At 33.4% G+C, this 123,362-nt stretch overlaps 7 protein-coding genes across 15 annotated transcripts; 3 read left to right on the top strand and 4 right to left on the bottom strand.

The window, feature by feature from the left end:
- Positions 1 to 2,769: 2,769 nt before the first annotated feature.
- LOC148598780 (uncharacterized) lies at positions 2,770 to 23,000 on the bottom strand. Of its 4 annotated transcripts, none has more exons than XR_015918632.1 (4): positions 22,581 to 23,000; positions 17,410 to 17,503; positions 4,536 to 4,775; positions 2,770 to 3,153 (listed from the first exon to the last, which is right to left on the bottom strand). XR_015918632.1 is itself a non-coding variant. In XM_088561722.1 (3 exons), the coding sequence occupies exons 1-2, from the start codon at positions 22,914 to 22,916 to the stop codon at positions 17,429 to 17,431; spliced, it is 411 nt and encodes a 136-aa protein (XP_088417848.1). In that variant the 5' UTR covers positions 22,917 to 23,000; the 3' UTR covers positions 13,806 to 16,912; positions 17,410 to 17,428. The 4 variants fall into 4 exon arrangements, 1 of the variants encoding a protein (XP_088417848.1); XR_015918634.1 differs by lacking the exon at positions 22,581 to 23,000 and adding an exon at positions 17,640 to 17,699; XR_015918633.1 differs by lacking the exon at positions 22,581 to 23,000 and adding an exon at positions 17,656 to 17,699.
- A 13,869-nt stretch (positions 23,001 to 36,869) lies between these two features.
- On the bottom strand, positions 36,870 to 47,231 carry LOC148598779 (uncharacterized). The gene is made up of 12 exons (XM_088561805.1): positions 47,075 to 47,231; positions 44,280 to 44,333; positions 42,660 to 42,689; positions 42,199 to 42,231; positions 41,520 to 41,567; positions 41,209 to 41,265; positions 40,547 to 40,615; positions 39,905 to 39,979; positions 38,967 to 39,134; positions 38,282 to 38,448; positions 37,588 to 37,713; positions 36,870 to 36,994 (listed from the first exon to the last, which is right to left on the bottom strand). The coding sequence occupies exons 1-12, from the start codon at positions 47,106 to 47,108 to the stop codon at positions 36,890 to 36,892; spliced, it is 966 nt and encodes a 321-aa protein (XP_088417931.1). The 5' UTR covers positions 47,109 to 47,231; the 3' UTR covers positions 36,870 to 36,889.
- A 25,058-nt stretch (positions 47,232 to 72,289) lies between these two features.
- LOC148598778 (uncharacterized) lies at positions 72,290 to 73,794 on the bottom strand. Its single transcript, XM_088561895.1, has 2 exons — positions 73,647 to 73,794; positions 72,290 to 73,394 (listed from the first exon to the last, which is right to left on the bottom strand). Exon 2 carries the CDS (start codon positions 73,384 to 73,386, stop codon positions 72,808 to 72,810), a length of 579 nt encoding a protein of 192 aa, XP_088418021.1. The 5' UTR covers positions 73,387 to 73,394; positions 73,647 to 73,794; the 3' UTR covers positions 72,290 to 72,807.
- Positions 73,795 to 88,689: 14,895 nt separating this feature from the next.
- On the top strand, positions 88,690 to 97,364 carry LOC148598777 (cytochrome b-c1 complex subunit 7-like). The gene is made up of 4 exons (XM_088560776.1): positions 88,690 to 88,763; positions 93,704 to 93,766; positions 96,086 to 96,252; positions 97,203 to 97,364. Exons 1-4 carry the CDS (start codon positions 88,739 to 88,741, stop codon positions 97,278 to 97,280), a joined length of 333 nt encoding a protein of 110 aa, XP_088416902.1. The 5' UTR covers positions 88,690 to 88,738; the 3' UTR covers positions 97,281 to 97,364.
- A 413-nt stretch (positions 97,365 to 97,777) lies between these two features.
- On the bottom strand, positions 97,778 to 101,969 carry LOC148598776 (cartilage acidic protein 1-like). The gene has a single exon (XM_088560774.1). It carries the CDS (start codon positions 99,891 to 99,893, stop codon positions 98,283 to 98,285), a length of 1,611 nt encoding a protein of 536 aa, XP_088416900.1. The 5' UTR covers positions 99,894 to 101,969; the 3' UTR covers positions 97,778 to 98,282.
- On the top strand, positions 101,119 to 105,225 carry LOC148598775 (sperm microtubule associated protein 2-like). The gene is made up of 5 exons (XM_088560775.1): positions 101,119 to 101,220; positions 102,217 to 102,280; positions 103,160 to 103,224; positions 103,907 to 103,973; positions 104,507 to 105,225. Exons 1-5 carry the CDS (start codon positions 101,202 to 101,204, stop codon positions 105,051 to 105,053), a joined length of 762 nt encoding a protein of 253 aa, XP_088416901.1. The 5' UTR covers positions 101,119 to 101,201; the 3' UTR covers positions 105,054 to 105,225.
- A 4,497-nt stretch (positions 105,226 to 109,722) lies between these two features.
- On the top strand, positions 109,723 to 122,981 carry LOC148598774 (uncharacterized). 6 transcript variants are annotated; one of them, XM_088560847.1, is made up of 11 exons: positions 109,723 to 109,809; positions 111,127 to 111,289; positions 112,020 to 112,227; positions 112,662 to 112,779; positions 113,043 to 113,158; positions 113,449 to 113,599; positions 114,062 to 118,587; positions 120,042 to 120,111; positions 120,400 to 120,589; positions 121,242 to 121,317; positions 122,072 to 122,981. In XM_088560847.1, exons 1-7 carry the CDS (start codon positions 109,784 to 109,786, stop codon positions 114,483 to 114,485), a joined length of 1,206 nt encoding a protein of 401 aa, XP_088416973.1. In that variant the 5' UTR covers positions 109,723 to 109,783; the 3' UTR covers positions 114,486 to 118,587; positions 120,042 to 120,111; positions 120,400 to 120,589; positions 121,242 to 121,317; positions 122,072 to 122,981. The 6 variants fall into 6 exon arrangements, with proteins under 6 accessions (XP_088416973.1, XP_088416971.1, XP_088416972.1 ...); XM_088560845.1 differs by having other exon boundaries at positions 119,997 to 120,111; XM_088560846.1 differs by lacking the exon at positions 120,042 to 120,111.
- Positions 122,982 to 123,362: the final 381 nt, after the last annotated feature.

Genomic DNA, 123,362 nt, shown 5'->3' with positions numbered 1-123,362 from the left:
CCATAATGTCCAGTTCAATTGTTTTACCCCTGTACGTCCATAATTCTATCTGTCCGTCCTTCGCTTCAGGCTATATAGTTATTCCACTTAACTCCTCCTACAGTATTCATGGTACGAAGTTGATACTTTGCAGAATGATTATATATGGGTTGAAGATGTGATTATGATCAGGGTTTTCATTTCTATCAATATTTGACATTTTTATGGATAGTTGGACTTTGTAATTTTGTCACCATTTTGAGCACATAGGGTACATGTCTATTTCAGTTAACTCCTCCTACAGTATTTAGGTTAGGAGGTGATACTTTTCAGAGTGATTATGTATGGGTTGAAGACATGCATATTATCAGGGTTTTGATTTCTTTTAATACTTGACATTTTCATGGAATTCGCCATTCTAAAGAAAGTACATGTGGGAGCATCAAATGTGTCTCTCAGACACAATAATCTTCTCATCAATGAATTTTGACGACCAAACATTATGTGGTAGATGTGTTGAAATGTAGTGCGGGGCATTACTTTGTCTAGTTTTTTAGTATTTTTAATGTCTAAATACTTGAGTTGTAGCTTTTTTTCTGTTTGGCATTTTGTCTAAAATTGGAAACAGAACCAATGTTAAACATTTCAATGTTGAAAACATTGTTTCTTCTGCCTTACAAATGAAAAAAAATGTCGTTATTTAATTCAATTAATTCAGTCATTATTCTGTGATGATTATAACCAGTTCTCCACTTACAGTCAGCTATAAAGTCAGCCTCATAAGAGTGAAGGAATAGGTCAGCAAGTAAAGGAGCACAATTTGTTCCCATTGGAATGCCGACCGTTTGTTGAAAACACGTCCACCACACTGGACAAATATGTTGTCGATTAAAAATTACAGCGGAAGATGTTTACAAAATGCTGGAATTTTTAATCGACAACATATTTGTCCAGTGTGGTGGACGTGTTTTCAACAAACGGTCGGCATTCCAATGGGAACAAATTGTGCTCCTTTACTTGCTGACCTATTCCTTCACTCTTATGAGGCTGACTTTATAGCTGATCTGATCAGATGGAAAGAATATCGTTTGGCTAGATCCTTCAATATATTGGAAGATGACTTGGAATTATTTGTTACAAAGTATGAGGAATCTCTACCAAGAACTATATATTTGTATCTAGGTGTACCATCATTTTTGGAAAAACAACGATGTATAATGTTTGTAAGTCGGGATTTTAACTGAGTATGGGGAATAGAAGTATACAGTGTTGAAAAATCATAGGTTTTAATGCTATTATATTCAGATAATAATCTTGAACTGATTGTCTCCAAAAGATTCTTCGAATTTTTAAAGATCCACATTGAATTAATACCACTATGGGAGTAACGAGTGTTGTGGTAGGACTGCAGACCCTCTTTGACTGTTGTGAGTATAGACGTTAAAAGTTTTGAAAGAGGTTTGGTGGTACATTTTGCAGATCCAGCTATGAAACATTGTTTGTATGGATTCTTGTGAACTTTAGGAATCCAGTACATAGACGGTAAATCACAATCATCGTCCTTGGTAGAAAGATATATTATAATATGTACAAAAAGTTGTTTGCACAACCTTAAATAAATGGTTTTTTTTTATATGAATTATACGATATAGACCTGGATAAATGATATGGTCATTACGAACAACAAACACGTATATTTGTTTTGTTTCTATCAAAATAGGAGGAATAATCATAAATCTGTTGCTACAGAAACCAAGAAAATATTCACACCTTCAACCCATTTAAGTGATACAAAGCCAAAGACGGTAGATACCACATTGATAGTGTAATCAGATCTTGAAGGTTTTCATCTTTAAATATATATTTTCAATCCAACGATATATGGAGAATTGTCCTTTACTGCAACATGTGATCAATTTGTTTGTTCGCCGTAATATAACGACGTAATTTACTTTTACTCATATACTAAGTTTTTTCCCTCAATTTTTCTAATGATAAATAATGTAAAATGTTTGCACAACAAAACAAGACACACTTCGACAAACGAGTGCATTTTTAATCGATATTCTGTATACAGCGAACGTTTTCATTACATTTTAACCTGTTGTGTAGATTGATTCACGGACAACAGATGAGTAGCCACCTCAGGGGATAGTACAGAAGATATTTTCGTATTTTAGACCAAAACAAGAAAATCAGATCAAAATTTGAAACAGAAGGCCCATAAATTCAAGGATAAATGAACATTCTGCAACAGTATAATGAAATTCCATTGAATTAAAAGGTGCAGGAGAATTATGGATAAGAAATGGGTGGCTCTAGGTCCACATACTCATAAATGACTAAGTTCTTGTTTGGTATGTGGACCCCAAAGTTCATGTGGACAATCTCTTATGTTGGAAGTGCACAAGAGCAATACACAAAAAAGATTTTGTGAAAGTTTCACTAAATTCCATTGTACTGCAATGTTTTTCTTCTATAAATACAAGTTTGGTAAGAGTTGTCCAAAATTATAGTTATCAAGCTTCTAATTAGTTCCAATATCGAAATTGTTAATTCATTTTTTTGGAAAATAAGCAAATATCTTATGTATGTTTTATATCGTTTTGCTAATGTGTTTCTCGTTTCAACCAGTACATACATATTTTGGCTATTTTATACACGTGTCTGACAAAGCAGTCGTTCAGCAGGAATATTATTCAATAACCGATATCTGTGAAATTCTACGAATTTTACAAACTTGCAAAGTTGTTAAAACTTATGAAGGAATTTCATTTATTGACTGATTAATTAAGATCGATGGTTTATAATCCCATAGGTTGAATATCGTTATATATATTATGCATTCCAGATCCAGAAAGATTGATCAACCAAACATACCGTGCTTTGAACTATTCATATTAGCTGTGACGGATTTTATCGTTCTTGCTCATAGAAGCTATAAAAAAATAGAAAATCGAAAATACCGAATGTGAAATTTAGTGCGCACATACGCAAGCAGCACTAATCCCTCAAATACCTGAAGTGAACTCATGTTCTTTAAATGGATTTTAATGTAGAAAGGAATACAAAAGCTCCAGTGTTACACTGTAGTAATGCTGGTCTTTCACTTTAGGAAGTTGTCTGCTTGCACAGAGTCTGTGTAAGATGGCGGAGGGCACCGAGGATGTTAAACTGTAAATAATGATGATACATTAAATGTGTATTAAATCATTCTCAACCAGAGAAAAAAAGAATATGTTTGGCTATACAAATTAAAAATATTTTTTTACTGATTGTTTAAGGTAAAGCTGGGATTTTACTATTAACGTATTATTGTATTTACTGATTTTTTTTAGATCATTGATGGCAGTTAAACACATCCCTTTCAAATACCAATCGGTTACCTTATCACATTTCTGTGTATTTGAAATTGGATGGAACTGGACAAATTTTGTTTAAACAAAGTTCATCCATTTCATCACCAATGCATCCTTTCTCAAAGTTAAATCTTGTTTTTTGCCTTGAAATTCATTAAAAAAGGAGATAACTTAATCAATATCATACGATTTGACAGATTTGTGAATTAAATGTTTTTTTTAATTGTAAAACATAATATAGCCACACACACACACACACACACACACCTTTATTCATAACTATTAAGAAAGTTTTTTATAGTAAAAGATTCGATGATGTTGCATTAGGTATCAAGGTGATTACTAATTTTAACTTAAACAGAGTTCGACTGTGGGGAAATAATATACTAGAGGTTCATGTAGCAACATACCAAATCTTACCCGAGATTATGGTGTGCTGATTAACAACACCATCCTTTCCGTCTGTTCCACTTGTTTCGTATGGTATTTGTGTGCTGCTTAGGTGCTGAAGTTCTACACATTTATTGTGATCTGATTGAATTTTACGCATTTGTCCAGTGTTATTACATGAGGAACAGCGATAACACAGGTATAAAATACATAAGAGTACAAATAATACTAGCCCAACTACCGCATATATAGCACGCACTGTCAATGTATGAAAAACAGAAGAGAAATCTGGTAAAAGAACGCCCAAAGTAATTTATTGCAAACGTTATTCGAAAATCGAAAAAAATAAAATAAAATAAAAAATCCGACAATGACTCTACAAACAATATATTCAGGTGTCTCTGAATATATTGTTAGTAGAGTCATTGTCGGATTGTTTACCATGCATATATCATGCATGCAATATTTACAATTTTTGTTTTCGATTTTCGAATAACGTTTGCAATAAATTATTTTGAGCGTTCTTTTACAAGATTTCTCTTCTGTTTTTCATACATTGACAGTGCGTGCTATATATGCGGTAGTTGGACTAGTATATGTACAGTATTTTTACCTAAACAATCATTTTGGCTTGTCATTTGTTATAGAAGAATTGGGGAGGGGAATAACTCATATGAGTATATGAGTAAAAGTAAATAGAGGTCGTATACTCATGCGATAACACACATTGATACCTTGGTGCAGTTAGTAAATATCATATACTGTTGGATTAAAATATATATATTTAAATATGAAAAATGTATCTACCGTTCTGCCATTCTTGTTCCTTTTGTCGTTGTTGAAAATGTACGTGGAGATGGGGTCGTTCGTTTGTGTTCTGGCTTTCTTGTTGCTTTTGTCGTCATTGAAAATGTACGTGGAGATGGGGTCGTTCGTTTGCGTTCTGGCTTTCTTGTTGCTTTTGTCGTTGTTGAAAATGTACATGGAGATGGGGTCGTTCGTTTGCGTTCTGGCGTTCTTGTTGCTTTTGTCGTTGTTCTCGTCCTTCTACAATTGTTGTATTTCAAAACAAATAATTATGAACGTAAATAAAAATAATTTATTGAAATGGAAAAATTCCTTATTTTGTATGTCACATAATAAATTTATGCATTTATGGTAATAAAACAAACCAATCATAAAGTGATCTATGAATATTTAGTCATAATTAAAACACAATTGTTTTATTTTCGTTACCAATAATAAATAAAGATCACTAGATAATTTATTGAATTGGTGAAATTCAGTTTATTGTATGTCGTAAAATAATCTTATGCATCTATGGTTAAAAAACAAACAAATCCTTAAATGACCCATGACCTTTCAGTCATAATTAAAACACTGGTGTTTTTTTTTTTTTCACATTGACACCTAGCACTCACATAGTTCAATGAAAAAAAAGTAATTTAATTTAAACTTCATATCAAATACTTTTTCATACTGTGATCACTCTCTTAGATAGAAAAGTAACAAAAAAACATTATATCAACTTCGAGGTGATAACGCAAAATAAAAATGTAAATTTCAGATAAACATTGAAAATCTCAATCTGCTGTACATGTGTTTCAAGTAATAACCTGTCATCAACAGCATTAGAACAAAATACGTAGGAAGTTAAAGATTGGGTGTAGCTTATACTGGATTATACCCCAACTCTTTGCTCCGACATTTCGTTGAAACAAAGCATTATTAAAATATGAATCTTGAGGATGAATATTAGGGCATTGTGGGATTGAATGGCGTTTTCGTGAGGACATGCTCTTGGTATCGGGTAAGACAAATAGAGAGTCTTCAACAGTATACAAATACAGTCACATCAAGTAATATACATATAAAATGTCTAATGGGACGTGAAAACTAAACAATCTTACTGCTACAGCATTACTATATAGATATATATTATGCGCGGCGAAGATTAACATAAAATATCGATACAAGGATGCAAATACATGTATAATCAAGTTTAAGTTTACACCCAAACCCTGGAATCAGTGAATAATACTAGATATTTAATTCTGTTTGTTAAAAGTACAGAAAAGCTTCAAAAGCAGAAATGCTTAAAATGATGAGTTCCAAACCAGTTTAACCTAAAAAGGGCAAAATGTAAATCTAATCAATTAAAGGAAATAGCAACATTACCAAACTGATATAATCAAGGAAGTAGTAAATAGGGACGGTCTAACAGGAAAGTCCTTATAATACATTGCGATATCAGAGAAAACCAGCATAGTTGGAAAACACCGCAATGGTCCTGATTTGGTACAGACATTTCAAAATAAATGATGGGTTAAACCAGGTTGCATAGCACGCTTAACCTTCCGCTTCCATTATGGTTTATTACTTTCAGCACGAAATTGCCACCAGTCAAAATCGGTAAAACAGGACAGAAGATATGAAAAATTAAGTGAACATAAAAAGAAATAAATACGATAAAAATTATGTAAGTCCTAGCCAAGAGTTTCAAAAGGTCTCAAACTGTGTTGTGGAAGATTTATCAAGGGAAACAAGGTTCTAGCGGATATCAAAAGAATGTAATCTTTGGACAAATACCAAACATGGAAAACAGACAATCACGCCAAATAACATAAAACAACCAAAATAATACATACAAAGTAACAAAAGTCCTCTGCTTTTCTAGAAACACCCACCGAGTTGCTCATAAAAGTCAAGGTAGACGAGAGATGAGTGAAAAAATATGACACGTTGAATAAACGTTTTCATATACCATAACAATCCACGAGTTCATGAGGGCGACCATAAAATTGGAGGGTGCGTCAAGTTCAAGACGATAAAAACAATAATTTTACAAGTAAAAACTACACAAATTTATTTGTAGACTTTATGAAAATCCATCATCTATAATCTGTTAGTAAAACACATAAAGATATGGATATCGGAAATACACCTTTTTGGCAGCATATTTTTTAAACCCTGTCTCAAAAGTCTATATCGAAGGCAATAATGGTGTCTTTAGAATACAGAATAGTCGTTACTAGCTCTAAAATAACTTAATAACGAGAAATATTGACACCATATGCAGGGCAAACTGGTATATTACTGCACAAGAAATGATTTTTTTTAAATCAAAATTGTCTCTTTTGTTATATATGTTTTGTACTGAGATGACTACTGTCGTCTAATTCGAAGTCTATGTCTAAAAATGATGCGGAGAAAGCTGTGTCGGTAAAACATTTACTTTTTTATTGATATCTAGTCGTCAAAACACACTTTTTGTATTCAGATGAACTTCTAAGATGGACAATTAAAACAAATCCATGAATATGTAGGTTATAATATGGACAGATCAGCGATTTTAATCATTTCCAATACGTTATCAAGTGAAAGGATAATAGAAGAACTATATTTTAATCCTAGAAGTGGTTATTACCAACTAATGGTTATGTGTATATCACTAAACCGTTTACGAAAAAATAATGTTCCTATTCTTTAGGGTGCCTCTTACTTGCAAGTACTTAGTATTGATATACAATACCACGTTGCATCCATCATACAACACTCACAGCCAAACCGCAAGCGTTTACAGTAGAATGAATGGCAATGGTAATATATTCCATTTATGTGATCATTTTTCACATATTCCACTTCAGAAAAAAAAACCTTTCGCTTCAGAAACAATTAAGTTATTGAGATTTGTAAATCATTCAATTTCGTTGTTGCCAAACTCATAATTATGTTAAATTAACTTTAAATATACAACACAGAAATAATATGAAAAAGTAGTACTTGTGACAAAGAAAAAAATGAAGGATTTTTTGTAAAAAGTTTAGAACATCAAAATAGACAACACAAAAGAACAAAAAAGAAAAAGAAACAACCGAAGGAAAAACGAAAAAAAGAAAAAGAAAAAGGAATAAACAAAGTTGGTTTTTTCATTTATATTTTTTTATGACAAATTGCCGTTCATATCACTTTGTAGATTACAACTGCTTGATGTGCTCTGTTTACTTGTTGCTTTGAAAAGAAATACCGAAGATACCAGTTTGTGCAAGTTGCTTATATTTCAAAACAAAGCCTTAGTGTACGTGACCGAATAATTTTGATTTGGCAAAAAACTGAAAGATTTAAAAGTCAAAAAACTTATCTGATTGGTTGGACAATCATATATAAAATTAATGCATAGAATTGTCAGTTTTTTCTCGATGACATTTAGAGTTAACCTAATTAAAAGGAGTTATTTAAATGTATCAAGTACCCGACGAAAAAGAAATATTTATCCAAAAAAAGCTCCATTTGTAAGACAAAAGGTTGAGAGGTCGTGTTTCGTGTGACTTATCTTGACATGCAATGCATATTTTGTCAATGCAAGTAATATGTTGAAAATAAACAAAAAATATTTAAAGAGTAATCAAGGGAACCAAGGTTGTAGCGGTAATCAAAAGAATGCAATCCAGGGACAAAGACCAGACATGGAAAACGTACATTCACAACAAAGTAACTAAAATCAAACATTCAAAGTAACAAAAGTAAATGAGCAACTCGGACTCCACTAAAAACTGGGAGCATGGACCAGGTGCACCGGTAGGGTAAGCGTCCTCTGCTTTTATAGAAACAGCCGCCGAGTTGCTCATAAAAAGTCAAGTCCGAGGTAGACAAACGAGAAAAGGAAAACTATGACCCGTTGAATACATCAGTTTTCATGGTGCAGATGGATACACCATAACGATCCACGAGTTCATTATGACGACCATAAAACTTCTGTAGTGATGACTTCAATCTTGTAGCAACATAACCCTGTTCCAGAAGCATATGGAAAATGTAAACTTACAAGAAAACTCAAGCTGCAGTAGGAATGTTACTACACAGTAATAAGCGACTTTCATCTGCTCGAACAGATAATAAAATATCATATATTCATGACACCTTTGACTCCACAAAATGAACCAAACACTCAACAATTACAAATAATCGTATAAACTAAATAAGTACTATCATGATCAAAGACAACTTCCACACTCGACCGAATTGACGATATTTGTGGTTTCGGAAATTATTTATTTCCAATACTTTTCCTGTTTTGAGAATTGAGTCATCTGTACAAGGAATAGCATTACTGTAGTAAAGAGGTTCAGGGATCGGCTACGGATTGCTGCAACATATCAAATGGTAGGTTTCTGTAAACCCGTATAGTTACCAGATATTGGAGTCTTGAGAAAATGTGTAGAGATTAAGGAAATCATCACTTTATTTCTATTTATCAAAATTTACAGTATCACAAAATTTCAAAATACTTAAAACATCGATGCTTCATTCAATGTCGTGCAAAACAAGTACTTGTCAATCCCTCCGCTTGCTTGGGTATCGAACGGGAAACGTCACGACAACGATGATATTTTCTTCCATGAATACAAACAATGTAAGAAACTCTTCAAATCGTCACTGAACAAAGCTTATGAGGTTTAACATCGAATCTTTATCCCAGACTCTTGAAGAATCCGCTGAAACCGATCACAAACTCAATGGGGTCGTTCTTACGACTCGCAAAGGAAACGCAAATCAACGTAAGAAACATATAGTGTCTGGAAAAAAACCTATGAAATCCCTGTAGAGATATGCGAAGGCATTGTGTTGCAGTATGAACATATATTTAAAGCCGAAAACGAAAATGTATTTAATAGTTTTGACAACAAAAAAAGTTGCCGAATCTGCGGAGAAACAACTACAAAAGCTAAAATTACAAACATCATTGTCCCGAATTTCCCCTTTCCTGAAATTTTGCGCATTTCTGAATCACTATACAACAACAAAGCAACTGGTATAGACAGCGTATCATGTGAGGGCGAATTCTGTTTGTCGTGATAATAAGTGTCTTAATGTGCGTCAATCGGATAGATGACGTTCCATAAAATTGAACATTGTGTCAAGAGTGATACCGACATGTTTATCTGATGTAACAATCGGAAGTGGGGAATCGTATGATAACAATGTCGATTCTGTCGGACATACTGATCCAAACACGAGGATCTCAGTTTTTTTTGTGCTGAAAATTTGTACTTCCATTTGATGATATGCATTTCATACATTTTAATCATCGACTGCATTCCAGAATGTAGGGACGATAGAAGAGCTATACTATTGGCCTGCACTTCACAACATATTTTGAGGTCAATCACTACAGTTCCTAGATTGCTATTATCTAGTTTGTCGAACAGGTCATTGATGTGTCCTACATATAAAAGAGCGGATAGCACACTGCCTTGTCGCACTCAACGCGACTTTCAATTGTCATAGCTGATACAGCTTTTTCATGCCGTTGTACATATCAGCTTAAATTATTCAACAGGAGCCATCTATCCCTCCCCTGGGAAGTTTAAATATCATCTGTGTCGTTACGTTTCCCGTTGATACCCAAGTGGAGGGACTGAAAATCATTATTTTGCAAGACATTGAATGACGCAACACTGTTTTAGGTATTTCAAAATTTTGTCATACTGTAAATGTTGATGTTGATGTTGATGAAATAAAACAATGATTCCCTTAATCTCTACAAATTTTCTCACAACTTCAATATTTGGTTACCTACATGGGTTTACAGAAACCTTCCATTTCATATTTTGTAGGAATTCGTAGCCGGTCACTGACCCTCTTTACTTCAGTAATGTTATTCGTTATACATTCCCAAAGTATAGGGTAAAAAATACTTTCCCCAAAATCAGCAATTTTGTCAAGTGCGGAAGTCGTTTGCTTTTTTTCATAATAGTACTTATTAGGTTTATTTGTAATTGTTCAGTGTTACGTTCATTCTGTGGAATCAAAAGTGTTAAGAATATATTGGTATTGTATTTTATGTTAGAGCGTTGAGATGAAAGTTGCTTATTACTTTATAGTAGCAATCCTTCTGTATCTGGAGTACTCTTGTAAGTTTACATTTTCTATATACTTTACATTAGTTGTATTTTACTTTTCAACATATATCTTATGTCAAGATGAAAAATGACCTCTTAACTTCTTGTATTTTTTACAAATGGAGCTTGTTTGAATAATTGTCGCGACACAATTTTTCTGTTTTTCTGTGGGTACTTGACACATCTAAATAACTCCTATACATAGGACGCCTTTAATAAGATAAACCTTTAATGCCACTGAGAGATGCATTGATGTATTTTTTTTTCAAACCAATACATCAAGAAAACGTTTATATGAAAATAATGATTGTCTTGGATTTGTTTAGTTTTTTTTTATATTTTTTTATTATTATTATTTTATTTTATTTCATTTTATCTTTTTTTTTATTTTGTGTTCAACCATCCATTTAATTTTTTGGACTATTAAATCATTCAGTTTCTTTGTTTTCAAAACTCAAATTTTCCCGGCCACACACATTAACACTTTATTCTGAATTGTAAGCAAGTTGAATAAACTTGCTTATTCTGTATTTTGTTTTAATCCAACACGACTGAAAATCAAACAGTCGTAATCTACAACGTTAAATAAACGGCGGCAATTCGTCCTTACAAAATATGAAAAAAATCTTTCTGCAGTTTCTTTTTCTTTTGTTTTGTCCATTTTGGTGTTCCAGACTTTTTACAAAAATCCTTTTGTCACCACTACTACTTCTTCAACTTACATCTCTGTTGTAGACTTTCAAGTTTACCTACTTAACATAAATGCAGATATCGGCGATCTATTTCGAAAACTTATCTTTCTTTTAAGGTGATGGAAGTGAAATATGTGAATATAATCCCGTAAATAGGACATATTTCTATTGTAATACAAGCATCTGTAAACACTTTTTTGTTTGGTTGTCAGTGTTTTAAGATGGATTCAACGTGGTATTGTATATTAACGCTAAGAACTTACTAGTAAGAGGCACAAAAAAGAAAAGTAACATTATTTTATTGTATAAAGTTTGAGAGATATACACTTAACCATAACTTGGAAATAATCAATTCTTAGATCCAAATACATTTTTTTTTGTATTTTCACTTGATAATGTATTAGAAATGATACACTATCGCTGAACTGTTCATATCATAACCCGCATATTGATGATTTTGTTTTACTTGTTCACCTGAGGGGTTAACCTGAATACAAATATTGTGCTTTTGACTGCTAGATGCTTTCTCGCCATACTATAGGTACATAAAATTAACCAAAAAGTAATGCACTGCTCTCTACGAGTTATTTTAATATACAATATTTAAATTACTAATCTTCAATTTTGATGAACGTGGATAACAATTCAAATACTTTTGTTTAGATGTTCTTATGTTTGATAGCTCATCACTACGTCGATGAAAGCCTTGTTAACTTGTTAGCGTTATTGTAGTTTCATTAGCATTTACGATTTTCTTTTGTATTTTGGATCGCGAGCAAACTAATAGAGTAAATTTTAACAACAGCGATTCAAAGACTAATTTGAAATGATTTTGTGTACGTTTTGCGTCTTCAGATATATTTTCCGTAGAACTGTGTTAGCATAACACTTATATATGTGTGTGTATATGTGTTTGTGTGTGATCTTACACATTGTGAATTACTATGATCATTCAATACATCAAACTGATAGCCTAACATTTTTCTATCGCAATAGGGGCAAAAGTGATAAACCTGTTGACACAGTAACCAAGACGACTTTCACATCAACCCAAAATATTTGAAATTCAAGAGATAGACAGCCAAAAACGGTAGATACCACATATATAAGGTAATGGAATCTTAAAGATTTTCATTTTCAGATATATATTTTCACTACAGTCGTTCAAAGACTGCTTTGAAATCATCGTGTATACGTATTACTTTGTAAGTTTGGTTTTAGTTACTTTATGTTCTTTGTTGTGTATGTTTGTTTTCCATGTCTGGTCTTTGTCCTTGGATTACATTCTTTAAATTACCATTATAACCTTGGTTTTCTGGATTACCCTTTCAATCCAACAAAATATAGCGAAAAGTCTTTCACTGCACAAAGTCATCAATTTGGTTACTTGCCTAGATATAATGACGTCCATTCCCTTTTACTCATATAATAAGTGTCTTTTCCAATTTTTCCATATTAAATATCAAGACAATGTTATTGTTTAGGTAAAAACACTGCTTGCATATCTCTAGAGACACCTGAATATATTTTGTTTTTACCTTGCATATACAATACATGCAATATTTACCTTTTTTTTCTATTTTCGAATAACTTTTGCAATAACAAATTTTGAATAGTATTGTTCGTACTATTTGTTCTATGTCTGTATTGTTTCTCTTCTAAAGTTACTCATACTAGACAATGGCGTTATTTTCAAATTCTGAGCGAAGAAAGTGGGTCAGTTGGACCAGAGCATAATGATAACCGGTACATCAATTCTCCAGTTAACCTCTGGTAAGATTGTTTAAGTTTCTACATGAACCTCGGGTATATAACTTCCCCAAAGTCGGACTCTCTTTAAGCTCAAGTTATTAGTCACGTGGTGTCTTTCAAGTCAAACATAATTCAGTTAATACTTTTTTCTTATAATTAAGTATAAAATAGGTTTGTTTTATTATTGCTTCACAAATTACAAATTGATTCATCATTTAAATATGTTACGGTCGACATTAACTTGTCTATTGTAATAATGTAGATATCTGTATCATGAGATCAGATTTGTTCACAATGTTGTATACCTTTTTTTTTGTTTTACTCGAATTTGATATTATATTAGCACCTATATGGATGTAATCAGTATCTATACCTACCATTGTCTATATTACCATAGTAAAGTTGCTCATTTAATTTTGTTACTTTGTATGTATGATTTTAGTTACTTTATGTTATTTGTTGTGTATGTCTGTTTTCCATGTCTGGTCTTTGTCTCTGGATTACATTCTTTTGATTACCGCTATAAACTTGGTTCCCTTGATTACTCTTTTTAATTAACCGTACTTTAAAATGAAATTATATTTCTTTCACATCATCGTCATTAAATTGTACTGTGTGTGTGTGTGTGTGACAGACTTCTTTTCCTATTCATAACAATGTTAAACACTTTAAAGATATGTTTTAACCGGCAATTGTTGGTCAATATATAATTTTTAGCTTCCCTAAACAAATATTGCATCAAATAAAGAGTAATCTCCCTTTTTAAATGAATTTCAGGGCTTTTTTATGTAATTTCGTTTTCTTTTTGACCGTTGCAGTTAATCAAAAACAAACTTACAACTTCGAGATAAGATGCATTTGTGATATGAAATATATATTTTTAACAAGTATCAACTTTTGACAAACAACAATAAATAACTTGAATAAAGAAATATTATTGTGCTGAATATGTTTAAATGTATCATAATTAATAGATCAATGGGCATTGTTAAATACTGTGTAATTTTGAAAGCCTAATTGGAACAAAATATCGATATAAAAAGGCTTTGCTACGCGATAAACAGTTATAATGAAGACGATAGACAACTTTGATATAAATTAATGTCAGATTTTCAAATGTAAGTTGACAAAACATTATAGAATACGTAAGGTAAATGTTTAGTGCAGAAGTCTATCCATATAGATTTTTAGTGATTTTTTTTGTCGTTTTCTGATCCTCGTATATATATCGAAACGCTTTGCTTATAATTAATTACAAAGAGCCGGTACAAATATTTCCAAACGTTAGGCCTTAAATCTGAAGAATATTTGGCATGATTCATATTAATCCAAGATTTACGAGTTTTCTTAAATAAGGACATGGCAGATTTCTAGTGTACTTGCTTTGTATTCAGTCTAAATTTGAAAATATTTAAAGAGTTTTCTTCTTTTTAAAAATCCGTACTTTATTTGCTTTCTCAAATGGACAGTGGTGAGTCATTGAATTAATGTAAATACTAGTGTGAAAATTTTAATAATAAACATATTTATCGCATGAACAGTTTTAGTAACAGTGAAATATAATTATGTTCTCCGGGTAAAAGTTCGGTACAAAATAAATTTGAACATCGCACGGGGAAACCCAATGAACATGCATGTTAGTCCACCAATACTTTGGTAAAAGTCTTAAACGGCCATTCATTTCGGTCTAAACAATTTTGATCTGTCTGAACAAAAAATGTTCAGGCTAATTCAGTTGTTCAGTAGCTGTTAAGACTGATATCGGCCGTAACCATTTTTGTCTTGTTCAGTCTAATTAGATCGGTTCAGTCTTTCGTATCTCTTTGTATACTGGTTCAGTCACGTTCATACTATTCTAGACTTGTGCCGAAAATGTTGTTAGAAAACGGTGTGATAAGATAGTTTAAGTATCTATTCCGATCAAATCACTATGTTATTTAAAAAAAAATAAGTCTTCTCAAACAAGAGTTATCTCTCTTAAGTTAGCAGGTCAATGTACACTATTTAAACATTTCCTTCTTGAAATAAATAAAACAATAATACTTAAATACATTAAATAATGTTTGGATGTGAATATTACGTAAATAAACAGCAGAAATCGGAATGTTTCGTAAATCTGCATAACTTGCTGAGTAAACACATTTCTGGGGATTTTGATAAATACTTTCATAACGCACTTCAAGTCGGTCTGCATTCGAGACGTCCAATAGATTAATATGTCAAATCAAATCGTTAAATAAGAAAAAAAACATTTCACAGTATCAATATATATTTATATATATCAATATCATAAAGAGATATAGGTCTTGGAGTAGAATAAATCTATTCTTTTCTATTTTATTTATTCATACTGATGAAGTCGCATCAAATTTGAGAAATTTTCACCAAAAGATATGGCGCTGATGGATTGAAAATATTCGAAGAAGTTTAACAAACATGTTCAACATATTTCCCCTTGACATGTACATGTATCTCGTTTCGAAAGGGAGAACAAGTATCGATTTAAGTGTGCATATAATAATTACACCGTAAAATCAACATAAATTCATATATTGACTGAATCGCAAAGGTAAAACTAAACTTTAGCGAAAAAAAGAAAGAAGGGTAGAAAGATCAGTGAATGCATCTGGACTATTCGACGATGTGCGCGTATATCCCGGGACGTGCTGCTTGAAAAAAGTGTAGTGGCTTACTAGTAGTACACAGGGAGTAAATAATCTGACACCTATGTGTGATTGATTACATAACATTTAACACACATTTGTAGTATTGAGCACTTAGAATTTCATATAGTTGATTCATACAATGGGTCCCCATTCTTTAGACTGTAAATACAGGTCTATAATATTACTACTGTGACATATTGTATATCCCTAGAGCAGTGTTTGGTAAATACAGATCTATAATATTATTACTATGACATATTGTATATCCCTAGAATAGTGTATGGTAAATGGCTTTTATTTAAGAAACCTTATTTGACATGTGTGACTTTGTCTTCAACGTTGAGCACAAAAAAATTTACGGATGCTGATTCAGGATTTCAGGTCAGGGCGTTAGTATAATCAATGTCGAACGAAGAGATGCAACCCAATTGGGGGAGAGATTGATGAAAGATTTCTTGCAACAAAAATCCTTAATACTTACGGGGCGGAAGCCCGGTACGCCAATTCTTAGATTGGCACAATGAAATATGAAATAGCAGATATAGGGCAGCTACGATATCAAGGATATTTATTTCGGTGATCTATGAAAATATTTAGTTACTATTCAGTAATTTGGTAATAAGCTGGCGCGTTTCTTGCGTTATACCGTATCCATTCTTTTTTTTGCTAGTATATAGTGTGGAGTTCGAAGCATTTTGCCTATTGTCCTATATTATATACACCAGATGAGGATCCAAGGGAAGATGTGACGAGCGTATGCCCCACTCAAATTGGGAGGGAATAATTGCATGGAATAACAACTTTCGAAGTATTTGATCACGGATTGACCGTATATGGACCCGTCCGCTTATAATTACGCATGCATTGTGTACGTGAAAAGGTCGTCAACGACGGCCGGACCCAGAGATTCTAAAATGAGAGGTGATTTTTCTAAGGGGTTCAAACGTTACAAGATTGACTCTTTTAAAAAGCCGAGGCCATTCACTTGGACAATTTTCAAAAAAGCAACAATTTATTATTTACTTATACAAGATGGCAAAATTATATGACCCTGATACATTCTATAGATTTGTGCATGCACATGTTATGGCTGTATTCTGCCGCAGTGCAATATAGCACAACCAACATAGTCTCATAGAACATCTTTATTCAACAATGATAGCGGTAAAAAGCTACAAAAGAAAAAGGAACACATTCTAACTAAAATGAAAAGACAAATATAATAAACACAAAAACAAGAAAAACATATGATTAAACATCAGATCTATCGAGTAGATATCCCTCAAATATAGCACAGAGAGACGTGTTTCGACAAATATTCGACAATAAATAACGTAGAAAAAATTACCAAGTTGACACTTTTGGCTTTCCGTACATTTTTTAAACGAAAAAAAAGCGAGGAGAGGTGTAAAACCAAAAATTTCAAAATAAATCTCGGTTAAGGGGTTGCAAAAATCATATAATTAGGTTTGGGTAAGTGAAATATGGAATAATAACGCAAAAAAATAATTCATAATCAAAAACCATAAATAGTACCACAAGGCGCTCCAAACATTTTGCATAAACACATCCCTTAAATTGACCTTCTGGGGCGTATCCTATATAAAAAATAGGCTTATAACAATGCTTAATACATAAATATTGTAACTAATAATAAATTTTAACTTACATCGTGAGCTATCACAGATTTAAACGAATTGTTGATTGTTTACGTCCACGTGGTTTGTTAACATGAGGAAACTTATTATCGGGGAATGAAACATCTACAATAGAAATCGAAACAGACCTCAAATAATTATTGCTAAAATATAAAATGTTTAGAATTGAAAAATAAATTGTTACCCGGTAACAGAACAGGCTGCAAGTCTTTTCTAATGATATTATTAATTCGGCATTTACCTACTGCATTACATACCACTGTAGTATCCTAAACCTATAGTTACAGGTCTATGGTTGTGCTTTACAAAAGAAAACTGTAATATTAAACTAAACGGCAAAACTGAGCTACGGAAAGTTCCGGAAATCTGGATGACCTTATAATAACATTTAACTTCTGACATTAACTTTACAAACTATATTCTCAAACAAATTTTACTTAAAAATCATTTTGTATACATGTACTATCAGATACCGCAATAACTTTCCATCTTTTAGGACTGTATCAGGGACTGCATATAATATAGCTTTACATGGTCAAGTCAATACATACATTGTACATGCATATATTCTCAAGCAAATACTATCTAATAACTTTTAAATCTTTTTCTCAGTGACAAATTCCATTTTTAGAATATCCTGGCGATGAACATGAAATCGATGATACAATGAACATGAAAGAGTAATCAAGGGAACCAAGGTTATAGCGGTAATCAAAAGAATGTAATCCAGGGACAAAGACCAGACATGGAAAACAGACATACACAACAAAGAACATAAAGTAACTAAAATCATACATACAAAGTAACAAAAGCAAATGAGCAACTCGGACTCCACTGAAAACTGGGAGCATGGACCAGGTACACCGGTAGGATAAGCGTCCTCTGCTTTTCTAGAAACACCCGTCGAGTTGCTCATAAAAAGTAAAGTCCGGGGAAGACAAACGTGGAAAGGAAAACTATGACCCGTTGAATAAATCAGTTTTCATGGTGCAGATGCATACACCATAAAGTATGACGAAATTAAAAATGAGATGGGATACAAGGAAAATAGGGTCAACAAATTTCGATTGCCACTGGGAGAGGCGGGTAGGGTCGGACAATGCAGCATCCTGTGGCGGAGCGCACTGGTTTCTACTCATTTATAACTACACAGGGTTGTTTAACGTGCGAGGAACGTGGCATCTTTCCCAACACGTTGCATACATCACTAGGATTCTGAGCACTTTTAAGTCACCTTTTACGACAAGCTTAAGGCTGCTGCTGGCCTATTCTTTTGACACCCGGACTTTACTTACCTGCTTTACTGTAAAACGAAAGAGGAGTGCATCATTATATTTACCATCCCGCCGAGGCGGATGGTAACTACTACAATTTTGAGTATTGAAATTGAAGATAAATCTCAGTTATATTAGTTGTTAAGGACATAATTCGAGTGAATCTTTGTTTAAATAATAAAACTATTTCTCTAGATGTTTGTATATAACAATAACAATGAAAATGATATGTCAATTCAAATACATCAAAATCCAAGTGCATGATATGAACATAGAAACGGGAAAGAAAGGTAAAAACATAAAAAGGACATTTCAAGAGGTGTTATTTTATCCTTGTTTATGCTTCTTCCGTCATATGTTACTCTCACAAATAATCTACTTCATATTTCATGATTTTTGATGATTTGTAATTTGCATTCACAAAATACGCATACAAACTATAAAGCGAACACAATTTAAATTTGTACACAATATATGTATATGTTATTTTTATTTTGATTTATTTTTTTTCCTTAATCTTATGTTAAATTTTATAGTAGAATTATTTAAACTTAACTGTAAAAGAATTTGGCATTCCAATTAACGTTCTATTTTTATGCACAATACCCGCAGGGAACATTTATAACAATTTTGGTTCTTCTGGTTCCAGTAGTTTCAGCGGACAAGAGTTTTGAAACAATATTAACGACGACGGACGCCAAGTGATGGCAATAGGTGACATTGCTTATGGCCAGTTGAGCTAAAGATTTATATTCATTTGTTTTGAGAACATATTGCGTAACTCGTTTGTTTTAAATGTTTGTGTTTTCGCTTCAATTGCAAGTGTATGTAACAATCGTAATTTGATGTAATATTGATTGGTTAAGGTTACAAAAAGAATCTTCGGATTGTTTCTGTTTCAGATAAACCAATGTGGCAATAATTCACACATTGGGCTATTATTTCTTTAGTCCATTTTGAATACATTTATGAGATATATCGCAGTATTTTCGTAATTTATATTTGAATTGCCAAATTAAGTATGTTTTTTACTGTTGGAAAATTTCTATTTCATTTTAAGTTTTACTATTCCTAGAGTTCATTTATGACGTATATTCTGTTTTGACGCGTAATCCTGTGTTTTTTTTCTTTTTGTCTGTATATCTTTTTATATCCAACGTGCATAGTAACCGCCAAAAACATCTCCTTTTATGATATCGGCGAAGCGAATACTCAAAAACTTAACTTAAAAAGTAGAGGCATTCCAATATTATATTAAATGTAAGCAATATCGCGGTACATCCCTGCCTCTGTGATAGTCAAAAACTGTGTTAAAAATCCTATAATATCATATGCACAGATATTTTTTTTAATCACAGCTTTTCCTCTGGTTTATTTACTTTTTTTAACAAACACACATGTAGGCAGCGGCGAAAAGTATGTGTTGCTATGTGGCTATGGTTTCAAATTATAGTCGAATTCATACATAAAAAGAATCTTGAAATGCTATTTATATTCACCATCACTTATTACAAACACAATGATTGTTTCAGCATGTTATTTTATCAATATATTATTTTACCTGATTTATTTTTCCCTATGACGTCACAGACTTATTTTATGTTCAAATTAACTATTCCTATTCTACTTATTTTTTTAAGAACATTTATCGGTTACACTCTTCAACATTGAAAGTGATGGGTATTAACAAGTGATACAAAAGATGTTCTAAAATATTTACTAATGGTTGGTTTTCAAATGTTAGCTGGAGAATAAGTATGAAACAGGTAAGTTTAAGGAGGTAGGCCTAGGGTATGGGATATAACCCTTACAAATAATTGGAACGTTTGTACTCAGGATTTTACATCTATATCATGTAAGCATCAAAGCAATTTGGACTGGTTTAATTTTGTTTCAAATAAAAGCTTGATGGGCTTTGGTGAAATTGAATATTATATAAACATATTATTGATTTCAAGAGTTATGTCCATTACCCTTAATCTATCTCCGTAAGGAAGGCTGTTATGTCTAGAAAACAAGAGGTAAACGGTGATTATAAAGTATGTTGTAGATATGGTACAACAACCTTTAATGTTTATGATGTTTATGATGAATGATAATTGTAATAATCATTGTGTTTGATAATTGACACTTCGGTTTTAAGTGGTGTGAAATAATAGACAGACGTAACACTTATACCTTTTAAGCTTTAAAATATTAGTGTGCTTATCCGTCTAATCAAACATAAATAAAAGGTAAAATAGTACCGTGACTGGTGTCAGTTGTATCAGGTTTAAGACATTTCAAATAAGTTGTAAACTGGAGTCCGTACTCCAGTAAAATTATTGAATTTTACTTTCACTTAACAGAGATTGTAGCAGAAATCAAAATAATATAATCAAGGAACGTTATGCGTTTAATTCTTTGTTCATGTAAAAAGAACCCCTTTCTGTCTTTGTCCATCAGAAGCATTTTTATAGAAATGATTTAGATCGTTCATAATAAAGTTTTTTTTTATAGACAAACTACTTTTCTATATCTTAACTGAGAAAGTCCAAGGAAAAATCGGACAGGCATTGCATGTAACAATTTTCTTCAACAATTGTTCATTCAATTCATGGTAAAATACATCTTTTCTTTGATAAACTGCAACGATTTAAGAGAAATACATTACTTAGGGAAAAAATAATTTCATCGAGAAAGGTAGATAACTCTTAATATTTTTCTAAACTTTGTTTCTTTGTGAGGGAATTTTAAAAATCATTTCCTGAGCCATCAATTGTCAAGTTAAAAAACTTTTTTTCATTTTGACATAAGTGTACATACATTTTGTATGATATACTGAAACAATTCAGTGGGGGAAAAACTGTGTTGTGACATCCATATAAGAGGTTGAGCCTGATTTGTATTTGGTGAGCCTAATAATTTTTTATATAGTCTTAGAATATAGGTTCCAAGCCAGAGGTCTCAAGTTCACCATCAGGAAATATTTTGCAATGGTTATCTTGCATAGATGTCAGTTTGTGCTTAAACCGTTTGGAAACTGGTCTGAAGTTTGACAGATCTTCCTGGCGTCCAACATTAACTTTGGAGGCATTCATTATTTTCAGTTCAGAAAGCAACTGTTTAAGCTGAGGAGACATGACCAGCTTTCGATTTTCCTTTACTTTGCCTCTTACCGAATTTTTGTTCATTTTTAAAATCCATGGAAAACTGTAGGTGTCGTTGTATTTACACATCTCATGTAAAACTTCTAAAATACATCTACTCAACACGCTATCACCAGTTTCTAAATGTTTGCATTTAAAATGATGATTAATCACACAAATCTTTATAATATACGAAGAATATTCTTGAGCTCGTAGAATTGTCTCGTTATGGCCATTGATCAAATACTTGAGTAGGTGGTACATTTTACGATGATGAACAGGCAATTCTTCTGTCATAAAATATACCTCGGTCACAGTAAATGCCATTCGACCTTCGACAAATAACAAGTTTCCTGTAGACAGTATTGATGAACAAAAAGGTTCAAGTTGGCACAGTTCATTAACAATGCGCTCAAATCTGCTTTTAGATTCTTTAATTATAGCGGCGGGTACAAGGTCTACAAGTATTTCACTCTGTTGTCCAGAAATGTTTATGTAAATGCACTTTAGCTTCCATGCTGGACCTTTCTTAGAAACAATGCTATCATAACATATGTTTTTTGCGCTTGAATTATATACTAAGAAATCCTTTTCCTGTAACGTTAAATTTGGTTCTGAAATCTGGTTGTATATTATGGAATATGTTTTATCTAAAATAGACGAGATGATATTGGCAGACAGGTTTGACGTGCAATCTGTCTTTTCAAAACAATAAACTGGAAAAATAAAATCAAATTCATCAGGAAATCGATTTCGTGTACCTTCGTAAAAACTACCAACCTTAATAATATCATCTGTAGTGCATGTAGAAATTCTTGCTAATTTTCCTCCTGCTGAATGGAAAATCTGAATGTCGTCGTTTAAAGTTTCTACTACTCTCTGTAGATCATCATGGTGGCCAACAAATGGGTCGTATTCAAGTATTTTGTTTACAATTTTACGCACGATTGTTTCGATACCGGATCTTTTGAAATCAACTTCATCCTTGCCAATATAGAATTCACACTCCTGGTTGTAAATCCCATCCAAGAAAAGGTCAAGATTATTACACAAATACATAATAGATGTTTTTCCAGGAACACTATTGTCTGAATCGGAAATTACCCATTTTGGCATTTCTCTGGTATGGACAAGTTTCTATATGATACGGGTAACACCATATGTGTAAAACATATGCAATATCAAACTTGATAAACTTCTTATCCACGTCAATATAGAAAGTACACATGATATTATCAACGCATAAAACTTCTTTAAAGAACAGATAAAAAGCTGAATCTAGACAGAAATTTAATCGTTGATAAGTCATTTTATTGTTTTATTAGGTACTTTTGTCGTTCATAAATCAGTTTTTTAAAGAACATAATCAGTTACTGAAAAATTTTGTACTTAAATTTTACTGCGTGATCAGTCCGAAAAATAAAATTTGGAACATAAAGAAAATTAGACTAATTATGGTCGAAACTACCAATACAAAAAATCTAATACGGGATTTAGCCGTCCGATGCGGCTTTTACCCGTTCATACGTCATATTGGTCTGGTTATAATCAATTTTGGCCTTGGCTAAAATGACGTTTTGGACTAGTTAGTCAATGAAGATATACTTGCATGAGGTTTTATTTGTATTGGCTGAGTAATTGGTCCTCGTCTAGCAATATTTGACTTGGACTACGCCTCGGACCAATAACTAAGCATATATATATATATATATATATATATATATATAATATACACGAAATCTCAGTATAAGTCATCTGAACCCGCCTAGGCCTGTTTATATGTTTTTAACAATAATATCAGATTTATTTCAAAATTGTGTACACATCAATGTGTATTTCAGAATCGCCTCAAGGCACTCAAATTTTTATCATCTGAATTCTCTAATTCGTTGATTATGTTTTTTCAACAACATAATTGAAATGTGTCAGATGTATTTTTCCATGCTCTGATACTTGATATGATTTGGATAAAAAACAAAGTCAAAAAGATCACACCAGATGTGCGCTTTATCTAAATATTTGTATCAAAATATTAAATGATTTAGCATAATTCTTATAATATTTATTTTACAATCTCTTGCATAACTCAGCTGGTAATGGACATAACATAAAGCAGTGTTCATAGTCTTCTATTTTTTTTTGCAGTTGCTACATGAATTAGTATTAAATTATTTTAATTTTTCTAACAAATTGCCGCTGCATTATCCCTATAAAAAATGGATTACTGTCCCGTAGAGAAAAACAAATTCTTATAAATTTTTGTAATATCAATTTGTTTCTGCACTTAAAACTTCTAACAAATTATTTGCACCCAGAGATCTTTCTGATTTTCTTCGATACCATTGAATCGTTCGGCATATTGACTTTTTTAAGTGTCAGTGTCTGTAAGAATCAGGCAGTGGATGAAACGTGGTATCATTTTGATAGTGTAAGTTAACTATTTGTACCCTCAAAATCAAAGAAACAATTTCCGTATCATGTTGGTGCATTGAGTTATAATTGCATTAAAATGCACTGTAAATAATCATTTCCATGGCAGATAACTCTATCAAAAATCTAATTTTTTCTAACATTCTTTTGAAAATTTTCTGAGCAAAGCCAGTGATGCAAACAAAAAAATAATGGTCTTTTCGACTAGAGAACGTATCCTTGGGTGATATAACGATGTCAGATCTGTGTGGTTTTGATATTCATATTTCTGATTTTTTGCCATTTTCCTGATTCTTACAAACACTTATATTTATTTTGTTTACATCTTACAACAGTTCATCAGAAAACTGTTTTACTTAGTAGTTCATATGCTCAATCATTGATTTGGTATTGCTATTTTTAAAGCATGCATTTCTTATATCAAATTACTTTGATTGATAAATTGATAAATTAATGAATTTGCTTGTGAGAAAGTTGCTTGGTCAAAAGCTAAACCCTCAGACGCTCTAATTGATTACTTGTTTGTATTGTCTCAATATGTATGCTGTGTTAAAGGTCCAACCGCTGCTTCCCCGGATGATATAGCAGTGTATTATAAAACTATATATGACACAATCAAGTCCGCCGATAACGACACTCTGCCTCGCAAAAGCATAAAGCATCTTAAACCATATTGGTCTAAAAGTGTTGATATTTACCACTAAACGATGTGAGAAAAATGAACTCCACAGATTTTTAATGGCAAAGTTCACAGTCGTGATGATGGACATTTTGTAATCTATAAGAACGCTGTCCGACACCAACTGGAAAAAAAGCTTATAATTAACATTTGCAAAAGTGCTGCAAAATGATTGAAGATTCTGTTGAAATTGACTAAAAGTACGTTGGTTCGTTTTAAAAAGTAAAAGACAACATAAAACTATTTGTCGTGAACTAAACGTGAATGGTGTATCTTACACTAACGATAATGACATATGTAACGCGTGCGCTGAACATTTTAAATCACAATGCAAATTCGACGACACATTAACAAATCGAAAAAAAAAACATCAATTCCATTGATGAACTGGTTCGTGAAATTCGCCATGATATAATGATATAAAAATTGAGCAATTTACCTTCAATGAGATATCTGACATTTGTAACAATCTGCCAAGCAAAGAATCGCTTTGGATAATATATCCTACGAACACATCAGATATGGCGGCAAGAGTCTTGTAAAACACATGTGTAACTTATTCAACATTATACTTGAATCATGCTATTTTCCCTTGTGCTGGAAGACTAGTGCAGTTATTCCACTTTTTAAAGGCGGTAATAAAAAGAAAAACGATCCTTATTTGTATCGTGGAATTTCATTAATATGCTTTCTCTCAAAACGTTTTGAAAAAGCCTTAGTGACACGTCTTTATTCTCTGAAAAGAAACTTTCCTAACCCTTCACAAATGGCTTACCAGAAACAACTTTGAAGTATGTTTGCTTGCTTCTTTCAACTTGCAAGAGGTTGTTTATCACTACATCGAACGCCATAGTATACTTTTTGTACACAGTGTGGCACTCTGCCTTGTTACTGAAACTTCATGGTAACACGTGGACCTCGATCGATAACATGTACAGTGGCATGAACAGTTATGTGCTTTTTCAAAACAACATGTCTCGTTGTTTTCTTCTTGGACGTAGTGTACGACAAGGTGGTATTTTGTCAGATTAATTTTACCTTGTTTACATTAATGATCTATTTCATGATTTGACCGGTCAAAAAGCGGTGCTATGTTTCTTGACATTTGTGTCAGCTCTTCTGTGCAAGCAGACGATATAGATCTGATATCACAAATGCAAATCTCATAGATTTATGTGAACATTATAACACTTCATGAACGTTTAAATTTTCTCCCTCGAAAAGTCAAGTTTTACATTATAGCGTTAATCCCCTTAATGCTTCAAACAAACTGAAATTGTATGGTGACAATATCATTAGTTACTTCTTCTAAACATGTTGGGATACTTTTTGAAGAGTTCTTTAAAATCCACAAACAAAACTTCCAATGCTTGTCGGTGTATAAGCTCATGCGCCTTGTCTGGTTTCAACTTTGGAATTCACCCGTCAATTGAAAACCCACTGACTTGTTCAAAGATAGTAAAACAGTTGTGTTACGCAAAAGCCTTGTATGGTTGTGAACTTTGGAGTAGCTTAACTCATTCTGAACTTAAGATGCTTGAACAGTCACATACATTCGCATGTAAAACGTTACAAGGACTCCCGAAACGAACACGTATATTTAAACGTATATTTAGACAGTCTTGCACCAAATAACTTGACTGTTACTATCTTATCCTGCAATACCGATTTCAAACTAGAAAGTATACCTTCAGAATGTGCAAAACATTGTTGACCACCTGCTGTGTAACTTTCAACGATTAACTCTCATTACTTTTTTATGATAATAAGAACATTTTTATGTAATTCATATAATGATAATCGCTTTTCCCTTTCTTTATTCATGTGATAAAATCTCTGCATAGGAGGAAATAAATCTTCTATAAAAATATTTATCAAATTACTGTGATTGATAAATTGAACTAAAATAATTCTTTAATTTATTAAACTGTTCTCTCAAATGATATCATTTGTATATTATACCCTTTTATATTCAGTGTTTATAAACAAGAGTTCTTTTGATAAACTAAATGTTTCTATCATTCCAAATTATTAATTTTCTGACTCCAGCAAAAAGGACTAGGTATGTTGGGTCATCCCCATTTGCTAAACACTAGAATCTGAAGACATGCTTATAAACTTCTGAGAACTTTTTCAAACTTTTGTAAAGTTCGATGTCTGAATTTCTTGTTTTAAATATCAATCAATTTTATTTAAAAAGGTCTTACATACTCCTAGTCAAATAATGCCGTTGGAACAATCGTTTTATCTATGATATAAATTTTACTTTCCCAGTTTAATTTTTCGCATTCACTTCTGTAGTGAACAAAATATATTCCTATGTTGTTTCAATTTTTCAGCTTAATATCAATATCAAATTCAACCCAGAAAATGTTCCATATATTTCTATTTCATTTATGCTAATCAATATTTGTTTTCGAATTACAATTTAAAATAGCTAACTGGGAAATGTTCATACGATGTGTACTAAAACCGTCAATACATTTCTTTCTTCTTTGTTGGTGTGTCATTATAGCCCTCGGTAAATTACTACGCTTGCTTTGAGCTTAAGTTTCAACAATCTGATAAATTTTTGAATAATCAATGAAATAATTAATTTTTCTATGACTAATCCAATAAATCAATGTTCATCTGTTCGATCTTCATTAATGATATTTGGTAAACATTATACCAGAACACGTGCAACAATTATAAATCAACATTTAACGAAAACTTTACGCTATAATTGTTCAAGGATAACCCTCTCCTTTAAATAGTAAAGAAAAACCACTTATTGTTGCTAATAAGGAAGTATTTGTATGCCATGTAACCCTTAATCTAAATTTGTTATATTATGTAGTTCAGTTTGTCCAAACAATTTCTATATGATTCTAGCGACATTCAATCTAACCCTGAATGTCTATTTAGCGCCATAACTAGAACACGGAATATTCCTCGACTGATATAAGATCGTCACAAATCGTTGTATCTACATTTATTGACCTTATGTTCCACTGATGTCTCCTTCATATACCTATCACTGAGTATTTTGCCGTTTTTTTAAGTGGCATACAAATTTTGCCAGTATTACTTATTTTTAGTAAGAATCCTTTTTGGTCCGTAACAACATTGTCATCTTCTATTTTCAATTTACTTATACATTTTTTACCAATGTTTCTTTTTCTTATCCCAGAAAAAAAAAATTATTTCTCTCAATTCAATTCATGTTCCCTCGATCTAATATTTACCCCTTTTGTTTTGTTTTTTTTAGGAAAATATTCCCCATCCAGTTCTAGTATTTTCCTATCTAAGTTACTATCGGCATGTTCTTTTAGATTGACCCACTTTTTCAAATTCGTTTTTATAGCTCTGTAAATATTTCTCTTGATATTTTGATATTTTAAGTTTTCTCTTACAGTAGCATAAAGTTCACTTCAAGTTTGAACATTTCTCATCTTCAAAAAATTATTTCTTGTTAATAATATGTCTATTCTGCTTATCTGTTTTATCTTTATTTGTTCTATGTAAATTGTTGCCTTTTTTATTAAAATGCCGCCACATATCTACAAAACATTTTTTATTACTTTTTTACACTGTTTACTGGTTGTGTATTTTGAGAATTCACACTAAAACGTTTCCTTGCTATTGTTTTCAAAAAATTATTAAAGTCTCCCCCTGTTACCGGGATATCTACATGTACTCCGTGTTCCATTATCATACAGTCAAGTTTTAAATAGTAATCAAGGGAACCACGGTTATAGCGGTAATCAAAAGAATGTAATCCGGGGACAACGACCAGACATGGAAAACAGACATACACAACAAAGAACATAAAGTAACTAAAATCATACATACAAAGTAACAAAAGCAAATGAGCAACTCGGACTCCACTAAAATCTGGGAGCGTGGACCAGGTGCACCGGTAGGGTAAGCGTCCTCTGCTTTTCTAGAAACACCCGCCGAGTTGCTCATAAAAAGTCAAGTCCAGGGTAGACAAACGAGGAAAGGAAAACTATGACCCGTTGAATAAATCAGTTTTCATGGTGCAGATTGATACACCATAACATTCCACGAGTTCATGATGACGACCATAAAACTTCTGTAGTGATGACTTAATCTTGTAGCAACATAGCCCTGTTCGAGAAGCCTATTTATTAGAGATCTATAGCGATATTAAAGGTTAAAGAAACTATTTCAGGCAAATCTACAAATCGGCACATAAGGCAATTTCATGATATTATAACATCGTCTATCTTAATATTGTCTAATACTATTCCCTTTTCGTCATCCTCAAATTTCTCAACAAGCTTATAGCTTAAGATTTATGTATAGGAATTGCCACACCTTGCTATTAAAGAATGTACTCCCATAAAAATAATTTAAAAAACATGTAATACGAATTCACATGCCATATCTTATTCAGTATACAAGTTAATCGCTACTGTACACACATATTCATTCAAAAGTCTTCAGTCACAATTTACATAATGTTTGAGCGTACACATGGCACACAGCAACAATCAAATGAAAAATCAAGACTTGTTATGTGATCTGTAACTAATTTTGAATAAGAAATTAAAGTGGATTTGGTGTTTTTTTTACATGTATGAATAATTTCCTGACTGTTTTTATGACGACGGCTACTTGAATATAATGTGAAAGGAAAGATACAACCTGGGGCACAGATCCCAGTTGCTCTGTGGGCAGAGCGCCCTAGCCCCCGGCTAGGGTTCTGAGTACTATTTAGTCGCCTTTTACGACAAGCTTAGCGCTGCTCCAGGCCTATTCTTTTAACACCCGGGCCTGCACGGGAATGTCAAAAGTTTGGCACCAAATAATATAGCAGTTACTACTGTACAGCATGGAACAAATAGTCAAATCAGTGAAGATGAATTATATTGACAAATATTTAACGCCGTGTGTGTTGTTCACAACAGATTACTCCATAACTTGTTATTTTTGTCTTCCATTTCACAAAATCCATCATTATTATGATTTGCATTTTAGGTCCACAAATTAATTAGAATAAATACTGAATATTGTAGATATTGTAGCGGTTTAGGCGCCTTTCAGTCCGAGTGGTTTATTCGTTCTAATTAAAAGGCCAGACCAAAACATCCATTTGCATGGATCCCTTTGATTTGGTACTTGGTTGATGCAACGTAAAGTCAAAATAGGTTCATAACCTTGATATAAATAAATAATCTTCTTTTCAACACAACAATGACATGACAATATCAGTATCCTATTTCTCTAAAACCCAATTTGGTCCTAGTATCCTACCAGTACCTGATGTTAGTTTTTAAAATAATTAAGCCTAAAGAAGGTTTTATACAACTCATAGAATATTATCTGGTGAGCAATCATCCACTAGAAGTTTATTTGGAACTTTGAATCAAATTCTCCCTACGGTATATAATTTCAACCAAGTTAACGGCTAACAGGGGAAACCCCAAAGGAGGATGACTCATCCAAGCATATGGCTAATTTGCATATGTGAATAGGTATCATACCATGCCTAACTCAGCTTTTCTCTGATGGTTATCACCCATTGTAATACTAAACCAAGGTTGGTATGGTTCTGTTTTTGGCTTCGGAAGTGACTGCTCAATCAGCAATTGAGATTCAGAATCTGCTTAAAGCCGATAGTAGGCCTCTCTTTATATGCTGATGACATCATAACTGACAAACACGCGCAATGTCCCGGTAAAATGTAAACAGGAATGGCAATCGCAAATTATTGTGTTTTCTCAAGTAAGGGAAACGCAATATTTGCTAATAAAAATAATACAAATCATACATTTAATAATCTCAACATCTGGTAAGGATACTTTCCCAAGTCCTCATTGATTGATAATTGGGGTTTAACGACCGAGCAGCAATATTTCAGCTATAGGAATCATAAATAGCGTCAACCAACCGCATCATTTCAACAAGACGTAAAATTAAGCGTTACGGCTTGCAAATCTCAATGCAGACAAACTGAAATAGATCGATAAATATTACTAATCAAGTCAATATTAAGGTAATTTCACTTTCCATGACTAATATGAAGATCGTAATCGAAATAAATGCATGAGAGGGTTACAAATTGGTAAAAATATTACATATCAAAATCTGTATTACATGCTGTATCAACCCGAGACTCCGGGATCCTTTATAACCCAAGGGCCATAGGCCCACGTGGTGATAAAGGTCGAGGGCTGATACAGAATTTAACCTGTCATTTTTATCATATCATATATCTATATCATACAATCAGTTCAAGACTATTATCTGAATATAATATCATTAAAACCTATGATTTGTCAACACTGTATACTTTTATTCCCCATACTTAGCTAAAATCCCGACTTAAAAACATTGTACATCGTTGTTTTTCCAAAAAAAGATGGTACACCTAGATACAAATATATAATTCTTGGTAGAGATTCCTCATACTTTGTAAGAAATAATTCCAAATCATCTTCCAAATATACAGAAGAAGATGTTTTAATCGACAACATATTTGTCCAGTGTGGTGGAACGGTCGGCATTCCAATGGGAACAAATTGTGCTCCTTTACTTGCTGACTTATTCCTTCACTTTTATGAGGCTGACTCTATAGCTGATCTGATTAGAAAGAACGAATATCGTTTGGCTAGATCTTCAATCTCAGTTACCGCTATATAGATGACGTATTATCTTTAAACAATCCTAATTTCGGGATTTGATACATCGCATCTACCCAAAAGAACTTGAGATAAAGGATAATACAGACACTGTGAAGTCAGCCTCATATCTTGTCCTACACTTAGAAATCGATGGTGAAGGAAAACTATTGACCAAACTTTACGACAAATGTCATGACTTTTCATTCAGAATTGTCAACATTCCTTTCATCTGTGGCAGCATCCCTTCAGCACCTGCGTATGGAGTGTTCATATCACAACTCATACGTTATGCCAAAGCTTGACGAAACTACGCAGACTTTGTGTATCGCGCTAGAACTCTAACAAATAGGCTTCTAGAACAGGGTTATGTTGCTACAAGATTGAAGTCATCACTACAGAAGTTTTATGGTCGTCATCATGAACTCGTGGATCGTTATGGTGTATCCATCTGCACCATGAAAACTGATTTATTCAACGGGTCATAGTTTTCCTTTCCTCGTTTGTCTACCCCGGACTTGACTTTTTATGAGCAACTCGGCGGATGTTTATAGAAAAGCAGAGGACGCTTACCCTACCGGTGCACCTGGTCCATGCTCCCAGTTTTTAGTGGAGTCCGAAATGTTTTTGTTACTTTGTTACTTAGTATGTTTAATTTTAGTTACTTTATGTTCTTTGTTGTGTATGTCTGTTTTCCATGTCTGGTATTTGTCCCTGAATTACATTCTTTTGATTACCGCTAAAACCTTGGTTCCCTTGATTACACTTTAACCATACTTCAAGTATGAACTGTAAAGGGGTGTGATATAAGGTATGCGTTATAGGTCTAGGGTGTGATATAGGGTATGGATATAGGTCTAGGGGTGTGATATAGGGAATGGATATAGGTCTAGAGGTGTGATATAGGGAATGCAAAATAGGGTAATAATTAAAGGGTGTAAACAAATACTTATAATGCATATAAAAAAGTTATATTTTAATCTAAAGATATGATATAAAACAACATCAAATTGATACATTTGAGTGCAATTCAATGCGTATATTGTATTTAGATATATATGAATATAAATAGTAAGTCAGACCTCATAAAATAAACAAATCACAAAACTAGGAGACTAAATACATGAAACCGCACTTCGACTTTAAGCAACGTGAACAGAATAACAGTTTATTGCTTCAAGTTTTGGAAGGATAAAAGTAGAGCTATTTCATGTACAATGTGTGTAAGGAAGAACAGGTAATTTAAAATGTACTGTAAGTTGTACTGCTCTATATTATAAATCTTCAAATAAAGGAAGACAGTCCAAAGGCTCGTTCTCATCCAAAGAGCTGCCATTTGCTTCATGGTGTGAAAGGTCGTAGCTGAACTGTTCAGCTACTGACCTATGTTCTCTCATAATAAGTTGATAGTTATATATATTTATAGTGGAATTTAGTGTCTTCAACTTTAGAACCAACTTCTCTAGCCATGGTAACATGACCATGTTTCGATTTTCCTTCGATTTGCCAGCTAATGTGTTCATATTCATATTTACAATTTTCGGTATGCTTTTACTGTCTTTATACATCTAGAATACAGTTAGAAGACATGATCTCGCCTTTTTCTGCATACTTACATTTAAAATAATGATGAATTATACAAGTCTTTATAATGTACGACGAATACTCTTGAGCATGATGAGAAATATCGGCGTCTCCGTTGATCAAGTACTTAAGAACACAGTACATTTTTCGATGACCAGCTTGTAATACATCCCTCATAAAATATACCTCAGTGGTGGTAAATGCAACCCGACCCTGTACAAATAGCAAGGTTCCTGGAGACGATACAAATTTTCGGAAAGGCTCTAGTCGACAATACGCCTTCACAATCTGTTCAGTATCGCTTGCAGACTCTTTAAGTATAGCACCAGGTACGAGATCTACTATGATTTCAGTTCTTTCTTTTGAATTGTTGAAATAAAAAAATGACAATTTCTTTGCTGGACCTTTTTACCAGCAGTGCCCGAGTAAATTATTTTCCTATTTCTCTCGCCTGAAATATAACAAAGACTTCCTCTTTCCGTTTCCGTCATTGTCGGTTCAGTCATTTGATAGAACATTATTGAATATGTTTTATCCAAAATAGATGAAATCACATTTGCCGATGAGTAAGACATGCAGCCAGTTTTTTCAAAACAATAAACAGGAAAAATAAAATCAAACTCATCAGGGAATCTATTTCGTGTACCTTCATAAAAACTACCAACCTTCATAATGTCATTCTCGGTGCATTTGGAAATCCTTGTTAATTTTCCCCCCCTTTCGGTAAAGAACTTGATATCATCATTTAAAGTTTTTACCACCCTCTTCAACGAATCATAGTGTACAGTAAATGGGTTATACGCAATTATTTTATTCACAATTTTAATCACAATATCCTGAATGCCTGATCTTATGAAATCAACTTCTTCCTCGTCGATTCTGAAAACACACTCTCGCTTATAAATGTCATTTATGAACAATTCAAGAAAGTTATTTTGCGATGACATATTCTGTCTTACTCTAACATTCAGAAATTATGCATTAAATAATATATCGGCTTTCAACAGGATATGAAGAAGTGGTTGTTAAAAATAGAACAATGTGTATTTCAAATTATTCATGCACACTTCACTATGCAATATTTGACAGTATCTTTTTCATCTGCGTCAATTCAGATACGCAGTCCTTGATATGAACGTTGATTTAAATAATATTTATTTGACCATATTTAAGTTAGTAACTTAAGGGTATACTGTATGCGTTATAAAGTAACGCTGCTCCATTAGAATTTTAATGTTATGTATCCAAGCCTTTCGGATTAAGCTAATTTGCTTCTCCGACAAGGTCGTACTCTCCACCTCTAATGTTTCCATTACTTTACATGTTAAAGACCAGTTTCACTGTGAATTCCAATGACAAATGACATCTAAAAGTTGCATACCATAGCAAAGCTTAGAAAATTAGGCTTTAAAAATCATCATGCCAATGGTCAATGATCTTAGAAACCTTCACAAAATTTACTTGAATAAATGATACTGGAAATCCACATTTTTGCTAACTGACAGCATGAAGACAAATTACTCATAAATGTAAACAATATTCATACACTTTTGCAATGGATTGCATCGAAATTGTAAACACAATAATACTAAAAAGCTGAAACCGTTGCTGTAACGACAATTTGTTTTTAAAACAGTCGATTCATTTTTACGAATCAACGATGGACAAACAATAGACAAACATTACCAAAACCAACGCAGGGAGTGATCTTTAGAAAGTATAAGCCGTTGTTCCGTTTATCAGTAAGCCAATAATTACCACTAGTCCAAAAAGAACGATAAAGTTCAGTCATTTTTATAAAACTAAATATATGAATACACATCCACAATTGGGTTTTCGATAGTCCTTTGGACAGTTTGTTTTTCACGAACTGGCAATTGACTGTGCTCTCTGCTTGCTTCGTTAGTGATGATGGGCGCTTTGCTTTCACAATCAATTGTCCTTTAAGACCAACATGAATGGATCACGTGGTATGGGCGTCTATTGCGTGCACCTCATGCATTTTTCTACAGACTAGTGTCAAAGGCGGAAAAAGTGATTTATTCTGGACTGACATTTTAGAAAATAAAACGCCTACAATTTATCATTTCGTAGAAGAAATAATCATCTAAAAGATAAAGTTGAATTAATGAAATTTTCGAGAAAAACTATGAAACTCCATGCTGACGGACGAACAACCAGCTGGACACACTTAGTGCATGGCGGAACCAGGGGATGCATTGCTTTGATATCCTCCTTTTTATTGGACAATTTGTCATTTGTATGTGTAAAATTGACATAAAATGGAAAATAATGTCTTAGCAATCCCTTTTCCCGAGGAACCCCGGCTGGTATAATTTTGTTCAAAGAAATCCTCTCAATCAGAAATTACCATTTTCATATTTACAGTACTGAATATAGAATGTTAAAAAATTGAGGTTTTTTAGAGCATTACGTGTACTTGAAATGTTCATTTGCAGTTTATTGTAATGAACTATTCACCTAATTTGCTAAAATCAAAAGAAAACTCCTGGCTTCCTTTCTTGATTTGATGGTACAAATTATCAACTAATACTGTCTAAATGGTGGATTATTTCCTAACATGTTTCACACACACTATCTGATCCCTACTTAGCGACACTTACATGTAACCATTTATCTATGATGCGACATAGTTCGCAGCAAATCGTATTGATACAAAAACATGTATATTGCCAAAGTAATGTATGAGATATTTCAAGCACATTTCGGTTTTCACGTCCTTGGCTACTTTAATGTGTCACAGAGTACATGTACTTTACCTTGCATAAAAAAGTGAGACAAAACCTTATAGCTTTTTCCATTTGATAACAATACTACGACAACAATGTTGATCGGACACTAACAAATATTCGAATTGACGACCTGGCTCTAGTGTTATGTCATTTCATAGGAATTCTTTGTCATCAACTGATATTGATCGAAGCTGTTATATGTCGTCGAAACGTCTTTTAACGAACAGATACACTAATGTTGGAAATATCCGATACATACCCGACACGAATTTAGCTCCTTTGAAATACACAAAAGGCTTAATTGGAAATCAAATTAGGTTTATTCCGGGACGTCAAAACAATAGCTTAAGTAATAGCAACAATAAAATGCCGTTGATTCATAAAAAAATCGCACTTCGGACTCATGGCTTCTTTTCTGCAAGTCAACGGCATTTCATTGTTTATCTATTACGTGAAATTTGGGCACTTTCTACTAATATTGGTTAATTCTCATGAACAAGGAAGAGAAATTATATACCGATCTTTACAAATATACATTAAGTATTGAAATTCGATTTTTCAGATTTAGATTTTTGTACTACTAAATGAAGAAAGTTTAATTTTGGGTCCGCTCTTTCTGATACATTGTTAATTGGGCAGATATTAATTTATACTAATATTAAAGAGTTGTAAGTAGTTGAACAAGACAAAGTATAATGATCTGTGATGAATTTTAGACGGAAAAGAGGTATCGGATCCAAGTATAATCCATTTTGATCCGACTGTTTCAAAATGGTGAAGTACTATATCTATTTCGAAATCATGTGGAGTTCTCAACAAAGAATGAACTCCATGAACAAGAAAACTTTACCTATTTACTGTATCGTTTGAAGTGTATCGTCTATAATATAATTTGTTTTACTGATTTTTTGTTACCCTATGGAATTTTTAGAGGTCAAATAAATTGTATGTTGTCACCACCAATTATCACTAATTATATTACTTAAAGAAGAAACGATTATCAAAATTTTATTTTCACCAAGTAATAGCGTAGTAGTTGTCTGCGTTTTCTCTTTCGTTGGCGGCACCTGATTTTAGCTCAATGATATCGACTGGGTGTCCACACAGCTGAATAGCCATCTAAAAATATATTCATCATGCTTGAAATAACGAAGTCTTGATAACAAAGACATTTTTATCAGAAAGGATTATGATAGGAAACGGTAGTAGTGAGAATGAATCTCGACAAACAACACATTTTCCATATCGTATTGTTTACGATTTACTTTGTTTTTCATTTTACGAATTGAAAATGATATACACGTCAAGCGTAAGTAAGAAATGAAATTTGAATATTCTTATAAAATTGTTCTTCATGGAAAGAAAATTTCTAATATCAACAGAAGTTTTAAATACATAATTCGAATATTTATATTAAATATATGTCCGAAAACATTTATATTATTGTATTTCATTCATTGTAAAAAAATGCGAAATATCTTTATTTAAATACAAAAAAAAGATGTGTTAGTTGTAAGTATCATTAAGTGAACGATATTTCCGTTATGTAAAACGTTACAAGAAAAGTATTTTTGCCAGATAACACTCATAGCATTACATAAATAAGCTTGAATTTAACGTTGAACATAAATTGAACGGTCAAAAGTTGTTCAATCAAATAAGTACAAAACGCAACTTTAAGGGGAAAATTATAACTATCATTTCTAACGTACCTTGAATCCGGTGGCTGTACATTCCGTAAGAACTCCTGCCATATGGAGTCCGTTTAATTCATACTCTCCAAAGATAAAGGTTCCAATTGGTGAATAATCTGGTATGTTTTTACAGTTACCGACAACCTAGAACAAAGAGGCGCACTGGAACATTAACGTGGTTATAAATGTAGGTTCGATATGCTTTTACGCAACAACACCAAAAATGTAGTGTATTAATTTGTGTCAAGAAGCCAACAAGTAGTAACTAACTACAAGAGAATGAGTGTTTCTAGAAAAGCAGAGGACGCTTACCCTACCGGTGCACCTGGTCCATGCTATCAGTTTTTAGTGGAGTCCGAGTTGCTCATTTGCTTTTGTTACTTTGTATGTATGATTTTAGTTACTTTACGTTCTTTGTTGTGTATGTCTGTTTTTCATGTCTGGTCTTTGTCCCTGGATTGCATTCTTTTGATTACCGCTACAACCTTGGTTCCCTTGATTACTCTTACCCATTCTTTTGTTGTTAGTTACCTTGACTATACAACATAACCCTGTTCCGGAAGCCTATTTGTTAGAGTTCTAGCGCGATACAAAAAGTCTGGTAAGTATAGTCAAGGTAAAACTGATCAAACATTACAAGCTGCTCAATGTAGTTGTCTAATACATTGTCTAAACACCAAAATAAAGCTGACGTATCTTGTTGATTGGTTACCTTTGTGCCCTGTCTCCAATCTGTTGTTGTCGGAGCTTTGCATGATTCAAGAACTAAAGCTTCTGGTTGACTTTTACTTCCGTCAGTACATAGTCCAGCGTTATCATTAAGCAACTGGGAACTAGTAGCTAGCGCAGTGACAAATGTGACTGGATTGCAGGCATACTCTTGTCAAAAAAAGGAAATGTTGTGTGATTCGGCAGCAAATGAATAATATTTATCTTCAATCAGTTTTCAACTTTTGATCGAATTTGCACCCTTAAATTGATTCTACAGTCTGGCTGTAGCTTAAACTTGATTCTATATATATATATATATATATATATATATATATATATATATATATATATATATATATATAAATATATATATATATATATATGTACATTCAGCACATGTTTTAACTTCAGTGAAATAGAAATAAATTCTTACATTTATGGTACACAATAATAAATTAGGAAAAGGCACTTTTGGTATTTTGTCCTTGTGTGCTTATTACTGCATGTATCAGTGTTGAGAGTTTTCAATACAAAAACAGGGGAATCAAACAATAATGCTATGAAATATTGCATAAACTTTCTGAAAACACTATTCGCAATATTGATAGCATTCTACGTTGTCTTAAAATAAAATACACAATATCTCGTAATTATGAATGTATCTAATAAAATATATGTGTTCTTACTTGTAATGTCAATCACAGTTGTAGCAGGTGGCGACTGTGTCGTCGTTGGGGCACGTGTTGTAGTTTTTGTTGGGTGTGTTGTTTGAGCATGCACATTTACATGACCTTTCGTAGTTGCCGCCTGTGTGGTTGGTTTTTCTGTATGTGCTTGATGTGTATGAGCTAGATCTTAAAACACGCAAAACAGAGAAATGCCTGATAAAAACAAGAATTGTATGCTTCTAAGAACAAGTTTTGACATTCAATCAAGTTCGGTAACTTAATATGTGACTTGTAATATAGAATACATCATATATATTGATGGGTAATTGCCACGTCTTAATCACATTTATCTGGCCGATAGTAAATGCTTGAATTAACCATTTAAAACCCCTTAACACACGCAAAAAGAGAATTGACTCATAAAAACAAACATTGCATGCTTTCAAAAACCCCACGTCACCACCGTAACGAACCCCTTAACACTTATAAATATTACAACAGCCCATGTTTTATCTTTTATTAACATGACTAACTTTGCTGTGTTCCACTGTGACTTTTAACTTCAGTGCAAAGAACGTATTTAAATCTATTACAGTGACAATTGTAAAGTTTGCATTGTTTTTCCAATCCAAATTCAAACAAACCTAACACATATTTAAAATCATTACACATCATGAAGCTGAAAAAGAAAATCAAGGAAGTGTACCACCGAAATATTTGGAATGTTAGACACCCAGCGATTATCAAAGTAAACGATAATCATTTTAATTGAACATTTGTTTTGTTCAGTATATTCTTCACAATTTAAAGAAGAATTTTATCACCGAATGGAGCTATTTCATGTGTGTCTGAAAAGAAGGGTAATTCTCAGTGAGTATTACTGTCCGTATTCCCCATCTGTTTAATTAACACTTGTAAGCAACTTAGACTTTAGCTATAAATTCTTATCTTCGTACTTTCAATCCACTTCATGATTTCGTTTCTACATCCCTGGTTCATCATTGTAGCGATGTAACTCTCAACGTGCATATCTGGAAAACAAAACTGAGACCATATGTTGTACAATGCAAGTAGTACACTATGTATAAAACATTCGCGTTAGTTGAACATTAACCGTCAATTATATTTTATTTTTTAGTGGCGTATTTATTTACCTACTTTCAAGTACATGTGTGTGTTTGTGAAAAATGTATTGATATACTGCTAACAAATGTCATTGCTGTCATTTTCACATCATAAACAATGAATTTAGTACATCAATTAATGGCGAATGATGTATTTATGATGTTCGAGGATGATGATTATACAAACAAGGGTTGGTATGTCGGTATTCTATTGACTTGATAAAGACGGTTCTGAAATGATTTTATGAGGTACAAATACTTGATCGCTTGTTTAGAATGGTATCTAGTTGGTAGTACATGTATGATTATTTGATAGGAATGGGATATGTTGAATAATGATAGTGGAGGGACGGTAATAGTTTATGACACGAGGTTGGTGGAAAAATAAGCATGGGACGTTGAAAGTTGATAATAAGGATGGGATTTTCTGAACGTTAATAGTTTGATAAGGATGCAACTAATATATTTACTTACAATCTGGGACTGTATTATGATGATTGAAGGCTTCATCGAAATCATCTTTATATTGGTAATGAAATTGTCCTATAAAAATCACAAAAAAATGTTTGCAGCCAAAAGATCCTCTAAGATCTTCAAACGTTTTGTTAACAATATAATGTAATATGAGAATGATAATGTTGATTTCAATATGCAAACAAGTCTTGATAAACTTTTTACACATTAGCCTTATATTGCATCTGTAACTCTTGTTTTGGGTTTGGTATGAAATGCTTATTTTATTATCGTCATCATCAGAATGATTTCATGAAATTTCCTAGGTACAATATTGCACTGTACATTTTGTTTTTTGTTTTTTGTTTGTTTTTTGTTTTTTTATTTGTTTGTTTGTTTGTTTTTTTTTATATTTTTGGTTCAAATTGATAAGAAATCGTTATACATATAAATGGAAATCAGATTGCGTGATGCCTTGTTATTTATTATGCCAATCTGTTATCATAATTTCAGTAACAGGGATGTTACTTTCTACTTTTTGCACAACTATTCGATTAAATTTAAAAAATACCAATCATATCCTATATATTGTAAAATGCTGTACAAGTGAACTCTTGATAAAAGTATTATATTATGAATGTAGGAAGATCATAATTCAAAACGTAGTTAACAAATGTACTTACTTTTCCTCCTTCCAGGAAGATCTTTGTGGTATATATCATGATATAATTTTTGTACAGCTGAAAAAGAGGACGCAGTTCAACGTAATCTGAATATCCTAAAACATGTATAGTAAGTTTTACATGTAACAAAATATTTCGTAAAACCTAAATGTGTTAACATATTAATACTTCATCAACCTGTAGTTTCCCAAGAAATAAATAGTTGATATCTAAATCAATCTATGGAGATGGTGTAAATTTAGATACATTCTTCCATCAAAAACTAATTTTAAAGAACACTAACTGAATGTGCCATGTAGTGTTAAACTTACCATCATAGTGATGGTGTTTTACCCATTCATTCAGTAGATTTATTGCATCTGTGGAGAGAAGAATAATAACTGATAACACATATTTGCGTGCATTGGAAGCAATGATAAAGAACACGCTTGAAATACATATGAGCCTGACAATAATATGTGTTATAATATACTGAATACTACTGGATGAATTCCTTCTTTGTATGCCTTGAGTTTGTTTATCTGAATTTTGTGTTGTAAAATACAAGTATTGTATATTGTATAGAGTCATTTTTGAAATGTTATGTTGAATCATAGGATAGTTATTTTAATTGGTAATTTGTATCAAATTTACAAAAATGTTACTTTTTGAAATCGATATGCTCAGCAAGTGAACGGTCGGGCCATCTTGAATTTGTCATGTACTTTTCATTGCGAAAAAAAGACACTTGTTTAAGTGATTCGTATTTTGAAATACGAACTAAGACGTTGTATTCTTAAAGTTAACCGCAGCGAACAACAAATTTAGAAGAAATGTACCACAAATAATCGTTCAGCAATAACAATATTTCTTGTTTAGTTTTTATTGTTTTATTTAATTGGTTTTTTTATAATTATTATCATTTCATCTGATATTGTTTTGAAACAACAAATAACAATATCCTGAGATACTTCCCCCAGGAAATCTTACCAATTACCGCTATTTACTTACGATCTTTTCTGTCTTCGTGGTCACAATGCGTCCCTGGAATAAAACACGCTTAAGAGGGTAGACTTAGGTTGAAGGACATTTCTCTTATAAATCATTGATTCGTTTGGATATCTCATATATATATGTATGTAACTTAAATGAATTCCATTCTGCTTCATATAAATGGTTTACAGGCTTTAACGATATCGAATATGATACAAACATATCACTTATTTCAAGAGTTTTGTCCCCTATCCTTTGTCTGCCTCCTGAAAGTCAACAGAATACATAAAAAGAGATAAATCCGGTTTTGTATACACATTTTCTTATTACTTTAACCTGCTCAAGTATATATCACTAACAAAACCCTAAGACATATTACAAACAAATAAATGTGACCGTTTTCTTTATGTTTGCATAATTCTTGCGCAATCAGAAACTCAAAAAACTCAAAACTAACAATAACAGTATGACCTTCTCACCATCTTGGTTGTGTTGTGAACTCCATTGCTCTGGAAATAAATTAATTTACTTTTTTTTAAATAGGTAGATTATTGTGTTTTGATGTGCATATTAAAATGGTTAGAATTTTGTTTTTGTATGAGTGCCTATATCATGCACCCTAATATTGTCCTAATTAAATGACATTGGTGTAGACAAAGCCATATCAAAATTTGTTAAAGTCTTGATCGTGTACAGATTCCACTTAATCTACTTTGATATTTACATTTAGGCTTCTTTTAAGTCTAAGCAATAATGGACTTTATTTTTCATATTGATTAAATGTCGAGACATATGTTGATAAATCGTGATTTGTTTATGCTTTTATTTTCTTGACGCAATGATACTTTGTCCTTATTTGGTCCCGTTAAAGGTTTTATGTCAAGTTGTGAAATTTGAAATACAAAATGGAAGATCAGCAATACGTATCTGATAACAGAGCTTTGTATATACATGTAAGACAATGACAAAGAGTAATCAAGGGACCAAGGTTATAGCGGTAATCAAAAGAATGTAATCCAGGGACAAAGACCAGACATGGAAAACAGACATACACAACAAAGAACATAAAGTAACTAAATTCATACATGCAAAGTAACAAAAGTAAATGAGCAACTCGGACTCCACTAAAAACTGGGAGCATGGACCAGGTGCACCGGTAGGGTAAGCGTCCTCTGCTTTTCTAGAAACATCCGCCGAGTTGCTCATAAAAAGTCAAGTCCGGGGTAGACAAACGATGGAAGGAAAACTATGACCCGTTGAATAAATCAGTTTTCATGGTGCTGATGGATACACCATAACAATCCACGAGTTCATGATAACGACCATAAAACTTCTGTAGTGATGACTTCAATCTTGTAGCAACATAACAAAAATATTTCAAAACTTCAACCTGTCTCTAATCCTTCCAATGAATATAACAAAATATTTGATTGTTGACAATAAAAATCGTTGATGTCTGCTATTAAAAGCATAGAAAATCAAATACTATTTTACCAAAACAAAACATTTCAGTCTAGGTTGCATAGAACTTTCTGTGAATAACTAATTTTTAATTGAAATGGACCATATATAGACAGTTTTAATGCGATTTACATTTCAGTACCATTCAGTTATTCTGTTTATGTAACAATATTAAATGTTGCTACAAAAATAAGATATACATATGCACTTTGTATACGTTAGTATCTAAATATCGGCTAAACAATAAATCAATATTGGAATGATTATTACGTTAAAGTCCAGGATTATGACCTAAACATATACACATAAAGCAAATATTGTCTACATTTTTAATGTAGCGAACCGAATATAATAGATTTCACATACAAATCGAAACAAAACGTCAATCTAAAAAACTAAATCACAAGCAATTTGAACAGAAAAACCGGAAGTGACATAAGGTTTTCCGGAATGGTAAGCTATCGTAAGCGGTATTATTGCAATCGAGTATAGTCCGTTAATTATCCAGCACAAATATATTGCAGCTCTGCGACCGACCAAAAACTTTTCACACTAAGAAATCAGACATTTCAACTAAGTATCTAAGTATCAACCCAACGAATCATAATTTTGGACGTAATGCCTTCTGTATTACTTACGTGATATACTGGTCAGAAGATCACCCCATCGGCTGGATTCAACGGCTGCAAATGCTGGAATATCAATAAAAGACTACGGTACAACAATTACATATACACCGACAAATGTGCCACAATCATATGGTTACATCAAATGTGTATCATATGAATCGAGTACCACATGATTTGCATATGTGGCACATTTGGCTGTGTATGTAGGAGATATATCAAATATATCTAAATCATATTAAATACATATAATATAATGGAGATGGCTCAGCAATAAGTAGGACATTTGATGAAATCCTGTTATGGAATTTAAGTGCGTCATTCCTTGTTATAAACAGCAAATCATAGAATGCATAATATGGTAGATCCAAAATTTCCGTAAAGGAGAGTATGGCTGCTGACTGGACCAAAGGGGCCCCAAATATGATTTCCAGTTTTACTTATTTAACCAATCTTTTTAAGCATAAGGCAGCTTCCTTATTTGGATTTGCGTGTGACATACCATATTTGACCCAAGAGAAACCGTGCATATGACGATGCATAATTTGGTCATGCTTATGGTTGCTTTTTTTTTTAAACTTGACCCATATAGGAGTGTATGACACCCGATTCTGGTATCTAAATTTATCAAAGTTGCTGTTTGATTCTATTGTTGATTTTGAACACAATCACAGATGGTCTAGAAAACTTCCATTACTTAAGAGGGAGTGTTTTACGGCTTCAGGAACAGTTGCAATTTCCAAATGGCTGTTATCTTTAATTTTATTTAACTCAGAAATTCAGAACACATCAATACTTCTGATACATTTCTATCAGTGCTGAATAATGATTGTCAGGAAATAGAACGGTTTCTGTCTGAAGTGTAGGGTTAAATTTACCTTGTTTTTGCTAGTCTGTCATTGTTATATGTTGTTCCATGATTATATTGTCAATTAACTGTTCCGGTTTTGGGATTCATATAAAACCAGATTTTCTTCTCAGGTTTAATTTTGTGAAAATACGTTATAGAATATTTGTTTCAATTGCTGATCAGGCAGTTGCAAATTCATGTACATTGCAGAAATTCCGGATACGATGATATAAGTTTAACCGCGAAATGGTATGTTCAGTTATCTCTGACTTATATAAGTTTGTTGATACCTAGTTATAGAACAATATAGTTCAGCAATCGATATGTAAAATATTCAACTAAGATTAATACTTAAGAATTTTAGTAGCTATGAAATTCGAAAGAAGTTTTACGTTAAATACTAACCAGGGATGCCGTGTTTGAACTATATTAAGAATGGAATCGTGAATTGATATGACATTTGTAAGAATAATGTCACGTGACCTTTTAACAGCAATATTGATAAAGATTGACTTATCTGGAATCGTTTTTGGATAGACTTTATGGAATTATAAATATGTTATAATTTGTTTGCAATGTAGTAGCGTTGCAATGAATTATTCTAGAGTAGCACTGTCATGAATAGATAATGATAAAAATTGCAAGCATCGTTATATGTATAGGTAAGTTTTTGTCACAACTCGTTTTGGGGTAGAATTGCCACAAATATTCTAGGGTACAGGTTTGTCAAAAATATTGTTGACTACAAAAACACCACTCATTTCAATATTGCAAACTTTGGTATGCATTACACATGTTGTGAGGAGTAACCTCCCATTAGCAGCATTAGAAAAAATATATAAAAAGATCAAACTCCAAGCATATTTTGTATACACGAAGTACTATAACTCACAAATACTGAAATGGGAAGCCAAATGAAGCACTGAAAAGCTCTACCAAGTGTGATACAAAGAACGTACGCCTCAGTGTTGTAATAATATCGAATTTTATAATGCTGCAATGTTTAGTAAATAATATGTTATATTAAATATCGCCCCTATATCTTTCAGACGAGCGGTAGAAGTATATTTTTGCTCAGTCATTCAATGGCCAAACAGTTTTATATTATAACCATTGTTAGCACTCAAATTGCATTGACCGTCTATTTAAGAGTGCTATACGTTCATTGACTAAATAAAACTTTATTTTGTGACGTCACAAACATTACATTGTTTTAGAGTTGCAAGGATGTCGTCCACTTCGAGTAAAAGAGTAATCAAGGGAACCAAGGTTATAGCGGTAATCAAAAGAATGTAATCCAGGGACAAAAACCAGACATGGAAAACAGACATACACAACAAAGAACATAAAGTAACTAAATTCATACATACAAAGTAACAAAAGTAAATGAGTAACTCGGACTCCACTAAAAACTGGGAGCATGGACCAGGTGATGGATACACCATAACGATCCACGAGTTCATGATAACGACCATAAAACTTCTGTAGTGATGACTTCAATCTTGTAGCAACATAACCCTGTTCCAGAAGCCTATTTGTTAGAGTTCTAGCGCAATACAAAAAGTCTGCGTAGTTTCGGCAAGCTCTGGCATAACGTATGAGTTGTGATATGAACACTCAAAAAACGTTGCTTTTCTTGCTTTGAACGACTTTTTTACATTTTGTTGCAGTTTTGAGACAATAACAGTGCACTGCCTTGAAAAAAACTTCAATATACGAATACGTCTCAAATTAGTGCAAATGCTCAGCACACTTTGCATTGTTCAGCGGTTTCATGTTTCATCTGCATATCAGTTTTATATCAAGTCTGTGCATCTTCAGAACTATGAGTTATTCTGCAAACAAGATGAATCGTAAGTTTTGTCCTTTTGTTAAATTCATTTTTTTCATAACTAAAATAAATCAAATTAATTGTGCGTATCATTTTCAAATTACAATAACAAGAATGAAAACTCACCAAGAAATACACAAAGGATTTTGACCATGAACATTTTGTTTTCTCGGCTGTTGTTCAAGAAAAGACGCCCGTATTCAAATACATATATATTATAGTTAAGGCTTCCTCGTGATCCTGCTTTACATATCAACCATGAACTTTGACCCCGTTGACCTCTGAGAAATCGTGAAATTTCTTATCAAGAGTTTCAAATGTAAACTATACTATATTTACAGTTAAATCAAGTGTAAGGAAACGTGAATGAACAAATTTATTATTTTGTATTGGAGTAAGGGGAGTTTTGCCGAGAGTGTCAAATTATTTCGAGTTATCTAAGATTTCGAATCTTCTGAGTTCGTCACATCGAGGTTCTACTGCATTTGATTTTATTGAGCAATCAAGGAAAGTCAGGAGGAGATTTCTAATAAAAATTATGACGGAAATAAAAAATTTAGAGGACAAAGAATTCATCTTCAGCCCTAAACCATACAATCAAATAATTTCATTCTGAGCTAAGAGCAAAGCATCTAATTGGTAAACCTTACTGTCAGAGATATGACTATTACATACATTTATATCAAATCAAGACCTCTCATATCTCATTTTGGTGTGCTTGTGAGTGCACCAATACAGGCAAGAGTTTTACAATGCTTTAGTTGACGTAAGCTTTTTCTGAACTAATCGTGGACTTCCTATCTTTCTTCAACTTACCTTTGTTACCTAGACACAATATCAAGTTTATAAAAATATACGCATGTTTGAAAAATAACTTGAAAAAATTTGCGTCATTAAATTTACCTGAGTTTGATTTGATATGTAGGCATAATCGTAGACGTATCATGACATTGACGTTATTGAATTATGTTACAAATTATGAATATCTATTAATTCAAGAAGCAATATCATACAATTCCGTAAAACTGTCACATATGTTCGCGTTCATGGTCAAATATTAGCTACTTAACTTTTGATTATACCACTCCGATGATTCTCGAATGTTGAAATTACGTAAATACACATCTCCGAAGCTATAATTACCACTTCATGGGGTGCTACGTATTACTCTACTAGTTTGTTTTCATTGATATTTAGGATGTGGATAATTTCACAAAGCATTGGCAACTTATTTAGATAATTCGAAGCTACTTCTGATTGTCTGGATATCTTTATGAACTAATAGGTACGGCATTGATATAGCGAATGTACGGTGGAGATTGACCTAAATCAACACAAATTACAACCGAATGACTCCTGTGTCCTGAGGAAATAGCGAATGCATCATGTTTGTTACTATAAACTCGAACATTTTGCACCGTCTTTTTCGAAATTTCTGTGATCAATCAACTATGTATGTATGTATGGTGTTTCTAGAAATCACAGGACGCTTACCCCACCGGTGCACCTGGTCCATGCTCCCAGTTTTTAGCGAAGTCCTAGTTGCTCATTTGCTTTTGTTACTTTGTATGTATGATTTAGTTACTTTATGTTCTTTGTTGTCTGTTTTCCCATGTCTGGTCTTTGTTCCTGGATTACATTCTTTTGATTATCGCAGTAATTGTGGTTCCCTTGATTTGTAGCAAGATATTCTTCGAAAAAATATTCGCGGCAGTTTTTGTTTTAGTGCTACAGCTCTTACTGCGAAAATAGCGAAAATAAATCTTATTAACGGTTATGCTGTTTTTCATTGGAATTTGATAGAGATAATATAATTTTGATTAAGGTGAGAAATTCATTTTTCAATTGTTCACACCCTTTCCTAACCTATACGCTTATTGATTGATCAATTAATGAAACGATCAAATAATCATAGGATCGAGTAAAAAAGAACAAAATGCAGCCTTTCCAGCACCATTACCCATTCCAAATAATAATATAGTTTATGTTTCATTGTTATGAACAATCTACATTGTACAAGAATATCAATTGAAAGATTAATCATGGGAACCAATGTTCTAGTGGAAATCAAAAGAAAACAATCCAGGGACAAAGACCAAAGATAGAAAACAGATATCATAACAAAGAACAAAATGTAACTGAAATAATGCATACCAAGAAACAAAAGTAGATGAACAGCTAGACTCCACTACAAACTGGGAGCATAGACCAGGTTCACCGGTAGGGTAAGCGTCTTTTGCTTTTCTAGAAAAAGTACTTTTATGCCTTCGTCATAATTTCAGAGTAATTCCTTGTATTTTGTAAAATCCATTTGGTCAGGTATCTGCAGTGAGAAATTCTAAAGGTAGATAATTAAAATTTCGCTTTTGTGTCTTGTCGCATATGATATTTTATATCACTTAAATATATTAGAGAACGGGAAAGCGCTTCAGTCATGCTGTTATGGGAAAGCCTTTAAGATTTCATATGGAATAAAATGTAAACGAGGTTTTTTAAAAATTTTTTTATTTTCAAATCCTGGTTATATTTATCCCCATTCTCTTTTTCAAATTTGTTTACGTAGTTCTTTTTTCTCCAATGTCACACAGTCTATCCCTATATATAATTATAAGAATTGATATTAACAATAAGGGTAATGTAGGCTGACGATGATTCATAGGAAATCAAGACTGTTTAGAATGATGAATATTTTTTTTAAATAAAAAGATTAAAACTCGTATGATGTCAATTGGTTGTGCCATGTTATGCGTTTTAAGACTCAGACAAGTAAGTAATCATATACAGAAAATAATCATTTTATTTGAGTGCTGAATGTGGTCGTATCAGAACTCAATTCATGTCTTCCTCTGCATTTAGGAGTACATATTACTGGAATTTTTGGTTCTGATAAGTTTGTCGCTCCATCTTTACTAACTGGAAACATATAGCAAACAATAAGGCTTGAACGGTAAAGGAATTATCATGAATATGTTCTATATAGGTAGAACAGTACTATTGCTCATTATTTTAAGTAGCTTTGTGTACCCTACTGCGGACACCGTGATTGGACAAAATGTGCTGATATCCAATATAATTTATTTATTCCAGATTTTAACAGTATGCTTGAAAAAACTGCAAAAAATTTATAGCTCCGTCAAAATAAGTGAAGTCTAAAAGTTTCACAGTAGTCTACTACGGGGAAAAATAGTACTGTTTTACTTTTATCCCTACTGTTTTAAGAATGATGTACATTCGCTAAAACGGTTACGTGAAAGTCGCATGGAAGTCATGTGAAAGACGTTTCACGATACATTTACATAAACCTAATATGAAATTTATGTGATTTCATTGACAATATTAAATTAAAATTAAGTTAATAAAGGTAAATCTATCTGCAAGTATATATGCATCAATATATATATATTTTTTTCGTTATCAACAGGTTGTCAAATTGCATGTTGGGGAAAGGATTTAAACGGTATTAAAACTGAATTAGTAAAACTACTGGCATTTAATAATAATGGCAATACAATAGCACTGGAATAAGTCTTACTTATTATCCAATTTGTCTCTTAAGAGCCTTTATACTAAATTTCAACATATTGCGGAAGAATTAAGTGTAAGTCTCTGTAAAAATCAGGCAGTGGGTGAAACATGGTATGACAAAAACATCATTTTATTAGTGTAACTGGACTATTTCCTCCATCAAAATCAAGGAAAAAATTCATTTTCATATAATGTTGGTGTATCGAGTTATAATTTCATTGAAATACACTGGAGGGTAGATAAATGTCAAAAACCTCTTTTTTCTAAAATTCTATTGAAAAACTTCAGATCAAAGCCAGTGACGCAGAGACCAAATAATGGTCTTTTTGAATAGTGAAAGCATCCTTGAGTGATATTTTATTTATTAGTATGCATATTTCTGAGTTTCTCTTTTGCCTGATTTTTACTTTCACTTACTACACTTAATACAATTCCAAAATTTCAAAAGTCCTTGATTATTGATAAGTCATGAATTGTATTGGTGGAAATTCAATTAAACAATGAAGTACAAGCGTGGATGAATATCTTAATGGGAGCATCATTAATTAATACCTAAAGTGGTATTAATTCAATGTGGATCCTGAAAAATTAAACAGATCTTTTGGAGACAATCAGTTCAAGACTATTATCTGAATATAATAACATTAAAACCTATGATTTTTCAACACTGTATACTTCTATTCCCCATACTCAGTTAAAATCCCGACTTAAAAACATTATACATCGTTGTTTTTCCAAAAAAAAATGGTACACCTAGATACAAATATATAGTTCTTGGTAGAGATTCCTCATACTTTGTAAGAAATAATTCCAAATCATCTTCCAAATATACAGAGGAAGATGTTTACAAAATGCTGGAATTTTTAATCGACAACATATTTGTCCAGTGTGGTGGACGTGTTTTTCAACAAACGGTCGGCATTCCAATGGGAACAAATTGTGCCCCTTTACTAGCTGAACTATTCATTCACTCTTATGAGGCTGACTTTATAGCTGATCTGATCAGAAAGAAAGAATATTGTTTAGCTAGATCCTTCAATCTCAGTTTCCGCTATATAGATGACGTGTTATCTTTAAACAATCCTAATTTCGGGGATTTGATGCATCGCATCTACCCAAAAGAACTTGAGATAAAGGATACTACAGACACTGTGAAGTCAGCCTCATATCTTGACCTACACTTAGAAATCGATGGTAAAGGAAAACTATTGACCAAACTTTACGACAAACGTGATGACTTTTCATTCAGAATTGTCAACTTTCCTTTCATCTGTGGCAATATCCCTCCGACTCCTGCGTATGGAGTGTTCATATCACAACTCATACGTTATGCCAGAGCTTGCCGAAACTATGCAGACTTTTTGTATCGCGCTAGAACTCTAACAAATAGGCTTCTGGAACAGGGTTATGTTGCTACAAGATTGAAGTCATCACTACAGAAGTTTTATGGTCGTTATCATGAACTCGTGGATCGTTGTGGTGTATCCATCAACACCATGAAAAATGATTTATTCAACGGGTCATAGTTTTCCTTTCCTCGTTTGTCTACCCCGGGCTTGACTTTTTATGAGCAACTCGGCGGGTGTTTCTAGAAAAACAGAGGACGCTTACCCTACCGGTGCACCTGGTCCATGCTCCCAGTTTATAGTGGAGTCCGAGTTGCTCATTTACTTTTGTTACTTTGTATGTATGATTTTAGTTAAAACCCGCAAGTAAGTAAATAATTTTGAAATTGACAGCTTAAGGATTTAAGAAGTTTGAATAATTGAAATAAAATTCAGAATTTCACTTCTCGTGTCAAAATAATTCAAACCCTTTTATGACGATATTAAGGATGTGACGAAATTTACCCTTTTTCATACTTGATTATCTCTTTTATAATTTTAAGCTTGTTTTTAATATTTTTATAAATTCCGGACAGTTAACGTTCTTACACAATAATTATAAAGACATAAACATGTTCTTACTTGTAAGTCCTGAGCCTAGATCTGCAAAACGTTAATAATATTATTTAGTGTAGTCCGAGTTGCTCATTTGCTTTTGTTGCTTTGTGTGTATGATTTTAGTTACTTTGTGTGTTCTTTGTTGTGTATGTCTGTATTCCATGTCTGGTCTTTGTCCCTGGATTACATTCTTTTGATTGCCGCTATAACCTTGGTTCCCTTGATTACTCCTTCATGGTAAACATAATTTATAATGTTCCTGTCTTACTAAAATGATACTGCTACTATTGTTGCTAACATGTGGCTGTTACCTAAATTCAAATTAGGTTTTCACGGCTTAGTCATGATATCTTGAACAGCTTTGACCGACTGACATTTAATTTACCATTTTCATGTACTTTGTCAATCTAAACTGCAGACCTATAATCGCTTCCTGATTTACCACGTATTACTTTGTTTGCTTAGAGGCTTAGCTATAAAGGATGTAAAAAATAATCATAGAACATGAACACTACATATAACAATTGTACTATACTTATTTGAATAAAGGTGAGGAGTTTTGCATTAAGTGTGGCTAAGATGTAAAGCTTAAAATAGCAAATATACCTTCTACACCTTCTAACGGCATTTGCAGTTTCGACCCAAAGTTAATCATGATGAAAGTTGAGACACAAAGCCAAAGTAGTTGTAGCCTTGCAAATCAATTCAGAATATTGATAATTATTAAAGAGCTTTAGATAACTTTTAGCGTCTCAAATTTTTCAAAACCACTTTGAACAAAGCGCGTACAAGGTATGAGCTTAACATTACGACATTGATACACAACTGCGTTGCCAAGCAATGATAAATTTGCAATCTTACCCGTAAGTCCATGCGCACGAAATAGGACCCATTGCATATCTCACATAAACTAGGTTCTGGATCGTTGTACGATCGTTTGACGGCTGTAAAATACAAGAAATCTATATCATGTATAAGTGATACAACTTAGCATAAACTATGTATACTCAAAGTGGCATGAGATGACCTACATGTACCAAAGATTGTCAATGATTTAAATTACTTTAAAACCGACACCTAACCGATTCTAGAACATTTAATACAAAATGCAATGACAAATCAAACATAAGAGCTTTTTAGAATTTAATGAACGAGTAACAATATGACGAAATGACATAAGTACATAAGAGATTATTTTAGCCGGATACTAGTCTGAATTTCTGACAGTCGAATATTACTAGAATGATACCTCAATGTACATATATATTCATGACTAAGAAGAAAAATGTAATTTTTACCAAAGAAAGCTACGTTTTGTTAAAATTACGTTGACTGTACCAACGAAGATCATCTAAACTTATCTGTAAATTGTAGAGAGCCACTTGTGGTCTTCTGGTCGTTGGTAAACCTCTTTAAATAAATAAAGCATTAATTGTAATCTATCTAAATGATAAGTTAAACAGATATTGCATCGGTCTACATTGGAGTAGACACTTGTACTTTATGTTCACTTATTTGTTATTACCAGTGATTTTGACGAAAATGTGCTGTACTGATAATTTGTTCAAATACGCAATTCAATTATAGGTATAACACATTTTGAGCAAGTAAATGTAAACCTTATCTAAAAACAACAATGAATACAAAAAAATAAGGTAGTAAATTCTAGTTAACTGTATGACACAATTATTAACTAACTGCCCAGAATACGTTAAAATATGTCAAAAACTGACCAATTGATATGAATTCAAACCGAGCATCTATACAGGGCCAATATGGATCAAACCAGGGCCAATACGGCATCATAACTTCCGGTCGTTTGACACCGCCAGCAGACGGACATTTTCCAAGCAAACTAGAATGGAAACGAATAGTGAAAAATGCAGTAAACCAAAGACACGATTCCGATTGGAATAAAAGAGTTTCATATCATGACGATTTTTCTCGCTTTATACAGATACTCAATTCAATCTCAGTCGCTAGAGTATGGTCTTATTACTCAAACTGTATGGAACTGAAAAATACATTTTTCTTCGCAAAATCGATCTCATCTACACCAAAGAGACACACCCAGCCTTGCAAATTATGTAACAGAATTGTTCATGATATAAGGATTCATGCATGCATAGATTGTACTATTACATCTCCTTTACTCGACATTTGGTGGGATTGACTTATCGAAAATCTTCCGCTTGAACTCTATGTCGAATTGAGTGAGTGCGATGACGAGTCACTGTACTGCATTATGCTCGGAAAAAAGGCAGCCACAGTACTCAGAAAAAGTGAATTGAATTCCTTGCAACGATTGTGTTATACCCACGTTGTAAGGGTCACTGCAGCCTATGATAAAGAACTGCGTTCTTGTAGGGTCACAGTGTGACATTGTCAGCATTTCTTGGGGCTTTCTTTGTTTTTCTTTTGTTTTTTGGTTTTGGTTTTTGTTTTGTTTTACCCTTGTCAGTATGCTCTCTATATATTCTTACTTCACTCAACCTCACCATACATATATGTGATATGTGTATATATTACAAATTTTGTTGACTTTATTTTTGCATTAAAAATATTACACACATACATGCAACTATGTTATATATGTGTAGTTAACTTATGTGTAAATATGTCCTATCTAGGTTCATATAATCCCAATGTTGGGGAAATAAAGAAATGAATGAGGGAATGGATGATCACCAGGACTAAAAGCTACAGAATCACAAAAAATCTTCCATTTTATACCAAAAAATATATTTTCTGATAAATGCAAATAAACCTACAAGTTCTTGGTAAAATACAAAAACAACTTTTCAATAAATCATCTAGTTGAGTTGGTTAATAAAATTGACTACAAATATGTAATTTCAATTTGGCCCTGTTATAAGTTTCGGTCAATCATATTGGCCTCAACAGTCGAATTGACACTCGGCGATGCCTCGGAACCAATACGACCGCCTCGACCTCAAACCTATAACAGGGCCAATATGAAATTACATATTTATTTACATATAATATCAACCCCTTTCACTATTTTATGACTGTATTAGATACCAAACATTTCCCATCCTTCTTCCTTCAAATGCAATTGAGGCTGGAGGGAAGTACAGCCTTTTTGTCGCCATATTTCTAAGGAGACAGATGAAGACAAAGCCTAGATATTGTAATTTTGTGGTCCTTTAAATTAATTATAAGTATTAAATCTAGCTTAAACCCTTGACCCCATTTTCTGTCTTCTTTCTGCATCAATTCAGATAGCAATAATTCATGTATATTTTTAGTTTTACTTTTCTGTGTTTTCTCATTAGTTGTTTATTGACTTGCCGATGTAGATTAACATTAACCTACCATATACATGACTTTCTAACACATTTTCTTTACTAATAATTTGCATATTTGTAGGTTGTTAGTTGATGTAGACACTGAAAAAATTATCACATTAATTACAATTTTCAGAATCAGCAAGTCCATGTATTAATGTAACATGTTGCATGTACATAGCCTGTATTGGCTGTAAAGATTATTTTCCATTCACCATTGAAATTTTCCTCTCAAAGTATATATTACTAATGATTTGTATATATATTAGTTGTTGTAGTCCCTTATGTAATTATAAAGTTTATTTTCATGTAGAGAACCAGTACATGACGATGTCTTTTAATTGAAGAGCTGTACAAAATATTTTCCACATCCTATTAAAATTTACCTTTCACACCTCATATTAATGATCAGTTATTTATATAGTTTAGATATGGCATATAATTATTATTGAACGTTTTTATTACATGTATGTAATGTGATAATATTTTAATTTTCAGGATATAATGTCATTATATAGCTTTACAATTTTCAGATTTTATTCCATATCATAATGTAGCTGTCTAGAATTTAGCGCTGTCTTATTATTTCAGAATTTTCCCTACACATATATATAGTTTCTTGTTTCATATCGACATACTCTGTTAAGATGTAGCATGCACTAGAATTTCAACATTTGTTTATTGTTATAATGCTTGACTATATGATAATATCTTCATTATGCTTTTGTTTTTTTTTTTTTATGTATTATGATGTTGTTTTATAATTATGTCTAAAACTCCAGTTGTGTTAAACTCCACCCAGGAAAAGCCCTTTGGCCATGTGTATACTGTGGTAAAGATAGTGATAGGTACATTCACCTTGAACAAAAAAGGGTCTATGATCCTACATTTTGTGAATTTGTAGATAAAAATTTTCATTTCCCTGACAATGCATACATTTGTCGAATATGTGAAGTTCAATTTAAGCGTACTATTTCAAACACTGAAAATAACGAATCAGTGTCTGCACCGAAGAGGTCTTAATCAAGTTCCAAAAGTTCAAGTTCAGGTGCAGCTTTCAGGTGAAAAGATAGAAGAACCAGTAAGAAAATTTCTCTGTCACACACATTACAATTCATTTCACCATTTCAAATCCTCAAACAAAATTCATGTTTCATTTGTGATAAATTGACAAACAAGACTATCACCATTATAGATGAAAATTTAGATATATTTGAAAAATATATAGAAATAGAATTGAAGTTTGAAACTAAGTCAGATAGAACAAAAAAGGTATCATGTTGTGCATTATGCTACAATAGTTTTAATCAAATTTGTAGATCTGAAGTCGTAGAAGATGTATTATTGCAAACAGATAAGTTTCTGCAAGATATTATTCATACATTTAAATTTGATGATACTGTTTCAGAAAATAATATTAATATTTATATTGTTTATGAAATATTGACAGAAGTTGTATCATTTCTCCAGGAAGAGGCCATTTTACTTCCTGTATTGTTCGAGCGTTACAAGTGTGCCCTTCTTAGAAATATTAAAAAATTTGATTTAATACTGTCACTGAATCTGAAGTGCATAAATTAGAGCATAGTAGCAAATGGTTAAAGAGAATGTTGAAAGTTAGATTAGGCAAACGCTTACAGGTGTACATTCCTTAATTTCAACAGAGAGATTATTTGTTGTATAGATATGGGTTAAATGTTATGAACTGTTTACACACATTGGCATTTCGCTCAAACCAACTGTCAAGGGAAACCACTGATTTAAATCAACAGCTGACTAACATCAAAGGAAAATTTATTTCTCTGAAAAGTGCAGAAAAATCACAAAGTTACAATTTTGAGTGAGGCAGTTGAAATATTGAGACCAATGGCGAAAAAATACACAAATGAAGTACAGACCTCTCTATATACACCAGTTCAATGCTGAGAAAGAAATTAAGGATATTCCTCCTGTTTTTATTTTCAGGTTAAGTGCCTCTGATAAAGAGAATAAAGAATGGACGAAAAGTGTAGGATCATGGAACAATCGTTACATTGAAATACCTTCAAATTCAAATGTTTTCCAAGATTGTTCATATGCTCTTCAATTTTTAATTGTCAAAATTCACAGTGTGTAAAACCATTGCATTTACTTATAACTGATGGTTTTGACAAATTTTTCAATGCCTCATCTACATTTCTGTCCATCAATGCTAGGTTAGGTATTGGTGTATCTAAAGATTCTCCTAACAGGTATATTACAAATCGGTGTAGACAATTACAAAACAACAGAGAGTTTTTAGTCCCAAGAGTTCTGTGGTGGCTAACTTTGAAAACTTAGATAAAAATCAATCTTATTCTGTTGTTGGTTTTGGCAAAGATAAGAGTGGTTTTCATGGTACCACCATACAGACTGCAACATCTTGTCCATCTCTGTCTGCTACTGATGAAACTTCACAAAGTGTGTATACTAGTAATGATGAATCTTCACAGAGTGTGTATACTAGTAATGATGAAACTTCACACAGTGTGTACACTAGTAATGATGAAACTTCACACACTGTGAATACTAATAATGATGACACTTCACATAATGTGTATTGCAATGAAACTATACACAGTGTGCATAATGATGAAATTTCCAGCAGTGAAAATTTGTTTGAAAAGTCTAGAGACTGCTCCCTTCCACATAGTTTTGTTGAAATGGCCGTTAATCCGGTTAATAAATTTGAGCCATTAAATATCAGGAGAACATCACACATTGACAACTTGTCATCTTCATTCTTAGACATATCTGTTGCAGAATCAAGCTCTTTCAGTCATTTTAGCAACCAAGTTGTCAAGTATGGTCTTGTTAAAAAGTTCTTGCATGATAATAACATTGTTATACCAGGAATAAAAACCTTTTTTTCCATCCCCTCTACTAATACTGAAAAGTCTCTCTTTTCTTCAGTTGCAGTGCTGAAAGAAACAGCTGATAACCAGGATACTTTGTTAAGGTTTATGTTGCAGCTGGATTAAAGCAACTTGCTCTTAAATTTCACCATGCTTCCACATACAAGGTGCTTACTGAGTGTACTAAGTTTCCAGTCACACACAGATATTTTTTTGTTCAGGTATGAGAAGCATGTCTTAGGTTTCAGATTGAGACATTTTTATCGAGAAAAGAAAAATCAAGATTTACAAGATATTTGTTACTAAATTACATTCTATTAGTTCTGACAATGATTTTACGCTAGATGATGAAATCAATTGCAGTGAGACCTTGTGGACTCAGGTTTGTGCTAGAAAGGAAGATTTGTTTTCAATATATTCAGAGAAATTGATGCTTGAATTCACCACATGCAGAGCAGGCAAGAGCAGCCTTGAGAGTAATACATTTCAATTTTGGGACTCATTTATTCATATAGATTTCATGAATTATATGGGATTTTATATTGCCATAAGATCCAGAAATTGGGAATTGAGAAAAGCATGTCTAAAACAGCTAGCATGCTTGTTTCACGCCTTTGATAAACATATCTAAGGATGATCCCCTACCATTTGGCAGATTTACTAAATCCCCCCCTCGCCTGATGTTTTGAGATTTTATGAAAGTGGCTGCTTCTCAGTGTCAATTTCTGGTGAACAGTTTTATTCTGTAGCCCTTGATGAAGCCTATGAAAAGCAAATAAATTTAAAAACAAAAAGTGCTTTTAATTCTATTAGTGAGGCTGCCCTTACTTATTATATACCATACAGAGCAGAAACTCTATATAAATTAAAATCTCAGCTAGGTTTTATCAGTGATAGATGCCCTCATCATACAGAGAAGACTGTCCCTTATGTAACTCGTGAAGAAAAAAATATTTCGGAATACATATCCGAGTTACAAATGTTATTGCATCATATATTCATGAACTTAGAAGCAACAGAAGAACAGACGGACAGCTTGATGAACTACAGACGGTATGGACAGGAGGATTGATTAATTATGTAGATTGCTTTTTAAGGGTTTCAGACCTTGGTGAAGCCCCCTCTAGAAGAAAGAGAAATTTAAAAACATTTTCCACTCCTAAAGTTACTGTTAGTAGACAGAAAAAGGAAATTACATGTTTAAAGAAGAAAATTGCTTTTTTCAAAATTCAGCAATAAACCTACTTCAGACTTGGACCAGTTCTTTCAGCTTCCAAGAGCTATATGTGATGCTGAAGGTTTTCCTGAAAAAGGTCAAAAATCTTGGGCAACAGCCATGTTGAAGAAGTTTTCCTTCTTTCCCTGATTCTTTTACTTCCCACATTTCTAGTGCTTGTAATGAGGTATTTTTTATTGTTGGTGGCATGTTTATTTTGAATACCATTCAACTTTCTATTCACAAGACATTTTCAGATTTTGCATCCTTCCTTTTTGATAAGTGGGTGACCTGTCATCAGAAGCAATTGAATGCGTCTGAAGTACATATAGTTTTTGATCACCCACTCAGGTCAGACATTAGCCCGAAAGACATTGAAAGATCCCGTAAAGATATTACTAAGGCGTATGACCCCTGTATCCATGGATTTATTTTATTCTTCCAACACTCCCATACCCTCTTACTGGAGGTCTTTTCTTTCTGTTAGGAGTCAGAAAGGACTTTTTTGTCAATTTTCTTTCAGAACAGTTTTGTGATTTTGCTGAGAAGAGATTGTTGAATACAAATGTTTCGTTTGTACCTTCTGGTGGGTTTGATAATTGTTTAAACTGTTATAACTTATAAGGGCAAGTCCCTTGATTATTGCATAGCTTCAGGTAATCATGAAGAAGCGGACACCAGAGTTTGGCTCTATGTTTTAACATCATCATGTAACAATGTCATAATTTATAGCCCTGACACTGATGTTTACTTTATTGGTCTACCACTAGTTAAAAAAACTGACAAACATGTGTATGTTCAGTTGAAAGATTCACCTTATGAGAAACTTTTCATCGATATGAATGTGATTTGTAGTACTATAGAAAGGGATATTTGCTTTAAAGATGTTGAAGATATTCACTCTTGTTTTCAGCTTATGTTCATTTTAGTGGATGCGACTATACCTCCTATTTCAAAAGGTTATGGCAAAAAGACTTTTTTGATGTATTTAGAAAACATGCTACATTTATTACAGGTACAGATTCAAGTATGCTTTGTTATGATGCGAGAGGATTATTATCATTTTATATGTTAATATCAGCTGTTTATTTCTCAAAGTATTGTTCTGCCTTCTTGCCATTTTCTTCTCCTAAATCTTTGTTTGACAGTTTACAAGGTGATTTCTATCAAAGGCATATAGCCTTAATTTCAGCAATAAGAGAAAAAATGTGGGAAAGAGTTTCTTATGAGCAGGAAATGTTACCCAATTCAGAAGCACTGAAACTGCACTGGACCCGTTGCTTTTGGGTTTTTTTAATTTTGGTCACAGGCATATGCCAATTTTCTAAATTCACCCTCTATTTCTGACTATGGGTGGCAAATTTGTGATGGGAATCTCAGTTTTATTCGGGACATAGATTATAATTTTAAGAAAGTGGAAGCAACTGTTGACTGGTACATCAAATGATGTTCCTGTAAAACAGGTTGCAAAACAAATAAATGCAAATGTCTGAAGAGTAAGAACAAATGTGGTCCTGGTTGTAAGTGTGTTAGTTGCTGCAATTTAAATGACATTTCTTTTCCGGCTACACCCCTGGACAATTCCCTTGGTCTTGATGAAGTCAAGAATACTGATAGTGATCTTTATCATTTAGATTTTTTTTTTTTTGATGATGAGATGATAGTCCCATAGCTTATGGAGATCATCAACTTTTCAATTATTTTGATACTGATTTTCTTGCTTCAGATGATATGTAAATAGGTACATAAGTCTTGTCATAATGTTACTGGGATTTCGTACAATTCCAGAATTGAATATTTCTTTTCTGTGCTTTATACCATTGATTTGTATCAATAGATTTACTTTCATGTTTTCAGTACTTTCTTCAATTACATTCAGATTTACTATTAATTGTACTTTCCTTTTGCTTTCATATTAACCAAGTATTTTATTTTAAATTTCTAATCACTTGGTGCTTTCATGTTATGCTTTCTGTTTACTCCCTTTCCCAGAGGTCGTGAAATGTATTATTAAAGTGTTGTGTTTGGTATTCCCTTCTACACTTGTAACTTAAATAAGTTGGTTTTAGTCTTGGAGGTCCACTAGCGAGGACTTTATTCCAGTACATTTTTTCGGTACCTTTTTTTGTATCTTCTCAGTTCAATGCATATATACATGTATTAATTTTCAGTGTCTTATTGAGTAATGAAGGGCAAATGAAACTTTCACCGTGAAGTAATCAAATACAAGTTTGCTCTGCTTGTTGTTTTTTTTGTAATGAATTGTTGCTTAATGAATGTGTGAATAAGGCTATTTTTCCAATATTTTCAACACCAGGCATATTTTTTATGAAGTGCTTTTGAAATTTAGCCTGTATGATATTTATTTCAAGTTATAAGAGAATAGTTTTCAAGGAAAGGCTATTCTTGCGCATTACAAGTTGATCCATGAATAGTGTGTACATGTATATTCCTGATTTAATTTCTTATAGTTGTGTGGTTTGACTTTGTCATTAGACATTTAACTTCATAATTATTCAAATTATATTTTAATTATCACTTTAGAAATAACCTGTTCAAATAAAGACTGAAACAAGCAAGATGACCTCGAAAAGGTACGTTTTCTTATTTAAATTGTTGGTGCATAGCAAAATAAATGCAGATCCAGAAATTTGAAAAGGGGGTTCATACAAATGTATATTGGCACTGCTATCTTTGTTTTGCAAATGGAAATAACTTGATTTTACTATTTTATTCAATATTCCAACAAAATTAGAAATTCTTTAGTAAAGAGTAATTACAGACATCAATATAATGTAATTAAATAATGGCTTTATTGCTTTATAATGAATGATTATAATTATTTTTCAGGTCATAATGGAATGCAAAGACATCCCGATCTAGAAAGTGTGGACTTTCTTGACAATTCATACGTGGATTTAGTGTTTTATCTGTTTCACTTATAAGTTTTTTTATTGTACGTAATTATCTATGTTATTGTTTTCATTTGAACCTTTTGAATTAACTCTCATTTATTATATTTTAAATCTGAATTATCCTCATTTCAGTAAAGAAGATGTGTAGTTCCAATGAATTATCATAAATTAAAGAACAATCAAATTTATTACAAATCAGCATTTTTAAGGGTGGGGGTTTCAAATGTTTGACTTAAAATTTACATTTGCAAGATAACTTACATGTAAAATGCCTAATTTGGGTTAGATGACTTTGATTTCAAACATTCCTAGTTAATACCCAGTTCATGTGAATGCTGGTCATTCTGTCTTCCTTTGGGGAAAGTCGGTATTGCACCTTAAGTATCCAATTCATGTGAATGCTGGTCATTCTGTCTTCCTTTGAGGAAAGTCGATATTGCACCTTAAGTACCCAGTTCATGTGAATGCTAGTCATTCTGTCTTCCTTTGGGGAAAGTCGGTATTGCACCTTAAGTATCCAATTCATGTGAATGCTGGTCATTCTGTCTTCCTTTGAGGAAAGTCGATATTGCACCTCAAGTACCCAGTTCATGTGAATGCTGGTCATTCTGTCTTCCTTTGGGGAAAGTCGGTATTGCACCTTAAGTACCCAGTTCATGTGAATGCTGGTCATTCTGTTTTCCTTTGGGGAAAATCGGTATTGCACCTCAAGTACCCAGTTCATGTGAATGCTGGTCATTCTGTCTTCCTTTGGGGAAAATCGGTATTGCACCTTAAGTACCCAGTTCATGTGAATGCTAGTCATTCTGTCTTCCTTTGGGGAAAGTCGGTATTGCACCTTAAGTACCCAGTTCATGTGAATGCTGGTCATTCTGTCTTCCTTTGGGGAAAGTCGGTATAATACCTAAAGTACCCAGTTCATGTGAATGCTGGTCATTCTGTCTTCCTTTGGGGAAAATCGGTATTGCACCTTAAGTACCCAGTTCAATGTATGTGAATGCTAGTCATTCTGTTTTCCTTTGGGGAAAATCGGTATTGCACCTTAGGTCTCCAATTCATGTGAATGCTGCTCATTCTGTCTTCCTTTGTGGAAAGTCGGTATAGTACCTTAAGTATCCAATTCATGTGAATGCTAGTCATTCTGTCTTCCTTTTGGGAAAGTCGGTATTGCACATTAAGTACCCAGTTCATGTGAATGCTGGTCATTTTGTCTTCCTTTGGGTAAAATGTAATATGTTTGAAAGTTATTTTATTTTTATAGTAAAGCTTGCAATGCTTATACGAGTATTACATGTATTTTTTCTTGTTAATTTACCTTCAAAAATATTTCTCTTTAATTGTCACTTTCTAAAATGGAGGAACATACATGTACATGTTTGGTGTGCCACTAAAATATTGCAGATTTTAACTATTAATACCAGTTCTTAGCAGAGGTTAATAATATAAATTAAAATAAGATGCTGATAGAAAAATATGTCTTAACTTTATAGTACTTAAAGTTTTATTTTTCCCATATTCTAATGGTTTATCTTAATTCTAATTTGTTTTACTATTCATTTGTTTTGTTTTTAATTTTTCAAAAGTTTTTAACGTGTACCAATAAACTAATGTGTTATACATGTAAAAAAAATTGTATTATTTGACAATATCATTCTGTTACTGTTTTAATGTTGAAAGTAAGTAATAAAAACTTAAAAATTAATGTGTCTTAAAAATTCATTTTTAACATTTGCACATACATAAAAAACTACTAATAATAAAAATGGTAGAAAGCTGTAAACTAAAGCCACAGTAAAGCTTTAAGGTGGAGGAAGCAAACTCTTACCAAGTATGAAATACAAGTGGGAGAAGCAAATCTACAGACATTGACTCTTACCAAGTATAAAATAAAAGATGTAGAAGAATATTTCAAAATTTAACCTAAAAAAGTCGGCGAAATTTTCACTGTCCCCAGCAGATATGATATTGCACGAGCTTTCTAGTACAATAGGATACTCTGCGATGGATGATAAGTACAAGTATTAATGAAATAAACCTTTTGTTTTATCATGTATATAGACTTGAATATATGAGACATACTTTTGTGCTTGTATCGTTACCAAATATATTTTATATTCAAATTCTTCTTATAACGGTCAAGACTTCTTATTTGAACTTGCTACAACTTACTTCCGAATTTTTATTTTCACTCTGAAACATTACTATACGGCATTAATCTCATCTACAAAGCATCCATCAACACAAAATTGATTTTGGTATAGTGAGTAAATCCGAATGTTTTACTAAATAACAATAATTTTTTTCTCGGACTTCTCCATCGAAATGAGCGAGTAAATAATTATTACTATAATAATAACCCTTAATTATCGTTTTAATTGACTATTACAGCTACATACAATTCTGGAAAAACTTTCCAGTATGTTTCAAGACCCCGAAAACAGGGCTAAATTGCTGTCCAAATATCCAATCAAATCCCTTGTTACCGGTAAAGTTTCGGTTTTGCAATACCTTAGGATAATCTTGCTTGGGTTGTTTTAAAACGATAAACTAAGTTTAACAGGAAAAATTTAAGGATGGAAGCAAATTAGTTTCAGAATACGACAACTAACTACTCAGTAGAACACATTAACTTCCTTATAATTCAGAGAAATGAATTCAAATTACAGCCAGTGTGGGAAACAAGAGAAAACAAGTACTATATTTAAAAAAAAAGATAGCCGACGCGGTAAACTTTTGTTCTTTCTACTTCAAATTTTCTGCATTTCATTCAGGAAATAACACATGGCACGCAAGTTCGATACAGTTTTTTCGGACGCCACTATGTTATCAGTATTTGGCCAAATAGGAAACAGAATTGCTATCAGGTGACTTGCGTTTCCATGGTAGACCGTGACAGAAATTTCACCTTTTATTTTAATATTGTAAACAAGAGGCTCGCAGGAGCCTGAATCGCTCACTTGGTTAAAGTTTGTCCTACAAGTGAAATAAATTTAACAAGTTGTCCAACAATTTTCACTCAGAAGACTTTGGTAGGACTTGTCATAAGGATCATTTCAGCCATTAAAAGTTTCTTTCTATCAGTTATAGTTTTCAAAATATTGGCTGAAAACTTTAAAGTAAAACCTCTATTTTCATCTTTCAAGGGCAAAAACTCTTACAAGGAGTCGTCTGACAACTTTGATCCCCGGAGACTTTTGAAGGCCTTATTATAAGGATCATTTGAGCAATTGAAAGAGTTTGGCTAAACCTAATGGTTTTGGAGATATGTGCCATAAACTACTGTATGACACCTTTGTTCTATTTTTAGTAACGGCGGCCATGTTTTTTCAAGAGATCAAAAATCTCTACGTCAGTTCTATGCAGAATACCCCAAGAAAAATTCATACCAAGTTTGGTTCCAATTAGTCAAGTATTGTCAGAGGAGAAGATTTTTGACACAAATATTAAGGAGTAATCAAGGGAACCAAAGTTATAGCGGTAATCAAAAGAATGTAATCCAGGGACAAAGACCAGACATGGAAAACAGACATACACAACAAAGAACACAAAGTAACTAAAATCATACATACAAAGTAACAAAAGCAAATGAGCTACTCGGACTCCACTAAAAACTGGGAGCATGGACTAGGTGCACCGATAGGGTGAGCGTCCTCTGCTTTTTTAGAAACACCCACCGAGTTGCTCATAAAAAGTCAAGTCCGGGTAGACAAACGAGGAAAGAAAAACTATGACCCGTTGAATAAATCAGTTATCATTGTGCAGATGGATACACCATAACGATCCACGAGTTCATGATGACGACCATAAAACTTCTGTAGTGATGACTTCAATCTTGTAGCAACATAACCCTGTTCCAGAAGCCTATTTGTTAGAGTTCTAGCGCGATACAAAAAATCTGCGTAGTTTCGGCAAGCTAATGAAACATTAGATTGAAAAGACAACATTGAAATATCTAAGTGTTCAGTGAATTCCCAAGATAAATCACAGACGAGGAATGTCAAACGAAAGTAACGTAATTTTCAATTGAATTAAACTGTTCGAACAGAGAGAAGCTGTACAAACTCAACTTAAGACTGAGTGGAATACTGTAATGTGCATCTTTTGTCTAATTCATGTACTGTTGCGGTAATAGCAATGGGTTATTTGAGTATTTGGTATTTCTACCTGTTTGCGGGAAATCTTGTACTTATGTTAACTGCTCTATGTAAGACCATTGCTAATAATAATCGGTCTCATTTCCTTCAATTTTCACCAATGTAACATAACGAGATGTATGATTATGTTCTTGTTTTATCTATTCATATGAGTTTCATTAACATGAGTTCATTACTCTGCCTCAAAAAACAGACAGAGGCTTGTAAAGGGTGATTCATACATTTCTTAAATCCAAATATTTTTTTTATTGCAAGTCCTTCTGTAGGCCCATAGAAACTGTATTAGGAAATATAAATGCAAATAAAAGTAATTCACTGGAAATATTAAAATTTAAAATTTGGTTATGTACTTACTGAAAAAGTAGAGAACAATTTCGCGCCAGAATGTGTACACTTTAACCAGTCAAAAAATATTTCAATATGTATATAGAAGATCTCAAATAATTTTTTTTAATGAAAGTCCTTCAGTAGGCCTCATAGAAACTGTATTCACAAATAAAAGTGCAAATGAAAGTTGTCGACAGGAGGTATTAACAGTGATATTATGCCTGTGTTCTACTACAGAAAAAGTACAGGACAACTTCTGACTGTTGTATTATCGGACTATGCAGAAAAAGTCTAAATCAAGTAGTGCACATCTAATAACTTCTAGGTTATTTTCAAGTGTGCTCCACGTGATTGAGATTACTTTAAATAGACCGAAAAAATATATAACAGTCATTCCTTATAATTGATAAAATTTAATTTAGTATCAAACTTCAACTAGTAAATCATTCTAAAAGGTTGATGTCACATTACCAAATTTTGGTTATTAGAAGACGGACAAAATTATTCATCCAATCAGAAAGCATGTAACATCTAAAATTAATTATTGGTAAATGTGATTCAACACAAGATCAACTATACAATAGAGACCTAGAAGCATGACTTTTCAGTGTCAGATGTGTATGTCTTGCACCAACCTGTGGTCATTGAAACAATAAAAATTCTTTTCTACTTTTTTAACAAATGATTTTATTTTACTGTGGAATTTTGATATTTTCAAATTATTCATTTCTTTTTCCTATTTTTTTTTGTCATTTCATGAAGCAATAATTCATCTTTATCTAAATTTCTTTAGAGATTCGTTCTTTTTTATCTGTATCTATTGGAATACAATTATTGTCTATTTTTCTATTATTTTACTGTCATCATCAGCTTAACCATGTTTATTCGGTTCACAACAACGACATTTTCTACATCTTTTCTATATACACTAATTCAATAGGTGAAATTCCTTAAATTAAACTCTATTTCATCTTTAATAATCTTTGAGTAATTATCAATGTCATAAAAACACAATACCATGTATAATTTTGCATCATAGAGGAAAGCTCTACTGCAACAGTCACGGGCTCGCAGCAATATAAAAAATAGTCAACGTACGGAAATGAAATATATAGGGAGAATCGCAAACAGCACTTATAGTCTCCACAATTGTTCATAAACAGACCAATGTCATGATAATTTTAAAATCTTTAAAATTTAAAAAAAAGTGTATGAAAAAACCCTAAAATGTTTCAATATTTATTGATGGGAATAGAATATCCCAATTAACGTCGTTGCTAATACTATCGGCCAAAAGTCAAATCGGAAGACAAACAGTACATGTATCAAGATGCCAATTTGCATTTAAAATATTGAAATGTAAATATCAAATGTGATTTATCTTTTTTCTTATTCGACTATCTCTGCAGCCTTCCGTTCAAACTCCTAAAATTAAATATTCGAAAATTATAAATGTGGTTAAAAAAAGAAATGATGGGTTTGCTTATAGGCACTGCCTGTACCACATCATTTCATTTTTAGTAGTAGCAATGGCAACATATAATTGGAGTTCATTTTCTTAATTAATTATTAGGATTGGCACTGTCACTTGATCAGATGTTATATCTGAGCGTCTTATATTTGCGTAATTTCACCTACGTTTACAAATATTTTAGAGTTCTTTGTGTTATAGTAGTGACTGGCGAAGAATATCCTGTATTTTTCTTGTGTTATATGTCGGTAATTCATCAAAGATCAAAGTCGTGCATAGTGTTCTATGCGAAATTCATTAAATGATTTTTACTTAACTTTACACTGGCCACATTGCCCTATCTTACAAATGAATTAGTTTAAGCCTGAGATTGGACATTATTGAATAATTGTATCTGACTTCTGTGTTTCGAATACGCTTTGTACTTGATCAACTTATTTTTTTCTAAAATTGAAAACTTGTGCAGTTAGAGAAATGTTAAATTATTAACTTTTCTCTAAGTATTGACATGAAAACTTAATTGCGGTAGTTGTTTAACGTTTCGTTGGTACTTTGGTTTAACTCACATACATACGATTACCAACCTTTCATAAAAGGCAGTTGCATAAATTAGTGTTTGATAATACAATATAAGGACTGATTATTACATGAAATCACTAAAGTCAAAATAAGTCAATTAGACTTACCTAGATCTACACAGCGATAGAACATTATACATTTTGTTACTATTTGCTTTTTCGCAATCCTTTATATTTAGATTCTCCAACATTAACATGTATGATAGTATTGAAGTAACACAATGTCTTAACATATTCAATACATTTCTGATGATGCAGATAACAGTAAATCTATCCTGACAAACAAAGGAATCCATAAAAGTATTTTTTATCGATTTGTTGGCATTTGTCGCTTTTTCTTATGCTTGCGAAAATATTTCATCGTTAGAAACGAATTGTGTACAACGTTCTCTAACAACAAAATCATACGACAGCAATACAAATAAATTTCATACAACTTTTGAACGAACTTGTGCGTTCCCTCAATGGTACCAAAACGTTTAACGAAATTGTAATTCGTTGCCAGTTCGTCGCTGAATTTCTAATCGTAATAGTAAAAGCGGGGAGTAAGTGTTCTTTTTATTGCGGATGTTCGTATCAGCTACCCTGGCGGACCTTTTCTGAAAAAAACAATTGTTTTTGCTGTCGATTGTCTCCCTTTTAAAGATATGCACATATCTTCAATGTTTGTATCAGATATAACGAAAATGAATAGGAATGACAGCAAATCCACTAGAATGAAAAATGTCAGATTTTTGTATGCAAAAGTCAATTTTCAAAGACGATTTCTAATTCCACTTTTACAAAGGATGCAACCGATACAAAATAATACTTGCTTTTCAAAAGAAATATCACAAAATATATGTGTACTTTTGATTATAACTTTTCATACATTCTAACTTTCACCCAAAACCATGAAGCCGAGATTTTATTGTTATTTATATGACATAGAAAGAAGCCTACAATTGGGCCAAATGTTGTGTAGAAGTATCAATTTTACTTTAATTACTTTTATGTCTTCTGACATTTTTTTCCTTAGTTTATATTCCGATTGAATAGATTGCGGTCTCTAGCCTTATTTAACTGCATCTTACGGTTGTGTTTAATGACTGTCGAAAGAAGTCCTGTCTCTTTGCTTTTGTGTCCATAGAGGATTTGTTCTAGCTTTTTAATGTTTTGATTTCAATAGATGGCAGGTGTTTCGGCAGGGTGCCAGGGTTTTAGGCCTGTGCTCTATGTGCAGGTATTTAAGTACATGGCCTCTACATACAGTTGTTTATGCATGGTTCCTCTGTACGCAGATGCTTTGGACTGGCGCCTCCACACCCAGGGTTTATATACTTCATTTTGTTTGAGTATAGGAAATTCATCTCAGTTTTTGGGGTTAATTACATGAGATATTATACGCAAAATACGTAGGACCTAAAGTACAACAAGTTTTGTTTTCCAAAGTATACTAATTAGCTTTAGATATCACGAGAATTGTTTGGCGGTCATAAGGGTCTGTCATTACTTATAGTCCAATTCACCTCAGATTGTTTGCGGTTTTTTGCGTTTATTTTTGTAATTACTCGACGGTTCCTTTCAAAAACTTGCCATTTTATTCATGTCGTTCTGTACTACGATTCCCTTACAATTATTTTTCGTTCTTACCTCCAAGATTGAAAAAATTCAAAATTTATTTTTCCTACGAGAATTTTGCATTGAATGTATTGTTTATCCGCCATCTTGTTTCTATGGATATTTTGAAATGTTCCCTATTATCTCACAATTGAAGAGCTGAAATACCATGGTTTCCCGCCATATTTCTGCTCTTTACCTTTAGTAAAAGACAAAACCAGAAGTTCCGAATGAAAATGCTACAACTGGTACTTAATGAGAGTCTTACCACATAAAGTAATAAATAAGCAGGGATCCAGAAATATGGCGGGAAATCATGTTATTTCACCTCTTCAATTGTGAGATAATAGGGAACATTTCAAAATATCCATAGAAACAAGATGGCGGATAAACAATACATTCAATGCAAAATTCTCGTAGGAAAAATAAATTTTGAATTTTTTCAATCTTGGAGGTAAGAACGAAAAATAATTGTAAGGGAATCGTAGTACAGAACGACATGAATAAAATGGCAAGTTTTTGAAAGGAACCGTCGAGTAATTACAAAAATAAACGCAAAAAACCGCAAACAATCTGAGGTGAATTGGACTATAGGCAGTAGTCATTCCGTAATCAAAGCATCTCACAGTAACTTCTGATTTGTTTTTTGATTTTTTTTAGTTATGTATGACATGTTGTTTTGTTGTGAATATATCACTTTGCTAAAGAGTATTTTTTACCCGGAAAATATAAAAATTACTGCGAGCCACTAAACCTAAGTTATGCTTTATTATTTATGCTCATTCATATAAAGTAGGTGGGTAAGGTTAATGCATCAAAATACGAATTTAAGAATGAAATGCTTAAAATTTTGGAAAGCGTAACTAAGAAAATTAAATGCATATAAATAATGAATTTGGCTTTGTACTGATTTATATACTGTAAGTAATCTCAATTTAGATCCTTACATTTATGTGAGTTCAGTTAACTTGGTACCGATTGTTCAAATTGATGATTTCTAAACTGTTGAAAATCTGCAAAGACTATGTTTGTTTAAAGATATTATTGGTTTGTGGTATATTCATATTTCACCTTTTTTATTTCATACAAATACATGTAAGTAAAAGTACATTGACCTTCTTTCCATACACAGATACTAATTAATTTTGGTTAATTGCCCAAAAATTTGAGCGTCTATTTATAATGTTCAGAACATTCTTTCGAATATTTAACATTATTTAATCAATATGAATTATGAGATTTGTTTAAAACGAATTTGCCATCATGCCATATAATAATAATAACCAATTTAATAGGTCATTTTTCAGAGTGTTTGATAGCCTTATTGAACCTTTTATGGTATCAATATATGAGGTGCCCTTATTGTCGTTACAAATCAGGTTTTTATGAACCGCTATCCTTGCCAAATCAAGGGGAAGTGAATGAAACAAAATTACGTTTCTTTTTCTTTAATTCTCAGAGTTTTATAGATACGCAAAAACATGAAATATCAGGTCATTCAACTTAATTGAAATCCGAATAGTCTCCGTTTAGGTATCGTCGACTTTCTATAAGCTTCGTGACTGCCATACCCATACTTCATAGCAAAATATATTCAGGCAGATATTCTGTTGAATTTTATTACTAAAAAGTAAATAATTCTAAATGTCTAGAAATCTTCGTTTGCCGTCTATGTTTTATACGTTGCTTTTCGCTTGTTGTGTAAGCCCTGATATATCACTATTTCCGGATAGACTTATTGTAATATTCATGTTATGTCAGAACGATACAAAAAGACTAAGACGCTGTCAATCACACGATGACCTCTGTTGTGGGTGCAAATGTTGCTCGTTAAACCCATTTTTTAAGTCTCTCGTATTTGAATTTAACTTGTGGGATTGGTGCACAATCGTATGTGCAATTCTGACTTTGAAGTCAAACTGACTCTTTAACCCCGTTGTAACTAGAGCATCACGGTTGAAAACCCTCATCAGACAAATCTCGATAAAATATCACAGATCCGACAACTTCTCCATTTTTTAGTTTCCCTCCGACTGGTAATAGTCCTACTTGTTGAAATCCGCCAATTTTCTTCAGAATCTGAATAAGAGCGACGTTGTTTGTAAATGTATCGACATACATGGCTTCATATCCAAGTTTCTTAGAAAAATCTAACGCCTTTTCCATTGTAAAACGACCTAAACCCTGCCCCCTAGCAACCGGATTTACGATCACGAAAGGGTCGACAACTAATGAGGCGCCACGATAAAATTTACTGACAGCCAACATCAAGCTTGCAAGTAATTCTCCTGTCTCTTTACATGTTATTGCAAAACAGTCACTGCCATCAAGTTCAGTTTGAAATGCTCTCTCATTTAGGAATTCGTCGACACCAAATCCATCCCCTCGCTCGGCTGCTTCCTGTATCATCTTGTATGTCTGGGAAAACTGCATCTCCGTCATATATTGGATTATAACTTTTTTGCCATTTGGTAGCGTCTCAACTTCGGGTAAAATTGATATGAAAGGTCGATCTCCCTCCAATAGCATAGTCAATTCTAAAAAAGGGAGAAGAATTATAGTTTGCGATACTAGAGATATGTGAATATACCATGATAAAACGACAAAAAATTACTAAAAAGGAGCCTATAAACAATACTACGCAAACTTTTTACTTATTCAGCTGATGTTTTGCCGTTAATTTTATTCATAAATTAACATATGTCTTTCAAAAGCATTCTTTGTTTTTGCAATAATATCATTATCAAAAATTGCATTAAAATCTAATAAGTAAAAAGCACATTACATACCTTAAGTATTTCTTTGTATGTGCCAAGAAACTAAAACGATTCCTTTCTGTGTATAATAGTCCAGAACGTCTAACAAACGCGTTTATGAGTGGGTAATGTGTTAATATTATTCCGTTTATATACAAAGTGTACATTAAAATTTATCAAAGTAGACCATACAAATACAAACAATTAAGATAACCGATGTTTTCCATACTACTCACACTAAGAAATATGCATGAGTTTGTAAAATTATAAAATAAAATTAAAGTTGTATCAGCATTTTTTTAACCTTTAAAAAATAAAAAATATAGATATATATTTCTTCAAATTGCCATTGTCGTGATGGTGTGCAATGAGTCGTACGATATCTACACCGATATGTCTCAGTTCCAACGTCCTGGTTCGTAGGAATTGACCGAATCCTTTTGAACTACTTACATTGATTGATTGAATAATAAATTATTTTTAAATAATGTTATTGCATTATTGAGAAATACCGCATTTCTATCAGTGTCCTCATCGATAATTATTGCCTGCTTTGTATTTCTCTAGAAATATATATTTTGAAAACACGTACAAAATTAGCCTTTATTTTTTTAATATAATTTCCGTCAAGTTTTACTCCAACGGAAGTCTCACATTGGTCTTCTAGGTAATACTCATAACAGCTAATTGGGGATACAGCGGTTTTGCATTAAAAGTACAGTGGTCAGAAAGATTGGATAGCCGTATCGTAAGTTATCTTTTTGGAAGCAGTGTAAGCAAGAAACCATTGGTATTCCAAAATGTTTACAATGCTGTAAAAATTCTGGAAGATATTTTCGATTGCTGAAAGTCCCGCCGAACATTAATGAATGAAAGATTTATGATTACCTCCGCGAAACTAATCACCCCTTCTTGGTTTACTACATATCAGTGACGTAACTTCTCATAGATGTGATTTTATTGTATTACCAATGCACAAAACCACAGACTTTTCCAACAACCACTGTCCAATTAACCGTTTGCACAAATGAAGTATTGGATCAAGCATGCAATTTAAAAACAAAAGTATAGTCAGCAAACATTACATATGGGTCATAGTGATAACATACAGTTTATGTCTCGGTATAATCAAGAGATAACAAATATTCGGACTTTGTTCATGAGAAATTTGTCAAATATAGTGTTGTTTTGTCTTTATACATCTTTGGGGTTCAAATGTTACCTTTATCCGCCTTAACAGACTATTGGAATGCTAATTTCATGTATTTATCCATAAAGCAGAATACATCATTGATTATCAGATTTCATCTTCCGGTCTGAGTCAACGATGAAGTCATTGCATAGTTTACAGTGCAGTGATCTAGAGGTCACTAAACTTGTATATATAGCAGGAAAAACAAATATGTCAAAGATTTTAAAACAAAGAACTTTTCTTTTAACAAAAATGCTTGTGTCATTGTTAAGTGGGAGATTCGTGATATTACGTGTACAGTATCCGATGAAAATTACACCAAATCAACAATTACAAGATGACAACTCTCACTAGATTGATCTCTATTCTTCTCTAGTCTTTATTGGCGAGGGGCACAACGAGATCTTATGTAACTGAAACAATTCGTAACTTAGGACCCCTAGACAAACATATTTTCTTGAGATAAAGGATACTACAGACACTGTAAAGTCAGCCTCATATCTTGACCTACACTTAGAAATCGATGGTAAAGAAAACTATTGACCAAACTTTACGACAAACGTGATGACTTTTCATTCAGAATTGTCAACTTTCCTTTCATCTGTGGCAACATCCCTTCGACTCCTGCGTATGGAGTGTTCATATCACAACACATACGTTATGCCAGTGCTTGCCGAAACTACGCAGACTTTTTGTATCGCGCTAGAACTCTAAGAAATAGGCTTCTGGGACTGGGTTATGTTGCTACAAGATTGAAGTCATCACTACAGAAGTTTAATTGTCGTCATCATGAATTCGTGGATCGTTACGGTGTATCCATCTGCGCCATGAAAACTGATTTATTCAATGGGTCATAGTATTCCTTTCCTCGTTTGTCTACCCCGGACTTGACTTTTTATGAGCAACTCGACAGGTGTTTCTAGTAAAGCAGAGGACGCTTACCATATCGGTGCACTTCGTCCATGCTCCCAGTTTTTAGTGGAGTCCGAGTTGCTCATTTGCTTTTGTTACTTTGTATGTATGATTTTAGTTACTTTATGTTCTTTGTTGTGTATGTCTGTTTTCCATGTCTGGTCTTTGTCCCTGGATTACATTCTTTTGATTACCGCAATAACCTTGGTTCCCTTGATTACTCTTTCTATAGCATCAAAAACCTAAAATGATATGCCATCAATAGAATAACAAAGAATGTATATCATTTATATGACAGGTTCATTTACTTATAGTCCATAATGATAGATTTTCAATACTCTATATGGTCTTATCTAGTAAGATGATAAATGCAAAGGTGGGATCATCCTGTGATAATGCGAGGTGGGGTTGTGGTGGTATCGTCTTGAGCAGATACACCATGGTCACTTAAAAAATCACAAAACTTGGCAGGTGTTTCTAGAAAAGCAGAGGACGCTTACCTACCGGTGCACCTGGTCCATGTTCCCAGTTTTTAGTGGAGTCCGAGTTGCTCATTTGCTTTTGTTACTTTGTATGTATGATTTTAGTTTTATAACATTTGTTCCCTTGATTACTCTTTGGTAAAGACAGTTTTTTATCAATCAACGATTGGAGTAGACGTGATAAAAAATAGTTTTAAACCGTAAGAGAGCCATCCATCGTTATTGTAAGTAAATGCAACTACAACTGGATTAAATCCCGCTATACAAGTGTTAAAGCTAATGAAGATCATTTTCTGTTGATTACTCATTTGAGAACCACATTCCTTATCAAAATTGAGAATGAATACATGTAGTTAAAAACTTCCATATAAGTTAAATTAAAACAATTAACTTAATATATTCACACCATAAATTATTTCAATCATTACACTGTCAAACAACATGAATAAGTGGACGCAAAGATGCATTTTTGACCAAGCCATAATACCTGCTTCTGTGTTATGAACTTAAAGATAATGAATTAAAAGGGGTTAGAAGTGTAACCGCCTCGTACACCGAAATAAAGAGTTTGGATACAATAAAAAAAAAAACATGTTTGCATATATTCATTCGTAACACATCGTTATTGAAATATCTGAATGTCTTGTAACTACGTTGATTTGAGAAGCAAATTGTCCTTTAATTCAATATGATTGATTTTCCTTCTTTGCTTTTTACTTTTAGATGCCAAATACTCCAATGACGTCAAATGTGGATTTTTTTTTTCAAGCTTCCGTTGACTCACTTCTGTGCACTTTTACAATGCCAATATATCAGTCGGAAACTACAATGTCAATATTACCAAACGGTCAGGTTACGTCCTTGACCTTTACAATTCTGTCAGCCGATTTTCGATAAACTATATCAAACACCGTAGGGGGAGAAAACAAATACTAAACAAGATTTAACACGGTATAAGCTTGTCTAAAGATATGATATGACTAGTTTTGTATGACAATTTTTGAAGTTTGTAGTTAAAAAATAGCCATTTAAATGTTCAGTTGTACTACCGGGTGGCCATTCAGTGTGACCAGGATGATAGTGACTATTGATATTTAAATGCTAAATGATAGCACAGCACTTTATATAACGCGCACAAGGTCGGGAAAACTTGGACTTCGTTTCAAAATTCTGTATTTCAAATGTATTTTGATATTATAAAGTAATTGTGCAGTGTATATATATATATACACACACAAGCAATGTAACTTCAATGACTAGCAAAACCGGGAAGGATACCCTACTTATCGATCACAGTACAGTTATCCGTACCATTGCAAAAATTAGACATACGGTCTACAGCCCCATGTAAATGGGGTTTCTCAAATTTGCCTTTCTTTAGATGGGCTAGAGATTGAGTATACGAGACGCCTTCGTCAGTCTATTTTATCTGTCTTGAATTTTTTCGTCAAACCCCTTTTTGCTTTAGAGAACAGTGTTAAAAGTTCTAGCTATGATAGTTATTTCAAACACTTCATCGTGGTAATGAAGGTGACTTAATTAAAGTGAGGAGGATCATTAACTTTCATTGTTCCCAGGTTGCAAGGAGATGGAAAATGTTTTTTGTTTGTTTGTTGGGGTTTAACGTCCGAGCAGCAATATTTCAGCTATATTCAGACGAGGACGATGGAAGAGGTGACGCTTCTGATACTGAATCTTTTGTACAGGAATTGGTCTGTTTCCTGTTGCTCATGGCGCTGAGAATATACATCCGTCTTTAAAGGATCTCAAAAATTATTATAAAAGATAAAAACAATGATATTTTTAGTTATCATCTAGACCTAAGAGATACAGCACTTCTTTTCGTACATTTGTTGTGGGTCTAAGAAACCATTACATATATTAGCTTCTCGAATCTTATTATGCTTCCGCATCTCGTCAAATCATCAATGACGTGATTATTACTAATTAGTCTCGTTTGTCAATAATTCATCTTTTTCTCTACTTCTCATCATTGGCATTTGTAAAAATGTTCCAAAGTTTGCTTTTGGGGGAGCAAGGTTTTATCTTCTTTTGCTTTTATTCATACCTCTTATTTGACTGCCTCAGTCTGTCTTTTCATAATCTGGGAATCTTTTAAGATATATTTGTCATGTTTTATGTACTGCCTCACTTTTTCTGTCTGCATTTGTTTTTTTTTTTAATTGAAACAGTTGATTGATTGATTGATTGATTGATTGATTGATTGTCGGGGTTTAACACCAGAGCAGCAATATTTCAGCTATATTCAGGCGATGAACATGAAATGGATGATAAAATTAACATAGCGCTGCTTCGGGCCTATTTTTTTTGCCTGTATCCTCACGGAGCTCATTGAAACAGATTGAAAAGGCATAATTTACCTCTTATTCTTGATAAACTGATAATGAGCTATGGTGTCTTCACCAAAAGATAATTCGGGTGCTATAAGGACAGGGTTTCTTATTGTCTAAATGATGCTCCTTTAAGACTATACGATCATCAAAGCTTTCTTCATCTTGGTATATTGAACACATCCTTTCTCGGATGCCTTTTTATGTTTCCATTTGCAATTCTTCAAATTTCACTTGTCCTTTTCGTTATGAATTTGTTCAGCAGTTTAGTTGATGTAATCCACCACGGTACGATTTTGGCTGTCGGTCCAGAAATTTGCCTCCGTCTGTTTGTGTAAATTTAAGTTTTCAATCAAGTGTAGTCTTCCTCCTAATACTACTCCCATTAACTCAAGTGTCGGCAATGTAATCCGTTTTAATAGGGCAACTAGATTTGTTGCCATTACTAATACATGTACTGACTGTTTCCCTGCTACTAAATACGCACATACCCGGTAAGCATTTTGACTTGCATCACTGAAGACATGAAGACTATAATTTTCAAGATAATTATTTTCTGTTGATCCACTGTGAAATAAATACCTCGGTAATTCAATGTTTAAGTGGACTGTTTTTAAATCTTTGACGATTTCACACCATTTCAACTTGATATGATCCGGTAAAGGTTGGTCCTACTCGAATTTCTGTTCCCGGATATATTACATAAAAATCTTAGTCCTGACTGTAACTGGACTCAAAATTCCCAAAGGATCATATACGCTAGACGATTGTTTTAAAATCTCTCGTTTGGTACAAATGCTATTCTCGTTAAATGGTATGTTATTTTGAAACATGATTTTGTTTGTGTTAACATTCCATCAGAGTCCAAGAATTTTCAAAGTTTTATCTTTGTCAATGCATTTGTCGGCTGTTGCTAAGGATTGCAACTAAAAATTGTTTGATCCCCCAGTTCTCAAGTTAAATCCTGCTTCCGCTTAAAGTTGCAGCGATGCTCTATAGAATGTTAGTGACTGCTGGACAGGAAAGCTAGATAAAACGTTGTCCACATAAAGATCATTTCTCTAAGTCATCGCAGCATTTGATTGGTCTAATCTAAGATGTTTCATAAGAGTGGCATTCAGCATGAACGGCGAGCGGGTAGTGCCAAATAAAACAACTCGAAAACGGTAAGTGATTAATTGACTATTGGGGTCACTCGGCTCACAAAGCCTGATAAAGGAGTAAAAACGCTTTTTAAGAAAAACGGCCCTGCAAAATCCTGAATTTTACGCCCTTACCAATAGAAAAGATAACTCAATAATTATGAACACAATATATCATAGTCTTCAAATATGCCAAGAAGTCATATTGTCTGACCGTTAAAGGCGGTTATTATATTGCCCGAATCAACGTCGGTAACGGAAAAGTGCGCATTTTAGATTAAAAAATGTTTTATTTTATTCAAATACAATGTGGTCGCATGCAAGGACCATAATTTAATTTTATGAATTTATTTTTAAATGTATTTGTCTTCGAAAATAAAGCTGTTAAACCGTGGTCGAAAGCTGCGGCCTTATCGTAATTCTAAAAATAAACATCTACATCGTCTGCTGCTGCAATCCTGAAAAAGATGTTCAACTTAATTCACAGACTTGATGATTGAAGATAAAGTGGTGATACAGGTACATATTTGTCAGAACTTTCTTAATCAGTTATTTTTAATCATCCGAATCATATTTTAGTGTGATGAAGTGCATTTTACATGGTCCGGAATCCATATTGTTGTCAGCGAATTTTGTCTGTTGACCACGATATGCTAGACCCACAATAAAACAATTATTAAAATTATTTTCAATTTCTACTGTTTACTTTTACATGTTATGTAAATAAATATCAAAGTCGGAAATAAATTTGAGGTTGAAAATGGAAAGAATGAACGGCAACACGGAAATCACAGAGAAAAACGTACTTTCTCCTTTGGTTACGTCTTCTTCATGTAGATTGACATTCAAGAAAGCCTTCTCTATATCTGTAGACACTGCGTAAGGATGTACTATAAATCTAGCGATTATTCCAGTCAAATTGTTCAACATAGGCGTCCCTGACATGAGACAGTCATTTAGGCTTGGTTTCTCTGACGATTCTCGACAACTACAATCATACACGATGCGTATTAATGTGGTCGAAGAGTCTTTCTTCAAAGCAGGGTGTGGGATGTAGTGAACTTTGTGAGATTGTATTTTAGTTGTGTCGACTTTTTCAATAAATCCGCGCTTCGTTTGATCAGAAATAATATCGCCATTGATGCGTAGCATAATTCGATCATTGCTTAGGCGATCAATCATATTCAAAGTTCTACGTTTTGTGATACCGTAGTTTGTGGACAATTCTTCAAACTCTTCTTTCCATGGCAATTAATTTGGCTGTACAACATTTTTCATCATCATTAAATGTGATAGATTTGTGTTCATACTCTTCGAAGAAATCTTTTGTTTTTGTGTTTTTAACTTCATCAGATGGGTTAACTCCCTGGCGGGTGTTTCTAGAAAAGCAGAGGACGCTTACCCTATCGGTGCACCTGGTCCATGCTCCCAGTTTTTAGTGGAGTCCGAGTTGCTCATTTGCTTTTATTACTTTGTATGTATGATTTTAGTTACTTTATGTTCTTTGTTGTGTATGTCTGTTTTCCATGTCTTGTCTTTGTCCCTGGATTACATTCTTTTGATTACCGCTATAACCTCGGTTGTAGATACTGTGTGCACTGGTCCAGAGAGTTAATATCCCAACTTGGATTTCACGGCAGTCGGTCCTTTTCTGTGAACTATATGGCCTTGCACTATGTCCAAATAGTAATCAGCACCAATTAACATTGAAATCGGGACTTTGTCGTCATTGTATATATAAGGAATGGGTTAGTTTCAATTCTCTCAAATAAGGTAGTGTCGAAGCTTTGACATTGATGGTGTTGTCTAGAGTTGTGGCTATTATGGGGACAATCAATACTTCCATGGGAATTCTATTACCTGCGTCTGTCCCCAGGTCAACTATTACGGTATCTAAATTACAAGTTTTTTCTATTTATATCTCCAAAAACAGGTAGGCTGATATTAGTGGTTCCACATGGTCTCAATTGTAAATATGCAGCTAAATCTTGAGTAACGAATGTTTTCTGTGAGCACTCATCAAGTAATATATTTGCGGATGCGGATAGACCTCCTGACCATACGGCGAAATAGCTGTTTTGAAAAGCACGTTGGATCTTGAGTGCATTGATGAGTACAATGCTGTTGTAGGCTGATTGTTTTCTATGCTATTACCGGTACTAACAGTGGCTGTATTGGCTGAGCATGTTTCTCCTTGATTTACGGTTCCTGTTTGTATTTGGTTGTTACATAAACTAGTGTGGTGTTTCCTGTTACATGTACGACACAAATACTTGGATGTGCACTCCAAAACTTTATGATTCCCAAAACAGTTGTAGCAATGTTTTTTCTGGTTAATTATGGCGTAGCGGTTTCCACTCGTAACAACCACTTTACAATCGGATGCAGAGTGATACTCATTGCAAAATATGCATGACTTGGGTTTATTGTGTCTAGTCTGGTTACCTCTGTTGTGATTTCTCTTGTCGTTTGATTTAGCTACTGTATAAAATGATGCAGTTGGTGTGAAATTTTCATATTCATTGAATGTTTCAGTTTCTTGTACATGTTTCTTTACCTATAGCTTCTCTCAATGACTGGATCAGCTACATTGACCGCGTTCTCTCGTCATAATCTTTCTCTGTTCGATTTATTAATCTGGTGACGGCGCTTTTGTGTCTGCCTCTGATGGCCTTTAGCTTCTCCATATGTCACGGCACCAATATTTGAATCTATGGGATTGTGATGCGGCTAATACTTCGCTGAGATACATGTCCTATTCAACTTGCATTTTTAAACTAACAAGAGTGTACACAAGACAACATTACATTGCAATCACGCTGCATAAACAATGGTAACGTAGTTACGTTTATAATGTCAGGTAATTGTTCTCATTGCAGCAAATCCTTGATATTACCGAATACCTACAATTCACGATTTCACTTAAATTGCCTACCAAAGTGTACCGGGATCGACCCCTCCACTAACTCATGCAAAATAGCAGAAAACTTTACCACTTTTCACTTTGACAAGTGCGATATTCAAAAACTTCATTCATTTATATTTCCACTGACATACGAGAGAGCCGTACACCATCTGAGCCCATTAAACTAGACAACTAAAGCACTTTTAATACCTATCCGCAGCGTTATATATCCTTCTTGTGTGTGTAACTACTTATGGTTAGAACAGCCATGACTTGTACAATGTATATCAAAAGTTGCTAACCCTAGTAAAAGGGGAGATAAATCAAAAATTACAATTGTACTTATAAATATCAACAAAATTCACCTGATTATGTTGTATATTCAAATTCTTGATACTCATGGCCATGAATTTCGTATCATATTTGTAACATGCAATGTACACCCAGAAAGGCCGTGTTATTTTCACACATAAAATGCAAAATTAATGTATCATTCATTCATATATTCGATTGTATGCCTATATACTGCATTATTTAAAAGATTGATAGATTTGAGGAGCTAAAACAAGCAGTAACGACAGAAGCCTAGGGCCTGTGATACAGCTCATCAAGCCTAGCAGCAATACACAACAAAGTGAAATACCAGTAATAAACATTGCTCACAATTTCTGCAGTGTTTAACATAAAGGAAAACACCACTATTCAGTATGGACACATCAAAGCATCAACCACATGTATGGATAATTAAAATGATGAATGAATGAATAAATAAATACAAAAAAGAATGAATGCTAAAGAGTGACAAACACTTTCGGTCGACAATTTCATGAGGAGTGCCTCTCTTAGAAATAATTCATTCCAATTAAGAGGAGATTTAATTCATAATTTCGAACTTGATGGAAAATAGTCAAGATAGTGAAAGAGCTGACAAACAAATCTGGCAAAACTGAAAATACATACATCACTATTTTCCAAATCATTTATGGTTTTGTTGAAACTTGCAACAAACTTGACATGAAAATACAGTAAAATTATGCCAATTAATTAAGCTTAATGCATGATGCAATAAAATTTATTACGTCATTTAGAAAGTTTGATATTTATCCTTCACTGTTTATTTTAACATTTTTGTCAATAAATTTTATTTCCAAATTAAACGAATATGATCATAATCCAGGATTAATAACTAATTGTCAGTTACAACTCCGACCAGACACCGTATTCATAGACTACGATACAGCAACAACAACACCTGACCTACCTGACCTATTCTTGTAATCCCCAAGTGGATCAAAGTGCATCCACAACTGTCTTCCATCTATTACGGTCTGATATATTTGCCTCGCCCAACGACAAGTTGCATGACAGCAGCTCTGTAGCAGTTATCCGCCTCCAGGTGGTTGTCGGTCTTGACTTGAGATTCCATTCCAGAGATTGTTTTGTAATGTTGTTATGCGAATGTCTTAAGGTGTGTCCGATCCACTGCCATTCACGTTTCTTGATGGTATCTGTTAATAAAATCTGTCCAGTACTCTTCCAAAGATCTGCATTTATGACTTTTTTTCTGGCAATTTGATTTGAAGGATCTGTCTCATACATTTGTTAATGATGACCTATTGATGACCTGTTTTCTGTGTCTGTTTCCAGATCCAAGATCCATAAAGACATAAAGAAGTACGAATTTTTCGTTGGTCTCGAATATTCTCAACATTGTTTTTAAGCTGATGTTTTTGCTTTTCTAGATAGGTTTTAATGTTACGAAAGCATGTCTGGCCTTTCTTAGACTTTCCTTGATGCCCTCATCAGCGGCCCCTTTTTGAAAAAATACTGCCCAGATAGGTAAACTTATTGCCATCTGAGATTGGTTTTTCATCAAGGTAATTGTAGAGTTATTCTGGTCATTACTTCTTATGGACTTTGTTTAATTAATATTGATAATCAATCCAGTTGCTTTGGCTGCCTCGTGCAAGCTGATGTTTTTTCTTGCATATGCTGGAAGTTGTGGGATAATAAGTTCATATAATCCGCGAAGTCCAGATCTTCTAACTTGATAGGGAGTGACCATTGAATACCTCTAGGGGGTGTCATTCAGGTTTCCATGGATGATCCATTTGATAAAAATCGGGAAGATTATATGTGACAACCTTAACATACCCCTGTATGCATGTAGAAAGGTTGAGAGGGTGTAGAACTGTGGGTGACCTGGCAGTTTTTGTTCTTGTGTAACCCTTTTATGATCTTTACTATCTTGTCGGTAATACCACAATAACGCAGTATCTTCCAGAGAGTCTGTCTATCAACCATTTCAACTATGCATGATCTGCCCCATTGGAAGTCTGCTTGCACATCACAGATGACTGCATCAATTACTCCTTTGATACGTTCAAATGACACTCGGACAAGAACTTTAATTTGTAGAGACAGTAGCTGGTTTCCTCTCCAGTTCTGACGGTTTCTGAAAGTACCCGGTATTTGTTAGTTTGATGATATGTCCTTAACTCCATTCCCCGGGAGCATTCTCCTTTTCCAACATGATTTTATACAGACCTTTCAGAATATCATATGTGAGTTCAGGTTTAATCCTCATCAAGACCTCAAGTGAAATGTGCTCTGGTCATGTGAATTTTCCATTTCTTATCTTTCTTAATGCCTTTGTAATCTCGTCTTTTGTAACAGGACCTGTCCTCAAGGTGGTAAGTCATGAGAGTCAGTTATTTGCTCTCCATTCAGTAGTTCAGTAAGAGTAATCAAGGGAACCAATGTTATAGCGGTAATCAAAAGAATGTAATACAGGGACAAAGATCAGATATGGAAAACAGACATACACAACAAAGAACATAAAGTAACTAAAATCATACATACAAAGTAACAAAAGCCAATAAGCAACTCGGACTCCACTAAAAACTGGGAGCATGGACCAGGTGCACCGGTAGGATCAGTTATTTGCTCTCCATTCAGTAGTTCAGCAAAGTACTCTTTCCTTCTCTCAAGCTGTTGTTCTTATCTTATTATAATGTTGTCATCTTTATTCTTTACTGGTTTTGGTGTATTTTTTTCTACCTTATTGTCATGTGATGTTATGTACTGTTTTGTTGTCATTCCTGGCCATGGCAACTTCCGCTTTTGATGCTAGTTGTTTGATATTGTTTTTCTTATCATGACTAGCTGCTTTTTCTCTTGACTTCTTTCTTTATATGCGTATGTTCTTTCGTCAATCTTTCTTTTTGGGATCTTGTTTTGGTCTGTTTGAATTGTATCTTAGCTATTTTACGTTCTTCTTTTGCCTCAATTGTATTACCTCATAACCATATCTCTTCGAAAAACCTATCTCTTCCTTACAAATGATGTTAAATAAGGATCTCCTATGTTGTTTCCATGGAGCCGTCATCATTTTCTGCTTTTGCTTAGAGGCTTTATTCAGCTTGATATTAAATTCCCTGCTTATTTTTGGATCTTTCAATCTCCTAATTTTGTACCTTCTGTTCATGGCCTGGTCTTGTCTAGTAATCCTTGATATGTGATCTTAACTTTGGCAACAACAAATTGGTGGTCAGATGATATACATGTATCAGTCCCTCGGAAACCTCTTACATCTATCATACTATTTCTCCATCACCTGGATATGTCCATTTGACTTCCTGATTGAGGCCTAACAAATCAAGATTGTATCTGTCTATCTCCCTACCAGCTTGGACTGCTTTTCTTGTCTCACGTATAATGTCCGCACGTTCCAACTCGCAATCCCTGGAAATAAATTTTGTTCGATGGGTGCTTCCACGTCATACGTTCCCCCTTGGGTCGTTTCCGTAATTCATGTATGTGAGTATCTGTTGTTTCTGTTTCCGTAATAAAGTTCTTTTTACTATGCAAGGTTTTTAGCCATGTGCAAAACTCCCCAACCTGGAGAGTCAGAAACATGTTGTCAAGGTTTCCTTCCTCTAGATTGGCCGCTAATCCAAAGCTGACAAGTCAAATCTACCCGAATTTTTATATCAGAGTATTTCTTTTCCTAAGTGAGTTGCCGTTCTAAGCTGGCGATCCTCTCCTGACCGACTGCACATGTTTAACCCATAGTTGTGGGCTAGGTTTGCAGGTACAAGGGCATGTCCATTCATCGGTTGACCTTGCATACCATGCATCTTGGGGCCTAGTCTCCTCCGAGATCCTGTGGTTCATCTTGGAATCATGATGTTCCAGTTTCCGTGTGGTACCTCGAGGCATGCAGCCTTCCAAAGATTAGGCTGACAGCGAGGGTGACAAGCACAACGACAAACATACTTATGTGCAACACATGTTTATTACAGCAGACAACCAACAATACAGCACAAACTGCCTTTTCTGAAATTACAATTAAGGGCTGCTTCTTTCACTTTACTCAATGTATTTGGGGAAACACACAAAGGCAGAAAAGCTTGGACGACAAGCAAGGGTTCTACCACTTGTACCACAACACCAAGTTGAGGACATGTGGATGAACGCACTTAAAATATATTGGAACTGAAACGTACCCGACACAACATCGGTCACCGATTTTGTGATATAATACATGTTTGAAGCATGCCGCTTTTTTATGGAACACTTCTATACTGTAGGACCCAAATTGGTAGGACAATTCAGCAAGATCAATTAAGAAGAATGTGCATGATGCCCATCCAAACATTAACCAAGACTTAGAGGTACTTCATACAACCCAGGCAGTCACAGACTGTACCATTATCCATTTAGCAACTAGAGGCGTTCGCCCAACAAAAGAGACGCAGTTACAGATATATAGACACCAGATTTCAACATCTTAAAGGCAGATACCAGTAAGAACTCACCAATATGGTAGTCTAATTCAGCCGACACAGCAATTGCATACAAGATCGTAATTTCTGATTCAAATTGTAAATATAACGAGAATGGATATAACAAATGTCACCTCAAGGCCACCCGTGGGTCGTCAATGAACGACGAGGAAATTAATCCTCACACCACACGGCAGCCTTTGTGTTCCTTTTATTTCAGTGTTTTTTCTGATATATTTTACAACTAAATGTGCAAACTTTCTCAGGTAACTTTGATGTGATACATATTGCTTCATATTTTTTTATGATTATATTTAAGTAAGATAAACATAAATTATTTGGTCTAAGTCTTCCTGGGATAGCATTTGTGAATAAACTTAACATTATTATTATCATGTAGCCAAATGTCTCAGCTTTACAATGGTACCAACAAAGTTGCGGTAACACTTAGAGTTTAGGGGTAAAATGAAATAATATACCCCTACCCCGCCGAAAAATCCCTTAAATTGGCATATTTTTCAGTCAAAACCACTAGAGTGTTTATGCTTCAGTAAAAATGGCTTGTTTGGTATTTTCTGTTTAGTATTATCACAATTTAAAATTCTGAGGTCCTTTTGATGAATTTTGCCGATTTCCGTAGTCAGAATTTATCCAAAAATTGAAAAAACGGGATTTTCGAATTTTCCGTAAAAGTCAGATAAATTCTACTCTACAAGTTATTGCTCAACTGAAACGTCCCCAATTTGGTATCATTCGATAGATAATTCTATTTTCTACATAAATAAACCACAAAAAAGAAATTTTCAAGGAAGATTTTTCAAAAATGAAAATTCGAAAATCCAAATATTTGCATTTTTGGATAAATTCTGACTACGGAAATCGGCCAAATTCACCAATTTTAGCAATTTTTCGGCTTTGGTACAATTGTAAAGCTGAGACATTTGGCTACATGATGATACATACTTATGTAAGTTTATTTTGAAGAAAGAAGAAGTTCGTAGAATCAAAATACTCAAAAAATTAATTTTTGCCTCGACGAGGTACAATGTATATTCTTTTTAAAATTTGATTTCTGCTCGCATATCTTGATTTCCGTTTTTTTTTCCTTGATATCAGCCATTTTTTTATAGGAATTTTCTTTTTGGCTATTTCTTTTTACTGTTGCTCAGTGATTTTGTTTTTACCCTTCATGCTTTAAATGTCCGTTGTGTATTCGCAGTACAATGCGGTGTTGAATTTGTTTGTTGGATTATGGCTTAAAAGAATATACTGGTTTAATTTTCACCTTACTCTTCGATCCTCGGCTCTTACTAACAAACATCATTCCAGTGGGTACAGTTTAAATTGGAGGACAATGGCGGCTAGAGCAGCGAAGCAAGGTCAGAAAAGAACATTTTATTAAATATCTTGGTTTTAAGTGAACGTAGTCGTCTCTTTCAACATTTTTGATAATTAACAGGGCCATGTGTATCGACTCTAAAACTCAGAAACGTCTTACTGGGCTACACACGAAGATATGAACCGAAATAAGAACTCGCATGTTATGTAAATTCATGATTTTGATCATACACTACATCATTTACATTATGTACCTTAAAGGTAATGTACAAGTAATTGTGCTTAACGTCGCTTCATACACATGTGTTGTACAATTCAATAATTTACAAAAACTCAAATCGACTTGAGTTTTACTACCTGGACTGAACAGTTTCGACTTCCACTGTCATATTTATGGCAAGAAATGTGTGCAAGTTTCTCACACGGTTGCCAGGCTTGTAGGGGTGTAGTCCAGATTAATATGGAGTAGGTATTGCCTAAATCAGCAAGCACTGAGTTTTACCACACGTGTCCTGTCTGTGGCCAGTGTGGGAGGTTCGTCAAAATAGTAAAAATATTACAAAACCGTGTGAGTTATACTTTTTTCCGAGGCAGGTTAGGTTCTTGACAACAGCAACAGTGGAACAGTGGAGATACATGTACATCCATGTGTTTCCTGAATTTGTTTACAACATCACATTCACTTCTTTAAATAAGTACTAAAAAAGTAAAAGACCTAAAAACTATCGGAAATGATTCATTTATTTTTACTGAAATGTAATCTTAACCTCAATTTTTAATTTATTTGATTGAAGGAAATGATGAGTTTTCTCCGTAAGGACAGTCACTTTTTGTTACTTCCGGGACATGGCTGTTTTTCTGTTAATATATTGGGGAACCTTAAGCCAAAGGAAAATTATAAAGTACATGTAATAACTGTAGAGTTCACCACGCTTCACAGTGCTCTTTTTCATGACATTCGTTGAGGCATTTTTTAAATCTGGCATAAATGTCTTGCAGGGAGATGACCAAGCAAAATAAAAATTAGCCTAACAAGATGACAATTATTTGCACTTATGGGGTTAGCCCAACATTCCAGGTTATGGCGGGTACCTTGAAACATGGGCACATTAATTGGAATGCAACTCCATTTCGTTATAATAGAAGGAAACATAATTAGTTTTTATACACCCGTCAAAAACAAGACGTATTATGGTACATGTATACAGACAATAACTCAAAAACTCTTTCACCAACTTTAATGAAACTTTGGTGAATTGTTCATATTTATTGATGTAAGCTTTCTTTCGATTTTTATGAATTTCAGGTTTTTTGTTTCTGTGTTATGAATTGTTTTACTTAAAAAAGGGGGGTTTTCAAGTTTTCGGACAATAACTCAAAAATACTTTCACCAACTTTTATGAAACTATGGTGAATTGTTTATATCTATTGACATAAGTTCCCATTTGATTTTTATAAATTTCAGATTTTTCGTTTCCATGTTATGAATTTTTATACTTTAAAATAAGGGAGATTTTGAAGTTTTCGCACAATTACTCAAAAACACTTTCACTCAATCTGTACGAAACTCGTCGGACCTTCGGTCAAATCTGATAAAATTGCTACCAGTTCGATAAAGATTGCTCTGATATCCCGACCTTGTTTTCAAGTTTTATTGTACATCCGTCATCGAGTTGTTTCCCCTGAAAAATACAAATGGCTGGTCGTGCATGAAACTGTTGAAAAATGTCCTTTTTAAGGTATACGGAGGGTGCAGTACCCGGCAAAGCAGTTAAGATTAAAAGAAAATTGACTGACAAACAAAAAATATATCAGCACATTTCAAAGTTATTTTTGATAAAACAATCAAGTGAAAATTTATTTTGCTAAAAGACTGGAATATGTGCCTTCTCTCATCCCCATGAATCATTACATATAGACTAGAACAGTTCAGCTTAAAACTTTCTGTGGAACTTCATTTCATGATCGGACATCACAGACACTACTAGTACAAAAATGTAAATGTCAAAGGCTTAAAAATAAAAGACACATATTGGAATATATCTTTTAAATTTTTTACTAATCACCACAGAAGCTTAAACAAAATCTTAAACACTATTAAAGGAGAATATTCAGTAACCATGAAATAACCAATTTCTTATCACTTAAATGAATAAAAGTTTTTTTGGACCAGAAAAACAGTAAGCTTTACAGGTCCGAATGACCAGTAAAAAAAGAAAGTTTCGCGTAGACTGTGAATTGTTCATATCTACTGAAGAATGCTCCAATCTAATTTGTATAAATGTCATATTTTATGTTTCTGTGTTATGAAGTTTTACTCCTTAAATAAGGTGGAAACGGCCAAGGAAATTTTATCTAGTGAAAAATCCTTTAAGGTATTAGACCTGGGGTAAGGGAGGTAATGCAAATTGAAAGGATTTAAGTAACTAGAGCATTTAAATGACTCCTAATATGCAAGCTTCAAAGTGATACTGATGTTAAAGGGAAATAACTCCAAGAAAGGGTTCAACTTCTAGAACAAAGATGCCAGCCCCAGTAACTCTGCTCTTTTGAAGTATTGATTAAATGTTTCAAATGAGTACATTGAGCAATATATTTTATAAGGTGGGAAAATGTTTGAAATGATACCTTTTATGACAAACCAAGATTCCTTTTGATACAATATTAAAATTGAAATATGAAATGATCTCGGTTATGAGACGGTATGGCTAACCAATGACATTGCCAGTTTTTATAACTTCTTATTAACCTTTTAGAGTTAAACAAAGTATACATTTTCTTTATTTCCTTATAAGACTTTAAGCTTTCTGTTTTCATTTTGTTGCTTTGTTCAGCATATGACTGTATCCAGCATTGAACTACGTTTAGCATATAAGTTTGTCCCTTCATGCAGAAGTATAGATATTTGTGTGACATTAATTTGCAACAGTAGTTGACTCAAGCTGTGCCTGGCAATGCTCTTTCCTCAATATAAGTCATCATAATATGATACTTGGTAACCTTATTGAATATTTACATGATTTTAACCATAATGATTAATTATCGAAAAAAAATATTTCAATGCCTTACCTTACTATCATTAAAACATTAAAAAAAAACTATATGGTGAATTTTTCTGAAAATTTATTGATTTGCATATGAATAGTCCATATAATATCAGTTTTGTATGAAAATTGAATTATGAATTTTTGGCAAAATAGAGGTTTTCATGTAAGCCAATCGCTGAAAATGACCCCCCTTTTTTGTTATTTTGGGAAATTAAAAGCCTAGTATCTCTTCTACACAATGGAAAGAATGGAATTGATATTAAATCTGATATATTATTCCTTTTAAAGTGTATATGACTTAATATTCAGTTAATTTTTTAAATATATTGTCAAAATGACCCTAAAATACCAGATATGGTTCAGTTTGGCCAATGATTCAGATTAAAAAAAAAAAAATAGCAATATATTAGTCTTCACTGTTCAAAATCTGCACAGTGAATTCTCTAAAAAATCTGACAAATGATGTGCCACAGTTAGTGCTATATCATGTACAAATTTGAAGAAAATTGAATTATGGGAAAATTTTGGGGGGTACCTTTGGTCTACTACCTTAAAACAGACCATTTGCTATGATGATTGACTAAAAAATATAAAGGTACTTGGTAACCTGGTCAGAAACTTGTGTTTTAAACAAGATTGAAATGTATGGGTGAAAAATCAAGACAACAGGCTTGGTTAAACTTGAGGTAGCCTTGATAGTGCCAAATTTTTTGTGCATTTTTTATTTACTTTTCTGGGGGAAAAGGGTATTTGACAGGGCTCACAGTATGTCTTATTGATCATATTAATTAATTAAAAGCATAACAACAAATTGAAAGAGCAACAAGCGTATCGTGCTTAAAGTGCAGCTTTTTATTATATCATTTTAGTTGCTCTGTAAGAGATTAAAAAGTCATTACTTGACAAATGAGTTGCAAATATTTCTTAAGATGCAAGGATAGACCAACAAGTTAATTAAGTGGAAGCTAGTACTGTAATTTCCTCTGATTTTCACCAGAGACTACACAAAGTGGTGAACTATGATGTTTGATGTGACACCCTTCTAAAAGTTGAATGTTTGTCTGTCTGTCCCCTCAAAGGTTTCCAGATGATAACTTGAGAACAGGTCAATGATTTTGTTTTCTTCAACTTTGCACACTTTATGAGTACATGTATATTGTAAATGTACCATAAAATACATCATATTTTGTACATGTTACATGTGAGTTCAATTGTCAGCAAATTTTTGCAATAAAAATAGCTTTTAAAATCACTGTACATGTTGGGACCATATCATACAGATGGCAACACAATACAACACAACATATTTTGATACATGTATCTGATCAGTAGGGCTGACACAATACAGTGACCTCACAATACAGTATATATCATTTTAGTTCCAATACAATACAATTTTACATTTTGCGATTTAAACAACACTTACAGATTTTCATTGTTTCATCTCCCACAATTTAAATCCAAAGTACTTCCATAAGTGTGAAAAAATACCTTCATTTTTCATTACCTCAGAGTATCTTTTAACCCCTATTGATCAGATCTGCAGTGTTCTAGGGTTTCAGTCCCATGGAGCAAGTGAAATTCCGGTGTGGGAAAGTTTTTAACAAAACTACATGTATGATTTAACAAAAGCATTTTCTAAATTGGCAGTCACTGATTAGGAAAGTTGATTTTCATATGTACCTAATTTTTTTTCCAAATTCTTCAATACAGTAGATATCAAGTAAAAGAAAAAAAATCAGAGGCTGATACTGTGAAATAATTTTAACTAATCATGTAATTTTTCATGTACATGTTTAAAGTAAAAAAATGTACTAAACAGGCTAATGTGCAGACTGCACAAAGAGGAATAAAACCACAAGACATTATCTGTTAATGCACAGTTACATGTACAAATGTATATTTTACTTTTTAAATGGTGGATTTTTTTACAGCTCCTGGATGGTTTAGTGCATTTAGAAGATGGGCTTACTACAAATCATACTTCCCACAATTAGGTATGAAATTAATGGTTACAATATTACTAATTATCAACTTGCATTTATACATGTATTTTATTTTGTTCTAATGGGGATATGACAGCACATGCATGTGTTTTAAAAAAATAAGGGCTTTGATTTGCCCCCTAAAATACCTGTCTGTTGTTTTCCAATCAGATTTTAGATATCTCTGGTGGATTTTGAGTTACATTGTACATTTATAGGGAGACAAAAATACCAAATAGATCTCTGTTAATTGGTAAAATAGAGATTTTGATTAAAATTGATGGAAATAGCTTATACATGTAATTATTGTTTGTCTGATTTTGATGATTCTTTGTGGAACATACATGTATACATTTTTATATAGGGTTGATAGCATAGGTGTTTGATGGGCACCATTAGAACAGAACAGTTTTTAGCTGTAATTGAATTTCCTGTTTTGTACAATATTGCATCTAAATCAGTTCTGTCCATAATGAATTGTAAATGTACATGTATATGTTAAAATGTGTCAGAAAACTTAATATCATGTCCACAGTTGTCTCAAGTGAGGCCTAAAAAAATATGTGTTTCTGGTAACACCATTTTCAATATTTGGGTAGGTAGGTACGTTTTATTGTGGAGGGGGTGTAGATCGTCTATACAGATAAGTCCTAGTGGTCATAAGTGAATCAAGGTTAATCACAGAACTATGATTGGTAGGTTTTTAGCCTCCAAGTGCTGACATTTCACAATTTTGATTGCAAATACTGAACTCGCACTTGCATTCACCTTAGCATTCTTGCTGTAATGATGGTTCTCCACAACGTAGAGCGATTTAAATACAATAAAATGCAAATCGGTGACAGAAAACTTTGAAATACCAGATTAATTTTTTTCCTCTGGTGCCATAAAAAAGTTAGGGTTGGTGGGCACAAACTAGGGTCGGTCGGGTTACCGGAAACACATTTTTTTTTTTTTTAGACCAGAACAGAGTTCACCATGTTACAATCTTATCATGCTGTGCTCTTTATTTATTGGTTATCTGTACTTTTTTGGTTTTTCATCCTTCAGGATCAAAATACCTTATGTCATCGGTCCATCACTGGAACTTCCCTACTATTTCTGAACGCTACACAAAAATATAGTCCAGATGTAATTCCTTTCAAATCATTCAATACCTTTTTTATAACAAGTAAATATGTTTCTTGCAATTTATCACCTCAATAATATTCTATTATTTATGCAAATAAAATTAAGATCTAGTATTCATATCAACTCAAAATCTGAGGAACTCCTTTTTGGCCTTGAAAGATATTTAGTAATAAATTGACATTTAGGGAATTTGTTTCTTGTAATAATGTGTCTGGAACGGTAAAATATGTTAAATATTTTCATTTTAACACATTTATAAGTCAAATTAGCCATCCTATCATTAATATTTTACCATTTATAAACATGAAGTGAAGAGCATTGATTTTAACCAAGTAAATTTGGCGGGAAAATTCAAATTGGTAAAGTGTCTAATTTTTGAAAATCTTGTGTTATGGAAATTATATTCTTAAGCTGATATTGATATTATTTAAGTAGAATTGTTATGTAGGATGAATACTCTGTTACTTATAGCTATTGAACACAAATGTACATCAACTTTTTGATAGATTTAAAATTGGGGAAAAGATGAAATGGAACAAAATTTGTAAATGTGTGTGAAGTTGGATCAGTAGTATGGATTGACTTTCAGTTTATAGATATAAAAAATGACAGTTCTTAATAGTATTTAAAATGCAATTTATGATCACAAGTTTATTTGATATCATATAATCTTTGAAATCATTCTACAATTTTCACAAGAATCAAAAACCACCAGTGCTATCAACACTTTGATTCCTTTGATCTTGTTTACAGACATTTTTCTATCTCTCGTACATGACAAGATATTCAAAAATATCTGTCAAAACATTGGGAGTGATGTGACTTCATCAGATCTTTGAGTTTTGAATGAAAAGGACATCACACACCAGCAGGAATAGTCACACTACTAGGTTTTTACAAAACAAAAAGTCCAAATCAACTCCAAAACTGTCATACAGTGTACATTTTTGTACAATAGGATTACTGATAAACAGAATGCTGGCTACATGTACTTTGGATTTTGACTCTGATAATATCATATGAAATATCTCTACACACATTTTATCGAATTATTCCAAATGGTATTGGAAGTTTTAAAATCGAAAGTAACAACATTTGTATTATTCTATATTTAAAGTTAGCATAACATTGTGCGCAATTTCTTGTTTTTTCCTATATAATTATTGAAATAAATACATTCCTATATTCATTGATCACTAGGTTTGATGCGTGATGATTGCCTTTATGAAACTGAGTATGTTAAAGAAGCCCTTAGAAGGTTACCCGATGACATTAGGGCAGAACGGGAATTTAGAATTAGCCGAGCTCTTCTTCTCAGTTCTAATAAAGACATCCTACCCAAAGACGAATGGATGAAACTTGAAGAGGTAAGTTCCTGTAGAACCTGTCTTCACCATTATCTTATTTCACAAGATTACATGTTAACTGTAGGTCATTTCACATCAGGGTGATTACCTGTTCAGATTTCTGTTTATTCAGGGTTTTGTTAGACAAGTTTGGCTGTACATGTAAATCTACAAGAAACTTTTATTATCAGGTTTTGACACAAACTTTTCTCAGTAGGTAGCCTACAGAACATTCTGATAGATAAATTAGGTAGTCCTCAAAATTAGTTTACAGGCCTGTCCTTAGGACTATCAAAATTTTAAGAATGAACTTAGGTAGCCAAAAGGACTACCAATTAAAATTTCAAGGTAGTCTCAAATTTGGTAGGCACAGGACTACCGGACGGTCCAGGACCACTGTTAGTGTTGAACCCTGATTATTATTATATTCGTAATATTAAGCTGGTTTGCAACTTTATTTTGACAGTTTTAGTTTTTGTCTGACAGCTTCCTTTGATCTTACTGACTGATCATTTTCTCTGTAAAGCACAAGAGCTTTTTTTCTGCCAAAATCTATGAAAAATTCATAAGTCTATTATTCAGCTTATGTGGTACAAAATGCACATGCACATGTTGCATACAATGTGTAAGGTGTACTTCAATCAAATCAAATGTTTACACATGAACTTAGCAGGGGATAAAACCCTTGGTTTGGTTCTTATGTTACCATCTGGAAACCATGATAAAAGGTGGTAACAAATGTCCAAAGTCACACTTGAATGGCCAGTTATTTTCCAACACTTATTTTTGGGTCATAATTTGGGTCCTTTTCCCAAAGAGAAATATGCTTTAATTTCAGTATAGAAATTCCCTATTGTGACCCTAAAGGTTGTCTCATGAATTGTGCACCGACCTGAAAACACAAGAAGGGGGCATTGGGGCAAATCATACATGTTCATCACAACTGTATATCTGTTACTATTTACTTACAGGACACCCTTTATCTGACACCTATTGTGGATCAGGTAAAGAAGGAGTTTAGAGAAAAGGAATTGTGGAAACAAAGATAAGACTCAGGACAATAATAATTTGAATGACTGATGGTAGACTAAATGTGAAGAAGTGTTTAAATAAAATATCTAATGTTCTCAGAATTGTCTTAAGTTGTCTATAGGAGCACTGCCCAGGTTTTGCTCAACAATTAAAATGCAAACATTTGCAAGATGTTAATTTTAAGCTCAGTGAGCTTTAGTCACCTAAAAACATCTATAAACAAATTTTACAATTTTGAACAAATGTATAAAAGCTTATTCAATAGTTTCTTACATGTATATACAGGACACTATCATGATAAATAGACTGCCCAGGGACAGTGATATTGCCCGAAACGTTGATAGTACCTCAAGCAGCAGGCAATATCACTTCCCTAGGGCAGACATTTTATCATGACATTGCCCTTTACATAAGCAACTATTGCGGTTATTTTATTTCTGAATAAATCTGAACAATCTGAATTGGGCATTAATGTGTGGTAATGCCCAGTGCAATATCACTTGGTAAAGCCCTCTTGACATTTTTAATTATATGAAAGTTGTTGATAAACTGGTCAAAATCGTGATTTTTTTTTTTTTTTCAGAAAGTGATGCAAATCGTGTTTTTTGTTTGAAAAGGGATGTAACAGTAAAGTCTGTACTGCAGATTTATAATACCATGTGAAAAGGTTTTACCCATTTGAAATTACTGATTTTTCACTGATATGAAATAATACACATTAATAAATACCTTCTGACCATGTTTTATGTTTTAATCAATATTAGAATATCATTCTTTTCTGATATGAAGTGATCCGTTTTATTCCTTTGAGTTTCTTTTATTCTTTCGTTCAACAACTTCAGTCATTAAATGATCATACATTGCATCTCGGGTAGGTGTCACAATTTTGAAAATTTTGTGGGTAAAGCAAAACTGCTCAAGGTTTCTTATAGTGTCTTTGATGATGATTGATTGCCAATGAATACCCATACATTCTTCAACCTTAATAAAACACTCAAAATGAAGAAACAACAAATGATTTAACCAGTTCGATTCTGTCCATTCTTATAAATTGTATGAGTTTTTTCTATGTCATTTTTGGCCAAAGGTTTTGATTGAATTGTTTTATCTGGCCATTGTATTTCCATGGAAACTGCATCACTTGTTCCTAGTCCAAAATGAGCAACTGGTTCCATCTGACATAGGTAACCAGAGCCACCATCAATAATTCTAGTGAGTTTCCGATCGTCAGAGAGCGTGACAGAAACACGTGCTCCTCGTGCTGGAGCTCCAAACTGCGTCAAAGGTAAAATTCGAATCCATTTGTTTTCCGAACCCGGTCCAACTCTGTATACAGTAAGTGGCTGGCCATTAGACTCGCCATGAGACAAAATTAGGTCCAGTTTCCCGTCGCCATCTAAATCTGCTACGGCACCACCTGTACCACATCCTTTCGGCTCCCTGGCTTGGCCGACACGAATTTTCTTAATAGATACTTTCTTATCGTTGACTGGAACAACTGTGAACAATTTGTTTGGTTGTTCCGCTTGATTTCTCCCACAAATATTGTTGAAAAACACCTCCAGATTTCCATCGTTATCGAAATCTTGTGCTATCACAGTGCGAACAAGTGTTGGTTTCTTGAACGCTTTACTTGCTACATCCCTGAATTTTATTACTCCTTTTCGGTATCTCCTTTGTAGAAAAAGCCTATGTTGCCCATCCCAATTTCCATAAGTAATGTCTATGAGACCATCGTTGTTAAAATCGGCTAGAGCAATGCCCCTTCCATTTTCCAATGGGTCAGATATTCCAGTTATATTTGCGCGGTCAGTAAAATGACCGCTGCCGTCGTTTTCGAAAAGAAAATTGTCTCCGGGGTTCCCACGCCATGGATTCCCCTCATTGTCAAAGAAAATATCTGAATAGCCATTCCCCATGATGGGGCCAACAGTAATGCCACGCCCACCTGTTGCACGTTCGATTCCAGCTTCGCGGGCAACATTTTTCAACACAATCTGACCACTGTTTCTTTGGTTTGGATCCATTTCAATAAGTGCGAATTTCCCCGTTCCGCCTGTAGAGTAAGTTGCCACAATAAATGAGTACAATCCATTTCCTTTTCTGTCTATGCAAGCTACCGAACGCCCAGCAAAATGTTTGGCGTCCAGATTCCTGTTCACAGGGTCAGAAAATAAATCAATATATTTGCCATTTCTGTACTTAAAAAGCTTATCACCATATGAAGCGCGACCTGCATACGCATTGTTTGTGTTCAAAAAATAAATTTCTTCTTTTCCATCACCGTCTATATCACACGCAGCTACGCCTATCGCCTGACCCGGGGTGTCCATCAATGCCTCGAACTTAGTGCCCCGTTGTGCAATGTCAACAAGACGCTTCTTGTCCGAGTTATAACTCAAAACATAGTTTTTACCACTGTATCCAGCAACAACCCATTCAAATGTTCCATCGTGGTCGACATCAGTTACTGCCACACCATAGTTTAACTGCGCAGTCTTCACATCTTTAAGCCAATTAGTTGATTTAAACATCGGAAGTTGTTTCCCTCCATGAACGCTATCAAACCACCACATAAAGTTTATAAGGGAATATATAAACGGATAGTTCATACTAGCCGCCAAATACATCTTCTGATGTGGCTAGTCTTGTCTTAATCCGTAAATACTACTCGAAATGTGTTTAGTTTCAGTAGAGACCTAACTATAATAGTTTATAAATCTATGTAACTGTTGGTTATTCTCACTATTCCAGAGAGCTTCAGTTCAGCCTTGAACTGTCCAAAGGTTTATAAAATAATATCCAATTAAACATGTAATTTACACACCAGATGACGAATGAACTTACAGATATTTATTTTCTCTAAGGCTTGTTTTACATGTTATAACCATTGTATTATTTTTCGTCCAGTTTAACAGCTGTTTTCAGTCCATATATAAAAGCTATGTAATCATGTATAACTTCTAAAGATTTCCTTATAACGTTTTCTTTTCTGGGTTCACCAAAACAGCTTTCTCTTTCAGCGAAGAACACTCTTAAGTACGTTTTGTTGCATACAACATACGTTTCATAACACCGTAAGTATCAGTTATGAAACATACCAGCAGTCACGTGTGTCTCACGTTTTACATGACATGGACGGAGAGTTCATGTACTTAACGATATAATTCATCTTTTGAATCAATGACAAATGTACACACGTTATAGGCGAATCAAAGGTCTCCCGAGGGTAGCCCGTCCGTCTCCTTTATGATTTTTTCGGGGGTGGTGTATTTTATGTTTTTTTTTATTTTAAAGCATTAATAAATACCCACAAATAAATATTGTTCCTTATGTTATAAGCAAGGTTAAAAATCGAGTAATCTAGGGAACCATGATTCGAGCAGAAAACAAAAGAGTATAATCTAAGGATAAAGACCTGACAGGGAAAACGGACACACACACAACAAGGAACATGTAATAACCAAAATAACACACACAACGAAGCAACAGCAAATGAGCAACTCGGACTGCACCAGAAACTAGGAGCAGGTGCACCGGTAGGGTAACACCCACCGAATTGCCCATTAAAATGTTAAGTCCGGGGGTAGACGAAAGGAAAACTATGACACGGTGAGCAAATAGGTTCTCAAGGTGCAGGTGGATACACCTTCACGATCTACGAGTTCATGATGACGACCATAGAACTGAAAATAATACGTATTTTTCACATATTTCTTGAAAAATAAATTGGGCACATGATTTAGATCCACTTTTGTGAATCTATTGATCAGCCGCAATTTATACACATATGTATTTTAACACTACAAAACCATATTTACTCGTATTAAAACACAATTTAGAAACAAAAGTGAAGCGACGAAGTGCATCGAAACACGATAACTTATTAACAACGGTACAACATTGTATTTCAAGATCTATACGGTTAACGACGAAACATGGCCACCCAAACTAAAGGTAAGTTTCCATTTTTATAAAAAAAAAATGACAATTGGATCCTTGTGTATTTGCTCAGCAACTGGAATCAATTATATTTGTACTTGTAATAACGTTCTTTGAATGATTTATCAAAATTAATAGTATCTAAAATGTTAAGATAAGTAAAATAAAAACAACACGTAGTATATGTACCTTTTAAATTATCAAAATTAATGTTCTTAGCAAAGTATAGAAGGGTCGAGAAGACAGTCGTGTTCATGGCCTCATATGTGAACACTTAAGTAATCATATCTAAAGCTATATTGTATATTTGATAGTGAACAATCTTGATACACATTCATTTTCCTTTAGGGTGTTTTGTTTTTTTTGTTTGTTGGGGTTTAACGTCCGAGCAGCAATTTTTCAGCTATATTCAGACAATGAACATGAAATGAAGAAACAAAAAGGATGGGTCACAAGAATAATAGGGTCGACAAATTTTGATTGCCACTGGAAAAAAGGGGGATGGGTAAGGTAGGACAATTTAGCCTCCTGTGGCGGAGCGCAAAGGTTCCTACTCCTATCGAATACCACAGCAGGATTCTTTAACGTGCGAGGAACGTGGCATCTTTCCCAACACGGTGCACCACTATGGTTTGCGGTCAGGTTTTCCGTATTATAGCCTGACAACCCCAGCATGTAACATGCCAGGGGTACCCCCATTCCACCACCTGGGGCACACATCCCAGTTGCTCTGTGGGCAGAGCGCCTAGCCCCCGGCTAGGTTTCTGAGCACTATTTAGTCGCCTTTTACGACAAGCTTAGCGCTGCTGCAGGCCTATTCTTTTAACACCCGGACCTGCACGGGGCTCCTTTAGGGTGAAATACCTCCCTTTTTATACCCGTGGCCGATAGCCAGTTGATACCCTGTGTACAATCCCTTTTTGACTAAATTTAATCCTTACATTTATTTTACATAATAATTTTATGTCGTATTTAGTATGTGTACATGTACCATCCTCTTTTTATTTGCAGATGTAACGCGAATAGACATTTTAGCTCAACCCAAGCCCTTCCATTATAATTACCTAGAACAAAGGTCGGTATAACATATTTTCGGATTTCGTTCGATCGTTTACAACGAAATTCAATGTGATACAATATACAATCTATAACTCAGACTGAAGTCACATGAATAGCATGTTTTGGAAACACACTTGTTTGCATCGAATTACACTCGATGTCGCCAGCGATGTAAGGGTATGTTCAAACCAATCTACATAAATATACATGTATGATTAATAGAATATGATTTTGTTTTCGTGTCACACCCCGTAACAATTTCAGAGACACGTAAAAATGTTATGCAGACTCCCATTTATAACTCAAGACTAGGACCATGTGCTGTGCAATGCAAATGGAAGCACACCCACATGCTTACATTAATAATTCTTTATATGTCTTCATTTGACGAAGATGCCTGTATATTGAAATCCATGTAGATAATTTTGTCCAAAACAAACAATTAATTAGGGCTCCAAGAACAAAGTTTGGAACTCTTATTGATTTCGTTCTGTTCCTCCACTCCAAAATTTTGTCCGACCGGGCCGTTGCCATTGCGAAATCCTCTGATGTGGATGAAATTTGGTTTAAAGGTCAAATGATATGCGGAATCCAAATATTTAGTTTTCGAGTCTGGAGTTACAGATGAGACTGGTTTGTGAGCCCTTCATGATTCTTCAGATCATAGTCATGTCTTGTTAAGTTGTGACACTTTATTTCCATTTATATCTTAAGTTTTGATTTTTAATCATATTTAGATCCAAGTACTTAAATTATATGATTGCATAATTAAGGCAAACATACTGTATTTTCTTTTTCTTGTTTGATTATTATATGAAGTTGCATGCTCCTTCATTTATTTATGGCAGTCGCGTGGCGATCTACGATCTTGATAAAATTCTATTTTATTTTTCAGACGCTCTGTTTATTGGATAGACCGTGTACCATTTGCCTCGGGTCCGAATGGAACAACGCAAATAGGTAAGTATTAACACAACAGGTTTTCCCAAAATTCGAAACATTGAATAAAATTAAGAAATAAATCACGAAAACTCCGTTTTATCTTTGTTTTACCACGGACTGGCTATTCATGTCGTTATTTAACCCCTTGCTATCGACCGTGGTAAAACAGTGATAAAATGGAGTTTCCGTGATTTATTTGTATTCTAATAGGACTAGTTTCTTCATATTTTTAAATAGACGCAGCCTATGTGTTGCACGAATTGTTGGTCATGTGGTTTATCACTTTTTTTACCATGCCTGTGGTCTAAAGAGCTCTGAAGCATGTTATATTAGAATTCTATATATACTATTTAATTTTCCAACACGTGACATGTGGAGAGTCTAAGTACATGTATCAGAGCTGTGAATAATTTTAGACCTTTTCGTGTTAAATGCGGCGTAGGCGTTGAGCATGTGTGACATATACTTCCGTAGGATAAGGCTTGGGGTAGAACAAAATAGTTTTCTTCAATGAAATATGTGTTTAACAAACTCAGGAAAGAAGCCCAAGAATGGTATATAAAATTATATTTAAAAAAAGGATATTCCACACGAAGGATATATTCATCATGCTAAAGAATATACCTCACTTAAGGGTTTATATTTTTGCCACCTAAATCAAATTTCTAAACTGCTGTAAGGTTTTAAAAATATATTTCAGTTGCAACACCAAGAGTTCACGAGCTGTCACAGCCTCGGTCCGTTAGTGCTAGTTACAAGAAACACAGGTACAGTAATTCCTGCCAATTTCATGGATTGAGATTTTTTTGCTACTTTTCAGTATTGTGAAAAATATGACTACATTAGGAACATTCTATCACCAATTTAAAAAAAGATCACAATTATTGAGGGTGCATGGATCCATACTTCTCAAATTGCAAGATAATGGGCCTGAAGTTACAACAAATGCGTCGACAAGTGTTATTCACGTTATAAATTTATAACAATTTAGGCTAAGATGATATGACAAAATTACTTCAAGAAGAAAACATCGAGCAAAACATGCTGGCTTACGTTAAGCGACATATTCTCTGTCTTTTGCCGAAAGTTAATTAGGGTACCATGTATATGCATATACATCTTAATCATATAGTTTAATGCATATAATGCATAATACTTAGTACACCTGGACATGTGGTAGCTACTGACCCAAAAACGTTAAAAGCTGATTAGAATTATGAAAGATGTAGCTGATTAGAATTATGAAGATGTAACGTCAGATCAAGCATTAAACGATTATAAAATTTTGGCTCCTTTTCAGACCAACTGCAATGTGGCCAATCAGACAGTCAACCCTAAAAAGAGAGCCAACAGAAAGATTAATAGCCTTGTCTGCGCCAAGGCGACCGATGGCTGCCCCGGATCGAACAGTCTATTCCTCTGTTCCCCAGGGCCTGGTGCGACAAGAAACACTAGACCGGCTACTGTTACTCAGTCAGCCACGAATACGACATGACAACTTCGCTGTCAATGACGTTTACTGGGGGCAGCCAGACCCAGTTTCACTTGCAGCCCAAACAGCGAATCCATCATCGCGAATAGATGACTTATCCAGACCGAAACAATATCATTCAGATTTTCAAGGAGAACGACCGGTGCAAACAGTTGTACCTGAGCATGCGCTGACATCAATAGCAAATCAGCACCTTCAAAAATTGGCGCGACCTCGAGCGCGGACTATGATAGTGGACGACTATGACCCCTACAAAGTTTCGCCTGCAGCCATGCGCAATAAACCTACTGCAAGAACTGAACTGTTAGCAGCTCCACCAATGAGGAAACAAAAGCAAAAACGAACTGGAAACTAAATTATGTTTCCTGGCTGACATAATTAGCGCGCACTCGCTCATAGAGAAAACGTCATAGATTTTTTTACAATGTGCTGATAATATCAAAACAATTAATGTTACAATATTTTTCCAGTTTTTCGGCTTGTAGATTTGACACTACACACTAGAAAATTATACAAAATAATATTTATTTGAAGAATTTTTTTAAAAAATCGATAGTAATCTTTACAATTTTTAAGTGGTGGGTTTATTTTTAAATCGATAGGTCCTGGTGACGAGTTGTTAAAATTATTTCCGCATAGAATCCAACCGTGAACCCATCCCTTGTCTATTGTTTAAGAATCTATTAACTAGATGGAAGTTGGTAAGCTGCATTGAATGATGTTGATTTTGATTAGCACAATGTGTAAGTGTTTACTCCACTTACAATTCCTCTCCATCTCTCTGTGTTCTTATATAGTTGGTGCATGGTGTTCCAGTTGTGTCCATGTTCATTCATTTCTTAATGAAGTGCTCTCCTCCGGGTTAATCTGGGTCGCCTCCTTCTGTTTTCCCTTTTATGTGTCTATGGACGGGCTTGGCACGTGGTGTTATATTTTCCTTTACGTAGTGTACGCCCGTGACATTTCCATTTTCTCTTTTTTTTATTTTTTGCTTGATTGGTATTTAATTTGTTCCTTCCAAATTTGTTCATTGATGACTTTGTTTGGCCACTTTATCAGAAGAATGATTCTCAGACATGGAAGTTTGGAATTAACAATCTCATACGAACGTTTAAAAAATCGAAGGACCTACAACAAACAAAACCCTTACTCAATGCGATGTATATGTACAATTCTTAAACAAAAAAAAACGTGTACTAGCAAATAAAAACCTTACCGTCAATTCCATGTACATGTAGATCATATACATGTTAACTTCTATCATCTTTTAAATCTATAGTTTTCAAGCGTTAAATCTAGAAGATCTTCTCTGAATACCGACAGCAATAGGATTGCTACAAAATGGTTTATATAACGAGGATAACAGAGATCAGGTTTCTTTCGAATGATTTAAAGATTTTTTGCCATAGCTCATTGGCTATTAAACCGAGCAATAGATTCGACCTAAAACAATCCTAACAACCTCATAGTCAAACGGATATGAGAGTCATTTATTATAAGTAGAAAATTTGAAGTGGAAATGGCCGAATAGTTCCGATTTAGTCAAAATAATTCGTTCAGATTGCATGGTGCCTTAAAAGGGAAGAGACATGTACATGTACGTACCAAATATGCTAGTAATCTCCAACAAGCCCGACTCTACTGCAGGTGACAGTACCATCATACATTATTATTTTTTCTGGGGCTGTCAATAGGTCTCGTATTTAACCAATATTTCGATTTTTTCTCCCTTTTTGCGACTGTTTTGGCTTGTAATTGCCTACCAAAGTCGTTTGCAGACCTATTATCGCGTATATATGATTGTGGAACGAGTCCAAGTGAACGAGTCCTACTGAATCTGTTGTACGTGTATCTTTATTATAGGAATCGAATTATGTCTCTCTATCGATTGTACGTCGAATCCACGGGTATACCCGATACGGCGGAATCTGCTTGGGTGATCCAGGACTGTGAAGTGATAAAACGGTGACAATTTAAGGCACATTCTCGTAGTTTACTGTATCTGTATGTACATAAAAAGGTATTGTTTCTGTTATTGTTCACAACTGTTCTTTTTAAAATTATAAATTTTTTGAGTGAAAAAAAAATTATAATTAAATAAAATTGATGTCAAACAGCCTGGTAAATAGATACTCAAAACAAAGGGACCTATCAAAATTTATCGCCACATAGGACCGGTGCAAAAAAATAAGAGCCTAAATAAAAGTTGCAACCCAACGGCTATCTGACTTGAAAAAAATGATTTTTTATATCAAATTGGTAAGAAAATAGCTGATGTCCTATCATGGTTTTCTTATTAAGTTTTTATTTGAAAATATTATATTTACACATACAATGTACTAAAGATTTTACAAATGAGGTATTGATATAAAGCTATTTCTATTTTAATACATATAGTTATTCCAAATACAATGAATAATGTTAAATACTTGTATTTTCGACTGCATTTATATGTTGTAGACTATTTTTGTTATAATAGTTTTTTTTAAGTTAATAAAACATTTAGTTCAAAGTATTTGTTCGTGAAAAAAAAACGTGTCCTATTGATATAATCAGTAAAAATAAAAGTGGTGTCCCAATAAAAGCATTACATCAAAAATGTATCTGTCCTACTGCTATTTGCACTGGTCCTATGTGGCGATAAATTTTGACCGGTCATAAATGTTAAAAATAAGGGTCATTGAATCGTGGCTGGAGAATGAATGTACTAGATAACCCAACCACATCGGACCTCCAATGCATTTCCTGAATTGATATTAATTTAAACATGTTTAAACTCACACTATCAAAACCAATGGAAAACTATATTTGCATAAAATAGAACATTCAATTCAAGGGGAGTAATTTAGTTTTGAATATATATCATAGCATACTATTTGACTAAATATCATTCTCATATTGCTTACTATACCATGTATAAGGTAAGTCGGCCTACCTCTCAATTTCATGTGCATATATTGAAAACTACATGCAGATAGAGAAAAAGTGTGTGCAAATATAGAAAAGTATATGGATATAAACAAATATAGAAACAAGTTCACATAAGGCAGCAATGGCGTTCTATTGTACAGGAAAATGTTGTCGTTTGTGATATCTGAACTTGAAGAAAACACTTCTTAAAACGCTTTTCTAGTTTATATACAAATTTGGTTATTTACATTTTCTGGTCATATAGGGAAAACATGCGTAATCCTACAAAACAGACAGCAATAACGATCACTGGCAGCATATGTCCCATTATATAAAGCCACACACCAAAATTGAAATACCGAGATACAATTTAGTTGCGACAGATCTCGGACGGACGGGCGGACAACCTGATTCCAATATACCACCCACATCGAAAATATTCCTTTGCCAAACGAGAAGAATCATCGTTAATGGAAGTCAAATTATGCAGCCTCATCATGACATGTTAAGTACAGACTCGTAATTTGGCTATAATTTATTTTGAAAAATGTTACCGTGGGTTTTATTACTTTTGTTGTCGGGGTCTTCCAGAGCTTACTTACAAGTAAAATTGTGTTTAAAATTTAATTTTTTTTATTATTTTGTATCAGGGTTATACGCTGGTGCATTTGTTGCGTTTCAAGCTCAGGGGTGGGGGTGGGGGTCCAATACTTTTTTTATAAGGGGTGCCGCTGGGATACCATAATCCCACCCTATTCATAAATTTTGCTTTTGAAAAATGTAGATCTTTTCATATATTTTGTCAGAAAGGATTGACATATTCCCATATATAAGAACTGTTCCCTTGATTATGATACACTAAGACTTATGATAACAATATTCGTCATGCATTTATTCTACAAATAGGAAAATAATTACAGATAATAGGCAAAGATGTTTTGTACTATTAATATGATTCGTAATGTAAATTTTATTGACATCTTATAATTATGTTGGTTTTTCCATACCTATTCACATATTTGCAAGGTTTAAAATGGTACCTATTGCAGCGGTACATCTTATCATCTTATATATAGGAAGCCCTTAAGCTAGAAATTCCTAGTATGTGGATCAAAGTACAGGTGTACTCTAATACAATTGAAAACTGTTTTATTTTGTCATAGTGATTACACTCTCCGCAATGACATTTTAAGTGCAAGTTTTTGTAAGAATCAGGCAAAATGTGAAAAATCAGAAACATGGATGTCAAAACCCCACCGATCTGACAATATGATTTCATTCAAGGATGCTTTCTCTATTTGCAAAGACCATAATTATTTGACTTCTGCATCATTGGATTCGCTCAGAATTTTTTTAATAGAATGTTACCAAAAATGAGGTATTCGACAAAGTTGGCTGCCCTTGAAAAGTTTCAGTGGATTTCAATGAAATTATAACTCAATTAACCAAAATGATATGGAAAATCTTGTCTGTTTTCCTTGATTCTGTTGGTGCAACTAGTTAAATTAAACATTCCAAATGGTGAGTTTGTTCATACCATGTTTCACCCACTGTCTGATTCTTAATACACTTAAACACTTTTGGAATACCTGTTTTTTTTCCTACCTGGATGAACTATAATGCAACAGTCCTAACATCTCCTTATATTGCACCGTACTTGGTACCACAGACGTTGAAACCATTGTTGGCAATGAACATTCATGCGTCGTTCCTAAGTTTATGAACTAATGTGCCTTATTTTTATGTAGATCTTCAGATTTACTTTTTGAATTATCTTGATATTGTAGAAATTGACAAGTTAAGCTGATTTCTTAATATTTTCTCTATTCTTGTTTATTTAACCAAAAACGTAGAACCATCTTCAGTCTTCTGATTCATATGCGAACATAAACATATGTGCTAAGCATTTAAAGAATGCATACTTTTTAAATATTTGAAAATGTTTACTAAATTGTATTATTTTTTTCTATAAGTTATTCATGTTCTATTTGTAGCATTGTCCAGTATTTGTGTACATACGTGTTAACCAATCTCTGTGAAAAAGGAAATAAAGAAGGATGGTGATTTTACACTATTAAAAAAAAACTACAATTTAATTTCAAATTTTGCGCCATTTAAACATTCCAAAGGTTAGGGGGCGGTGCCCGTATCTACTTTCATTTTAAAGTAAACAAAATGCCTTCTGCTATCGTTACAGTCAGGTAGGTACATGCTTATTTTTTCTTTATTCTCTTTTTAAACATTACCCCTAACGAAGCATCGGAAACATGCTGGTAACGCCATAAGATGATTTGAAATTAATCATAGTAATAATCTAATGTAGGTCATTATACCCTATACATATATATTGTTCGCCTCGATTGTCGTAGAGCCGGTTTTAATTTATGATTGATTTATAGTGTACGTGACGTGTGTAATTGCTACTATTCATGACATGTCATCTGAAAGGTATATGGGCAGTATCGGATCCAGGGGCGGTTTCGAGGGAAGTCGGATCCACCTTCCCCTTTAATTTTGCGCAGAAATTGGATAAAAAAAATAAGCAAATACTAGTGATAACCCGGAATCCCTCTACAGTGAACCCCTTAATTTTCAAAATCTCTCTAATTTTGCTTTGTGTTTTAATTGGGCGAGTATTTTTTTTAATCTGGCATGGGGCCAATGTATAAACAGTTTAATCAATTCCATCAAGCAGCCGCAGTCTATACAACTACATACAATATAGCGGGAGCCTCTTTTAGCAATGTTTTAAACTAATACAATATTCATGGAATTTTCCAAGACATACGTAAAACACTGGTTACTTTAAACGATGCATTTCACTTATATGCAATAATGTAGAGATGATTCAAAAAACACCATCGAACAAATGATTCTTATGCATATTTTACCGTAACTTAAGTCCTCTCTGTATTTTGGGAAGAAATCCATACTTTCCTGTACCTCTTAATAAACTCAATCAAGTATAACAACTCTTTCAAAGGACCAAGGTTGTTCAAATCTTCCTCTATATATAATTTGTCTCAAATTAAGAAAGGTTATGCGATCTGTATTTGTTTCTGAAAATGGAAACAAAGGTGAATTTTCTGGGTATCACTTGCATGCATCACCTCTTATAAAGACTCTAACCTGTATTTAAACGACCCAACACCATATTTAATCTCAAAGACTACATTTCAATGATGTTTATGTGCCTCAGAGTGGTACTTCTTCCCCAATTTGTGGTCATTCAGATAACTTGGTAAATAATAATGATACAAGATAAACTCAATGATACTAGTATGCAATTCTTATTTTGACAGAAAATGAAAAAAAAATCATTATACCGGGAATACATTACAAAATCACTTAAAAATTAAAATTAAATATTTATTTGTATCCTCAGTCTGAAAACTTTCGATTTAGTCGTAACTGATGGATAAATATTCTCTGGTAGCATATATACTGCAAATGAAGATTTAAACTAAATATTTGCCCGTATATTTTGACATTTTGCACGCGTTTTTTGCTGATTTTAGAGAATTGAAGAACAAAGAAACTGGTATAGATATAAGTATCCCGGTCCATAAGGAAATCAAAGGCATTTTACAGTCTACATGGGAGTTCTACGTCGTCGTCGTGTCAAATCTTCCTTACTTCAAATCTCCCAAACATAAAGAAACCGACGTCGTACAGTTTATGGTGTGTAGTTTAATATAGTTATGCATACCCAACCAGACTTCTAGAAAGCGTTCACTTCAAATACGAAAATACCAATCATATATATTGCAAATTTCGATATGCTGTATACTATCGAAATAGGAAGCTAAATCTATCACCGAGAGATTCTACCATGAGCAATACAAGGAATAAAGCATCAGTGTTTTGTATTTCGAAATTTGTAGAAGCTGTAAAGTCTAGTGATGGATGTACGAAAGAGTAATCAAGGGAACCAAGGTTATAGCGGTAATCAAAAGAATGTAATCCAGGGACAAAGACCAGACATGGAAAACAGACATACACAACAAAGAACATAAAGTAACTAAGATCATGCATACAAAGTAACAATAACAAATAGCGGAGATGGAAATAAGTCAAACTAATACAGAAATAAAAATCACATAAGGTCACACCAGTTTGAAAATTTCAAGGTCTTTATGCGAAAGACATACATGTAACTTAATAAATGTTAAATCATTTACCCTTAAAAAAACTCAAATCCAAATGGTAAAAGCGAGGGAAAATCCGTGGCCAAAGCATCGCGAGAAATACTAAATGAAGAAAAAACAAAGAATTAACAAACTGTACAAAACAAGACAAAAAAACAAAAAACAAAAATGCACACCCCGAAAAACAAATCAACACCTCCTCAAGTACAACATGAGGACATAATGATACCATATTCAACACACCCTTCCTTTTAATATTTTAGGTACCCAAAAAGTTTTCTGATTTTGAGAGCCTTCATGCAAAGCTAACCGAGAAATATCCTGCCACCATTTTGCCAAATTTACCAAAGAAGCAGCTGATAACTACGGAAAATGTCATTAAAGAGCGGAAGCTTTCATTGGAGAGATTCATTCAGTTTCTTGCCACCACCAACAAGCTTGTAAATTCATTTGTATTTCTTGAATTCTTAGGTAAGATCATTATCCAAGTACACGCTAATTTATACTCATTTTATGTAATATTTTTAATATTTTGCATCTTGTCTGTCATGCAGTCTGTAAAGAATCCTTTATTATTCACTTTTTTCTCTTAATTGTATGTAATTAAACCACGTCCGCCACTTCTTGTGAATTTTTGATTTGGTGCAATTCAACTATTCGTGAATTCCTCGCATAAAAGTTAGTATAATATAACGGTTGAATCCTTTTCCATCATCGTGATCCCATTTCTGCTGAAGTTTGCCTACCAATCTCTGCAGAATTTGTTCCCCGTACCCGATAAATTCTTACCAAACTCAAGCTAGCAAGCTGAAGCTTGATAAAAAATTTTTTTTTTTTCGTTTTACGTGAGGTGGTGGAGAAACATGTAACGAGATTTGTACAGTATATATTATTGTTATTTATAGGAGTAAATGCAATAAAAGCTGGTAAATTCCGAAAAGAGTTGGCGGATCCGGATGACACACCTGCAAACGAAAAAAATCCAGAATCAGAAGTAAAGGAAGATGAATTAGAACGACCAACGTATGCATTTTCGGTTTCCCTGTTTATATTCTACTTTGAAGATCAGTCCTATAGTCGTTGAATTTGATCGAAGTTTTAAGCATTTGTCAGATTTCTTCTGTTGCCATGGCAAGCCCACGCTGTGACCAAAAACCAATGTTTTTCCCCAGATTTAAATAAACAATAGTTATTATACATATACTATATATGGCAAACTTTTCAGAATTCTATGAAATATGCCAATACCTATTCATAACATGTTATGGTTATTTTATTGTTTATAGTGACTTGTTCGATGAAGTAGACGATGGCGATGAAAGGGACTTGTTCGGTTCTGAAGATGCTACAAATGAAATACTAGTAGGTGATGAGGATGACAATTTTCAGTCAGAATTGAGAGGCAAGTGTTGCACGTTTTGTTACTAGCCTCAGCATTATAATAACCAAAGTCTGAGGAAAAGTCTCTGCAAGCAAATGTCTGTCTCCAGTGGCGGATCCAGAGGAACAGAGTGGGTGCAGTGGGTTGGCACTCCTCTTTTTATTTGAAAGTTAGTCATTTCCATGTGTACAATTGACAAAAACTGCTAATAATGTCATAGCGCCCCCCCCTTTTCTGAGAACCTCGGTTAACTCTATAGAAGAATAAAGGAAAAGTATATTTCATACATTTATTGACATTACTTTTTACAGAAGACGCTGATACCAAAATATTTGAAGCCCCGGACCTCCGTGGTGGGATAGACGAAGATGATGAGGATCTGTTCGTTCCTGGTTCCAACATTCCTGCTATAATTACCAAAAGATCAATGGTAGAGGAAGAAGATAACGATGACTTGTTTAAGTAAGACCTGTGTATATTCGAGGAATACACATTGGCGGATCCACTCCCACATTTCTTGGAAATATTTTGTAATTTCGTGCAAATTTTGGCTAAAATAAGCAAATGGAAATCCCCGGTTTTTTATGTAACCCCTTTCCAAATATCCGAGTCCGTCCCTGGTATCCCTGTCTAAACTGAGCTCCTTTTGTTATTGTATTTACACAGATGCATCGAGAACTTATCTAAAAAGATTTTTAGTATATTGAATTTGGTTTAGACAGGTTTCCATATCATTGAAGGTCTGGTTAAGACCAGTTTCTTTAAGAAATAAAGGGTTTAACTATATACAATAGGGTAAAATGGCATGGCTCCTACTGTAGAGATGGGTAACTATTTGCCCCTCCTTTCTTTCAACTGCTTCGTTGTGTGTCATAGTTCACTTTTAATTTAAATTCTAGAATCTCTTACTATTTGATGTTTCAGTATTGACGACGATTTAGAACGATTTGAGATAAAGGGAGCAGAAAAGGAAAAAAAGGGGGACGAAGAACATATTCACAATACGTCTAGCGTCGATGAAGAAACAGTAGCATTTGAAAAGCCTAAAGTACCTGCAAAACCATCTTTACCCCAAAAGCCATCGTTACTACAAAGGCCATCTGTGCCTCAAAAGCCAGTTGTCCTAAATCATGCTAAAGAGGTCAGCAAGTCGAGCGATAAAGAAGCAGAGAATCCAAAACCAGCGCTTCGTCCTAAACCACCGATTGCCAGGAAGCCATTGCCTACAGGACAACCAGAAGTGACGAAAAGTGAATCAAAGGAGGTGCAAGAACTAGAGACTGACGATATCATGAAATATATTGTCGATAACACAGAAAATGACGATGATGTTGACTTGTTTTCCTAATCAACAATCTTATATTTCAGAGCCGACTTTTCGAATACCCATAATTTATGTAAGACGCACTTGCACGTTACGTCAAAACTAACAGTATATACAGAATTATGACGAAGTGCGACCGCTATTTTATGTTCAAGATGGTACATTGTTGTTCGTGACATTGACATGTAGCGAGAGAAGTGAAAACATGGAAATTTCAACATTACATATACACTATAGCTCGAGTGAATTTGACTCTACCCACTGTACTTAGTGGATACCTCTACGAACATACGCCCAGAGAGCTTTTGTGTTGTTTCAAGACATTTGATAAGTCATCTTGACGTTAAAATAACATGATCTGTCGCTGCAGGTTACCGGGAGTGATAAAAAGGTTTGCCCATTAAATAAATAATCCCAATTTAAGATTTCACTATTTAACGTAGCACTGGCGGAACACGTTCTGTAGGATAAATCTAACTCCCGGCCCAGTATTCGTTATACTTAAATTGTGCCATAATAATGGTTCGTGCCAATATTAACCGGTTGTTATATTTATATAGAATTTCAAAATATAAAATGTAACTAAATCCTACGGTTATATTATTTCTGCCGTCCTATGAGTACTTGGTCTATCTGTGAAGATGAATATCCATAGAAAGTTGGAATGTATAAAATTCCATTATCTGCTACAACAAAAAAATTGTTTTAGCCAGGAGTTCCTGTTCTATAGTCTATCGTACGAAGTTATTAATTATTATATTGTTAGATGATTTCTATAAAGCTTGTACCGACCAATCACTTAATTAAGTGTCTATCATGACGCGGAATGTGTCATAATTCGAAATTAAAACTATTGCATAAATATATTTGTGCATATGCATTATTCTACTTATGCGTATGCAATATTTATGCGTATGCATAATTCTATTTGTGCAATCGTGTAATTATTTCTGCATCTGCATAATTCTATTTAAGCTATCGCGTAATTAATTCTGTACATACGTAATGCTATTTATTCATTTGGGTGATCAATTCTGCATTTGATTGCATAAAAAGAATTACGCATATGCAAATTAATTACGCGATTGCATTAATACAATTATGCATATGCAGAATTATTTACAAGACAAGACAACGCATTCATTCTCATAAACCAAATATAACAATGGTATAGAGAAAAAAGAAAGGAAAAGGAGAGTGAGAAAAAGAGAGAAAATTTTATAAAAAGGAAGACAAAGATTACAAACACACATATACATACACTATTTACAATACATCAGATTATTTAATAATCTGTAATTTAGAGATTTCGGTGAATGTTCTACTAAAGAAGACCATTCTTGAATAAATTGGTCACGAAGTCTAGTTTTGATCATATCTGTCAGAAGTTTTGTATCAGTCGGATTTTGGTATAACCAAACATTTGCATAACCTGTAGTTTCAAAAATTGATTTAAAATATATCATCCAGCTAAAGTTAATGTTTTCTTCTTCTGATAATTTAAATAAAAGTTTATAACAAATACTTGTAAGCTTAATGTCTTTTGCATTTAATAATCTAGACCAGAAAGATATCATTCTGCACTTTATATCAATTTCAAGAGGATATAAGCCAAGTTCCTCATAAACCATAAATGTAGGGGTAGACATATTTAGTTGAAGTAATATTTTGTAAAAACGCAGTTGAACTTTTTCCATGATATTTGTACATTTACGAAAACCCCATACCTCAGATCCATACAAAAGTATCGGTTTAACCGTTTTATTGAAAAGCTCGATATGGCATTCTATTGATAAATTGTGTTTTCTACCTCTTTTTAATAATGGTACATCGATTTTGTCGCTTTATCTACTTGTTTTTTAATCGCTTTATTAAAGTTTCCGGTTCTATTAAAAGTATAACCAGGTAATTGAACTCAGTCACTATTTCTACTTCTGACCCGTTTAGTGTAAAATGTAGGTTTTGCAAATGTCTACCTTTTGAGAAAATCATTACTTTTGTTTTTTTTTTCTACATCAAAAGTCATGTTAAAGACCTTTTCATAAAGTGGGAGGAACAATGTTGACGTTGATTTGATATATTCATTTACAATGCCATCTTCCCCACCTGCCTTGTTGTTTTTGAGTTTCTTGATACATTTCATGATTTCATCAGTTGTTATTGGCCAATTCACTTGCTCGTTTATCTGATCTAGAAAAGGATTGTTTAAATTAATAGGCAGTTCATTTTCTGCTTTATTTAAATTTTTAAAGTAATCATAAAGATCTGTTATTGGAATATTTGGTTGCTTTTTAGATCTATCTTTATTCAAAAGTTTCCAGTATTCTTTCGGATCATTTGACCTCATGTTTTTTAATTTATTTCTCAATTCTCTTCTATACATTTTTTTGAGTTTTCTTGTAACGTTTTTCAGCTTCTGTGAGTTTTTTTCTATACGTCTCTGTTCTCCTTTTTTATATTTACGTTTTAGTTTTCTGAAGTTTTGTTTTTCAAATTTACATTCATTGTTAAACCATGGCTTGTCTGATTTGGGGGATTTATGGTGGGTTTTATAAGACTTTTTCGGTACATATATACCAAAAGTACGTTTCGCACTCGTCAGAAATATTTCACACATAGTATCTACAATATTATTCATTTTACTTTTATCAACAAATTCGTTTGGTGTGCTTTCAATTAGATTTGATAAATCAGTGATTTTCTCTTCATCTACATTTTCTTGAAATATATGTGTTTTCGTTGAATCCCAATTTTTAATCTTATCACAATTTCCTATTGGACTGGTTTCGTTGCTTTTTCTTTTATTTATCACAAGGGGTTCATCTACAGCGTTCAATGAAATAAGTAATGGAGAGTGCACATCTGAAAATAGATAACTGAAATCTGATACAACAAAATTATGAATAAATTGTAAAAAATCTACTGTACAAATACAATAATCAACCACACTTACATGTTAGTCTGCCCCCATCTTTTTTATCTTTACCTAATCGACCGTTCACTATGTACAAATTATTACCTTTACAGAGCTGGAGAAGTTTATTTCTAGAATTATTTTTTATTTTATCCATGCTAACTCTGTATTTACTGATGTTTAAAGATTCTAAAATAACAGTTTCAAAATTTATGTCATCAAAAATATCAGGTTCATGTTCGTTTACATCGAATTCTATTAATTCAGCTTCGGATGCTGTTCTGCTATTAAAATCACCCATGAGACACATATGTTTATAACTATTCGAGAAATGACGTACCTCTTCTTCAATTTTGTCATATGTGTCGGGTTTAAGATAAGGCGAACCTTCTGGTGGAATATAGATATTACTGAGGACCAGGTCCTCGTCAGAGGTCAATAATTAAGCAAGTAAAGCAAGTAACATACCACCTGCTTTTAAAGAATCGCTAGAAAATCTTATCGATGTTCTCGAAAATTACTCAGATTATACACTATGGTTCAAAATTTCATCAAAATTATTGACCTCTGACGACGACGCGACTGCATAAATAGAATTACGCAAATGCAGAAATAATTACGCGACTGCATATAAAGATATTTATGCAATAACATTAATATTGAGTTACGACAGACATTCCGCGCTATGGTCTATAACAGTGTATAACGAAATCTAAATTAAAGGAATAGAACATCATAGCAATAAAATGGTGGGGCTTTAGCTAACCATCCCAACAGTGTATATGGTACGGGCGGCGTATCGTGCATTGTTAGCTATATTTTCTACAGATCGAAATTGTTTCATTTTTAAATCACCTTTCTATCACGGTTTGAAACCATCAACACCACTTTAAAATCTACACATACAATTGTCAAGTGAATCAAGTGAACTTTGCCAGCTGGGATAACTTTGTTCTAGCAAATTCCAAAACACTTTTTTCAATGACGCCAAAATAAAACGGCAAGATTATTGGTGCTTGTACTTTAAAACCGGAAATATCTACATAGAAATAATTGACGTCTTCCGAGTATTCATTTCTATTATTTCCTGATTATATGAATTTTATGTTTTGTAATTTCTGATCAGTTAAAAGTTGTTATAAATCTATGAAGGACGTTTGCGTGTTAAATTCAAGATGGTTTTAAATTGACGATTTTCACAATCCCTCTCTGGTATGTTTGTTTACTTAGTCAATTGGTACAAATATTCTCAAATACGAACATTTAACATTCATTTCTTTTTAAATCCGATTCCATTACCAACAATATAACAATATGAAAACTATATCATTCCGAGAGATCTGTTCCGACGCTATATAAAACTATATCATCCCGAGAGATCTGTTCCGACGCCATATAAAACTATATCATTCCGAGAGATCTGTTCCGACGCCATATCCAATCGTTATTTAAAGAGTATTCTAAGAGAAGTACAATGTCATACTAGTATTTGTACATTCTAGAATTTAACTGGTGAAATGAACACTAGAAGTATTGTAATGTCTTTGTTGACGACCAATCTTTTTTTTATAAATGACAAAACTTTTTTCCTTCGTTGTCTTGTAGAATAAATCAAAGCCATTGTATATCGCTATTTCGACTCCCTGCAAGCACAACTGACCATATATGTTACTGACTCTATGTGTTACTGACTCTATATATGTTACTGACTTACTGTATTACATTTTACTACTATTCGTACATATCTACATGTATATACTGTACGTCTGTCCCACGAACAACCCTTCGTGGCAACTATTTGAAATTTGGTGTGCAACTTCAGCTTGTTTACTTGTACGATGTGTCCCCGTTTGGACTCGGTCCGCGCATGCTTTTCTCTGAACGTTTGATATGTTGCTTTTTGGAGGTTTTGTTTATTTTCGTCGCTAAAGTCTCAGCAACCAACATAGCGACCATATGAATTTATGAAAAAACTTTTGACTTAGATTTGAAACCACAAGATAATTAATTGTATAGTGTTAGAGACTTTTGGCAATGTGCTTCATTCAATTCCTGTTTGATGTTCCTTGTGATATGTTTGTTTATTGATGCGTTGTATTAAATTATTTCGTTTGTCATATGTAAATTGACGGTTTGAAAATTTAGAAATTTTGATTTAAAAAAAAGATCTAAAAATCTAGGGTTTACATCAAAGTTTAAGTCGGTAAAAAATACCAAAGCATCTAAACAAAATTCAGACATTATATCCAAGAATATGCCAGAAGCGTGAAAACCGGAAACCGAGACGATCTATGTACAAAATGGAATGCAATTAGATATAAAGACTTGTGATAAAGAAAACAAGATCGCTTACAAATATAAAGACTTGCAACAGAACTCCAACAAAAACGACCTTGAATGACACCGGTGCTCTGGATTGGTAATAATGTCCTGCTCCACCAGCGGCAAAAGAGATAATACGTTTCGATAAAAAAAAATGACGTACATTTAATTTTCACAAACTCATAAATTCATATTTTGAGAGTTGGCGAACCATACATTACTCAATTTCTTAACTCTATTAAAATTAGTTAGAAAACCACAAATAGAATAAATTTAGCTCACATTGTTCAAACTTCTAGTGTACATATGCGATTGGGATTATCAGGCGTCCTTTAAACTATTAGGAAGAATCTTTTCGGAAACTACGTAACAACGCCAACCAACGAAAACCAAATTTTGGAAGAACCATCCTAGGTATGTAGGTTAATTGTTATTTTTGGTGAATTCCGCAGCCAACAAAGATAGCTGCCATTGCCATAAATTTATAATAAAGGATTATTAGCTTTTGTATCGTTGTCCATAGTGTATACTTTTCGTACTTCCGTACTTGCTTGCAGGTATATGTTTGTTTTGTTTGTTGGGGTTTAACGTCCGAGCAGCAATATTTCAGCTATATTCAGACGATTGCAGGTACAAAACAAAAAATTCAAAAAGGACCTGTTCCAAATTTCTGAAGTTGTAGAATATATTGTATTATTTCAGACTGCCAGATTACAGAAACTATTTTATATTTTTTACACTGGTCGCCTTAATGTCAGTCAAATGACACATGTTTGATGCATTTGTTAAAAGATGACACAAAGTACGAAAAATGAATCTACATCCACATCAACTTCACATACCACTACAATGCCAACAGGACAGGCAGATTCGGATACATTACTGCACACTAGTAAATATGTATTTTAGATTTTGTTAATTTTGATGAAATAAAGTTTGGATTACATTTGGCGACGACATTAACCCATTGCATGAACTGATGAACTGAGAAATTAACATCACGACAAATAATATGTAATTATTGAAAAAGAAATAAAATTAATCACGGAAATTCCCTTTTATCATTGTTTTACCATGGGGTGGTCATTTATGTCGCATGGTTTTACCCGACAGCGAGGCACGATTGATGGTACGATTGTCCACTTGTTGACCATTATTTCGTATTTGTTCGTTAATCGGAATCCTCAGCTTTTTTCGGCCGGGTAGTTAAAAGCTATCACGTGCTATAGTACATTTGTGTACTGCGCTTTATTTGAAAAACAAAATATGTATTTGAGCGATGATAATTATTATCATGGTATTATTACCAATGGTACAGATTGAAATGATTAATTATTGTAAAACTCGATGGTCAGGTTGTATAGAGGAGGCAAGGCAAACTGAAATGCTATATTATTGTCATAATTATATACTTCTATAAGCAGTCTTGTTTCTAAAAAAAATACAGTTACTGTCATTACATCTTGAAAATGAATAATTATCACAGTATTAGAAACTAACCGAAAATACATAAAGTTATACAAACTGTTTTGATTATTTTGAAGTTCTAGTGTTCGGCATTCCCTGTGGTGTACTGGTGGTTGCTGGCTTGTTTGTAGCTGCAGTGTATTGTAGCTTACGGTAAGTTCAGAAAGCTGGTTAAGAATTACAGGATTTATTTTTATGATAACTAACTAGATCAATCCAATCACCTGATGATGCATAAAGACCTTAAACAAAACATACATTAGTTTTATTGTCTGAATGTCGCTATCTGAATTTATTAACTTCACAAAATAGTTAGACTGGAGAAGACAGCCATTTCGAGGCTTCTATTTGATAAATAAGGATACCAACCGTTAGTTCAAAGAAAAGTTTCATTTAACTGTTACTGTAGCTTGCTCTCAGACTGGATAAACTCGCGTAAAATATGAAAATCCATCTCATTCGCCGATAATATCTCCGTTCTGTTTTTGACAGTTAATTCTTAAATTCCAAGTAATTTACCCATTAAGTTTACAATTAGATTGTCAACATATGACTGGATATTTTTAATGATTTCTCTCTCGGGTACTACCAAACTTCCAAGCTAATTCCGCTCAATCAAGACGACGAAAAGTACATAATAAAAGTCATGCAGCCATGTGGGGAATGATTGTAATATGTTTTTCAGTCTATGAAGAAATAACTGCAATCATGTGGTGTGTACTAAAAAAAACTCGCTACGTAGCGATATTACCTTCAACATGGATATTGTCCTCGCCTACGACTCGAGGCATTATCAACGCTTGGGGCAATATCACTGTCCTTCGGACAGTTCATGTATCAAGATAATGTCCTATGCGTAAACAACTATTGTATAAATATGTACTATATCAGTTATACCCTTTTATAGATACAAAAGACGCAACCGCCATTCTTTGAAGGAAGACTTAATAGCAAAATACTCTACCATAAGCGACGACAAAGGACGACTTACGACTATAATTGATTTTATGGATACTAGTGATGCTTATGATCACACAAAGCGCCATCCAACCAGATCTAGTTCTGCAAATCAATATGAAAAATTAAACGGTGAAGACTATAATACAGCTGTTTTCAGAAACACAATTCTAAACACCGATAATATCCTTCATGATAAAGGAAGATGCATAGATAGTGCTTATGATATGTGCAACGTCAAAAATGGTAATATCAAGACGAAAGATGAACAAGAGCAATCTTCAGTTAACAATTCGACATCTGTTGAAAATAATCCTTGATAACGACTTCGACATGTTACATTTGTCATCCTGTTTTATTGTCACACAATCAAATTAAACATTTTAATGACAAGACTAAAACTTAACATAAAACTCACACAAAACAGTAAGAGGACGACTATTAGATTCGTAGGGGTGGCTGGCAATATTTTTCAGGTCACAAATTTTATTTCCAGCCTGGCGCAAGTCAGATTATTTATTTTCATCACAACCTTGGCTACATTATTTATTTTCCATACTCTTTAAAAAGTTAATCTTTTAATGAAAATTTAAACGTGCATATCCGGGTTGCCAAAATAGCATGTGTTACTATTTATCAATTTAGATCTAAATCAGAATTGATATAGCAGTCGCTAGAGCCTTTAGATTTGTAAAACCTGTTAGCATCTGCAATTATTTTACACTACGGCAAGAAACTAGTCCCATTGGCATACCCGATTAAGGTTCAGATGCAGATAGTTAGATCCACTTTATAGGTATTTCTAATATATCATATTTAATTCTATGCTATTCAAGCCAATAAACAACTTTTACTGCGAATTTAATATGGTTTGTATTTACAACAATCCGATTAAAAATAGTTGACCTCAAACCTCTTAGCAGTACCTGTTTATTTCTATGCATTTACCCAAATAAACCAATCGTTCATTATATTATATTGAATATGTCGATATATTCAAGTTGCCTACAAATGCTTTATTCCTAGGCGCATAATAAACCATTCGATGTTAGTTAGAAATGAAAACCCTGCGAGATTAAGAAAAGTAATCGCTCATAGCAATGAAAAAAGTAAATGCTGAGTACCAGCTGTCCAGATATTTCATGCAGGGCTTGTCGGATCTATTTATTTACGAACAGGGGGGGCAGTGGTTCCGGTCAAGAAACTTATACAAAGAAATAAGTTTTATACAGGGACTAAAC

The sequence above is a fragment of the Perna viridis genome, chromosome 14 (genome assembly GCF_037379345.1).
Source record: "Perna viridis isolate PV_CMFRI_1.1 ecotype Kerala chromosome 14, ASM3737934v1, whole genome shotgun sequence".
Taxonomy (NCBI): Eukaryota; Metazoa; Mollusca; class Bivalvia; order Mytilida; family Mytilidae; genus Perna; species Perna viridis.
Note: the sequence above shows the minus strand (reverse complement) of the source record. Positions and strands in the feature narration are given on the sequence as shown.

Bases quoted from the DNA above. Each gene is read 5' to 3' on its own strand.
- LOC148598776 (XM_088560774.1), bottom strand. From the start codon at position 99,893: ATGTATTTGGCGGCTAGTATGAACTATCCGTTTATATATTCCCTTATA.
- LOC148598775 (XM_088560775.1), top strand. The intron at 102,281-103,159 runs GTCGGTATAACA...TTTATTTTTCAG, and splicing joins TATAATTACCTAGAACAAAG to ACGCTCTGTTTATTGGATAG. The intron at 103,225-103,906 runs GTAAGTATTAAC...AATATATTTCAG, and splicing joins GAATGGAACAACGCAAATAG to TTGCAACACCAAGAGTTCAC.
- LOC148598774 (XM_088560850.1), top strand. From the start codon at position 109,784: ATGCCTTCTGCTATCGTTACAGTCAG. The intron at 112,228-112,661 runs GTAAGATCATTA...TGTTATTTATAG, and splicing joins TGTATTTCTTGAATTCTTAG to GAGTAAATGCAATAAAAGCT. The intron at 112,780-113,042 runs GTATGCATTTTC...TATTGTTTATAG, and splicing joins GATGAATTAGAACGACCAAC to TGACTTGTTCGATGAAGTAG.
- LOC148598779 (XM_088561805.1), bottom strand. From the start codon at position 47,108: ATGTTCATGGTCAAAATCCTTTGTGTATTTCTTG. The intron at 42,232-42,659 runs GTGAGAAGGTCA...GTTTTATTCCAG, and splicing joins TTCACAACACAACCAAGATG to GGACGCATTGTGACCACGAA. The intron at 36,995-37,587 runs GTACGTTAGAAA...ATATATTTTTAG, and splicing joins GTACAGCCACCGGATTCAAG to ATGGCTATTCAGCTGTGTGG.
- LOC148598780 (XM_088561722.1), bottom strand. From the start codon at position 22,916: ATGCCAAAATGGGTAATTTCCGATTCAGACAATAGTGTTCCTGGAAAA. The intron at 17,504-22,580 runs GTTGGTAGTTTT...TTTCTATTGTAG, and splicing joins CTACAGATGATATTATTAAG to ATGTTTCATTCCCCGATAAT.
- LOC148598778 (XM_088561895.1), bottom strand. From the start codon at position 73,386: ATGCTATTGGAGGGAGATCGACCTTTCATATCAATTTTACCCGAAGTT.
- LOC148598777 (XM_088560776.1), top strand. From the start codon at position 88,739: ATGGCGGCTAGAGCAGCGAAGCAAG. The intron at 88,764-93,703 runs GTCAGAAAAGAA...ATTTTTTTACAG, and splicing joins GGCTAGAGCAGCGAAGCAAG to CTCCTGGATGGTTTAGTGCA. The intron at 96,253-97,202 runs GTAAGTTCCTGT...ATTTACTTACAG, and splicing joins AATGGATGAAACTTGAAGAG to GACACCCTTTATCTGACACC.